General features: G+C 44.5%; 9 protein-coding genes across 10 annotated transcripts in view; 5 read left to right on the top strand and 4 right to left on the bottom strand.

Annotated features, from left to right (window-relative positions):
- The first annotated feature begins 6557 nt into the window (after nucleotides 1–6557).
- On the top strand, nucleotides 6558–13925 carry LOC135516250 (transmembrane protein 88-like). Its single transcript, XM_064940401.1, has 3 exons — nucleotides 6558–7249; nucleotides 10077–10463; nucleotides 12912–13925. The coding sequence occupies exons 2-3, from the start codon at nucleotides 10083–10085 to the stop codon at nucleotides 13197–13199; spliced, it is 669 nt and encodes a 222-aa protein (XP_064796473.1). The 5' UTR covers nucleotides 6558–7249; nucleotides 10077–10082; the 3' UTR covers nucleotides 13200–13925.
- A 25908-nt stretch (nucleotides 13926–39833) lies between these two features.
- On the top strand, nucleotides 39834–52166 carry LOC135516249 (uncharacterized protein C17orf114-like). Of its 2 annotated transcripts, none has more exons than XM_064940399.1 (3): nucleotides 39834–40092; nucleotides 48313–48412; nucleotides 49204–52166. In XM_064940399.1, exons 2-3 carry the CDS (start codon nucleotides 48328–48330, stop codon nucleotides 49371–49373), a joined length of 255 nt encoding a protein of 84 aa, XP_064796471.1. In that variant the 5' UTR covers nucleotides 39834–40092; nucleotides 48313–48327; the 3' UTR covers nucleotides 49374–52166. The 2 variants fall into 2 exon arrangements, with proteins under 2 accessions (XP_064796471.1, XP_064796472.1); XM_064940400.1 differs by lacking the exon at nucleotides 39834–40092 and adding an exon at nucleotides 44075–44312.
- Nucleotides 52167–59674: 7508 nt separating this feature from the next.
- Nucleotides 59675–64889, top strand: ttc5 (tetratricopeptide repeat domain 5). Its single transcript, XM_064940398.1, has 10 exons — nucleotides 59675–59935; nucleotides 61074–61206; nucleotides 61645–61856; nucleotides 62454–62598; nucleotides 62853–62944; nucleotides 63104–63160; nucleotides 63258–63404; nucleotides 63646–63860; nucleotides 64126–64270; nucleotides 64484–64889. Exons 1-10 carry the CDS (start codon nucleotides 59873–59875, stop codon nucleotides 64601–64603), a joined length of 1329 nt encoding a protein of 442 aa, XP_064796470.1. The 5' UTR covers nucleotides 59675–59872; the 3' UTR covers nucleotides 64604–64889.
- A 406-nt stretch (nucleotides 64890–65295) lies between these two features.
- On the bottom strand, nucleotides 65296–66894 carry LOC135515360 (E3 ubiquitin-protein ligase CCNB1IP1). Its single transcript, XM_064939033.1, has 4 exons — nucleotides 66598–66894; nucleotides 66166–66312; nucleotides 65712–65880; nucleotides 65296–65465 (listed from the first exon to the last, which is right to left on the bottom strand). Exons 1-4 carry the CDS (start codon nucleotides 66892–66894, stop codon nucleotides 65296–65298), a joined length of 783 nt encoding a protein of 260 aa, XP_064795105.1.
- A 2088-nt stretch (nucleotides 66895–68982) lies between these two features.
- Nucleotides 68983–76208, top strand: si:ch211-212k18.5 (sal-like protein 2). Its single transcript, XM_064940393.1, has 3 exons — nucleotides 68983–69328; nucleotides 71118–74461; nucleotides 74682–76208. Exons 1-3 carry the CDS (start codon nucleotides 69253–69255, stop codon nucleotides 74814–74816), a joined length of 3555 nt encoding a protein of 1184 aa, XP_064796465.1. The 5' UTR covers nucleotides 68983–69252; the 3' UTR covers nucleotides 74817–76208.
- A 2339-nt stretch (nucleotides 76209–78547) lies between these two features.
- On the top strand, nucleotides 78548–95830 carry LOC135516245 (Y+L amino acid transporter 2-like). The gene is given in 12 exon segments (XM_064940394.1): nucleotides 78548–78658; nucleotides 78994–79301; nucleotides 82138–82369; nucleotides 82371–82788; nucleotides 89428–89553; nucleotides 89812–89956; nucleotides 92791–92914; nucleotides 93109–93212; nucleotides 93368–93464; nucleotides 93850–93999; nucleotides 94472–94655; nucleotides 94973–95830. Coding segments are annotated over 10 exon segments (1509 nt in total). The 5' UTR covers nucleotides 78548–78658; nucleotides 78994–79301; nucleotides 82138–82285; the 3' UTR covers nucleotides 95050–95830.
- Nucleotides 95831–96031: 201 nt separating this feature from the next.
- On the bottom strand, nucleotides 96032–103689 carry oxa1l (OXA1L mitochondrial inner membrane protein). Its single transcript, XM_064940395.1, has 10 exons — nucleotides 102982–103689; nucleotides 102059–102193; nucleotides 101355–101631; nucleotides 101047–101190; nucleotides 100783–100868; nucleotides 99410–99574; nucleotides 99031–99135; nucleotides 96997–97159; nucleotides 96740–96820; nucleotides 96032–96564 (listed from the first exon to the last, which is right to left on the bottom strand). Exons 1-10 carry the CDS (start codon nucleotides 103090–103092, stop codon nucleotides 96422–96424), a joined length of 1410 nt encoding a protein of 469 aa, XP_064796467.1. The 5' UTR covers nucleotides 103093–103689; the 3' UTR covers nucleotides 96032–96421.
- An 80-nt stretch (nucleotides 103690–103769) lies between these two features.
- On the bottom strand, nucleotides 103770–119414 carry LOC135516247 (tyrosine-protein kinase SRK2-like). Its single transcript, XM_064940396.1, has 6 exons — nucleotides 119308–119414; nucleotides 114827–114955; nucleotides 108947–109091; nucleotides 107012–107164; nucleotides 105544–105909; nucleotides 103770–104206 (listed from the first exon to the last, which is right to left on the bottom strand). The coding sequence occupies exons 2-6, from the start codon at nucleotides 114908–114910 to the stop codon at nucleotides 104019–104021; spliced, it is 936 nt and encodes a 311-aa protein (XP_064796468.1). The 5' UTR covers nucleotides 114911–114955; nucleotides 119308–119414; the 3' UTR covers nucleotides 103770–104018.
- A 20498-nt stretch (nucleotides 119415–139912) lies between these two features.
- Nucleotides 139913–142888, bottom strand: part of si:ch211-212k18.15 (uncharacterized protein LOC563681 homolog) — a 9992-nt gene continuing 7016 nt past the window's right edge. The window contains exon 4 of the mRNA XM_064940391.1: nucleotides 139913–140700. Coding sequence (XP_064796463.1) covers nucleotides 140245–140700 — 456 coding nt within the window. The 3' untranslated portion in view covers nucleotides 139913–140244. The remainder of the gene's footprint in view (nucleotides 140701–142888) is intronic.

The following is a 142888-nucleotide window of genomic DNA, read 5'->3' as shown; positions in this document are numbered from 1 at the left end:
CACCAGCCTACTGCTTGTTCTGTGTGTGATTTCCTGTAAGACAGGAATGTCAGTGTTCTGCTATGGCCAGCAACGAGCCCGGATCTCAAAACCATTGAGCAGGTCTGGGACCTGTTGGATCTGAGGGTGAGGGCTAAGACCATTCCACCCAGAAATGTCCATAAACTTGCAGGTGCCTTGCTGGAAGAGTTGGGTAACATCTCACAGCAAGAACTGGCAAATCTGGTGCAGTCCATGAGGAGAAGATGCACTGCAGTACTTAATGCAGCTGGTGGCCACACCAGATACTGACTGTTACTTTTGATTTTGACCCACCCTTTGTTCAGGGACACATTATTAAATTTGTGTTAGTCACATGTCTGTGGAACTTGTTCAGTTTATGTCTCAGTTGTTGAATCTTGTTATGTTCATACAAATATTTACACATGTTAATTAAGTTTGCTGAAAATAAACGCAGTAATAGAATAGCAGGAGATGACCAAAAAAACTGCACATTTTCATTTCTGTCCCATTATAAAATGTTTAGCATCGCAAGAGATTTGCTTTAAAACAGCCACATTTTGTCTCGCCTCTTGACAAAATGTGTAGAATAGCGTGAGATTAGCTATAGAATGGCAAACGTTTCTCTTTTTTGAAGGGGGCCCACCCACCAACACATTTCTGGCTCTGCATTCTCTGAGGGTATAGGAATGGACTATGAAATAACGAGTAATCGGGTTTTTTACATCCATGATTGATCGAACACAATCAGGAGACTTACGCACATACCAAAGTGGGGGACAATGGAGTGACATATTCCCTCGTATTTCAAAAACACCAAACATATATCCACCAATCTAGAGAAATCCAGGTCCCGCAGTGAGAGAAGGAATGTCAGTGTGTCCCATCCTGTGGCCCGGTGTGAAGAGGTCAACGAGTTTGGAGGAAAGCTGGACAGAATGGAGGACATCCTGCTTCCACAGGAAGTTGCATCCGCCATCCACTCCACCCGCTGAGGGTATAATAAGAACTGGAGACTGCGTCCAAGATGTCCGCCCGTTGTATTCAAGGTAATCTATTCACGTTCACATATGCTGATTCATGGACCGTCTATATCCAGGTTGCATCCAGTGTATAAGAACCAGCACGAGCACTCAGTGGAGCAGCGACCAAGTCATCACGTCATCCAAAAACATGACAGACATTGGATAAATATAAAATGTTAATATGTTCGGCTGTGAATGTTTTTTTTTTAAGTATTTAAAAAAAGAATAATCAGCCTGAGTGACAATTGCATGAATAATTCAATAGATGTTTTGTGCACAATGATTATCGCTAAAGTGTCTTATTAGGAATTTTCTAATCTGACCTCTCGGCCAGGTGTCATTTAAACTGCAGTACCAAAGCGAAACTGTATAGCTTCTAGACCGGAACCCTAGCCCCTTGACTCCACCCCGATCTGATGGCCACAGATGGTCAATGTCTGTGTGTGTGACCGTACACTCACACCCCACCAACACAATGCTGGCTCAAGGGACTAGTGTGATCATCATGTTGTTGGACTAATGATGGGAAAATCTAGAAAGCCTTTGAAGCTATTGTTGACAAAGCTATTGTTGGTCACCGACTACGAATTAAGCTATTATTCATTTATAATTACTAAGATAGGATCAATGAAATATAGATTGTCGTGTATATAAATACAGCGCCTTGCGAAATTATTAATATCCCTTGGATTTCCTGGCATTTTATTATGTTACAAAGTGGGATTAAAATGGATTTAGTCATAATGTTTTTGTCAATCTACTCAAAATACTCTATAATGTGAAAGTGGAAGAAAACTGATATTTTTGAAAAGATTAACAAGAATGTGGTAACTAAAATAGTAGTTGCAAGCATTCAGCCCCTTTGTTCAGGCAAGCCTAAATTAGTTCAGGAGTAAAATGTGGATTAAAATGTCTTAATAAATTACACGGATTCACTCTTGTTCCACAGGTACACCTCCAATTGACTCAAATGATGTCAATTAGCCTATCAGAAGCTTCTAAAGCCATGACATCATTTTCTGGAATTTTCCAAGCTGTTTAAAGGCACAGTCAACTTAGTGTATGTAAACTTCTGACCCACTGGAATTGTGATACAGTGAATTATAAGTGAAATAATCTGTCTGTAAACAATTGTTGGAAAAATTACTTGTGTCAGGCACAAAGTAATGTCCTAATCGACTTCCCAAAACTATAGTTTGTTAACAAGAAATTTGTGGAGTGGTTGAAAAACGAGTTTTAATGACTCCAACCTAAGTGTATGTAAACTTCCGACTTCAACTGTATGTAAATGTAATATTTCTAAAAAGCTGTTTTGGCTTTGTCATTATGCGGTATTGTGTGTAGATTGATCAGGATTGTTTTAGAATAAGGCTGTAACGTAACAAAATGTGGAAAAAGTCAAGGGGTCGGAATACTTTCCAAAGGCACTGTATGTTGTAAAGTTTCGTTCATGGGCCAGGTTGTAGCAACGTCATGATGGGTACAGGGAAACTTTGAGTATCATGTAGTAGCCTTAACCCTTTGATGTTACATTGAGATGGGTGAATGGAAAATGAATGACAGTCATCCAATATGCTGTGAAGGAAATAAGGACAAGCTCATCAAAAAATGATCATCCTCCCGCGACTTAAACGTTAGGAGATGAATTCACCTTTCAGTCGGAAACTAACCTACAACACAAGGCCAAATCTACACTGGAGTTGCTTAACCGTACATGTCTACTAATGGAGGTTCCGCAAGACTATTGAGAAAGAGTTGGCTGGACAGACAAAAAAAAATGGCCACTTTCACATGTAAACGCTGCAATTACCCAATCAACCAGTGAGCGGTTACAAGCTTGATTATATTCCCTGCCACAGATGCAACGACAGTTTGTTTTCGAAGCTATTTTCTCCATTGCTTACTTCTTCTCCTCTCACTCCCTCTCCAACACTCTCTTTCAGCAACACTTCTGATTGAATTGCGTCCACCACATCCCTCTCTTCCACCCTCCTCCCATCCCATCGACTCATTCATCTTCCGCGTCTTCTTACATAATCCAACATTTAGAAGCGTAAACCACAGGCCTTTTATGACGCAGACACATCTGTAAGGCAGGCTCTTGGGTGTAGTGGTGGAAGATGGTACCGATGAGGCATTTTCTTCTTTCTTGGTTCGGATAAGCATTATAGATGCTAGCAAAAACATGAACATGTAAAGCCCAGTAGAAGTGTGCAGTAAAAGATGGTAAAGATCAACAGTATCTCTAACTCATCTATCTAACTCATCTATTCTCCCCTCCTGCCCCTTCACTCCTCTCTTCTCCGCTCAGATACAGATAAAAGAGACTCAAATATCTGTAGCAATCAGGGATAAAGCCCAGTGGAGGGACAAGGGGGTAAATAAATACTGACCAGCTCAAAAGGGGAGAAGAGAGTGAGAACAGAGAGAAAGGGGGAGAGGGAGAGAGGGAGAAAATCCGATCAGACAACAGTAATTACTCTGTGATCTGCACTCTCTCTCTTATCAGTTCAGAAGTTCTTTGTCTGCCTCCTCTCTCCTTTCATCCCCTTTTCCTCCCTTGTTCCATTGATCCTTCCAGTTATCCCTCCGATCCGTGATTCCTGACATTGTCTTTTTCATCATGTTGTGGCTTTTCTCTCGTTCACTCTGGACTTCCCAGCTAGCATCTTTTGCATCTCTGCGTAACGTAACTGTTATGACATCCATCCTCTGTACCTCCTTCACCCTCTGTTCCTGGTCTTTCTTTATCTGGGTTCTTGGTGTTTCTCAGTGGGAATCAAGGACCCATCCCTGAACACTATCAGAGCTGTGGGAAGCTGCTCTCTCTCACACACCGTTCTCTTCCACTGCTGCAGACTCATGGGTTACGGTTGGACCTCGGGTTGGGATTCGGGTTAGAGCTAGGGTTAGGGTTAGAGCTAGGGTTAGGGTTGGATCTAGGGTTAGGGTTGGATCTAGGGTTAGGGTTAGAGCTAGGGTTAGAGCTAGGGTTAGGGTTGGATCTAGGGTTAGGGTTGGAGCTAGGGTTAGGGTTAGAGCTAGGGTTAGGGTTGGATCTAGGGTTAGGGTTAGAGCTAGGGTTAGGGTTAGAGCTAGGGTTAGGGTTGGATCTAGGGTTAGGGTTAGAGCTAGGGTTAGGGTTAGAGCTAGGGTTAGAGCTAGGGTTAGGGTTGGATCTAGGGTTAGGGTTGGAGCTAGGGTTAGGGTTAGAGCTAGGGTTAGGGTTGGATCTAGGGTTAGGGTTAGAGCTAGGGTTAGGGTTAGAGCTAGGGTTAGGGTTGGATCTAGGGTTAGGGTTAGAGCTAGGGTTAGGTTTAGGAAAAAATTGCCCTTCAAGAGGACCAAATACACGGGCACCTGTTCTCTAATTCTATTGTCCTTAGGATACATAATTGTTCTACTGGAAATTAGGAGGTATTCCCCAAGAGCAGGGGTTATGGTTCATACTGGAAGGAAAGCAAATGAAATGAACCTTTTCCTCCAAGAGGATAACCCCCCAGGCAATGCATCGATCCCTGCTCCCTAATTCCCAGGCTCTTCAGGATGCCTCTTTATGGAGCCCGAGTTCAAGTTTAAGAACCCGGTTTAGGGTTAGGCTGGTTAATCTCTATCAGGCCTGAAGCGATTCCTTATGTCCACGTTTTGAGTCCAAGGGGTTAGGCTTAAGGTTAGGGTTAGTTTTAAAGGCTTGGGTTCGAATTCAAGTCAGAATCTAGGTCAAAGTTCAGGATTAGGGATTAGAGCTTGAAGTGGGGTTAAGGGTTAGGGTTAGGGTTAGGGTTAGGGTTAGGGTTAGGGTTAGGGTTAGGGTTTAGGGTTAGGGTTAGGCTTATAGGGTTAAGGTTAAGGTTAGGGTTAGAGTTAGGGTTTAGGGTTAGGGTTAGGAAAAAATTGCCCTGGGATTAGGGTTTATTAAAGTGGCGTTAAAATTAGGATTATATTTAGGGTCAGGATTAGATCTGAGGTTATTGTCAGGGCTGAGGTTAAATTTAGGATTGGGGTTAAGGTTAGAGCTAGGGTGGGGATTGCTATGGTTAAGGGTGAGGTTAAGGTCAGGGTTAGGGTTAGGGTTATAGTCAGAATTAAAATGAGGTTTTAAACTTAGGTTTAGGTTTATAGTTAGGGTGAGCCAAGGGGTTAGGCTTGGGGTCCAAATTAGACCTAAGTTTGAGGCCGGGGTTGAAATTAGGTTCGGTATTGGGGCCGAAGTTTGGGGTTTAGGGGTTAGTGATTGAAATAGATTTAAGGTTAAGATTGTGGTTAAGATTAGGAATGTGATACTTGGCGGGTTGGAGCTAGGGTTAGGGTTAGAGCTAGGGTTGGGGTTAGAGCTCGGGTTGGGATTCGGGTTGGAGCTAGGGTTAGGGTTAGAGCTAGGGTTAGGGTTAGAGCTAGGGTTAGGGTTAGAGCTAGGATTAGGGTTAGAGCTAGGGTTAGGGTTAGAGCTAGGGTTGGGGTTAGAGCTCGGGTTGGGATTCGGGTTGGAGCTAGGGTTAGGGTTGGAGCTAGGGTTTGGGTTAGAGCTAGGGTTGGGATTCGGGTTGGAGCTAGGGTTAGGTTAGAGCTAAGGTTAGGGTTAGAGCTAGGGTTAGGGTTAGAGCTAGGGTTAGGGTTAGGGCTAGGGCTAGGGTTAGGGTTGGGGTTAGGGTTAGGGTTGGGGTTAGGGTTAGGGTTAGGGTTGGGGTTGGAGCTAGGGTTAGGGTTAGGGATAGAGCTAGGGTTAGGGTTAGAGCTAGGGTTAGGGTTAGAGCTAGGGTTAGGGTTAGAGCTAGGGTTGGGATTCGGGTTGGAGCTAGGGTTAGGGTTCGAGCTAGGGTTAGGGTTCGGGCTAGGGTTAGAGCTAGGGTTAGGGCTTGGGCTAGGTTTAGAGCTAGGGTTAGGGTTAGGGTTGGGGTTAGGGTTAGAGTTGGGGTTAGGGTTGGGGTTAGGGTTAGGGTTGGGGTTGGGGTTGGGGTTGGGGTTGGGGTTGGGGTTAGGGTTAGGGTCGGGGCTAGGGTTAGAGCTAGGGTTGGGGTTAGGGTTAGGGTTGGGGCTAGGGTTAGAGCTAGGGTTGGGGTTAGGGTTAAGGTCTACCATTGTAAGTACAGTATAATATCAACACTTGTTACACTTTCCTTACAGATTATCTTTGTAAAAGAATAAAAGCTCGGGCCAATGTCCATCTTTACATGAATTTGTCTAAGCAACTAGGGTTGTCTGTGACATGGTGGGGTATGTCAGTGGTACCATGCAGCCTCTGCTCCATCCCCGGCTGCTGATTTGACCACAGCAACACAGCAGCTCTTTAAATACACACTCCCGCTCTCCTTCTCCCCCTCTCTCCCTCTCGCAACAGGCTCAATCACGCCGCAGGTTATCAGAGAAGCAGCCTGGCTCCAACCCCTAACACTGAGTGCTGCACACAGATAACAGAGGGATAGAGAGAAGAGAGAAGGGGTGTTTTACAGGCACGGGTTATAGTAGTGAAGAGGGAGATGAGTGAGGTGGGGGCACAAGCACTCAATGTAGTAGTTAAGAAAGGGAGGGGGGGAGAATGAGTGAGGCAGAAGTCAGTAAGAGTGAGAGAGAAAGGCATCCCTCTAATTCCTCAAGAGGGGCTGTTGTATCAAACGTAGTAAGTGTGAGAATAGGAGGAGAAGGCGGGACGGACTGACGGAGGGGCGTACAGAGGTCTGGGCCACTTCTAAAGAGCTGAGACCCAAAACGCTGCGGCTGGAGAGGTCGACTGCAGTCGGGGAGAGAACATCAGGTGAAAGGACGAAGCCCTTCAGTCTGAGAAATAGAGGAGGGGGACCGACACGGACTTATCCCTGACGGACCGACGACCCTTCACAGTGCAGAGAGGGAACAAGAGATTACGTCTACAGGAGGTCAGCATACCACTACTACACGAGCTGGTCACAACTTCATTACGGAAAGTGTGAAGGAATCTGAACTGATACAGAGGAAAAACCCAAAGCCAAAACGCAGTGGAGATTTGAGGAAAGACAGGAGAGAGAGAACATTTAAAGCTTGTCCACCTGCTTGAAGAAGTGGAGAAAGAGAGTGTTTCACTGGAACTTAAGGAGAAGAGAAGAGAGAAGACGAGAAGGAGAAGAGAAGCGAGAAAGAGAAGAGAAGAGAAGAGAGAAGAAGAGAAAGAGAAGAGAAGGAGGAGAGAGACAAAAAGGAGAAGAGAAGAGTGAGGAAGAGAGAGAGGCTCTACCAGGCTGCACGTCAATGTGAGTGAGAATGTATAGACCCAGGGAGGGAGTTGAACTAACTGAAGCATTCTATTTAGACCACAACTATTCCAATATCTGTGTAAAGCATTCAGAAAATTAGCAGCATTTTAAAATTACAATACTTGTGAGCATCACTGATATTTAAATGCATAGGTAATAACATAGTAATAACAACATAATAACATTCGATAATAACATGTGTGCAACTGCCAGTCAAAAGACAATAGAGTTGCTTCAGTATGTTCTAGATTAGAGAATACATTATGAGAACCGTTCAAGGACCAGGTTGAATGTAGTTCAGTGTTGTATTAGTAGCCATGAAGCTACAGACGAAGGTCATTTGAAAATACCACAGGACATGATTCAGTCATTTCTATAGCAGATTCATATCAGTGTCCTCCAGAGTTATGAGAAACAATGACGCGTCATTTTTCAAAGAATAACAAGTACATGGGATGTGTAAAACAGATGGAGCGGCGAAGTGTAGGCCTATTTTAAGTCGTGACACAATGAGTGAGCAGGTCTCCCTCTTCCTGGACCCCTGACCTTACACCCGAACAACACCTTACTAACAATAGGAGACTGACGTAGAGCGTAAAGTAAGCATCGAGTCAGTAACAATACTTCTCAAGTGGATTCTTCCATAACTTGGTTAGGGTCCGGGTTAACGGTCGGGTGAGGGTGATGACTGTTTGTTGGGTAAAGGGTGGAAAAATTAGCAGGTTGACGTTTATTGTCATGAGTCTTGTCCTGGAGGCAGAATAAAGTGATTTTCCTTTAGATAGGCCAGTTGCAAAGTCAACATTTGCTTTTTGGTCTTAATTTAAGGTTAGGGTTGGGCATTATGGTTAGCAGTGTGGTTAAGGTTAGGTTTAAAATCCGATTTTATGACTTTGTGGCTGCGCCAGCGAGTGACCACTCTACAGAGCTGCCTCCAGAACAAGACTTATGACAAAAAAAAACATTAACCCACAAATATCCACTACCTACGGACAGGAGTTGATCATGCGGTCAGGAAAACCTCCTGTCCTGGCTAAAACCAATGTGAGGCATTCAACATTTCGTTTTGTTTCCTGCACCTGTGGAAGTGCTGGATGTGCATTCACTGCTTTAGAAATGGGAGGAAGAAGAACAAATCCAATCCAATTTTATTTGTCACATGCTCCGAGTACAACAGTGTCGACCTTACCGTGAAATGCTTATTTACAAGCCTTTAAACCAACTATGCAGTTAAGAAAAAAGAACAATAAATACATAAAAAAGATAGAAATATAACAAATAATTAAGGAGCAACAATAAAATAACAGTAGCGAGGTTATATACAGGGGGTTCCGGTACAGAGTCAATGTGCGGGGGCACAGGTTAGTCGAGGTAATTGAGGTAATATGTACATGTAGGTAGAGGTAAAGTGATTATGCTTAGATAATAACCAGAGAGTAGCAGCAGCGTAAAAGAGGGGGTGGGGGGACAATGTAAATAGTTGGTAGCAGAGAGAACAGTCTATGACTCGGGTGGCTGGAGTTCTTGTCAATTTTTCGGGCACAGCCCGGTATAAAGGTCCTGGATGGCAGGAAGCTTGGCCCCAGTGATGAACTGAGCCATCCTGTCAGCGTTAATGGGACATGTCAGTCAACTTATGGCTGATTCAAGGGACCTTGAAACTTGGTCTATTGTGATGTTGTGTGTTGTTTTTTTTACCATACTGGAAGAGTGAAACAAAAACCTTTCCAGTGTCTTGAACAAAGGGGCATGACGTTACACGATGCTTCTAGGTTTTCTCCTTCTCACGAGACAGGAACTGCAGACCCTTATCAGCCCAACGATAAACTAATACATTCAGGCATGTGCAGAAGCATACACATACACACACACACACACACGCACGCACACACGCGCACACACACACGCACGCGCACGCACGCGCACGCACGCACGCACACACACACACACACACACACACATGCACGCACGCACGCACGCACGCACACACACACACACACACAGACGCACACAAACACACACACACACGCACGCACGCACACACACACACACACACACACACACACACACACACACACGCACGCACACACACGCACGCACGCACGCACGCACACACACACACACACACACACACACACACACGCACGCACACACACGCACGCACGCACGCACGCACACACACACACACACACACACACACACACACACACACGCACGCACACACGCGCACACACACACACACACGCACACGCACGCGCACGCACGCGCACGCACACACGCACACACACACACACACACACACACACACACACACACACACACACACACACACACACACACACACACACGCATGAACACATCCATCTCTTACCCTTCCTCTTCCCTTCCTCTTCCTCATCTTATCCATCATCCTCCTCTGTGCACCCTCATCTGGCAATTGGCATTCAGATAACCATCCCGCTCTGATAGAAGACGGGAGAGCGTTTATAGATTGCACCACGCAGCCTGCCGTCCTCTACCTCTAGCAGATAACTCCTCTAACTGACCTCCCTGTGAACTACCTTTGAAGACGGAGCCTCAGCTATGATGCATCTAGGGAGGGATGGGGACCAAGGGACCAAGTTTGAGATAGACAAGAGAGGAAGAGGCTTCAAATGTCCTTTCAATGCAAGTACAGTGCCGTTTCAATTTGCATCAAAAGAACGATGTTGTACAGACTGGTTCACTCGGGAATGAGAAACAAGGACCGTATTATATACATAGCTTTGCATTGTGTTGTTTACATCGTATCAACCTGTGCTAACCTCCATCAATCCCTCCTTAGTTGACCATGAGTGTGATCGGTACACTGGAGAAGGGGGCCCACCACCAGGCTCTGGAGCTCTCCGAGGAGCTCTCTCCCCTCAACCACCACCACCCTCACCACCACCACCTCCAGCACTCCAACTCTCTGGCCTCCAGCGCTCCTGTGGGGACCCCCTCCGGCGTGGTGGTGCCTCCCCCGTACTCTGCAGCTGAGAGTGGGGGAGGTGGTAGTGACGCTCCCCTGGAGCTCCGAGGCTCTCTGGACTGCTGGGCGTGCTCGGTGCTGGTGACGGCCCAGAACCTGGTCATCGCTGGGATCAACGCCTGCCTGGCCGGACTGGTGTTCGGACTCATCCTCACCCCCGCCATCGCCATGGTGGTGTTCGGGTTCCTCTGTCATTCTACGGTACGAAGGGTGTGTGTGTGTGTGTGTGTGTGTGTGTGTACACAGAGTAAAGGGCATTTGTGCAATACTTACATTCATCTTCCAAAATTCCTATGTGTCATTTCAATTTCACATTCATAATTCATCTGTGTCAGTGTGTGTGTGTGTGTGTCAACGTGTGCGCGTCAGTGTGAGTGGTGTTTGCCAGAACAGTCATAACAACTTACCCTTTCACAGGTACTCAGGAGTATCAGACTAGATAAGAAACCAGTAATAATATGTTATACAGCATGCTGACATTTCAGAAGGGACTAACTACACCTCCACCATCCACCACAAGTTTGGAATAGTTTAGCTGAAAATTAGAGTGGAGTTTGGAATAGGTTAAATGAGGGTGGTGTTTGGAATAGGTTAAATGAGGGTGGTGTTTGGAATAGGTTAAATAAGGGTGGTGTTTGGAATAGGTTAAATGAGGGTGGTGTTTGGAATAGGTTAAATGAGGGTGGTGTTTGGAATAGGTTAAATGAGGGTGGTGTTTGGAATAGGTTAAATGAGGGTGGTGTTTGGAATAGGTTAAATGAGGGTGGTGTTTGGAATAGGTTAAATGAGGGTGGTGTTTGGAATAGGTTAAATGAGGGTGGTGTTTGGAATAGGTTAAGTTTGGCTCTTTGCGATGTGTTTCATAAGCAGATGTTTAAGAACAGGAGCTACATGGTCAAAAGTAGTGCACTATATAGGGAACAGGGTGCCAGTTTAGAATCAGACTGGACAGATTAGGACTCAGGAGTCAGGGGAGAGTGACGTCAGTGGTGGGAACTTTCAAGAAGAGAGGGAGGTAGGGGTTAGCCAGCCTGGCTGGTCCCATATCTTGGTGTGTTTTAGCCTACTCTTACAAGCTGTCCAAGAAAGTTTTAAACACACACATGCACAGATTCACCGGCAGAATAAGCAAAATGTTGTGTGAAATACATTTAGCACACTTGTGCTCACACACGCAAGACCCTGTGGAGGTGGGAGGGTGCACACATGCACATTTGACCCCCGTAAATCCCACTAGTTTCAGTTTCCCACCCAGCCACCCCTACAGGTCACAGTAGGTCAGTGTGAAAGGGAAGAAGGGCCACAGCACTACTGGTCTGACCACCTTACGAGAGAGAGAGAGAGAGAGAGAGAGAGAGAGAGAGAGAGAGAGAGAGAGAGAGAGAGAGAGAGAGAGAGAGAGAGAGAGAGAGAGAGAGAGAAAGAAAACAAAGGAGAGAGGGGGATGTGAAAGAAGGGGGGTGGGATTTCAAAGCTGGCTAAAAAGTTTCCCTGAGCTCACAGTTTGCTGTCACAGGATCTTCGCTAACCAGCTGCAAGAACTTGAATGGACAGTTGCATGATTTCAGAGCTAGATACCCAACACATACCCAACTCACAACCACATGCCTTCAGTAAGAATGAATATAAACATTATTAAGTTTGGGACACAAAATCCCTGATAAGGCCTCAGAAAGCGGAAATTAAAGACATTAACGTGTAGTGGTATCTGGGTTCACCTCCCAACCTCCCTCAACACTTTATGTGCCTCTCCTCTCCTATACCTCTCCTTTCCTTTCCTCTCCTCTCCTCTCCTCTACTATCCCTCTCCTCTCCTCCTCTCCTATCCCTCTCCTCTCTCCTTCTGTTCACCTCCCAACCTCCTGCACCACTCTTGGTGCCTTGCTATCGCTCCCCTCTCCACTCTCTCAGATGGAGTTACGTAAGGATAATTCAGCCCCTCCATTTTCGCTGTCCATTGCTCACATATTCTCTGTCACCCCCCCCCCCTTCACCCTCTTCTCCCTCACACCAACAGCATCCCACACCACAACAACAGGTGGCCATTTTAACTGTAAAGCACCATAGGTATTATTGTGATGTTACACAGCCGTGATATAAGAATGGCAATTAATCACATTTAATCTACGGAAGGGCTCTTCGTTCTTTGTGGGGTCGGTATGTGTCCGTAAGAACAAAACAGATTGGGTTTGTGAGTGTTGCTCAGTCTCTGTGTGTGTTGTGTGTGTGTGCGCGTGTGTCAGAGTGCTATCTTCTCTGTGTCTACCAGGGACACACCCCCTGCTCTGGGACACACTCCCTTCTCTGTGTCTACCAGGGACACACCATCGTCTCCCTGCGTCTCCTCCTTGATTCCTCCATCCTTCACTTGTCCTGATCACGGGCGCTGAAACCAACCGTCTCCATCGGTTCTGAGAAGACACCAACAGAACGCCTCATTAGCTTTAGCTTGTTAGAAACTACCTTGTTATAGCCACGTGTGAGACCACTGCATGTCTGTAGCATGGACAATGCATTATCAATGTCATTTTACAGTCACAGGGACATTGTCAATCTCTTCGCTTTGAGTGCAACATTCTTACGGCCATGTGAAAAACAGTAAGTAACACAAACAATCAGGAAAAATACGACCCGTGTCCCTCTCCCCAGGTGCGCCCTCATGGGACGTCCCGCTACTGCTCGGACCTGCTGAATGACGGTGGCTGTGTGGCCCTCCTGGTTGTGGGTTTCCTCCTGGTCACACCCCTCCTGGTCCTGGCTCTGGCCGCCTACTGCCGCCTGGCCCGCCACCTCCAGCTGGGCCTCTGCTTTATACCATACTCCAGGGCTATCTACAAGAACCTGCCCGCCACACAGCACCCTGGCCTGGGAGGGGGCTGCTGTGGAGGCAGTGGCGCTGGAGGGGAGGGAGAAGGGAAGGGTAAGGTCTGGGTGTGAGAGGGTGGGGAGAGGGAGCGATGTGAAGGAAGGTAGTTTCAAGATCTATGTATAGTGGGAAGGGAGCGAGGATGAGCGAGGGTGACACACAAAGAGGAAGAAAAAGAGGGAGAGAGAAAGAAAGGGTGAGGAAGAGAAGGGAGCGCGTGGAGGGAAAGGGAGAGCCAAGATGAGGAGGGAGACAGGAGGACAGAATGGTGTTAGAGAAGGGAGGAGAAGGAGGAGAAGGAGGAGAACAACCACAGCAGCCAAACTCTTATCTGGGAAGGCTTCAGTATAGGCGCCACAGTAAACCGTTCCTCTGGTGTTCAACCAAAGTAACCTCCTCACTACCACGTTTTATACAACCAATTTCATGTAAAAGTTATCTGTCAACATGTGTGGTTTACTGTGAGAAAACTTTTTCGCAGACCAAAAAGGAGCAGAATTTTTTTACACTGTTCTGGAGTTCGAGGGCAAGATGGAGAACAAGTGATCAACAGCAAACATCTCAACCACACGGCAGGCAAAGTGTCGTTTCTCCAGTGAAACACTGCACATTGTATTAAAGGACATACTATCACTGCCATGTGTTGACATCCCATATATTATTAACATTGATTCAACACAGTATCTTTAAGCATTTACCACCATGAATAGAGTTTTGTGCATTTAGTTGACTCTGGTTTATGACTGCTACTGTTTCTTGTGTATTTCCTCTTTTCAAATAAAGTCTATTTGGAATCAGTTTGAGTCTGTTTCATTTAAAAAACGATATATTATTATTTTAACCTTTATTTAACTAGGCAAGTCAGTTAAGAACAAATTCTTATTTACTATGACGACCTACCAAAAGGCAAATAGATGTAATATAGAGAGACCTAAGACAACAGCACAGCATGGCAGCAAAACAACATGGTAGCAGCACGAAACCTGGTACAAACATTATTGGACACAGACAACAGCACAAAGGGCAAGAAGTTAGAGACAACAATACATCACGCAAAGCAGCCATAACTGTCAGTAAGAGGGTCCATGATTGAGTCTTTGAATGAAGAGATTGAGATAAAACTGTCAGGTTTGAGTGTTTGTTGCAGCTCGTTCCAGTTGCTAGCTGCAGCGAACTGAAAAGACGAGCGACCCAGGGATGTGACTGGCAGAACGGCTGTTGTATGTGGAGGATGAGGGCTGCAGTAGATATCTCAGATGGGGGGAGTGTGTCCTAAGAGGGTTTTATAAATAAGCATCAACCAGTAGCCGAGATCACCTTTACCTGCAGATCTATAAATCATGTTTCCGTAACCTAGCATGGGTAGGATGGTCATCTGAACCAGGGTTAGTTTGGTAGCTGGGGTGAAAGAGGAGTAATTACGATAGAGGAAACCAAGTCTAAATTTAACTTTAGCCTGCAGCTTTGATATGTGCTGAGAGAAGGACAGTGTACCGTCTAGCCATACTCCCAAGTACTTGTATGAGGTGGCTACCTCAAGCTCTAAACTCTCAGAGGTAGTAATCACACCTGTGGGGAGAGGGGCATTCTTCTTACCAAACCACATGACCTTTGTTTTGGAGGTGTTCAGAACAAGGTTAAGGGCAGAGAAAGCTTGTTGGACACTAAGAAAGCTTTGTTGTAGAGCGTTTAACACAAAATCCCGGGAGGGGCCAGCTGAGTATAAGACTGTATCATTTACATATAAATGGACGAGAGAGCTTCCTACTGCCTGAACTATGTTGTTGATTTTTAAAAAGTGTTCATTGTGGTTATGTATACATTTCCACATTAGAGCGTCTCTAACTACCTACCTCCACACACAGGTTTTCATCTCTTGTTTGCACACCAGGGTGTTAATTTCGCAAGCCTGGAATCAGGTGCAGCAATCAGCTTGTTACTAAAGTATCTTTCCTGGCTGGATATATTGTTTTTTTCGTCGCATGCAGTACTGTTGACCCTCTCCAACAGTTATGGAACTATTTACATGGAGTATTTGGATAAATATGCGTGTAAGATACGACAGAAGATGATGTCGTGGAGTTGTTTTGTTTGTTGAAGGGTTTCAAATGAGAACCTTGAAAGTTCATGGCCATTGACGGGGGTCTGCATCACAGATTCCACCACAACACACAAACCAATTAAGTCGGGCCGAGCCTTTGGTATTTAAAGTGCATGAGACTGAAGATTACTTCGTGACTGAGTATGGTATGAGTTGGCCTACATTCTGAAATACAATGTTTGGTAATGTTTATCATTTGTAAAGCCAGGACTCAATACCCCTCCCCTAGTTGAACTGTACAGCCAAATGCACCATCTTTACAGTTTGGCCTGCAGTAAGTTTAGGAGGGCAACTTCGAGAAAGCACCATGCAAGAAATAAGGGGGACGGTACCTTGCAATGTGTTAACTGATTTTCGTCATTGCCTCTGAATTAGAAACATGTGGGATGCATATCCAAATGGATCTAGCGAGATAGGTAGCTGGAACTGCACAATTGAACTGGAGTCATCTATGAATGTCCACTTGGTGGCGACAGAGTTCCATTTGGAAAACAAATCACCTTCTGTTGGGATAAAACAAGCTATGCAGTCTGATTTATGGAGATGATAGTATCGCTTGAATATCACAATGATCATGACACGCCAGCAGTCATCGTTCAGACAGACTCAACCCAGAAGATGTCGCCACTCTGTCGCCAGAAGATGTCGCGCCTCTGTCGCCACTAAGTGGACATTCCTAGATGACTCGAGTTCATCTAGGTTCAGCCATTTGGATAATTGGCTATGTAAAATTATAATTTTATACTAAAATAATTGCTCAAAGACATTTTCTTTGACAAAAAAAATAAAATGGGTGTCAAATTATTGGCACCCCTAATGATTCTTATAAGTAAAGTCAAACAACATTTAACCTACATTAACATTCTACTTTGAATTCATCTCAGTTTTGGGAACTGTATTGTGGACTTTCATGGCTTCCTGTTTCACTGGGGTATAAAAATTAGGTAACGTTTTATTATTTATCACCATTGGGAAAGACAAAGAACTTCCAAATGAAGAGGCAAAATGGTGATGTGTACAAAAAAATATATTGAAAGAAATAGGGCAACAATTGAAGTTTTAAAAACTCTGGAACAGTGGTAAACGTGCCTGGTAGAGGACCCAAATAAAACATGTAACATTGAGAATCTGTGGTTTGAATTGAAGAGGGCAGTCCAAAAGGCTAACATCCCTCCCAACATGTTCTTCAATCTCATAAAACATAGAAAAAGACGAAGTGCCGTTATCCTCTTTAGATTTTTTTGTTCATTCGTTGTAAAAAAAAAAGTTTTATCTCCGCGCATTGTATTAGTATATAATTGTGTTTTTTTAGCATACAATATAGCTCAGTATTTGTAGTATTTATTTTATAAAGTATTTAAAAAAAAATCAAAGGTGGCAATAATTTTGGAAGAAGCAGTTACAATATTATTGCAGCTTGAAGTAAGGGTTTAATGGTTGACCATTTTTATTACTGGGGAACCACTTGCACTTCCTCCGCTTTATTTGTCTTCCACTCCCAGGATGCATTGTGATTTCAAAAACATATCTCTCAAAGATTAAATCGAACAGAGCCGCATTTGTACTAGTCCGTGGACCAGTGTTTAATTTGTTTATTTATTTAACGAACAGTCCACTATCTGTACTCGACATGGAGACAATAACTGGAATGTTAGCTTAAAAGACTGGTACCCAGGCTAAACTGGCACCAGTTTGGTAAGGAAATACAACAAATCAAACACATTTTATTCGTCACATGCTTCGTAAACAGCAGGTGATGACTAACAGTGAAAGGCGTACTGACAAAGAAAGAAATAGAGAAATAATAAAAAAGTAATAATAAATAAATAAATAAATGCAATGAGGGACGATAACATGGCTAGATACAGTCGTGGCCAAAAGTTTTGAGACTGACACAAATATTGATTTCCACAAAGTCTGCTGCCTCAGTGTCTTTAGATATTTTATATTTTTGTCAGATGTTACTATGGAATACTGAAGTATAATCACAAGCATTTCATACGTGTCAAAGGCTTTTATTGACAATTACATGAAGTTGATGCAAAGAGTCAATAGTTGCAGTGTTGACCCTTCTTTTTCAAGACCTCTGCAATCCGCCCTGGCATGCTGTCTATTAACTTCTGGGCCACATCCTGACTGATGGCTGCCCATTCTTGCATAATCAATGCTTGGAGTTTGTCAGAATTTGTGGGGTTTTGTTTGTCCACACGCCTCTTGAGGATTGACCACGAAGTTTGTCAGAATTTGTGGGGTTTTGTTTGTCCACAAGCCTCTTGAGGATTGACCACAAGTTCTCAATGGGATTAAGGTCTGGGGAGTTTCCTGGCCATGGACCCAAAATATTGATGTTTTGTTCCCCGAGCCACTTAGTTATCACTTTTGCCTTATTGCAAGGTGCTCCATCATGCTGGAAAAGACATTGTTCGTTACTAAACTGTTCCTGGATGGTTGGGAGAAGTTGCTCTCAGAGGATGTGTTGGTACCATTCTTTATTCATGGCTGTGTTCTGAGGCAAAATTGTGAGTGAGCCCACTCTCTTGGCTGAGAAGCAACCCCACACATGAATGACCTTAGGATGCTTCACTGTTGGCATGACACAGGACTGATGGTAGCGCTCACCTTGTCTTCTCCGGACAAGCTTTTTTCCGGATGCCCCAAACAATCGGAAAGGGGATTCATCAGAGACAATGACTTTACCCCAGTCCTCAGCAGTCCAATCCCTGTACCTTTTGCAGAATATCAGTCTGTCCCTGATGTTTTTCCTGGAGAGAAGTGGCTTCTTTGCTGCCCTATCCTCCAAAAGCAGCAGGCTATCCTCCAAAAGTCTTCGCCTCACTGTGCGTGCAGATGCACTCACACCTGCCTGCTGCCATTCCTGAGCAAGCTCTGTACTGGTGGTGCCCTGATCCCGCAGCTGAATCCACTTTAGGAGACGTTCCTGGCGCTTGCTGGACTTTCTTGGGCGCCCTGAAGCCTTCTTCGCAAACAATTGAACCGCTCTCCTTGAAGTTCTTGATGATCTGATAAATGGCTGATTTAGGTGCAATCTTACTGGCAGCAATATCCTTGCCTGTAGCCCTTTTTGTGCAAAGCAATGATGACGGCACATGTTTCCTTGCAGGTAACCATGATTGACAGAGGAAGAACATTGATTCCAAGCACCACCCTCCTTTTGAAGCTTCGTGTCCTCGTCAACACTCACACCTGTGTTAACGAGAGAACTTTGCAATTAATTACAATTCATCTGATCACGCTTCATAACATTCTGGAGTATATGCAAATTGCCATCATACAAACTGAGGCAGCAGACATTGTGAAAATTAATATTTGTGTCACTCTCAAAACCTTTGCCCACGACTCTACACGGGGTACCAGTACCGAGGCCATGTGCAGGGATACCAGGTAATTGAGGTAGATATGTACATATAACTAGGAATAAAGTGTCTAGGCAACAGGATAGACAATAAACTTTGGCAGCATTGTATGTGATGAGTCACAAAAGTTAGTGCAATAATGGTCGATGCGGATAGTCCGGGCAGCTATTTGGCAGAGGGACATTGAGGCGGACACTCCATCTGCTGCTCTCTCCCCCCGCTGAGACTGGCCATCAGATGCAGGCACATTCAGCCCAGTAAAACACAATTAAAAAGCTAATTATTTACATGTATGCTCACTCGGCTGTGCCTCACAAGTAATTCAACGGATCTAATACCAGTGTGATCATATAACAGTGGGGCAAAAAAGTATTTAGTCAGCCACCAACTGTGCAAGTTCTCCCACTTAAAAAGATAAGAGAGGCCTGTAATTTTCATCATAGGTACATCACTGTAGCTTACCTCCAATTTAACACAATGCAACATACCTAAACAAAACAAACTATTTTGTTGTAGGCAGAACGCATTAGAGTAGGGTTCTGTTGCATGGACACGCACGGCTCAGCGTGTACAGACCGGTGCGGCATAAACAGAGCTGCAGTAGGCCTATATGCAACAAGACCATTTCCATATATGAATCTGTACCATTCACTTTGAACTGGACTGTTTACAGCATGAGCGATCGTGAGCCGATGAGCTTGTTTTGAGATCAAAGCGAGAGCTGCATGTAGACGTGTGCCCATCTTTGTTAATATCCTTTGCTAGTTAGTGAGTTATTTGCCTAGTTATAGATCATTTGAAGCCAGCAACAGGGGAGTGATTGCTTCCTACAAGAGCACAAAACATGCACATTTCTAGACATATTTCAAAAGCGAGTCGGGCAACGAGTCTTTAAAGGGGCAGGGTTTGTCTTAAAGGGGCAGGGTTTAATTTTGAGACATGAGCTAAATAGCCAATAGCATAATGTGTCTGATTCTCTGTAATACTGGTATGGGAATAATAATGTATTTTGTGAAGCGGTTTCTTGCATCAAACAACACATTTTTAGCCACCTCCTTTTCTGAAGGACAAGTGGATAAACAGGTCAAGCCCTGCATGTTTGTTTTCATTCTCATGGAATGTAGGCCCACATTGAACACCACACACTGGCTGCTACTGTAGGAGGAACGGTAGAACAGCTGTGTCCATGTTAAAATGTTACAGGATGCATTTTCTCCATTGTTTTCAATGGAAGGCCTCTCTTGTAGGCCTACATTAGGATCAAATAGCCACAGTAGCCTACTTAGCCACTGGTTAAAACTGTAACTTAAAGCACGCTGGAAGTTGCACAGAATTTTCACAACATTCAAGTTTGCAACTCATCCTGTGTGGGATCCAGGTCAGATAATTAAATACCACACGTTATTTATGTATGATTGTGTCATTGAATGTTTCTGTGTCATCCAGGTGGCCAACGGCTGTGTAGGCTGCGTCTGAGGACTACCGTATAAGGAGATTTGACTCTCGCCACAGACGTTAAAACACAATGTCAACCAGCATGCAAGGTTCGGATCTGGGGGCTGAGATGTAAACAGACGAATCAACGTTGACTCCATATACATTTGAATAAAGTGGACGATTGATTCATTAGACAACGTTCTAATTCTATGGTTGACTGACTTGTTTCGGCGCAAAAGTAATAATGTGAGGGTCACAATTAGAATAATATATTTCTATTTTCAGGCTAATATGAAAACAAACCACACACATGCCACTAACAAGGTGTTATTACCAGAGTACAATCTGATGACCAGACACGATGCATAATCCTAATAGATTGAAGTTGTAAAGAAAGTTTCTTAAACATAAAGGCCAGCTTAGTGAAGTTCAGGGTACAATTATCAAATCAATGGGTGGTTGTTTGAAGATCATGCTGAGATTTAGCTCCTGGTTGAGCGTACGGAAAGAGGTTCACACACACAGGTCCTGTACGTGATCACGCTGTGTGCCTTCATTCACACGGCACGCTTCCTATTGTCGACTCATGATACACATTCCTTTACAATAACTCATGGGGAATTACTGTATTTTGTCAGTAATGCATAAAAGATCAAACATTAACCATGGTTACGATATATTAATAATAGCTCTCCCTACATCACAAGAATCTGAGGTAGCCTTTTCAAAAAGTGACTTTTGAATGCGTGTATCATGTTTTCTTTTCCCCTTGTGTTTTTCTATTTTCGGGGTGACGCCAGCGGGACTCTCAGACTCTCAAACATGCCACAGCCTGTTCCAGATGACATACCTGGACTAGAGTACTTGCTACAGCTTCACACAACTGCCTATCTGCCAGGAACCTTCCCTTTTGGGAATAAAGCATATGGTCTGCTTTTGATACTGTGTTCAAATCAAGCCACACAATATTCCATATGAACCATAGTCAATTGTAATTCTTAAATCATTCAAAAACTCTTGTCATAGTCGTGTACCTCTTGCGTCGTTTCATGTGGGCTGCCCACTGCCAGTTTGTTCAATTATTAAATTGTTTGACTTTTATATGAATTATTGACAACAATGAGAGAGGGAACTTCTGCATCGAGACTTTCCATGGAAACATCATACAGCACGTCATCGGCGGGTTCCTCCGAGTTGGTTAAGTTATTTTCCATTCTTTATTTCCTTTTAGCAAACATTTCTTTCACATTATCTTTTTTTGTATCTTCTTTAGTTTAATCCGATAAGTCAGAATAGTAAAAATAAGCAATAAACCATATTATTTTTTATTAAATCTTTTTGTCATGAAGTTTTCGTGATCTGGGTATTGGTAATTCAATACTGGCCAACAGTTCAGGAAGAAGGCAAACAACTGAACGGTTCTCCTCCAGTACCAAAATCTTAACCCAATTTAACCCAGAGTAACATCATGGAAAACAAATTAACTATAAGAAGGATTCCTTGATAAAGCACCAAAACTGTAGGGGAGATTGGGGTATGTTGAGCCACCCCTTGTTTCTAGGAAACCGTACACAAAATTAATAATGACCAAATATTTAGGAAGAGGTAATCATTTCATGGAGTCTGTGAAGGAAGAAACCACATGGGGGAAAAGTGGTAAATTAGGCAAAAAAATGAATAAACTGGATTATCACAAAGTCAAATGAATTTGTGTTATAGGTTTCCTGAAAGTGCTGTCTTGTAGCTGTGTGGTCTAAGGTGCTTTGAGGTAAATTGAGCCAATGGCCTCCATACCCCCATACAAATGATGACTTTTTGTCAATTTAATGCATAGTATTTTTGCAGTGTGTGATGCATGTGAACTTCAGAGCAGACCTCCTCATGCCCCGTGTATACAAACATAAAACAAGCAGGGGTCTTCCCCCCTTGAGATTCTTGAGAGAGCAGCCAATGAAGTGAGTCCATTCGACCACCGGCAAGGGATTAAGAAAGTAGACCATGACACTGAAGAGGTACATTGACATGTACATGTGTGAGAGGCTATGAGTAGCAAAGTCACACAAGGTCTTATCCGATGACAGTCTGAGAGGGGAAGGAGGACTAGAGAGAGAGCAGGTAGAGTGAAAGATGGGAGAGGAGACAGAAAGAGGAGGAGATAGGAGAGCAAAGGAGAACTTTCATTCGTTCCGTTAGACACCACCCTCAGCAGGGCCTGAGGAAACTGGAAGCATCCGGTTTTCTGTTAAAAAGCAAAGAAGAGCTGAAGTCTGATCCGGATTTTGTCGGAGCCGCTCAGGCATTTATTTAACGTTCCTGCTACGTTAGGTTACTTAGATACAGACACACAGAACTACCAGGATTGTGTGTTAGGGTAGGTCAGAGGTCACAGTGAACCCTGTGGTGACGGTCAGAACTACAGCTGGAAAAACTGACTGTCTGGGGCAGGAGTGAGTTGCTTTCATGAGTTGCTTTCATCGAGCAAGATCCGGTTAAGCAATCTTTTTTTTTTGCCATGGAGTGGCTTTGTGGTAATTGTTACATAACGTTCCAGATAAACACCCTTAGTAGCACTATAAGGGGATAAATATAGATTATGTTCTCAAGACAAAAACAAGCAGAGCGAGAGAGACGACTGTGTGCATGACAGACTGATCGGGAGGAATACTGCACATACAGTTGAAGTCGGAAGTTTACATACACCTTAATCAGTTTTTCATGATTCCTGACATTTAATCCCAGTAACAATTCAGTGTCTTAGGTCAGCTAAGATCACCACTTTATTTTAAGAATGTGAAATGTCAGATTAATAGTAGAGAGAATGATTTATTTCAGCTTTTATTTCTTTCATCACATTCCCAGTGGGTCAGAAGTTTACATACACTCAATTAGTATTTGGTTGCATTGCCTTTAAATTGTTTAACTTGGGTCAAACATTTCAGGTAGCCTTCGACAAGCATCCCACAATAAGTTTGGTGAATTTTGTCCCATTCCTCCTGACAGAGCTGGTGTAACTGAGTCAGGTTTGTAGGCCTCCTTGATCGCACAAGCTTTTTCAGTTCTGCCCACACATTTTCTATAGGATTGAGGTCAGGGCTTTGTGATGGCCACTCCAATACCTTGACTTTGTTGTCCTTAAGCCATTTTGCCACAACTTTGGAAGTATGCTTGGGGGTCATTGTCCATTTGGAAGACCCATTTGCGACCAAGCTTTAACATCCTGACTGATGTCTTGAGATGTCGCTTCAATATATCCGCATAATTTTCTGTCCTCATGATGAATTCTATTTTGTGAAGTGCAACAGTCCCTCTTGCAGCAAAGCACCCCCACAACATGATGCTGCCACCCCCGTGCTTCACGGTTGGGATGGTGACCTTCGGCTTGCAAGCCTCGCCCCTTTTTCCTCCAAACATAACAATGGTCATTATGGCCAAACAGTTCTATTTTTGTTTCATCAGACCAGAGGACATTTCTCCAAAAAGTACGATCTTTGTCCTCATGTGCAGTTGCAAACTGTAGTCTGGCTTTTTCATGGCGGTTTTGGAGCAGTGGCTTCTTCCTTGCTGAGCGGCCTTTCAGGTTATGTCGATATAGGACTAGTTTTTACTGTGGATATAGATACTTTTGTTCCTGTTTCCTCCAGCATCTTTACAAGGTCCTTTGCTGTTGTTCTGGGATTGACTTTTTGCACTAAAGTGCTTTCATCTCTAGGAGACCGAATGTGTCCTGAGCGGTATTGTCACGGTCGTCATATGGTGGAGACCAAGGCGCAACGTGGTAAGCGTACATACTTCTTAATTAAAGAAAGAACACTGAACAAACTATACAAAACAACAAAACGAACCGTGAAGCTAATATGCGTAGTGCAGACAGGCAACTAAACATAGACCAAGAACCCACAAACTACCCAGGAATATGGCTACCTAAATATGGTCCCCAATCAGAGACAACGATAAACAGCTGCCTCTGATTGAGAACCAATCTAGGCAACCACAGACATATAAACACCTAGACTTACAAAAACTAAACAAACCACCCTAATCACACACTGACCTAACCAGAATAATAAAGAAAACAAAGATAACTGTAACAGTAGCCCCCCCCCCCCCCAAACTCCCGGCCGCAAACCTAAACCTATAACCTGTATGGGAGGGTCTGGGTAGGCATCTAATTTCGGTGGCGGCTCTGGTTCTGGACGCCGCCCCCCTTCTTTACACTGAGCCCTCCGCCCTTGTAGCACTGACCCGTGGATCATCGCCGGAGGCTCTGGACTGCGGATCCTCGCCGTAGGCCCCGGGCTGGGGACCCTCACTGCGTGGATCATCGCTGGAGACCCTGGACTGGGGACCGTCGCTGGAGACCCTGGACTGGGGACCATCGCTGGAGACCCCGGGCTGGGGACCGTCTCTGGAGGCCCCGGGCTGGGGACCGTCGCTGGAGACCCCGGGCTGGGGACCGTCGTTGGAGGTTCCGGACTGTGGCCCGTCATTAGAGGATCCTGACTGTGGCCCGTCGTTGGAGGTTTCCTGGACTATGGCCCGTCGTTGGAGGTTCCGGACTGTGGCCCGTCATTAGAGGTTCCGGACTGTGGCCCGTCGTTGGCGGTTCCGGACTGTGGCCCCTCGTTGGAGGTTCCGGTGAACCTTCGCCGGAAGCTCTGGACTGGATACTGTCGCCGGATGCTCTGGACTTGGTACTGTCGCCGGACGCTCTGGACTGGGTACTGCCGCCGGACGTTCTGGACTGGGTACTGTCGCCGGACGCTCTGGACTGGGTACTGCCGCCGGACACTCTGGACTGGGTACTGTCGCCGAACGCTCTGGATTGCCGAGGCACACTGTAGGCCTGGTGCATGGTGCCGGCACTGGTGATACTGGGCTGGGGACACGTACCGCAGGGCGAGTGCGAGGAGCAGGAATAGGGCGTACTGGACCCTGGAGGCGCACTGGAGGCCTAGTGCGTGGTGCCGGCACTGGTGGTACCGGGTTGGTGACACACACCTCAGGGCGAGTGCGGGGAGCAGGCACAGGACATACTGGACTGTGGAGGCGCACTGGAGGTCTGGAGTGTAGAGCTGACACAACCTGTCCTGGCTGGACGCACTGGGCTGTGCAGACTCACCGGAGACACAGTACACAGAGCCAGCACAGGATATCCTGGTCCAAGGAGGTATACTGGAGACCAGGAGCGCTGAGCCGGAACCCTCCTTCCTGGCTGGATGCCCAATAGAGCGCACCGGGCTAGAATAGCTCACTGGAGACACCGTGACCTAACCAAAATAATAAAGAAAACAAAGATAACTAAGGTCAGGGTGTGACAGGTATGGCAGCTGCGTGGTCCCATGGTGTTTATACTTGTGCACTATTGTTTGTACAGATGAACGTGGTACCTTCATGCATTTGGAAATTGCTCCTAAGTATGAACCAGACTTGTGGAGGTCTACAATTTATTTTCTGAGATCTTAGCTGATTTCTTTTGATTTTCCCATGATGTCAAGCAAAGAGACACTGAGATTAGAGGTAAGCCTTGAAATAAATCCACAGGCACACCTCCAATTGACTCAAAGGATGTCAATTAACCTATCAGAAGCTTCTAAAGAGTCATTGGAGCCGTGACATAATTTTCTGGAATTTTCCAAGCTTTTTAAAGACACAGTCAAGTTAGTGTATGTAAACTTCTGACCCACTTGAATTGTGATACAGTGAATTATAAGGGAAATAATATTCTTGTAAACAATTATTGGAAAAATTACTTGTCATGTCCGAACCGACTTGCCAAAACTATAGTAAGTTAACAAGATATTTTTGGAGTGGTTGAAAAACGAGTTTTAATGACTCCAACCTAAGTGTATGTAAACTTCTGACTTCAACTGTACTTCAGCTGTAACCCAAGAGAGAGATGGGCTCACTAGGGGTGCCGAAACCCGAAACAACCCCTGGAAAAGCCTGTGAGCAAGGCTACGTTCCAATGGCCACTTACTAGGTGAACACATGGGATATATGTCCATTGTATGTGTTATGGTACTGGAACACAGCGAAACACTCCTGGCACCAACAGATGGTCACCTCGCTTCAGGTCCTTAGGAAACTATGCAGTAATTTGTTTTTTTAAATGTATTATTTCTTACATTGTTACCCCAGAAAATCTCAAGTGTTATTACATACAGCCGGGAAGAACTATTGGATATAAAAGCAACGTCAACTTACCAACATTACAACCAGGAATACAACTTTCCCGAAGCGGATCCTTTGTCCGGACCTCCACCCTGGACATGGGATCTAATCCCAGAGGCCGACCCAAAACAACGCGGTCGCCGCAGGAGAGGCAGGCGAGCGGCCTCATGGTCAGACTCAGAAGGCGAGCACACCATCCACCGCTTCCGAGCATATTACTCGCCAATGTCCAATCTCTAGACAACAAGATTAACAAAATTAGGGCACGAGTTGCCTTCCAGAGAGACATCAGTGATTGTAACATTCTCTGTTTCACAGAAACATGGCTCACTCGGGATATGTTGTCAGAGTCGGTACAGCCACCCGGTTTCTTCACACATCGCGTTGACAGAAACAAACATCTCTCTGGTAAGAAGAAGGGCAGGGGTGTATGCCTTATGATTGACAACTCATGGTGTAATCATAAAAACATACAGGAACTCAAGTCCTTTTGTTCACCTGACCTAGAATTCCTTACAATCAAATGCCAAGTGCATTATCTCCCAAGAGAATTCTCTTTGATTATAGTCACAGCCGTATATATCCTCCCCCCAAGCAGATACCTCAACGTCCCTGAAAGAGCTTCACTGGACTCTATGTAAACTGGAAACCATATATGCTGAGGCTGCATTTATTGTAGCTGGGGATTTTAACAAAGCTAATCTGAGAACAAGGCTTCCCAAATATTATCAGCATATCGAATGCACGACAAGAGCTGGTAGCATTCTGGATCATTGCTACTCTAACTTCCCCAATGCATACAAAGCGCTCCCCTGCCCTCCCTTCGGCAAATCTGACCATGGCTCAATTTTGTTGCTCCCATCCTATAGGCAGAAACTAAAACAGGAAATGCCCGTGCTCAGTTCTATTCAATGCTGGTCTGACCAATCGGATTCCATGCTTCAAGAAAGCTTTGATCATATGTTCCGGGTAACCTCAGACAATAACATTGACGTATACGCTGACTTGGTGAGCGAGTTTATTAGCAAGTGCATCGGTGATGTTGTACCCACTGTGACTATTAAAACCTCCCCTAACCAGAAACCGTGGATTGATGGCAGCATTCGCCCAAAACTGAAAGCGTGAACCACCGCTATTAATCATGGCAAGGTGACTGGAAAAATGACCGAATACAAACAGTGTAGTTATTCCCTCCGCAAAGCAATTAAACAAGCAAAGCGTCACTATAGAGACAATGTATAGTCTCAATTCAACGGCTCAAACACGAGACGTATGTGGCAGGATCTACAGTCAATCACAGATTACAAAAAGAAAAACCAGCCCTGTCGCGGACATCAACGTCTTGCTCCCAGACAAATTAAATAACTTCTTTGATCGCTTTGAGGACAATACAGTGCCACTGACACGGCCCACTACCAAAGCCTGTGGGCTCTCCTTCTCCATGGACAACGTAAAAAAAACATTTAAACGTGTTCACCCTCACAAGGCTGCCGGCTCAGACGGCATCCCTAGCCGCGTCCTCAGAGCCTGCGCAGACCAGCTGGCTGGTGTGTTTACGGACATATTCAATCAATACCTGCTGTCCTCACATGCTTCAAGGTGGCCATCCTACCTGATACCCTAGACCCACTCCAATTTGTTTACCTCCCCAATAGGTACACAGACGACGCAATCGCCATCACACTGCACACTGCCCTAACCCATCTGGACAAGAGGAATGGACAAGAATGCTGTTCATTGACTACAGCTCAGCATTTAACACCATAGTACCCTCCAAACCCGTCATTAAGCTTGAATCCCTGGGTCTCGACCCCACCCTGTGCAACTGGGTCCTGGACTTCCTGACGGGTCGCCTCCAGGTGTTGAAGGTAGGAAACAACATCTCCACCCCACTCATCCTCAACACTGGGGCCCCACAAGGGTGCATTCTCAGCTCTCTCTTGTACTCCCTGTTCACCCATGACTGCGTGGCCATGCACGCCTCCAACTCAATCATCAAATTTGCAGACGACACTACAGTGGCAGGCTTGATTACCAACAACAATGAGATGGCCTACAGGGAGGAGTTGATGGCCCTCAGAGTGTGGTGTCAGGAAAATAACCTCTCACTCAACGTCTATAAAACAAGGTAGATGATCTTGGACTTCAGGAAACAGCAGAGGGAGCACCCCCCTATCCACATCAACGGGACAGTAGTGGAGAAGGTGGAAAGTTTTAAGTTCCTCGGCGTACACATCACAGACAAACTGGAATGGTCCACCCACACAGACAGTGTGGTGACGAAGGCGCAACAGCACCTATTCACTCTCAGGAGGCTGAAGAAATTTGGCTTGTCACCTAAAACACTCACAAACTTTTACAGATGCACAATCGAGAGCATCCTGTCGGGCTGTATTACCGCCTGGTACGGAAACTGCACCGTCCTCAACGGCAAGGCTCTCCAGAGGGTTGTGCGGTCTGCACAACGCATCACCGGGGGGGGGGGGGGACGACTACCTGCCCTACAGGACACCTACAGCATCCGATGTCACAGGAAGACCAAAAATATCCTCATGGACAACAACCACCCGAGCCACTGCCTGTTCACCCCGCTATCATCCAGAAGGCGAGGTCAGTACAGGTGCATCAAAGCTGGGACCGAGAGACTGAAAAACAGCTTCTATCTCAAGGCCATCAGACTGTTAACTCTTGAAACTCCCCATCCCGGATCCGGGATCGTGACTAAAGCCTCAGGCTCATTAGCATAACGCAACGTCAACGATTTCTGAAAATCGCAAATAAAATGAAAATAATGCGCCTACTCTCAAGCTTAGCCTTTTCTTAACAACACTGTCATCTCAGATTTTCAAAATATGCTTTTGAACCATAGCAATTGACTAATTTGTGTAAGAGTATGCTAAGCTAGCTTAGCATTTTGAGTAGCATTTAGCACGCAACATTTTCACAAAAACCAAATAAATAAAATCATTTACCTTTGAAGAGCTTCGGATGTTTTCAATGAGGAGACTCTCAGTTACATAGCAAATGCGCAGTTTTTCCTTAAAGCGTCTGTGTGTAGGAGAAATCGCTCCGTTTTGTACATCACATTTGGCTACCGAAACGCCGAAAATTCAGTCACCTACAACGTCAAACTTTTTCCGAATTAACTCCATAATATCGACCGAAACATGGCAAACGTTGTTTGGAATCAATCCTCAAGGTGTTTTTTCACATATCTCTTCATTGATATATCGTTCGTGGAAGCCTGCATTCTTCTCTGAATTCTGTGGAAAAATACTTGCAGCTGACTTTTGCGCACCAATTTCGCGCAGGACACCGGGCGGACACCTGGTAAATGTGGTCTCTTATGGTCAATCTTCCAATGATATGCCTACAAATACGTCACAATGCTGCAGACACCTTGGGGAAACGACAGAAAGGGCAGACTTACTCCTCTCGCATTCACAGCCATATAAGGAGACAATGGAAAACAGAGCCTCAAAAATCCTGCTCATTTCCTGGATGCCGTCTCATCTTGGTTTTGCCTGTAGCTCACGTTCTAGGGCACGCACAGAAAATATCTTTGCAGTTCTGGAAACGTCAGAGTGTTTTCTTTCCAAAGCTACCAATTATATGCATAGTCGAGCATCTTTTTGTGACAAAATATTGCGCTTAAAACAGGCACGTCTTTTTATCCAAAAATGATATAGCGCCCCTAGAGTTTCAAGAGGTTAAATAGCAATCACTAACATAGAGGCTGCTGCCAATATACAGACTCAAATCTCTGGCCACTTTAATAAATGGATTTAATAAAGTTATCTAGTCACTTTAAATAACGCCACTTTTTAATAATGTTTACAAATCCTACATGACTCATCTCATAGGTAGATACTGTATTCTATACCATCTTGCCTATGCATCTATGTATATGTACATGTTCTTATTCATCCCTTTACATTTGTGTGTATAAGGTAGTCATTGTTCATTTGTTTGATTACTTGTTAGATATTACTGCACTTGTCAGAACTAGAAGCATATGCATTTCGCTACACTCGCATTAGCATCTGCTAACCATGTGTATGTGTCCAATAAAATTTGATTTGATTTGGGTGGCTGAGGTCGCAGGTAGCCCTCTCTTACTGAAGACATAAATCCTATGTCAGGTAGCTGGATTATATAATAAGATGCACGACAATGTGGGGGAGGAAGTGATGGAAGGAAATGGAAAAACAGAGAGGGGTACAGAGTGGAAAAGAACGAGATGGAAGGAAAGGGGCATTCTTTGACTGCCACTTCTCATGCGACTCACACACAAACAGAATGAGAGAGAGTGAGAGAGAAACGGATAAACAATTAGGCATTAGCCAGTGTGGTAAGTGGATTGTGAAGACGAGACATCTTGCTGTGAACTCATTATTTCGCATTGAACCCCTACTTTCCCGAAAACCTCCCCCCATTCCCCTTCCCACTCCCTCCACAGGACTCTGACTCTCCCACTGGCCCTAGGAAGTAGACACCCACTGGGCAAAAACTGTTTGAATTAATGTTGTTTCCACTTAATTTCAACCATTTTTTTGGAGGGGGGGCGGTTTTCAAAAAGTCATCAACGTAAGGAAATGTTGTATTTTCTTCACCCAACTTTTCACCTAAATCCAATGACATGGTGAAACTGTTTGTTGATTTCACGTTGAATTAAATCAAAACTAGACTTTTTAAACGATGTCTGTGCCCAGTGGATAGAGACATGAAGGAACAGAGCAAAACCCATTATTTAGCAGGTCTACTGAACCCCTTGCCCCAAAACACCACCTCCCCTTTCCCAAAAACATCCCCCCTACTCCCACTCCCCTCACAGTACACAGACTCCCCCATTGACCCTTCGAAGCAGACGAGAACACAGACGGACATAAAGGAGCAGAACAGAACTGGTTTCAACTGGTCACAACCAACCACCTACTACACACACACACAACATATAATAACTGAGCTATGTAGTTAGCTGCACATATCAAATATCCTTGATCAAAATGGCAGACACAAAGGGAGAAGATTGCTACCGATCCTTGTTCTTTTGACTTTTCTCTTTAAAAAACAAACATAATTTCATCTTTTCTGTTTCTTGATCCCTCCTTTTAATCTTTCCTTGCATTTATACAGATCGTCCTTTCAACTTTTTCTCTTTCTGCTTCCTTCCTTTCCTCCTACTTTACATCTTCTCTAGGGCAGTGGTTCCCAAACTTTTTATTGTCCCGTACCCCTTCAAACATTCAACCTCCAGCTGCGTACCCCCTCTAGCACCAGGGTCAGTGCACTCTCAAATGTTGTTTTTTGCCATCATTGTAAGCCTGTCACACACACACTAAACAATACATTTATTAAACATAAGAATGAGTGTGAGTTTTTGTCACAACCCGGCTCGTGGGAAGTGACAAAGAGCTCTTATAGGACCAGGGAACAAATAATAATAGTCAATCATTTTGCTCCATCTTACATATAAAACCTTATATGTTCATCGAAAATTGTGAATAACTCACCACAGGTTAATGAGAAGGGTGTGCTTGAATGGATGCAAATGAATGCAATGTTGGGTTGTATTGAAGAGAGTCTCAGTCTTAAATAATTTTTCACACACAGTCTGTGCCTGTATTTATTTTTCATGCTGGTGATGGCCGAGAATCCACTCTCACATAGGTACGTGGTTGCAAAGGGCATCAGTGTCTTAACAGCGCGATTTTCCAAGGCAGGATCCTTAATATAGAGTATAGAGCAATCCAGAAATATGACAGTGGCTTCTGATTAAATAAAAATTTCACAGAACCGCCTGTTGCAATTTCAATGAGGCTCTCTTGTTCAGATATCGGTAAGTGAACTGGAGGCAGGGCATGATAGGGATAACAAATCCAGTTGTTTGTGTCATCCGTTTTGGGAAAGTACCTGCGTAATTGCGCACCCAATTTACTCAGGTGCTTCGCTATGTCACATTTGACATTGTCCGTACGCTTGAGTATATTTGTACACAAAAAATCAAACAATGATGGAAGACCTGTGTGTTGTCCTTGTTAATGCAGACAGAGAAGAGCTCCAACTTCTTAATCATAGCCTTAATTTTGTCCCACACATTGAATATAGTTGCAGAGAGTCCCTGTAATCCTAGATTCAGATCATACAGGTGAGAAAGAACATCACCCAGATAGGCCAGTCGTGTGAGAAACTTGTTATCAAGCAAGCGGTCAGATCAGTGAAAATGATGGTCAGTAAAGAAAACATTAAGCTCGTCTCTCAATTTTTTTTAAACGTGTCAATACTTTGCCCCTTGATAACCAGCGCACTTCTCTATGCTGTAAAAGCGTTACATGGTCGCTGCCCATATCATTGCATAGTGCAGAAAATACACGAGAGTTCAGGGGCCTTGCTTTAACAAAGTTAACCAAAACATCTTTCAAGCTGTCAGGCATTCCCTTGGCAGCAAGAGCTTCTCAGTGGATGCTGCAGTGTATCCAAGTGGTGTCGGGAGCAACTGCTTGCACACGCGTTACCACTCCACTATATCTCCCTGTCATGGCATTTGCGCCATCAGTACAGATACCAACATGAGCAGCAGCTACATAGTGGAATTCCCACGAGAGAGTAACGGTTAATGTGATTGGACGTTAAATTATTTGACTAGGCTACCTGTATTTGACATTGTGCTTTTATTTCGCTGAACACAACATGTTTTAATTTGATTTTTGGCAGTGAAACGAGGCTACTCAGGTGAGAAACGAGAAAAAAAACTCACCCAAATGTATGGCCCCGTTGGAAAATATAAATGGACTTTTTGAAAATGTGAAGAGAAAAAAATCACAGTTTTATTTGGCGTACCCCTGATGGCATTGCGCATACCCCAGTTTGGGAATAACTGGTCTAGGGGATTTGACCTATGTTGTCAATAAGCGACAAGAGAGAAAACACATATGTATGATATTGGTATTTGATCTCATAGTTCTAGGATATAGTTCAATGAATTTGTTCATTGTTCTAGTAAATAGTTATTTGGTTTACTGGTTGGATGGTTGGTTGGTTGGTTGTATAATCAACATGTATTTGTGGTCAGGTGGCTCGGAGGATCCTATATGGTTTGATGGTTTTGTAATCTGTGTTTTCTGTTCTATTTGTTCCAATGCCACAAAGGAATTGTCGAGGATAGAAGAGGTCGGGAGAGAGAGTTGGGGACTGAAGTGGAGTAAAAGGAGCCGAAGGGACAGTGAGAGGAGAGAGAGGAAGAGGGGGAGAGAGATGGGGGAAAAGAGGGAACGGAGGGAGGGGGACATGTTCTCAAACTGCTGTACACAAGAACCAGTCAAGGGCGTCGTCAACTGGCTTGTCCCCCAGGTCCCCTTATCCCGACCCCTTGCCAGAACCCACAAGAGCCTGAATGTGTGGGAAGTTGGGAACATCTTGAGGTCTGAAGGAGGAGTAGAGAGGGAGAGAGGGGGAGAGGGGTTGTGAAAGAGTAAACACTTGTTAGACACACAGGCCCAGACTTGATCAGACCGGTTTCGTCAGCTCAAGTCTGACCGAAGCCCTGGTTAAAAGTAATGCGCTATATTGGGAACACAGATGTAGAATTTTAATTGGAGTCAGTTTACTACAGCAGGAAAGTAACAGGATATTTGAATTATTATGTGGATTATAATTAATGGACATTTTTGAAGGAGTTTATACATTTTTTCGTAAGAAAAATTTTCAACGTGGAAATTACAAACTTGAGAAGCCTTTCTGAACCTCAAATACACTACAAGTTTTAAACGTCCTGCTTTGCAGGAAGGTTCTCCTGCAACAGGGTGATCAAATTAAGATCCAACATCTGTAGGGTGCCATCTGAGACACAGCCTACGTGACAATAACACATCCACACAGAGTCCTTCACCTCATAAAACCACTGTGTAAACCATTATAAACTCTCCCTAGCTCAGGGTCGTGACCACCCCTTCCACACAAGGAAATCACTCCCGTGGAAGCAGACTGTGAGTGCGTCTCAAATAGCCCCCTATTTCCTTTACAGTGCACTACTTTTGACCATGGCCTATAGGGGTCTGGTCTGAAGCAGTGCACTATGTAGGGATTAGGGTCCCATTTGGGATGCAGGGAGCAAGTTGGGACAGCAGGTAGCCTAGTGGTTGGAGCATTGGGCCAGTAACCAAAAGGTTGCTGGATTGAATCCCTGAGCTGGCAAGGTAAAAATCTGGTGTTCTTCCCCTGAACAAGGCAGTTAACCCACGGTTCCCTGGTAGGCTGTCATTGTAAATAAGAATTTGTTATTAACTGACTTGCCTAGTTAAATAAAGTTAAAATAAAAATAATGAGCGGAAGTGACAAGTTGCATTGACTTGTAACACATTACCCTCCCTTATTTCTTTTTGTGACACGTATTCACGTTACAACAGTGCTATTCTTATCCTGACTGAGGGTAGTGGAAGCATGATGGTAGTGCTGAGAACGCTGGACTAACTAGCTGAGGGGCCAAAGATTCACAGAGGATGAAGTCAGTATTTTTACATCTGCCATTTAAAAAAAAAGATGTTTATTTGGCATCCGATTGGTCCTCCCACTGAATGTATCTGATGTCACAAGGAGACTCTGAGCCAGAAGCGGTGTGGTTTGAGTCCCCTTGTCTCAATTATTGACAATTGTATTAGGTCGTCATACATTAACAATCATGACTGCGCTACTTTTGGCACGGCTTGAGTCAAAAGTAGTGCACTACTGTATATAGAGGGAATAGGGGCTGAGGACACATTCACAAGGACACAAAGAATGAATCAGTGATGGTTTTAATACTGCACAGAACAATGTGCTACTGTGCAAATATTGGACAGTCTTTAGCTTCTGCTTATGTGCCAACTGCCACTCCCCATATTGCTTCCATTTACTATATTTGCATCCCAAATGGCACCCTATATGGTGCACTACTTTTGATCAGGGCCCATAGGGCGACGGGCAAACGTAGTGCACGAGGTAGGGAATATGGTGCCATTTGGGATGCGAGACACAGTAATATGAAACACCAAAAAGGATCCATTTCATTTCGAATAAGAGCCTTTTTACCCCCATTCTATGGTCCGCAAACAAACGTCTGACGTAGGTGAGCTAATGATTGACTGGGAGCTTAGACTACCTGGAGACAATGGCCCGCTGTAGGCTGGCCTTCACCCACATTTAGAGAGAAAGAGTGAGGGGGAGGGGGGAGAGAGAGAGAGAGAGAGAGACAGATGAGCAATACCACGGGTGTATACTACCTGAGTATACTACCTGTTGCTTCGGGTTACTGTTGGTCACTCCGAATTATAATCCGTTTCCCTCTGTCATTTGTCCAAGTAACTTTCCACCAGTCCTTTGGCCATGTCCTCACACAGCGATACAGAAGCCCAGGCTGGATAAACCATGAGCCAGAATAAGGTTTGCATGCAAAGACCTAATAAAAGGCAATAAAATACAAATTTGAACAGGTCACACATAGCAGAACCAAGATGCATCATAATGCATAAAATGCATCATTATACCAGAGATGATGTGATGCCATTCTTGTAGTCCTTTTTTTGCAGTCAAATGACTAGTGGCCTCATGGGTGGAATGTTATCATTTTTTTCTCACAAATTCATCATTTATAATAATTTATTTATGTTGAGTTTTAAAACGTTAAGTTTTCTTTATTTTTACAGCAACAAATCTTTTGTTTCTATGTCAAACGGTTTTGCTTTATTCCAGTCTTCTGTGAGGTATATGAAGTGTAATATTGGGATGCAAACTCAAAATGGAATACATTTCAACTCTATATCTGACATGGTACAGGGTGTCTTCTTTTGTTTAAGCCCATAGATTAGTAGATTTGTTTAAGACTACCAAGAAACAGTCTGTGACCCTGATTTTGTCCACTGCAGTAAAATTATATTATTAAGGTGTGTTTGGTTGAGAGTGAGACTTCTTGGAAGATTAGTAACACCGTATCATCACATGCGTGTATTAAATGTTATGAGCCATTTAAGTCACTGTTTAGCTGCTTTAGGGCCATGGTGACGATACACACCCTCCTCCATTCCTCCTCTCCTCCGTTCCTTCTCTCCTCCACTCATGTGTTCCAGAAGATGGGGTGTGTTTATACAACTTGTGTAGTTAACTTAGCTTTTGTTTTGATTTGATCCAGAGATGGATTCCAAGTTTGTTTCCAAGTAAACACCCTCACGTCATGTCACGACAGCACACCACGACTCCCTAGGTACCGGCCGGGCTGGTGTATACAGACCTGTCACGCCCTGACCTTAGATCCTTTTTCATGTCTCTATTTTGGTTTGGTCAGGGCATGAGTTGGGGTGGGCATTCTATGTTTTGTGTTCTATGTTTTCTATTTCTGTGTGTTTGGCCAGGTGTGGTTCTCAATCAGAGGCAGCTGTCTATCGTTGTCCCTGATTGAGAACCATACTTAGGTAGCCTTTTCCCACCTGTGTTTTGTGGGTAGTTGTTTTTTGTTTTTGTGTCTGCACCAGACAGAACTGTTTCGGTTTTGTTCGTTCTCTTTGTTGTTATTCAGTGTTCAGTTCTGTTAAGATATCATGAACACTTACCACGCTGCGCTTTGGTCCACTTCTTCAAACAGCCGTTACAGAACTACCCACCACCAAAGGACCAAGCAGAGTGGTGTAATGGACTTCTGGACATGGGAGGAGATCCGTGAGGCAGGCTGGGGAGTATCGCCGTCCACAGGAGGAACTGGAGGCAGGCTGGGGAGTATCACCGTCCACAGGAGGAACTGGAGGCAGGCTGGGGAGTATCGCCGTCCACAGGAGGAACTGGAGGCAGGCTGGGGAGTATCGCCGTCCACAGGAGGAACTGGAGGCAGGCTGGGGAGTATCGCCGTCCACAGGAGGAACTGGAGGCAGGCTGGGGAGTATCACCGTCCACAGGAGGAACTGGAGGCAGGCTGGGGAGTATCGCCGTCCACAGGAGGAACTGGAGGCAGGCTGGGGAGTATCGCCGTCCACAGGAGGAACTGGAGGCAGGCTGGGGAGTATCGCCGTCCACAGGAGGAACTGGAGGCAGGCTGGGGAGTATCGCCGTCCACAGGAGGAACTGGAGGCAGGCTGGGGAGTATCGCCGTCCACAGGAGGAACTGGAGGCAGGCTGGGGAGTATCGCCGTCCACAGGAGGAACTGGAGGCAGGCTGGGGAGTATCGCCGTCCACAGGAGGAACTGGAGGCAGGCTGGGGAGTATCGCCGTCCACAGGAGGAACTGGAGGCAGGCTGGGGAGTATCGCCGTCCACAGGAGGAACTGGAGGCAGGCTGGGGAGTATCGCCGTCCACAGGAGGAACTGGAGGCAGGCTGGGGAGTATCGCCGTCCACAGGAGGAACTGGAGGCAGGCTGGGGAGTATCGCCGTCCACAGGAGGAACTGGAGGCAGGCTGGGGAGTATCGCCGTCCACTGGAGGAACTGGAGGCAGGCTGGGGAGTATCGCCGTCCACAGGAGGAACTGGAGGCAGGCTGGGAGTATCGCCGTCCACAGGAGGAACTGGAGGCAGGCTGGGGAGTATCGCCGTCCACAGGAGGAACTGGAGGCAGGCTGGGGAGTATCGCCGTCCACAGGAGGAACTGGAGGCAGGCTGGGGAGTATCGCCGTCCACTGGAGGAACTGGAGGCAGGCTGGGAGTATCGCCGTCCACAGGAGGAACTGGAGGCAGGCTGGGGAGTATCGCCGTCCACAGGAGGAACTGGAGGCAGGCTGGGGAGTATCGCCGTCCACAGGAGGAACTGGAGGCAGGCTGGGGAGTATCGCCGTCCACAGGAGGAACTGGAGGCAGGCTGGGGAGTATCGCCGTCCACAGGAGGAACTGGAGGCAGGCTGGGGAGTATCGCCGTCCACAGGAGGAACTGGAGGCAGGCTGGGGAGTATCGCCGTCCACAGCAGGAACTGGAGGCAGGGTGGGGAGTATCGCCGTCCACAGGAGGAACTGGAGGCAGCTAAGGCTGAGCGGCAACATTACGAGGGAACACGGCTGGCAAGGAAGCCCAAGAGGCAGCCCCCCAAAAAATGTTTTTTGGGGGTGGCACACAGGGAGTTGGCTCAGGTCTCCAAACTGACTCTGCCAACTCCCCGTAGCTTACCGTGGCGGGCGTCGTACTGGTCAGGCACCGTGTTGTGTGGTGGAGCGCATGGTGTCTCCAGTACACGTTCTTAGCCCGGTGCGCTACATCCCAGCTCTCCGCTTCTGCCGGGCTAGGGTGAGGATCCAGCCAGGACGGATTGTGCCAGCCCTGCTCTCCAGACCGCCAGTGTGTCTCCTCGGGCCAGGATATCCTGCGCCGGCTCTAAGCAGGGTTTCCCCAGTTCGCCAGGAGAACCCAGTGCGGCCTGTTCCAGCTCCCCGCACGTGCCGGGCTAGACTGGGCATTCAGCCTGGAAGAGTGGTGCCAAGGCTACGCACCAGATCTCCAGTGCTCCCCCACAGCCCGGTCTATACTGTGCCTCCTCCAAGGACCAGGCCTCCAGTAGGTCTCCTCAGCCTGGTGAGTCCTGTGCCTGCGTCCTGTGCCTGCGTCCTGTCCGGAGCTGCCAGGGTCGCCCTCCTGTCCGGGGCCCGCGGCGAGGTTCCCCAGTCCGGGGTCGGCTGCGAGGGTCCCCGCTCCAGAGGCGCCACCTAAGTGGGCCAAGCCTAAAGTGGAGTGGGGTCCACATCCCGCACCAGAGCCGCCACCGCGGATAGATGCCCACCCAGACCCTCCCCTGTAGGATTAGGTTTTGCGGCCGGAGTTCTATTAAAATATCATGAACACTTACCACGCTGCGCTTTGGTCCACTTCTTCAAACAGCTGTTACAAGACCATAGAATTCCTGGAAACAAGGACGGGAGCAAACTCAACCAACCTGTCCGTGCTTACTGGGACAGTTGTGAATCAGCTGAAAGGAAATGACTTGGTCCGATGAGTGGGTACAGATATAGGATCTTAATCTGATCACCTTGCTGCAGGAAAACATTCATGCAATGCAGGAAATGTTCAACTTATAGTGTATTTGAGGTTTAAAAAGGCTTCTGAAGTTTGTAATTTCCACTTTGAAATTTGACATGATTTTCCCTTACAATTCCGGTTGCTGCAGGATTATTTTCCTGCTGTAGCAAACTGTCTAAAATTAAGATCCTACATCTGTTTAGGCCAGGGGGTATAGGGGTATGTTAATGCAGGCACATACGTACACGATCTCTCTGACGTTTGTCGAAAATCTTATTCGTCATGGAAGAAGGAGAGCGAGAGACTTTGTGATCTCTCTTTCTCGCTTTGTCTCATGCTATGTACTGTTCTATTTTATTCCCATGTTCATTCATTCATCCCTCCAGTCATTTATTCACAGATCACCAATTCACTCCTCTAGGTCATTATAATCTTCTCAGCTTTATTTGTTAATTGTGTCAAATCCAAATGAATTATATCCACCCTCTAATCCCTAACTATCCAGTAGGTCTACTGACCGAAACACTGCTACTGTCTGTGTGTGACTAAACTGTGACTTGTTATAGACTGTTGAAGACCACATTGAGAAAAGGAGGGAGGTAGTGAGGGAGGCGTGTCTCGGGCCACAGGGATGAGCTATTTAAAGTTCAGGCTCTCCATGCGCTCCACAAACCTTTCCATGTTGCCATCTAGTGCAGTGCAAGGATCAACCTAGCAATCGGTATAAAACGCCCGCCTCGCGCCGAGTCTTGTGGAGGTCGCATTTAGTTAGCAGAACTGACATCAGAAAGTGGAACAAGCAAAGTTGCAAATGGTGAAATCACCATTGAATTGGAACCAATAATTCGATTCGGCTGTATAGGTATCCTAATTGAAAATTGCACATTTTACTTCCAGATCTGCAAGGTTGCAACTGATCAGGTAGGTTATTGTGCTTATTTTAAGGTTAAAATTTGTGTTTTTAAATGACAGACTTTCATACTTTTATCATAAGCTACAATTTCAATAAATAAGAACAGTATTGTTATTTTACTGCAGTACACTTTTGAGGAGATTATTAATGAATTTAAAGCAGAATAGAGGGTTGGACACAACACATACAGACAAATAGTAGCCTAAACGTTATGGAAAAGTGTAACTTGCCTCGGAGATAGAGAGGGAGGGGGGCTGTGTGGCTGTTTACTTGGCTGTAGGAGGTGTGTCTGGGTGGGAGTGTCCCATGAGAGTTGTAGGCTTGCTGTACAGTGTGCCTGTAGTAAGCATTTTGGTACACCGGAATTACATTCATTTCCAATGAAACTCTGCGTTTGACTTGCAGCATTGCGTTGCAGAGGCAGTTGCAGTGCGTTTGGTGTGGTGCATACATTGGATGTTATGAACGTATGCGTCAAACTGTATGCATAGACGGCTTGACATAAATGGTAACAGAAGGTACATGTTGAACTTTAGTTGCATACAAATCCAGACGATGCTGCGTACTATTTTTAGCGCAATTTCGCTGTTGGTGTGTTCAACGCGTAACGACTAGAATACGCAAGCGTCATATTGTTGTTCAGTGTTGACTTCGATATTGGGCCTTCATTTGGCTTTTATAATTTAGACCTGGGCCCAGTATTCAAGTGTCTCAGAGTAAGAGTGCTGATCTAGGATCAGGCCACCCCCTGTCCATTCGCTAAACTGACCCTGGATCGGCACTCCAACTCTGCGATACATGGAGCCTGCATGGATATGAGAAAATGCTATCTTAGTTCAAACTAATCCTTCCTACTCAACTCCAGATGATTCCAAACAACTTATATTATGCGTGACACTTTATTTAGACCGAAAAGGGAGTATTAATTAATAGACTTCCTGTCAGTGTTAGCACACCCTCTTCCACGAAAATGCAAAAACTCCTTTATTTATTATTTACACCCACAACTCCTCTTTCAGACCAACAGTTTGAACAGAAACAAATGATGTTACTGCCAGACCTGGGTTCAAATACTATTTGAAATTTCTCAATTACTTTTCACATACATTTCAAAGTAAGCATTCAGATAGTTTTTATTTGAAAATACAAGTAGTTGAATATTGTATTTGGAAATACAGTTGGAAAGTATTGGCATGTATTTGAAAATAATCAAATACAGGGATTAAAACACACTCCCATGCATTTAACCCGGGTATTTTAAAATATTAGAGAGAACAAGGGGGCAGAGAGAGAGAGCGGTGATACACTGATTAATTGAAAGCTTCAATTAGCCCATATTGCTCTGTTGTTCTGTCACTTCATTCAACCTGTCGGGGGGCCTCTTCTGGAACCTTGGTAAAATTCCATAGGCCTACCGTTGTTCAACATTGGAAAATGGCCAGAGGGAAATTATGCAAAACGATCTGACACAACTGCAAGAAAAGTCATGTTTGAGTATTACTTCCCATTTCCATAGCTGTTTTGGAGATGGGTAAGGGTTCTAAATGTTAGTGGGCAGACTGGGCACCAATAGGCCTAAATGTGCGTCATCGTGCCAAGGGAGCAGGGGCCCTGCTTCTTTCAGGGGCATAGAGAGAAATAGTAATGGCGTCTTTTTGTAGGTACTAACTCTGCCATGATTTGTTGGGCAAAGTCTATGGGAAAATGAAAACACTGAAAATAGTGTCTGTGGTAAACACAGGCTTAGCTGATCTTATATGTTTTGTTCTATGATATTATCTTCATCAGCTAACGTCCTTTTTTGGTGAGTTTTGAAGCGTTTATGTCATTTTAAAAAAAAAGCACAAAGCCTTTTATAATTCATAAAGGTCATGTTAACTGACTGATATTATCTCATAGAACAAAACATATATAAGATCTCCTAAGCCTGTGTTAACCTAAGACCTCATTTTCGGCGTTTATTCCAAAACCCTATTCTATCCCCATTAATTTTCCCCATAGGAAGGGCTGAACAAACCAAACGTAACTCATTCCCATTTTTTAGGACTACAAGCTGGCGAGCTCTATTACAGACCCAGGCTCACTGCCACAAGTTCTCTAAGTCTGTGTCCCAAATATCACCTTCTTCCCTACATGGTACACTACTTTTGACCTGAGCCCTATGGGTCCTGGTCAAAAGTAGCACACTATATAGGGAATAGGCTGCCATTTGGGACAGACACTAAGTCTCCCAAGAGGCTGAAGACTTGGAATGGACATAGGAAAGGTTGAAAAACAGAAAATCAGATTTCTGTAGAGTTTGCTCATATACTCTGACTTTCCGGGTTATGTTACATGCTGCAAACCATTTTACATTCCAAGTAGAAACACACACGAAGAATGTGTGTTTTACGTTGTTTACTGTGTATAGTTCTGTATGTAACCTGTCATATGTATACATAGGTATATCTATATAAGCGTTTAACATATAAGCATTTCACTGCAACTGCTATAACATCTGCTAAAGTGTGTACGTGACCAATAAACTTTGATTTGATAAATCCACACACACCCTATGACAAATAATAGGGCAATAAGACAACCTATGAGTATTTTAGCAATATTGAGCAATCAGTAACTGCCAGAATAAGTCAATGACCAGGCAGTGTGTATTAGTAAAACCACATGGTTCAGAGCTGCACGTCCTTCACGTCACCACTGTGCTCTGCCCTGGCAGGATCCTGCACAGAAAACAGGCCCAAAGCCCAATTCCAGCCTTCCCCCTCTCTCTGCTGTTTAGGTGGGCACTGTTCTACTTTCTCCCACCCTCTCAGGCTCTCTCCTTCTCCAATCCCCTCTCTGTCTCTCTCTTCCCCCTCTCTTTTTCTCCCTTTCTCTCAAACCTTTTCTCTCTCACTCTCTCGCTCTCTCTCCCTCTCTCCCTCTCTCCCTCTGTCTCTGTCTGTGTCTGTCTCTCTCTCTCTCTCTCTCTCTCTCTCTCTCTCTCTCTCTCTGTCTTCCACTGGACTGGTTTTGCTGTTCTGCTCTAAGCCCTGAGACTGCTGTTCTTTGCCAAAGACTCGCTGTACTAGATGCTGTAATGACCGGGGCCCAAAATTCCTCACCACTGACCGTCTATTTTGTGTGCGTGACCCAGATTGAGAAAAGGACTGTGTTTGAGTGGGTCATTAATACACAACGAATGTATTATCTCTGTGCAAATTTAGGCCCATGAAGTAGAGGGGAGATTCAGCAACACTTGTAGAACAAATGGAATGAGATTTTAAAAAGCTTATTTATTGCAAAGAGTAGAAACAACGCGTTTAGGCTTTTGATCTTCTTCAGGGTTTTTACAGAAATAAGAAGGAATTAGGCTTTGGCTCATGGAAAGGTCTGGAAAAGAAATCTGACCAATGTGTGCTCTACATTACGAGGCTGATTTGTTAATTTTTCCTGCCCATCCCGCTCTCTTTCCATCACTCTCCCATGTACACTACACCATACAATAAAAAACAACGGTATGTTTTATAGTCCATGTCCTAACTCAACTCAGTGCTATCACAAACTCAACCATTTCCTTATTTCCCTCTTAGGAATTCCAAAGTGGCTAAATTGATCCGTCTGTCTATCTGAACAACTTCCTACAGCTTGGCCGAGCAACATTTAACTTAGTATAACGGGTTCATTGTGTCTGTATATGGATAAGAGCCATACCAGAGAACGAGAGAGGGGTTGGGGGAAAGGGTAGAAAGAGAGAGAGAGAGAGAGAGAGAGAAGAGTTGTTTTTGAAAGCTATTTTCACTAATCGTGACTAACTCTCGACAGAGTGGAAAACTGATATGAGTCCCCCACCTTGGCCTGACCCCTAGGAGTCAAAGGCACTCAGACTGTAAGAGAGCTGTCACGTCTTTATGAAATTAGCTCGTCCCTGTGTGTGCAGGGACAGCAAAACACACCCACGCCAGTCAGAGGGTTTTCTGCTACAGATTGCATGTCTGCACTTGCAGCAGAGTCCAGTGAAAGGCTTCTGTTATGTGTGGTCATGGGCTTGCAAGGAAAGCCTCAATTTGTTGGCAGCACCGCCACCCTCTCCTGACGTTGCCACAGAGCGGGAGCTAAATGGAGATCTGTGATGATGGAAGACCATGAGAGGTTTTAAAATAGAAAGCAATATGATTGTTTCAATAGAGAGTCATTCAATTTCTCTGTTCTATTCCGGTGCCTTCAAACATGAGGTCAGTGGAACAAGGTAAGTGGCAGTATCAAAGTGTCAGTCAAATACGGGACATATTTTCAGAAGGAGGAATAGAAGGAATAGAAAGCTATACTGGCAACACTGAAAACTAAGACTGCTCAAAGGTTTTTACCAGAGAGTTCTTCAGAATCAATTTAGTACAACCTTTCGACTCTATTTCAATTGTAATCAATTAGTTCATGGCTGAGGACAAAGGGACCCCATATATGTTGTGTTGTTGCCCGCTACAGACGGCTATATTAATCTGCTAATACAGGACTAGTAAAGGCAAAATGCACTACTTTTGAATCTTCCACGTTAGCGTTCACCGTGTATGTCGGCTCAATCGGAAAATGACCTTTACATTTATATCGAGCCATCTGTAACACTTCACCCAGGCAAACATGCAAAAGGACTCATCTGGCGAATCAGGGACCTCAGTGAGAAGCTAAGTAGTTTGTGTGCGGGCTCATGTATGTGTGTGACTTCAATGAGAGGAAAGTAGGGTGGTTAGTGTGCACCAAGCCAACAAAGCCTGTCTCTACATGTTAACGCTTTGGGAAGAATAACATGCAAATTGTAAACTATACTGAACAAAAATGTAAACGCAACATGCAATTTGCAACAATGTGCAACAACAACAATTTTACTGATTTACAGTTCATATAAGGAAATTAATCAATTTAAATAAATGCATTAGGCCCTAATCTATTGATTTCACATGACTGAGCAGGGGCACAGCCATGACTGGGCCTGGGATGGCCTAGACCTAGACACTTGGGAGCAAGGCCCAGCCAATCAGAATGAGTTTTTCTCCGACAATTTCTTTTTTATTACAGACAGAAATACACCTCAGTTTCATCAGTTTTCCGGGTGGCTGGTCTCAAACGATCCCGCAGGTGAAGAAGCCAGATGTGGAAGTTCTGTGTTGGCGTGGTTACAACCTGCCGGTTGTGATGCCGGTTGGACGTACTGCTAAATTCTCTAAAACGACATTGGAGGCAGCTTATGGTAGAGAAAGGAACATTCTATTCTCTGGCAACAGCTCTGGTGGACATTCCTGCAGTCAGCATGCCAATTGCACACTCCCTCAAAACTTTAGACATCTGTGGCATTGTGTTGTGTGACAATACTGCACATTTTAGAGTGGCCTGTTGTCCTCAGCACAAGGTGCACCTGTGTAATGTGCATGCTGTTTAATCAACTTCTTGATATGCCACACTTGTCAGGTGGATGGATTATCTTGGCAAAGGAGAAATGCTCACTAACAGGGATGTAAACAAATTTGTGCACAAAATTTGAGAGAAATAAGCTTTTCGTGCGTGTGGAACATCTCGGGGATCTTGTATTTCATCTCGTGAATCATGGAAACCAACACTTTCATGTTGCGTTCATATTTTTGTTTAGATGGTGTGGAAAAGGGCTGAGTAAGACATATAGACTGCCATGGGCATAGCTGTAATGGATCTATACAGTCAAAGTATTCAGTTAGCCTGCATACATTTATCAATGTATACATTTACAATGCAAATACAGGTACTACATGTCAAAAATCCATTTGAGAGTCCTACTGACTACCTAGCTGAATGCCGAGAGCATTAGTATGTAAATTAATTCAGGGCTATATGACATGACTTGATTGACACCTACAAGTAACAGACTTGACGTGACTTGGGTAACACCACAGAACATTATATCTCTCTAAGCACCTACAATACTTTATGGCATGATTTGCCTGCCCTCTCTTATCCTGTCTGTGTTGTATGTGTCATGTGACCTCTGTGTAATTCCATCCAAGGCTTTAATGAGCCCTTTTAGCTATCTGCTGTAGCCCATTGAAGTCCAACTGCTGGATTATCAAAGGAGGTGTGTGTGTGTGTACATAGAGTTGAAGTCGGATGTTTACATACTTAGGTTGGAGCCATTGAAACTCGTTTTTTCAACCACTCCACAAATGTCCTGTTAACAAACTATAGTTTCAGCAAGTCGGTTAGGACATCTACTTTGTGCATGACACAAGTCATTTTTCCAACAATTGTTTACAGACAGATTGTTTCACTTATAACTCGCTGCATCACAATTCCAGTGGGTCAGAAGTTTACATACACTAAGTTGGCTGTGCCTTTAAACAGCTTAGAAAATTGTAGATGATAGTCATGGCTTTAGAAGCTTCTGATAGGCTAATTGACATCATTTGAGTCAATTGGAGGTGTACCTGTGGATGTATTTCAAGGCCTACCTTCAAACTCAGTGCCTCTTTGCTTATCATGGGAACATCAAAAGATATCAGCCAATGTCAACACCTCCGCAAGTTTGGTTCATCGTTGGGAGCAATTTCCAAACGCCTGAAGGTACCACGTTCATCTGTACAAACAATAGTACGCAAGTATAAACACCATGGGACCACGCAACCGTCAAACAGCTCAGGAAGGAGACGCGTTCTGTCTCCGAGACATGAATTAACGTACTTTGGTGCGAAATGTGCAAATCAATCCCAGAACAACAGCAAAGGACCTTGTGAAGATTCCGGAGGAAACAGGAACAAAAGTATCTATATCCACAGTAAAACGAGTCCTATATCGACATAGCCTGAAAGGCCGCTCAGCAAGGAAGAAGCCACTGCTCCAAAACTGACATAAAAAAAGCTAGACTACGGTTTGCAACTGCACATGGGGACAAAGATTGTACTTTTTGGAGAAATGTCCTCTGGTCTGATGAAACAAAAATAGAACTGTTTGGCCATAATGACCATCGTTATGTTTGGAGGAAAAAGAGCGAGGCTTGCAAGCCAAAGAACACCATCCCAACCGTGAAGCACGGGGGGAGACATCATGTTGTGGGGGTGCTTTGCTGCAGGAGGGACTGGTGCACTTCACAAAATAGATGGCTTCATGAGGCATGAAAATGATGTGGATATATTGAAGCAACATTTCAAGACATCAGTCAGGATGTTAAAGCTTGGTCGCAAATGGGTCTTCCAAATGGACAATGACCCCAAGCATACTTCCAAAATTGTGGCAAAATGGCTTAAGGATGACAAAGTCAAGGTATTGGAGTGGCCCACCTCAATCCTATAGAAAATTTGTGGGCAGAACTGAAAAAGCGTGTGCGAGCAAGGAGGCCTACAAACCTGACTCGGTTACATCACTTCTGTCAGGAGGAATGGGCCAGAATTCACCCAACTTATTGTGGGAAGCTTGTGGAAGGCTACCCAAAACACATTTTACCCAAGTTAAACAATTTAAAGGCAATGCTACCAAATGATAATTGAGTGTATGTTAACTTCTGACCCACTTGGAATGCGATGAAAGGAATTAAAGCTGAAATAAATCATTCTCTCTACTATTATCCTGACATTTCACATTCTTAAAATAAAGTGGTGGTCCTAGCTGACCTAAAACAGGGAATTTTTTACGAGGATTAAATGTCAGGAATTGTTAAACTGAGTTTAAAGGTACTTGTCTTCGGTGTATGTAAACTTCTGACTTCAACTGTATGTGTGTTTGTGTGAATGCTCGTCTACTGTCGACAAGAGACAAAACAGAGATTAGCTAAGCCTCCTCAGTCATCGCGGTAACATCAGGTCATTTCATATTTTTTTTGTCCCCTCACAGTGACATTACTGGACTAATTCCATTATTAATTCCACTGGATTAGTGTACTAGACCGGACTAATGCCATTATAGCAACCCTGTGAGTGATGATGAGATAAAGACACATCGTCTCAGTATTGTCTGGTTAATAAAGGTTAATTGATAGCAGATGGCCGTGTTTTTGTTGTTGTTAATAATTGTTTTCTGTTATCAAGTCCAGGCTAATCAGTTGGCTAAGAGTTATTTGTGGTTGTGGGTTGATATGTTATCTTGTGATTTGAAATGAGTAATTGATTCTAAGAAGTAATTCCAAACAAACAAATGCCTTGGCAATTAAGACAAAGCTGATGTGTAAAAGCTGTGCAACTACAAGATAGCAATTCAAAAATAGTAAAGTATTTATTTAAATCTCTCTCTCTCAGACCTCCGCTCCAGGCATGGGTGTGAAGGTCCTCAAGTGCTTCTCCTGGTACAGACGCTGTAAGGAACGATGCAAGGCTAAACAGTGCCCCCCACCTGCAGGTGAGAGAACTACTTCCATTTCATAGTATTTTATTTTTATTTAACCTTTATTTAACTAGGCAAGTCAGTTAAGAACAAATTCTTATTTTCAATGACGGCCTAGGAACAATGGGTTAACTGCCTGTTCTGGGGCAGAACGACAGATGTGTACCTTGTCAGCTCGGGGGTTTGAACTTGCAACCTTCAAGTTACTGGTCCAACACTCTAATCACTAGGCTTCCCTGCCACCCCAAAATATGCATTTAACAGTTTATGCATATAACAGTTATCCATTCCATTACATACACTATTACATACATTATCATTATGTCAGAATAACTTCCCAAGGCTGCACTCATGATTATCAAACACACAGTATATTGGAATACATGTTGAAACAAGTGATCTGATATAACCAGGAATTGTCAGTTAGGTCGTGTTAAAGAAATGCTTGGGGCTCTGCTAATAGTAGTCCATAATGTCAACCTCCCAATACTATAACTGTCAATCAATAATTTGCTCATTAATTCCACCCGTAACTTCCTAATGTATATCTTCTATTAGATGTTTATATTATTAGAATGTCAAATCAGTGCATGTCATGTTATATTTGCATTACTTTAAAGATGCCTGAGGGATCATTCATACCATTAGCTATGATAAATCGCATTATCAAATAATCCCATACAATGTAGACATGTATAGACATGCCAAAGAAAAGATTCTAAAACGTTGTGTGCTAGCGGTTCAATAAACCCGCTGTCTTCTCTCTTCGTCGCCTCATCTTATGCCACCTCGCTCCGTCCCTCCAGTCCCCAGAGAGGAGATGAAGCCTCGCCTGTCGTCTACGGTGTCGTGTGGTAGCCAGGGCGAGGGCGGTAGCAGCCTGAGTGGATCCCAGATCTACTTCTCCACCAAGGCTCGCCTCTCCTTTAGACACCAGATGGACAGCAACTTCAACGCAGTGGACGCAACCTGCTGAGTAAGAGCAGCCTCGACAGCCTGGGTAGTGTTCATTAGGCATCAAATGAAAGAATATAGACTGAATCAGGGAGGGACTACCTGGGCTTGTCCAATCATCATCATCACCACCCCGAAAAATGAACTCTCACCCCTCCATTATATGGCAGCCATTATTCTAGCTCAACAGAACGGGGAATGGGGCAGAAGTTGAATGCAAAGGACTGAGACTTCACCTACTCAGTGGTGCATAAATACATCGTTCTCAACTCTCCCTTCAGAGATGACTGTGAAAGGAGGAATATATCACAGCAGATTGAGTTCTTCACTACAGAGAAAGACTAAATGCACTGCTAATGTAGCTAGTGGAGGTGGAGAAATGTAATGTAGAAATGTTTACAATGTTATCATACTAAGTGCATTATTTTCCTTTTGTTTTTCTGCCCACCCTTTTTATTTCTACGTTCCTTTTTTCCAATGTGTGTGTTGGGGTGTAAATTACTGGCTTGGTTTGGTCTAGGGCCAGGTAAAAGACCACAAACTGCAAACAAGTGTCTTTAAAATACTAGCTGGAGAATATGATTTGTATGTGTTAGGGATCCCCATTAGCTGCTACCAAGGCAACAGCTACTCTTCCTGGAGTCCAAACACATTAAGGCACTTAAATCACACATAAAAGATAAAACAGTACATCATATAACATTATTACACCAATAGATACCTACAATGCAAAATGTATAATACCACCATACAACAATATCATAATGTACATGTGTGGATTGCGTGCGTAAGAATGTAAGCACTCCCAACTTTAAATACAGGCTTTTAAAAAAAATATCCTGACAGTGTCCTCACTTGCTGAGAAAAACATGGTAACTAGATTTGATCAGATTAGCTGATAAAGACAGTAATGAGTTTCAGAGTTTGTGCCTTTAAAAAAAACTTAATTTAAACATTTCCAAAGCTTTGACGAAGGCCTCGAGGCCGATACGTAAAGTTTAATAAAGAGCAGTGTGCGGGTTTCTTCTTTCCCCCCCTCACTTTATTCAGCAGTTACCAAGCACCTGCAACAAAGATAGCTCAGATGTGCGAGAGTGCCTTTTGAAACATTTCCAAGGTGAAATGAATTTTGGTGCCAGCGATCTTCTAGTAGTGCCCTGCCTAACTGACTGAGTCTACACTTTATTTGGCAGCATTGCCCTCTCCATCTCACATGCAGCTTTTACCTTGACTGACTTCTCATGAAATCTTCTGGGGAACATCAATGAAGTGACCAGAAAGTCAACAGATGCTTCACATACTAGTTTAAGGACATGTCATCCCCCCCCCCACTTGTAATTGTGTTGTGTTTGTAGAAATCTAAGTTCTAGATACAAATTGAGAAATAGTTGTATGAGTGATGAGGTAATAGCATCTCACTGACACCACTTCTGGGGGTTTGGTGAGAAGAATCTGGACTTTTTCCACATTTTGTTGTTACGACCTGAATTTAAAATGAAATGTAGATTTGGTGTCACTGGTCTTTACACAATACCCCATAATGTCAAAGTGGATTTATGTTTAGACATTTTTACAAATTAATTAAAAATGAAAAGCTGAACTGTTCTGAGTTAAGTCTTCAAAGCATTTGAAATAACTTCAGGAATACAAACAAGTCAGACATCCTGTGTGCAATAAGTGTAACTTTTCTTTATGACTACCTCATCACTGTACACCACACATACAACTTTCTGTGAGGTCCCTCAGTCGAGCAGTGAATTTCAACCACAAAGACATGGGAGGTTTTCCAATACCTCACGAAGGGCACCAATTGGTTAGTGGCGAAAAATAATAATTTGAATATCCTTTTGAGCGTGGGGAAGTTATTAATAACACTTTGGATGGTGTATCAATACACCCAGTCACCAACTCAGTTGACGGAGAGGAAGGAAACCGCTCAGGGATTTCACCATGAGGCCAATGGTGATTTTAAACCAGTTGGAGTTCAATGGCTGTGATAGGAAACTGAGGATGGATCAACATAGTACTTATTCCACAATACATTTGTCATGCCGTACACTTTCAAGATGATTTAAGTCAAAACTGTAACTCGGCCACTCGGGAACATTCAATGTCGTCTTGCTAAGTATCGCCAGCGTATATTTAGCCTTCCGTTTTAGGTTTATTGTCCTGCTGAAAGGTGGATTTGTCTCCCAGTATCTGTTGGAAAGCAGACTGAAATCAGGAATAGTATACAATCCAGGTTTCAAAGCTCTTGGACATTTACCAAGAAAAAGACTCACAGCTGTGATCACTGCCAAAGGTGAGTCAAACATGAATTGACTTCGGGGGTTGATATACTTATCTAAATATTTGATTTTCCATTAATAAAAAACATTGTTTAAATTTTCTTCCACTTTGACAGAGTATTTTGCGTACTGTTGACAAAAATGACAATTTAATCAATTGTAATCCCACTTTGTAACAACAAAATGTGGAGAAAGTCAAGGGGTGAGAATACTTTGTGAAAGCACTGTATGCAATCCCCAATAATGGTAACAAAAACATTGATGATTTGCCCAATGTTCAACCATTTGAATGGAAATCAAAGATCCCAACATTTTACTTTATTCTTGTTGTAATGGGAATGGCTGAAATGTACTACTAACAAATGTAATACAACAAATAATTTGCATACTAAAATGTTTTGGTTCATTCATTGAGCTTAATATTGTGAAATGTGCAAATATCTAATGAAGATATTTTTCTTTCAACCTTATTCATTACAAAATATTGTAATTGGTACAAAAAGATGAATAAACTGAAGACAGTCCGACAGACGACTCTCTACATGTTCTTTGGTTTGCAAATGACTCCGTCTGTGTGGCACTTCCTGAAGCGAGCCACGACATCAAGGTCCAAGAGGTGATTAGGGTTCAAGAGATATCTTAGGTGCATGCCCTCCAATTGATTAGCAAGAGTTACCCAGAGAGAGAGAGAGAGAGAGTCAGAGAGAGAAACAGAGAGAGAGAGAGTCAGAGAGAGACAGAGAGAGAGACAGAGAGAGAGAGAGAGAGAGAGAGAGACAGAGACAGAGAGAGACAGAGAGAGAGAGACAGAGAGACAGAGAGAGAGAGAGACAGAGACAGAGACAGAGAGAGAGAGAGAGAGACAGAGAGAGAGAGAGACGCAGAGAGAGAGACAGAGAGAGCGAGACAGAGAGAGAGAGAGAGACAGAGAGTGAGAGAGACAGAGACAGAGAGACAGAGAGAGAGAGAGAGAGAGAGACAGAGAGAGAGAGAGAGAGAGAGAGAGAGAGAGAGAGAGAGAGAGAGAGACAGAGAGAGAGAGAGACAGAGAGAGAGAGAGAGAGAGAGAGAGAGAGAGAGAGATACACAGAGAGAGAGACACAGAGAGAGAGAGAGAAATAGCGACATACAATAAATACAGAGACACATACAAGTTGAGTTGGACATTGTGAGGTCTGCCAGAGAGCTCAATCTCCTGGGTACCAGGTGAAAGTATCAATCATCCCACAGATCTCATTTGGCTTGTGGTTGATGGAATGCACCAAAGATAGGAGAAAGAGAGAGGTAGAGACAAAGAGGGAGATATAGGAAAGGGTTGAGTTAAAACAAAATCAGGGCTCTTGGGATGGGAATGTCACATCAAATGGATTCATTGTGTTTGACCCCTGACCTTGGCCACAATGACATTACAGTCCAGCCCTCTTGAATCCCTGGGGGCTTTAAGTCACACCTACCTGAGGAGAAACACACATCAATACACTTGTGTGTACACACACACCATAATAACAGTAAATACACACAACTGACTGCACCAAACTGCCCAAAGCTAAGCCCAGACTCAGATAAGAGGTATGATGCCGCACAACATATCACAATACACACCAAAAATTGCTGTAACTGGTTGGTCTTCAACCAAATGATCTCATCAACACACTCATAGCTACGAGAGAAAGCAAGGGGAAGACCCACAGTCAGATTGGGCCAGTAAGTAAGTCAACTGTCACAAAGTTTGATGAATAAAGAGACTCACCCCAAAAGAAACACATTCTACACACAACGCCATAGCCCTAAAGAAAAGAGCTAGGGAGAAACATGGAGATTAAAACAGTCTATTGTAAATTCTAAGTGAAATATGTTAAAGCACCAATCAACATAATCTAAAATCAGGAGTTTAAGGCTTCTATCATTAAACCGCTCTGTCAGACCCTTTCTGCTGTAGTGCATGTTCATTAGCATGTACTGCTCTCCTGGCAGCTGATTGGTCGATTAGTAACACACTATTCCACTCATATCTGATTGGTGGAGGTAGTGGAGGTACCTGCCTGTCACCCAGAGGAAAAGGAGGCCATCGTCCTGGAGGAAGGGGGTGTGGAGCTTCCTTATCTCGATGTCCGTCAGAGTTCCATAGGGCAGCCCCATGTGGATGTCACAGGGAGGGTCGGCCATCACCACAGATAACTTTTCCAGGACACGGATGCCACAACAGATCCACTGTGATGTGGGACAAAACCGGATCAGGCTGGATCAAACTGCAGCATCAGACTGCCTAAGAACCATATCTGACTACTTTTGGAGGTAGCGAACATAACTATGTAGACAGACATTTTCTAATGTCCCCCTTTGGGGTTTACGAAAGTATATGAATTTAGAAAATCCAAACCTGTAGAGACTTGTACCAAAATGCATTATAAATACAAGTTCAATCTGTACTTCAATGCACATCTCTTGTGCATTATAAAAACAGATGAAGAAAGAGGTGGCGAGAGAGGTGCAAAAGTCAGAAAGGGAAAGAGGTAAGAACATAGGAGCAGGGAAGGCAGCATATGATTAATGAATCACAGTGCAACCCAAATATTCTCTCAGTTCATCACAATTACATAATAGTGTCTCTAGTCAGCCCAAAGGCTATCTTAAAAGTGGGTGAGGTGGCAATGATAGGTCTGCGGGTTGGCATCATCTCACATCAAAACATATCTGCAGACAAGAGACAGATGGAGACAGACAGCATGTTTAAGCCTTGTTTTTATTTTTTTATTCTAACATTGTTAGTCATAATAATCATGAGGTGCAAAACTGACCTTGGATCATTAACTCTGGGACTACTGCATCTCTATCTGTATTTCAATGTAAAGTATCTCTTTAATAATACTTCATGTTGACCTGACCAAGTGACCTCTCACCTCTGATCATGCTGTGGCCTCTATGTAGCCAGTTCCAATGCAGGAGGGGTTCACCGACACAGCTGATATAACCTAGAGGATTTAGGGTGAAGAGAGAAGGATGAAGTTAAGGAGAGAGACTGTTATTGAGAAAATAAAGTAGTTAAAAGAGACCGTGTTCAACAGGAATCTAGGTGTGGCCTCACCTGGTGTCCACACCACACTAAGTGGCGGCAGAGTTCTTTATGCTGAAAAACATGAACGGACACACGATGTAAAACAATATAGCGTAGTTATAGAAATAATGAAGTGTCTTACTATTCTCCATGGTTGACCGTCTTGCCTATTCTATGAAGGTGGAAGGAGCCACATTACTCCACAACACAATCCATCAATCAGATTGATACATGAGTGTGTCGGTGTGGGTTATAGGGTGTCTACTTGTTCTACATTTTGTCAATATGGGTGATTTAAAATAGCCTGTTTTGTTTTTGTACAGACATCACACCCTTACCTAAACAGCACCATCACCTGAGAAGTAGAAATCAAAGGGAGAGAAATGGGGAACTGAATAACTGCAGTTGACATAGTTAAGTAAATGGAAGAATATTCTTATTGCAATGTGAATGGCTCTTAAAAGAGCCTTTGGCTGTGCATAGTGTAGTCTATGGTGTTAGAGAACAGCTTTTCGAAAAAGTAGGAGGTGAAGATCTCCCGCACACAGATTGCCTCTCTTGCTGCGTTGATGAACCCCATCCTTGAAACATCCTGCAGAGCAGCGGACTTCTCCTCTGGCACACGGAGGTGAGCTGCAGATTCCCTCCTGGTCCTCGTGTCCATCCTCATGTAGTTATGCAGGACATAGGTAGCCTTCACACAGCTGAATTCCTCCAGGAGGCAGTCCCAGGTGACCCTGGTCACCCAACCTTGCAGTGCCCTACACGTTAACTGGAGGCAATCGTTTAAGGAATCTCCAGTTACAAGGTATCTGTAGGAATATGGAAGACAATGTAATTATTAGACTTTTACATCACCAGGTCATTGTGGATTATAATAATATCCCTGATAACAACTCATGATAACATTGGATTGATAGATGCATGGGCACACGCATGTGTAGTATGTGACAATAACAGGATCTTATCAAGGATAGCATCACAAATGAATACACAAATACTACTTGAAGCTTTGATGATGAGGTGATCATTTGAATCAGCTGTGCACCCCTTTGAGTCCCCAGGACCAGGACTGAGAACCACTGCTCTTCATTGGGACCTCTTCATATGTAGACAGGATTTCATAGCCCTCTTTATCTGAGGACAGAAAACCTCACAAGAAACAGACTAAATTATAGTCAAATTACACCCCACTGAATATTATGTTACTATTATCTCCATCTTCACTTCTAGGAATAGCCTACACAAACAAACAAACATAGTCAATAATACAGTAGAAAAATAAGTCTATATACAATGTGAGTAAATGAGGTGAGATAAGGGAGATAAAGGCAAAAAAAAGGCTGTGGTGGCGAAGTGAATACAATATAGCAAGTAAAACACTGGAATGGTAGATTTGCAGTGGAAAAATGTGCAAGGTAGAGATAGAAATAATGGGGAGCAAAGGAGCAAAAATGAATAAATACAGTAGGGGAAGAGGTAGTTGTTTGGGCTAAATTATAGATGGGCTATGTACAGGTGCAGTAATCTGTGAGCTGCTCTGACAGCTGGTGCTTAAAGCTAGTGAGGGAGATAAGTGTTTCCAGTTTCAGAGATTTTTGTAGTTCGTTCCAGTAATTGGCAGCAGAGAACTGGAAGGAGAAGCGGCCAAAGGAAGAATTGGTTTTGGGGGTGACCAGAGAGATATACCTGCTGGAGCGCGTGCTACAGGTGGGTGCTGCTATGGTGACCAGCGAGCTGAGATAAGGGGGGACTTTACCTAGCAGGGTCTTGTAGATGACCTGGAGCCAGTGGGTTTGGCGACGAGTATGAAGCGAGGGCCAGCCAACGAGAGCGTACAGGTCGCAGTGGTGGGTAGTATATGGGGCTTTGGTGACAAAACGGATGGCACTGTGATAGACTGCATCCAATTTATTGAGTAGGGTATTGGAGGCTATTTTGTAAATGACATCGCCAAGTCGGGGATCGGTAGGATGGTATGTTTGGCAGCATGAGTGAAGGATGCTTTGTTGCGAAATAGGAAGCCAATTCTAGATTTAACTTTGGATTGGAGATGTTTGATGTGAGTCTGGAAGGAGAGTTTACAGTCTAACCAGACACCTAGGTATTTGTAGTTGTCCACATATTCTAAGTCATAACCATCCAGAGTAGTGATGTTGGAAGGGTGGGCAGGTACAGGCAGCGGTTGGTTGAAGAGCATGCATTTAGTTTTACTTGTATTTAAGAGCAATTGGAGGCCACGGAAGGAGAGTTGTATGGCATTGAAGCTTGTCTGGAGGGTTGTTAACACAGTGTCCAAAGAAGGGCCAGAAGTATACAGAATGGTGTCATCTGCGTAGAGGTGGATCAGAGACTCACCAGCAGCAAGAGTGACATCATTGATGTATACAGAGAAGAGAGTTGGTCCAAGAATTGAACCCTGTGGCACCCCCATAGAGACTGCCAGAGGCCCAGACAAGAGGCCCTCCGATTTGACACACTGAACTCTATCAAAGAAGTAGTTGGTGAACCAGGCGAGGCAATCATTTGAGAAACCAAGGCTACCGAGTCTGCCTGATGAGGATGTGGTGATTGACAGAGTTGAAAGCCTTGGCAAGGTCAATGAACATGGCTGCACAGTATTGTTTTTAATTGATGGCGGATAAGGTATCGTTTAGGACCTTGAGCATGGCTGAGGTGCACCCATGACCCAATATATCACCCAACATGAAGTTAGGTAGATGGTGATATTTCATTCACTTAGCTAATTATCTATACAGTATGTGAAGTTGGCTAGATACAGTTGAAGTCGGGAGTTTACATACACTTAGGTTGGAGTCATTAAAACTTGTTTTTCAACCACTCCACAAATTTCTTGTTCACAAATTATAGGGTTGGCAAGTCAGTTAGGACATCTACTTTATGCATGACATGTATCACAATTCCAGTGGGTCAGAAGTTTACATACAGTAAGTTGACTGTGCCTTTAAACAGCTTGGAAAATTGTAGAAAATGATGTCATGACTTTAGAAGCTTCTGATAGGCTAATTGACATCATTTGAGTCAATTGGAGGTGTACCTGTGGATTCATTTCAAGGCCTACCTTCAAACTCAGTGCCTCTTTGCTTGACATCATAGGAAAATCAAAAGAAATCAGCCAAGACCTCGGGAAAAAATGTAGACCTCCACAAGTCTGGTTCATCCTTGGGAGCAATTTCCAAATGCCTAAAGGTACCACATTCATCTGTACAAACAATAATATGCAATTATAAACACCATACGACCACGCGGCCGTCCTATTGCTCAGGAAGGAGATGCATTCTTTCTCCTAAAGATGAAATGTACTTTGGTGCGAAATGTGCAAATCAATCCCAGAACATCAGCAAAAGACCTTGTGAAGATGCTGGAGGAAACAGGTACAAAAGTATCTATATCCACAGTAAATCAAGTCCTATATCGACATAACCTGAAAGGCCGCTCAGCAGGGAACAAGCCACTGCTCCAAATCCGCCATAAAAAAAGCCAGACTATGGTTTGCAACTGCACATGGACAAAGATCATACTTTTTGTAGAAATGTCCTCTGGTCTGAAAACAAAATACAACTGTTTGGCCATAATGACCATCGTTATGTTTGGAGGAAAAGGGGGAGGCTTGCAAGCCGAAGAACACCATCCCAACCATGAAGCACAGGGGTGGCAGCATCATGTTGTGAGGGTGCTTTGCCGCAGGAGGGACTGGTACACTTCACAAAATAGATGGCATCATGAGGACGGAAAATGATGTGGATATATTGAGGCAACATCTCAAGATATCAGTCAGGAAGTTAAAGCTTGGTAGCAAATGGGTCTTCCATATGGACAATGACCCCAAGCATACTTCCAAAGTTGTGGCAAAATCGCTTGACAAAGTCAAGGTATTGGAGTGGCCATCACAAAGCCCTGACCACAATCCTATAGAAAATTTGTGGACAGAGTTGAAAAAGTGTGCGCGAGCAAGGAGACCTACAAACCTGACTCCGTTACACCAGCTCTGTCAGGAGGAATGGGCCAAAATTCACCCAACTTATTGTGGGAAGCTTGTGGAAGGCTACCCAAAACGTTTGACCCATGTTAAACAATGTGTATGTTAACTTCTGACCCACTGGGAATGTGATGAAAGAAATAAAAGCTGAAATAAATCACACTACTATTACTGACATTTCACATTCTTAAAATAAATAAGGTCATCCTAACTGACCTAAGACAGGGTATTTATACAACGATTAAATGTCAGGAATTGTGAAAAACTGAGTTTAAATGTATTTGGCTAAGGTGTATGTAAACTTCAACTGTTGTTAGCTAGCTAGCTCATTTAGCAGTTTTGACCCTGCACTGTAGCTAATTAGCTAATAATACATCGTTTTTTAAAAACATTTTTGAAATGTAACATATTGACTTAGTTGAATATGTTCTCCCAGCCATGTGGGCAATTGGGCAGCAAAGTGTGTTTGTCACCAGAGTATTTTAGAGGATATTACTATTGAACTATGTACCCATTTAATAACCAGACCTTCATACAAACTTGCAATGCTGATTTTTTTTATGCATAATTGAACATGCTACCAGCTCGCCCAGAAGCGAAATGGGCGACCTAAGCGGCACGCGGCGATTTACCGCTATCAAGTGTACAGGCTCGGTTAGTTTAGCGGGATAATGTGGACCAATAGCTATGTGTGGACACCGCAACAACAATACATGAATTGTTCCCTCTTGTTGGAGGAACATCGAACAGGTAACTTTTTTTGAAATCATACGATTTTATTGCAAGTAGGATTTTTCACCTCGCAGAAGTAGTTGAAATAATATGTTTAGGTTATGTTAGGTCGTGGCTATTTAAAATAAATAGATTTGTTAAAATGAGCAGAAGACGGATGTGTTTTGGAAACGGACACATTTCCGGTTCGAAAGGGGACACTTCCGGCGAAATGTTTGTTTTAATGTCTATTGTTCAACAACTATCCAAATTTAGATAGTTCATTAGTTAGCAGTCTGCGGTAAAATAAATTATAATAATACAAACTTCGATTTAGTACATTCACGAAATAAGAGTTGTTTAGCAACGAATATGGTAATATATCCTACTGCTGACCCCTCTAGGCCAGCAGGTGCTGTGTTTTCAATTTAGTTTTCTTGAATTCTTCCAACAACCACCAGGGAAAGATGGCGGAAGTGGATAAGGATGGTGATCCTGCGGCTGAGAAAGATGACCTACAGATTTTAAAGGTATTGCTAAAAATCCCTACATGTAATATATTGTCATGAGGTTTCTTAATCTGACTATTTTAATGAAGGTCTTGTCTAAAGTTAGACAGATAACATCTTCCCTTTGATGGTAGCTAGTTCGCTCTCCTCCAGATTCGTTACTATAACAACTGACACCGACGGTCATTAATCTACCAAAATCTGTTTGTGTTTGGTTTTTAGCTATCCCGAGTTGGTTCTCTCTAAATCTGCCGATTTTTCTCTATATGTTTATGCATCAAGCTCCTCCGTTAGCTAGTTAACGTTCGCTAGCTAGCTTTGGATGGTGTGCATCGTTCTTAGTTACAATCGCTCTCCATTTGCTAACGTTAGACAGCTAGCCACGATGCAGCCAAATAAGTTAGCTTGCTTAACTTGCTGCGTCATCATACCTCATAGGCTCTTTAAAAAATACACCTTGGTCTATCGTTACTTCTTAAGGTCCAAGGTCAGGACCTTATATTGATACTGCATCTGGCAGATAAAGCAACCAAATACTCCATCTTAACGTGAATCGATTCTAAATTGTGATACAGTTTCAGAAACATAAAGCCCTATTACTTTCATATCGATGTTTAAACCGGCTTTATCACAGTTGTAGCCGACAGTGTTTTTCAGTGACAACACATTTCTGGCAGCCTTCTTCCATTACACAGGTGTTCGTTCGGGGGCATGCCAGATAGCTAATTAGCACAGGTTGTCCCTCTGTCTTCTGTCTGTCTACTGTAACATGGATATCCGATCTGTGGGAACACTAACCCTATAAAGGTGTGTATCAATGAAAACTTTCTCACTGATACGGTCCTTTGCTTTCAAAACCCTACATGCATGTTGATGTTTGTTGGGGCTCTTAATAAAACTCACTCTTACAGAAGACGCCTTCTTCCAATAACTCTTATGTGTAATGTAATGGATCCCTCATTGCCAATGAGCATGCATGCACCCACTCATGCAAGGATCCTAGCCTCATCAAGTCAATTTGCAGTCCAGTCCTATTCAGCAACACATTGCAAAATCATATTCTTGCATCATCATCTGCCTCTAATCATGCATCTAGTTTCTTTCTCTGGTATCAATACCATGGTATCAATACCAGTTTCCATCTCTGTTTCTGGGTCAGGAACTAGTGGATGAGTTGTATCATTTTCGGGATCATTACTTTGAGACTCACAGTGTGGAGGATGCAGGGAGGAAACAGAGTGATGTGGCACAGGAGATGGAGAAGACTCTAACGAAGCTTAGGGAGAAGGAAGGTGAGATGACAGAACAGAAAAGGAAGGTGTGCTGTCATTTAGTAACTACACATATAAAAAAATAATATACTGACATTTTGCATGATAGCTTTGTATCCATTTGGCATTTCAATGTTTAGCTACACATATATTTTACTGCACTATTCAGTACTCACACTTGCCTGACTGGAGAGAGGTGTCTTTATGCATTATGTATTCATCAATGACTTACATAACTAAGACTATTTGTGTCCAGCCATCTCATCTAGTCTTATAAGCGCTGATGTCGTCCACCAGCCAGCTCTCTCATACAGTAGCAATTGAGCCTGGGGACGAGGTTACATAAGCACAGTGCTGACTGAGTTGAGCTTTGCCTCCATTTGATATCTAATATGTGGGGTTACATCTTCAAACACAAAATAATTCAATTGACTACAGAATAATCTCTGTCTTCTCCAGAGTCGTATAAGCACAGCGCTGAGTTCCTGCTGCTGCGGGGCCGCTGCCTGGGGGTGGTCCCAGAGTTTAGCACCACCGCCGAGGAGTGCCTGTCCAGGGCTGTGAAGCTGGAACCTGGGCTGGTGGAGGGCTGGAATATCCTGGGGGAGCAGTACTGGAAGAAAGGAGACCTGACCACCGCCAAGACTTGCTTCACTGGAGCCCTGCAGCAGGTTAGCAACAATACAGTAGTTATACATTTTATTTGCGTAGCTGCGCGTTATTTAATTTATAGACCGCAGGAATCGCACAGCTCTTGAGGTTAACTGGAGAGAGCGATGTCAGTGTCGTACTGTTATTGTGTTGAGAACAAAGTATTCTGTAGAGCCTTGCTGAGAGGATAACATGAATAGAATGCATGTAAAGTGTGCAACACTGGTTATAGCCTTAGTCCTACACAAACATCTGTTTCTCTCAGCCTTCCAAGCCATAGCTCTTCCTCTCCCATTGTTTCCACCTTTCTTTGTCTCTCTCTTTCTTTTTAACTTCACATCTTTTGTTCACAAAGGTCTCTTTTATCCTCTATTCCTAAATCATTTACATTGACCTACCCCGAAACCAATATCCATTTATAATGTTTTTTTAAGGAGTTGGGCAATATTTTTTTGCTTTATTGAAGAGAGAGTACAGTGATGGAAGAGTCAAAGGGCAGTGTGCCGGATTGGAACCCATTCCAAATCTGGCATAATTGTGCTGGACCGCACAGGCTGTGGATTCCCTGGTTTTATCTGGATTATCCTCATCACATATATTTTCTCCCTCCCTGCCAGAAAAAGAACAAGGTGTCTCTGCGCAGTCTGTCCATGGTGCTGAGGCAGCTACCGGGCGTTGATGAGCAGGGGAAGAGGGTCCTGGAGAGTGTGGACATGGCCAGGCAGGCCGTACAGCTGGACGTCACAGACGGCACCTCCTGGTGTGAGTATGATGGGTTGTCTCATAACAGATATTCACATTTCACATGGGGTTACTGGGGTGGAGTGTGGGTACAGTTACATACGTTGGAGATGTGGACGGGTGTAAGCATGGTGGGAACTGATTTTGGCTGTAATTCACGTTCTCAAAAGAGAGGATAAAAGATCAGCAGTTTATGTAAATGACTGGTATGAGAAGAATGTCTTAATAGTGCTGAATATGAGTGGAACATTGAGTTATTGGCATTTCTTTGACAGACATCCTAGGAAACGCCTACATCTCCCTGTTCTTCACCTGCGGACAGAATCCACAGATGTCTCAACAGGCTCTGAGTGCCTATGCACAGGCTGTGAGTTATTATGTCTACACACGCACACCAAACTTTTTATTTATTTATTTTTATACAAAAGCCTGGCTGGACAGTATGGGCAAGTCAATTTAATTCTCAGGCAATAATCGTTGTTCAGCAACACTATATAATTCCTTTCCTCTCTGTTCTCTCTCTCAGGAGAAAGTGGACCGAACAGAAACCTCCAACCCTGATCTACACTTCAACAGAGCCACGGTAACACATTGTTTACATATTCTGATATGATTGTTACACTAGGCATGTGAGACATGAATTACATCAGAAAAATGCATGATTGTGTCCCCTCCTTCAGCTGTTCCAGTATGAGGAGATGTTTGGGTCTGCGCTGGGGGGGTACAGCCGGGCTGCGGCACTGGACCCCGCATGGGAGGAGCCTCCAGAGAGGGAGAGGCAGCTGATGGAATACCTGGAGAAACTCACAGCACTCACAGAGAACAAGGTAGGACAGGAGAACCACCCACATTCTCATAGATAAACTGCACAGGGCACATCAGTCTCCAAACTACATCTATCAGCAGTTCATGGGATCTGTCTAGGATATAAACTCAATAAATAAATACAAACGCATTTCTTATTACCATTCACCGATGCAAAGGAAATTGTGTTATAAATCACCAGTAGGTGGTGGCAGAGTACTATTCTTTCTCACTTGTTAGTCTGCTACTCTTTCACCCCTACAGGGGAAGGTGAAGGCCCGGCGCCTGCGGACAATGCTCTCCAACCTCAGCACGTCGGCCCTGGGGCCGTGCTCCTCCCCTCAGTTCCGCTCCCCCGCAGGCCGCGTTGGGAGCCTGGAGCCCCGCAACCTGTCTGCCTTGACACACGGCCACAACACTGGGGTGGCTGCCCTGGGCAAGGTGGTGTTCAGCCTGGCCTCCGAGGGACGCATGGCCTTGTGAGTCTACCTTCTAGTGATAGAATGCTATCTGTAATGTGGGACCTGCTGTGTACTTTGTGTATCTGTTTGCATACATGTTTCTTTATGCATTTAAATAATGATAGATAGCATTTTGTGTCCTTTTGCTTAATTATGAATGTTTTTCTCCATACCATACAGTGCATTCCCTTGGTTGAACATGAAGTTTTATGATGAGTTGTACTCTTACTGTACATTCTCTATGGTGGATAGACAGTAATGTGACTGTCTCTCTCTCTCCCAGTACGTTTGGCATCGTGGACAGTGAGGAGACCTGCTGCGTGATCATGGTTTATAACACGGCAGACAGTTGGGGTGTTCTGATTGGCGACTCAGTGGTCATCCCAGAGCCCCAGGTCAAACGCCACAGTGTAGCCCACAAGGACCAGGTCAGTCTCTCTCTCTCTCTCCAGCTAACATGGACCACTGCACACAACTTGTGATAGGAATGTTATAACATTGTGAAAACAGGTCAGTGTCTACAACAACATGCAGTACTTGTGCTATAAACATACACAAAGCATCTGACTAGAATAAAAACTGATTGCACTGTCCAAAGATGCAAATGACCTATTCTCTCTTCTCCCCTGTGCCTCCTGCAGACATTTGACTTCCGCAGTATACGAGTGGACTCTCCCCTACTCCTCATCGTCAATGGCAAGAGACAGAATGTCCAGGCTCAGACTGCAGCCTCCGTCAGTTACAAGCCCCAGAGTGAATGAGAGGAGGAGGAGGGCGGCGGAGGGAAGAAGCATGATGAGCGAGTGCCTTTTTTTTTTTCCAAAATGTTTTCATGTGTGAGTTTTGTAAATAGTAGATCCTTGTTATGTTAGTCTTTAGGAATACACTGTTTGTACATATTTATAAATACTTCTTCTTTTTTTTTTGTATTTTGTGGGAGGGAGGCTGGGGGATTTTGTAAATGACTGCCTACAATATGATAATTCATTGCGATGACAATGGTGTCAGGCTTATGTGTTCAAGACATTAAAACAAGCATCCCCATTCCCCAAATATTGTGTCTTTCTCCAATGTGGACATGATTTCACATGCATGCTTTATATAGTTGATCCTCTTTCACTGGAAGGTAATCAAACCTTTCAATGAAAAATAACATTTTAGTAGAATAACATACACCTTTCTTACAATGGTCATGCTGAATTTTATTGACAAAATAAGTGCAATGCAAACATAAATGTTGTATCAGAGCATTTTGTCACGATACAGTAACTTCGGGTAAGAAAAAGGCAACTACAATATGAATATCAAACCATCCTTGGATAACCTGACAGTCTACACTATGATAATGCTGTCATTGATCCAGCAGCCAGGTACCCAACCAGCGTTGCCTCAGTCAGACATACAATTATTCTATTCATTCTAATCCTGGAGTTCTAGAATTGGAATTCTAGTCTCAGTATTTCTTGAGTAAGGCCCGGCCCCTGTCTCTGGCAGGAGAGCTGAACTGGAAGAAGGTCTTGGCTCCAGCATCGGGCTCCAAGGAGGAGAAAAGGCGGCTGTCCCCCTCAGGGCCCATGCCCAGGAAGTGAGGACTCCCTCGGGGAGAGGGCTGCCTGACCACCCCTGGGAAACGGGCAGGGGGTTGAATCTCCAAACCTGGTATTCTCTATGCCTCTTTTATACGTTTTGTTTTTAACCAATCCTTGCAATCCTTGTTTTTAACCAATCCTATGGGGAAGTCCTGAGTTGAGACAAGTGAGCTGAACTCAAACTTTCAAGCAAATTCCTAACGACATACACATTATTTTGCACAGACAGAACTCCAAGATGCGTCTCTAATCAGGATTCAGACCCTACTCCCTCTCTAACCTGTGTTGAACTCCGGGGGTCCAGGCTGGCGTGGTGCCTCTCTGTCCCCCACCACCATGTTGCGTAGCCTCAGCGAGTCATAGAGCCCCTGTAGCTTCTGGTACTGTCTGTTCCTCTCCATCAGACGCTCTGACACCTCACTGTACTTCCTCTTGTACTCCTCCATCACCTGAAAGAGACGAGAGAGGGATACCAAGGAGATGGAGGGCGATAACGAGTTAGAGTATATAAGAAGGCTAAATAAAAGTGATTGGGTTATGGTTAGGGCTGAGCATTCATTTCGGGTGTTGAAGGGCCACAGTGGGTTGCTGGGTGCAAGGCATTTGTTCTGGCCGAGCAGCACTAATTGTGATGAGTTGAATCAGGTGTTAGTGAGCAAATGGAGCAAAAGCCTGCACCCAATAGGAGACTAAGCTTGCCCACTCCAGGGTCTGATGTGACGTAAAGGTGGTACCTTCTTCAGTGAGGTGACCTCCCCTCTCATGGCATTGAGCTCCAGCTCTCTGCTCTGGTTCTGCTGGGTCAGCACCTTCTCCATCTGTTTCACCTGACCCTCGACCCGGGACAGACTGTACTCCTGGAACATACGCTCCTGGTGCACCTGAAACACACACACATGCACACGCATGTCGGACACAAGCACACACACCATGAGAAGGTGATGGTATAAGATAGATTTGACACTCCCATTTCTTGAATTGTGCCCTTCATCCCTTGTCCTGGGGACCCACAGGGCGTGCAGGCTTGGTTTGATCAGTAGAATCAAGTGTGTTAGTACCAAGCTGGAACAAAAGCATGCATACCTGGAGGGTCTCCTGGACCAGGCCTGAGATAAACTATGGAGTAATTACATACTGTGAATGTCATAGGCAACACACTGACATACCTGGTAAGTCCAGAAAGCCAGGGCACGGGCGCTTATGTCCAGCACTGTCTCTGGCCTCAGTCCCGCCAACACCATGGCCTTGTACTCCTCAGATGGCGACAACTCAGTGCGCACGATGTCCAGCTTTCCAGAGAGTGCAGAGGAGCAGGCTGGGCATATTGCCGGGGAGCGGCTGAACTCTCCGGATCCATGTTGGTCACAGAAGGCGTGAGAGCAAGCTGTGACCCAGGCGAACCCACACAGCTTCGCCCGACACTTTGGGTAGTTGCATAGCAGAGTGTCGTCGCACATAGACATGGCTGTCGGGGACAAGAACAACTTGGTGAAACTTCACACACAGAGGTTGATGATGTAACGTGTCTCAATACAAGGTATGCAACATCCAACCTCTGCCATCCTTAGCATACTAGCATGCTAGCTAACTGTCATACTGCTACTACAAATACCTGTAACGTTAGTTCTAACATTTCTTTCTGAAATTAGTGGCTAGCTACAACTCTATAAAAATGTAGCTGTGTCCAATACTCAATGGGTTCAACAAACTTGCCTGTTTAATTGGGCAAAAGTAGAACGTTTGAGGAATGTTTTGATGCTAAAGGTTTAATAGCTAGCTACAGTACATGTCTTTGAAGCGGGCTCGAATGAAAATTCTGATTGGCTTGCTAGAAATGTCAAGGGACCAATCAAATAAGTAATTTATTATAGACGTAATAAAATAGATATTACTCGTTGACTTATGTAGTCAAAACTAAAGTTAAATATATTCCTTAATAATAACAAGGAAGGATAATTACACGTTTTATTGAGTTCTGCGTTGTTGGTAAAATAATGCATTGTTTGTAAAGGGCTTGTAGTAAGCATTGTATTATTGTAAGGTTTACACCTGTTGTATTCGGTGCATGTGACAAATAAAATGTGATTTGTAAGGGCATCCATTTTTACGAGTGAAAGTTTTGGTAACGTTTTGCCTATTCATGTTTGGAATACTTGATTATTTTTTTATACAGGTTGATGCTATGCTTTTTATTTACTTGGCATTGGTTTAATCCTCACACATCTTTGTACAATCATTGTATTTACCATGCTATTTTTTATTTGTATTTATTTATTTCACCTTTAATTTAACTAGGTAGGCAAGTTGAGAACAAGTTCTCATTTACAATTGCGACCTGGCCAAGATAAAGCAAAGCAGTTCGACACATACAACAACACAGAGTTACACATGGAGTAAAACATACAGTCAATAATACAGTAGAAACAAGTATATATACGATGTGAACAAATGAGGTGAGATTAATTATTTTGGTTCCATTTAACCAGCCTTTTGCTGTTCATTCCTGTCCACCATGTATTGAGTGGGACATGTATGCGAGACACCTACTTAAAAAGGGTCCCTTTTCTCTCTCTCTCTCTTTTTTATCCCTCCTCCACGTGGTACAGGAGTAAAGGCGGGGGGTGAAAGAGGGCATTGTGCTGGAGCAGCACTGGATCCGGGGGTTCATAGTGAGAGAGAAGAGGTGCTCACTCAACTGTGTCCAGTGCGCCATTGTCGTAGATTCCCATCTATTCTCTGCCTTTTAAATAAAGCTCTGCCTGCGCACCAGGACGCTGGTAGAAGGGGGGGAGGGGGGGTCAGTGTGTAGAGTGACATGGAATGGAACACATGCATGTTCTGATGCGGAATGGATGGAACTGCTTCATCAGTCTCACACCACGTCTTTGTTGATAATTAGCCATATGTAAATCTGTGTGCAAATGTGCTCATTCATTCTGCAACGGTTGGCCTATATGATTCCTCTTGCCCTCTCCGTGAATAATTAGCACATAATGATCACCTATATTGCAATGATAAGGCTATTATTATTTCCCAGTCTCTTGACCACTTGTAGAGTAAATTAGTATAATTTAGCTACCACAAATAGAATCAGTATTTCGTGTGTTTGATAAGGATTCTGATTTGGTTATTTATTAACTTGTTTACAAAGGCTAGTACAAACATTTGCTATCACTTAATTCCTCCAAATGTTGTGCCAAAATAATGGTCCATGAAACTAGGCAACATTTCAAAGTTCGTCAATAAATTGTAGTTGAATGGGTTCAAACAGCATGCAACAAGTAAAGTCATATATTTGATTTATTCATGTGGATTTTAACACCCTTATGGTGATATTTGATTGAGAGTTTAGTGATGGCGTGAAGGAAATACAGAGAGAAAAGGGAAAACCAGGGAGTCGGTGTTCCGCGCCATTGAAATGCAAATAGCAGTGAGGAGCACGAAGAGATTGTATGTGTGTGTGTGCATGTTATTATGTGTGCCTGCGTAGGCTATGTGTATGCAAGGGAGCGGGGGTGGGGGCGCCACAAATTGGGCAAGTTTGGAGAGCGAGAGACGATTTTAGAAAAACAGCCACACGCACTAACGGCAGCCTCATATGACACGGTGCGTTGATACGGATTTCTATTTCTACCCCTCTTTGTTTTCTTACGTGCAAGGGATAAACATTCGATAACATCACCTAGATGCAGACCGGACATTCACATTTTCCTGAAATTTGAGTTTTGACCGATTCTGGAACTCGAAGCCAACAAGTGCTTAAAGTGGCCAGTGCTGTTTAATCGGCTGATGCCCCCTTTCTTTCCGTCTCCTCGTGAATCATGTCACGCCGGAAGCAGAAACGACCCCAGCAGCTCGTTAACTCGGACCCGGGGGGCACGCGGTTACTATCGCACGGTGAGAAAAGTTTATTATGGGTATTCTAAGGCATGCGTATGTTTTTATTCCTATGATATTCCCTATAGTTCTATGAATGAATGAAGCAACAACTAAAGTTACAGGTTGTAATTTACAACTATAATGGTGATCAATAAGGTTTAATAAGGTAACGTTAGATAAGGTGGAGAAACATGATTTAAAATCCATAAAGTTACAGGTTGTTTATTTTAATTTAGATGCACTTTATGTATGTCAATTCCTCCTCACATATTTCTTTTCACATCTAGAAAGTCGTTTTACTCAGGTGATCAATCATCATAACTTGATCTGTGTATGTCTGTGTTTTATGTTTGCGTATTTTATATTTACAAAAAGCCATTGCCTCTTGCAATACATTAGAGTTTAGTGGATTGCTCAGTCTGCTTTAGCTCTGCAATGGGCCCCAGTAGGGTAGAGCTCCAGGTATGAGCTCCAACTTGTCCCTGTGATCTGGATGGTAACATCCATCTGTGGCCATTTTCCTGTGATGCTTAGTCCTCCAGGAAACTAGCAGTCTGCTCAGAATGACTACTGGAGGTCTTTCATTACTTAGAGGAAAGTCTCCCTATCCACCAACAATGAGGCTGGATCCGTGGGGGGAGGAGGGGTCTTTTTGGTAAAGATTAATCTCTCTCTGCGTTCTCTTCTTCTCTCCATGCTTTTCTCCCTCATGTTTCATTTCCTCCTTGCCCCCCCCCCCCTCTGAATGCTCACTGCTGAATGCTTCCCTCTCTACCCCCAATTCTATTGACCGTATACACCTACCCAGTTGGGGGGTGCTCAGTGTGTAAAATTCAAAGGGGGGTAGAATGCAGAGTGCATGTACCTTCAATTGAATAGCATTTGCTGCACAAACACACTTTAAAAATACAAATGACTTCTTAGAACTTCTGCAGGTAAATTTCCACAGCGAGGAACTTGTTTCAAAGGGACTGGTTTTGAACACCTTTAATTCTGCGAAAAGAACCAAGGCGGACTATTTGGCAGCAGTAGTACAGTCATTAATACCATCACTACCCCTCTGGGAGGGAATAGTTAGTTTGTCTTTCCATTGTCCACCCCCCCCCCCTCCTTTTGTTTCTCTCTCTTTCTCACTCTGTGCTCAAGATTCTGAAAGAATTTGACCCCAGAGCTCTAAAGATCTGAGGAGCAGACCAATCACAAGCCTCTGGACAGTGCCCAGAACTCTTAGCGTGTCCCAACCTCTGACCCCTGATGTGACGTCAGGGGGGAAGGGTGAATAGGGAGATGAAAGACGTGAACTGCTGGAGTGAGGGGCGGGTTAGAAGGGGTTATGGGTTTTCTTGGCTATGGCCATTGTCCTTTTAAACATGTTGCCATAGCAACAAGGTGGTTTGTGTTGTCAGAAGATGTTTGGAGAGTTTTCCTCAGGAAAGAAATAGAGTGGACAGAAGACAAGATAATGTAAGGGGAACGACTGTGACTCTCGGCATGTTTGTTGACTACTATATCAATATTTGCTAATGCATTGCTTTACATGATAAGACTGAAGCTTTAAGCTTGAATTTAATATGGAAACATTAGCAATTGTTGTAATCGATGATTACAGTTAAAAGTTAGGACTTATAGACTTACTTTGAGCTCCCACTTCAATTCCATAAAGAACGAGGCTCGCACCCTGTCTTTCATGGTTCTTATGAGGACTTAACATCAACAATTTGATCATGAAACTGAACTTTTCATTTGGTTGAATAGAGGGATGAAAAGGTACCAGTCCTAATCCTTCTGTTTCTCTCTCTGTCCATAGATGACCAGCTGTCAGCAAAGTCACCGTCCATGTCTCTGGGCTCAGAACTGACCTCATCTGGGTCCTCCTCGTCCTCCCCCACCTCGCTCGAAGGCCGACAGCCCCCCCTGGCCCCGCGACCGTCCCCCGGGGGTCTCCACGCGCCCTCCCTCCCCAGCGAAAGCTCTCCGCCCCCCCACTGGCCCAGCCACATCGCCCCCTACACCACCTCTCTTCCCAACACCCACTCATCCCTCTCTCCAGACTTCCCTCACCCCTCTTTATCCTCCCAGACCCAATCCCTGCCACTCAACCTCAATCAGACATCGGGCCACCCCCTCTCCCATCAGGCCCACTCCCACGCCACTATGACCTCACCACAGATGGGCAGCTCTGCCACCATCACTACCTCCTCCTTGTCCTCCTCCTCGTCTAGCCTCCCTCCCCACCGGGAGAGCACCAGTCCTGGGCATCAGAATGGCTCCAGCCCCATGGTGCCAGGGCTGGGCCAGATCCAGGTGCCACCGACCCTGGCTGTGCTCCTGGAGGAGCTGAGGATGCTGCAGCAGAGGCAGATCCACCAGATGCAGATGACTGAGGAGATCTGTAGGCATGTCCTCCGGTTAGGAGGGGCCATCTATACCCAAGACACCTCCCAGGCTGGTAGTGGAGAGAAGAACCAAATACCTACAGCAGGATCCCCCTCCCCACCACATCATCCCTGTTCTGCCCCTGTCCCATCCTCAGCCTCCCCTCTCCTGGCCGGACTCCCCTCCCTCCTCCCCCAGCTCACTGTGTCCAAGCCCAGCCTCTCCTCTCACACTAATGGGAGCAGAGCCCCAAACTCCTCTACCTCGCCCTCATCCTCTTCCTCCACCACTTGGAGCTCCTCGATAGTCTCCTCCATGCATCCTCTGTCCCTGGGTCTCCCCCCGCACTATCTCCATGAGAAATCCTCCAACACCTCCCCCTTTGGCCACAGCAACGGGGTCAGCTTCCCCACGCCACCCCTCCCCACCTCCAGCCACTCCCAGGACCACCCGCTGCAGTCCAGCTCCTCCCTGGGGTCCTTGTCCTCAGCAGGACGCCCTCAGCATGCCTGTAAGTTTTGTGGGAAGGTCTTGAGTAGTGATTCCTCGCTACAGATCCACCTGCGCTCCCACACGGGTGAGAGGCCCTACCATTGTCCCGTCTGCCTCAGTCGCTTTACCACCCGCGGGAACCTCAAGGCCCACTTCCTGCGTCACCGCGAGCAGAACCCTGAGCTGTCGCTCTCGCTCCTCCCCCCGGCTCTGGAGCAGCCCAGCCCTGCTCCCGTCGCTGCCACCACCGGCCAGAGACGTAGGAAGCGCCGGGCAGAAGACGAGGAGCCGCCGTTCGGAGGCGTGAAAGGAATGACGGAGGGAATGGCACTCGGTTTCCTTTCCGGGGCATCTCCTCGCCCCTCCCCTTCCTCTATACCTATGCCACCCAGTATGGATATAGCACTGTTGTCCACGGCTCACTCCCTTTTACAGCTGAACAGGGCCTCTGCTGCAGCAGGCAGCGCCTCAGGTAGTGTGTTACCGCCATCATCCTCATCCTCCATGGGTAGCCAGTTCAAAGGGGCGAAGCAGCAGAGGTTTGATGAGAACACCCCTCCACACTCCGCCCTCCACCCAGGCTCCCCCTATTCCCAGCTGGCCCACTTCCCCAAAATTCTTTTCCCCGGAGGACCCTCGCCCCACCACCTCGCCCTCCTCCGTCCCCCGGGGACCCACCCCTCTACCTCCCACCTCACCTCCCCCCACACTCAGCTTCCCTTCCCTCCCTATCCTAAACTCCCCACGTCCTCCCCGTCCTCCTCCTCCACCACCTCCTTCACTCAAACCTCCGACACCTCCAAGTTGCAGCGACTGGTCCAGAAGTTGGAGAAGCAGCCCCAGGGCGGGGGCCAGTTTTCCTCCTGCGGCCCAGCAGATGGCTCCTCAAACGGGGAAACCCACGGCCACGACCTGACCACAAGCTCCAGCGCCTACCGCAGGGAGATGATGGCAGCCCTGGGCCTTGGCCCTAACCCAAACACTGAGGCCATGGTGAGCAGCCGGGGACAGGGTCTCCCTGTATCCAACAATCCCGCCCTGGCCCCTAACCAGTGTGGGGTGTGCCTGCGGGTGCTCTCCTGCCCCAGGGCCCTGAGTCTCCACCAGGCCACCCACCTGGGCGAACGCCCCTTCCCCTGTAAGCTGTGTGGACGCTCCTTCTCCACTAAAGGAAGCCTGAGGGCCCACCTCGCCACCCACCGAGCACGCCCGCCCAATGCCCGCACCCAGAACTCCTGCCCGCTGTGCCCGCGCAAGTTCACCAATGCCCTGGTGCTGCAGCACCACATCCGCATGCACCTGGGGGGCCAGATACCCCCAGGGGGAGAGGGGGAGGAAGGTACAGATATGACCCAAGAAGATCTGGGCCAAATGACCACAGCCTCTCCATCCAAACCCTCCAGCCTCCAAAGCCTGCACCCCCTGGCTTTAAAAATGACCAGCTCCATCTCTAACCCTGACTCGCTGGTCAGCAGCTTAGACTTCGGAGGTCCAGCTACCAAGCAATCCCAGGCAGCTGACCCGAGCCCCCCTATAGAGGGGGAGTGTGAACCCTCGCCCTCCACGGACAGCATTAGCCCACCTCTGACCCATAATCCCTCCCCAGAAGATACCATGCTCCTGGGGGAAAGATATGAGTCAGACTCCGGCCCGTCTGCAGCCTCTCTGGAAGACTTGCAAGACTCCCCAGCTGACCTTTCGAACGCCAGCCCAATTAGTCTACCCAAGACATCCTTGACCAGCTCCTTGCCAGCCTCAGTGGGGAATGGTGAGGAAGAGGAGGAGGAAAACATCCCTCTTGCCCTCTGTGTCTCTAGACCAGCTTTGGATACTGATGGTAGTAGGTCAGGAGGGCTCATCAATGGCTCTGGCTCAACCACAGTGAACCAGACCAACTCTCCAGATGGACTCATCTCTAGTCTTGAATCTGATTCCACCCCAAAATCCCCTGCCGCCCTCAACCCTACACCCACGCTCACCCCTCCTGCCAGCCCTAAAGCAGCTTCAGAGCCAGCCCAGTCCCCCAGTATCACCCCAGCGGAGCCCAGTCCTGAAGGGGAGACAGACCCACTTGAAGGGGCAAGTGAGAGCACAGCATCCGGAGAAACCTCATCGGTCGAGGGGCCTGAGAGAGAGAAGCAGACCCCTAGCTCCACGGAGGAGAGTGACAGGGCTCCAGAGGAACCAGAGGCCTCCCAGCTAGCCACCCCAGCCTCAACGCCCTCCAAACCCTACTCCTGCACCCTGTGTGGGAAGGCATACGCCAGTCGCAGTGGATTAAAGGTCTGAAAAGCATAAGATAAGGATAGAATGTAGTAGTACCATATGTTCTTATGGATATACAGAACACAGAACACTTGACAGAAGCTAACTTTTGATTCTTGAGGTTGGAAAATTAAAATAGTATGGCGCAATCACCCTATTTCTTATGTTTTACTGTGTTTGTTTGTGTTTGGGTGGCAAATATATTCTAATTAAAGTTATGTTCTGTCTCCATCAACAGGGACACATGAAGACACACCCTGTGTTGACCAACGTTCCCACCGAGACTCCTCCTCCCGCCACCCTGACCAATGACAATGAAACTACGGAGGATCCGAGTTCGGTCTCAGCAAATGGAAAGGAGGATGAAAAGTAACGATTGGCCAAAGCTACTGAGAAACGTGTTACCTTAGAGAATCAGCCAATCACTGCTGCATCTGGGAAGGAAGCAGAGAAACCCGTGGACACTACTGAGTAAAAAGACATGATTGGCTGCTTAATGGCATCAGTCAGTCTTTTTTAAGGCCCTGACAAGGGAATGTATGTTCTTCATATAATTAGAATTGATTCTAGAATGATTGATTTTAATTCTGTGTAGTTTTGGTACTAGTCAGTTGGGTCTATTTTGTCTGTAGTAGAAGGTTAGATTGTTGTGAAGTTTTAACTCAGTCGGCATGGTTACGATATCACTATCTCAAAGAACACAACGAGGCCTTATTGACCACATGATGTCACAGAATTGTCTTGTAGTGTAACGGCAACCAGTGTGGTTATGTGTGTTGGATCGCAATTGAATAGATGAGCAGGGATGTATGTTTTAGAGAGCAGCTAGTTCTAGTCAAACATATGAATGAAATTCACATTTGATTTTTTTTAAATGGGGATGAAGTGGAAGGAGAAAAATGTGTTTTCACTCTTTAGGATCTATGGTACGTTCTCCATACCAAAACAGGCCGGCTTAGTAGTAGCAGTTTCCTTGTATATATTAACCCCGTTACTATTTGTAGTTCTTTTTTTTACTGACTTTTTAAACTGTCTTGCTGCTGTACTTATGTTTCAATGGAGTTGCACTGACTCTGTACACTACTGTCTATACATCCATTGAAACAAGAGATTATGATGGTGATCATGATAGCGTTACATTGACCAGTTCGTATATACAATGTATTTTGGCAATCCTGGTTCCTGCTGTTGTGAGTGACCATACAGCAGGAACCTGAGAAATGAACAATGATGACTTATATCAGTGATTGTAATTGGTTTATCCATAACTTATTGGATATATCTGCACAGGGACATACAGAAGTAGCCTGACAGCCAAATAGATTGTGTTATGTTTCACTGTTGTGAAGTTTTGGTACCAGGCTGGTGTTGAAGTATAGCAGAAACTGGTGTATAAATCAACTGAACCTCCCGAGGACCAGGAGGAACTATGTCAGATGGATAACCTCATCCCTCCATGTCTGTTGTCTCTTTCCTCTTCCCTTTCTCTTTCTCTCCTCCTCTTCCCTCTCACCCTCCATTCCTGTTCCCTCTTACCTCCTCTTCCTTCTCTCCCTCGCTCTCTCAAAGCACTTGAGAGTTCAAGTTTTCTGCCCTGCAGAAATGGTCTGCTCTGTCCTACATTAGATCAGTTTAGTTTCACTACTTTATTTTGCCTTCGTATGTTATTTCCCAACCATTGTTGTTTTTGTAGTTATGATGATAACACGTGCTTCCCATATTTTTTTATGTCAAAAACAGAAAATAAAATACTTCTGATGGTGAAAACATAGCTTTTTGGTTGTCTGTCTGTGTATATTGTTTATCTCTCTGTCTGTCTCAGTATAGCTGGTCGCAGACTATTCATCTATCTGTTTAAGTATTCTGTTTGCATGTCAACATGTTCTGTATGTCGGAGTGCGCTCTGTCTCGCTGTTTGTCTCACCGCTCTGTATGTCTGGCTGTCTGTCTCACAGTTCCTTTGACTGGACGCTATAGCCATCTACTTATTCTGCCTTTTTTGGCCTCACTTTCTTTTTGTATGTTTCAGTTCCTCGGTGGTTCTGGGGTGTGTGTGTGTGTGTGTGTGTGTGTGTGTGTGCATGCCTGTGTGTGTGTGAAAGGGATAATCAGTGCTTGTGTGATTGAAAGTGCAGCTGTAGAGGCCCCCCTCACCCCCCTTCTTTCTCTCTGTCATACTCTCTTTCATACTCACCCTCTTTCATTTTCTCTTTCATTTTCCCTCTCTCTCTGTCCTCCCCCTCCCAGTGTAATAGTCTGACACATAGGAAGCTTTAATCCTTACACAATGATAGCCCCCCCTCCCCAAGCGACAGTGAGCGGGACAGGGGGCAGCACACACAGAGACCTGGGCCAGCTGTCTCCAAAATGGCCGCCTTAATCCTCCAACCACCCTTCCCACTAGCTGGGGCTCCTAAAACCATGACAACCGGTAACCAAGGAGAGGAATTTGGGAGCAGAAAGGGGAAAGAGACAAAGGGCTGAAAAGAAGCCATGTGTGAGAAGTTTGTCCACATGCGTTGGGAATGAGACAGAGACATGTCTCAATCAAACAAGCAGAGTTGGAAAGGGATGCAGGGATGGTGGTTGGGTTTGAGAGGAAACGTGTGGAGGTGTCACACAAGTGTGGAGGGGTTACTTGATCAACTTTTGATGACATAGGCTACCTATAGATATTGATCAGTTGAGAATGCTTTATTAATGTTTATGGACAGCTAATATCTGCCTTTAATCGATGTATCATCAATGATCAGTGGTGGAAAAAGTGCCCAATTTTCATACTTGTGTAAAAGTATAGATACCTTAATAGAAAGTTACTCAAGTAAAAGTCACCCAGTAAAATACTACTTGAGAACAGTCTAAATGTATTTGGTTCTAAATATACTGAAGTATTAAAAGTACACGTAATTGCTAAAATATACTTAAGTATCAAAACTAAAAGTATAAATGATTTCAAATTCCTTATATTAAGCAAAGCAGACAGCACCATTGTCTTGTATGGATAGTCAGGGGCACAATCCAACGCTTTACAAATTATGCATTTGTGTTTAGTGAGTCCGCCAGATCAGAGGCAGTAGGGATGACCACATGTTATCTTGATAAGTGCGTGAATTGGACTATTTTCCTGTCCTGCTAAGCATTCAAAATGTAACAAGTACTTTTGGGTGTCAAGTAAAATGTATGGAGTAAAAAGTACATTATTTTCTTTAGGAATGTAGTGAAGTAAAATAAAAAGTTGTCAAAATTATAAATAGTCAAGTACAGATACCCAAATAAACTACATAAGTAGTTCTTTAAAGTATTGTTTACTTAAGTACTTTACACCACTGTCAACGATCATGAATCACTTCAGATGAAGTTTCAAAATAATGTTCCAAAACTAATGTTAATTATTTAAATATCTAACTACATGCAGAACAAAGTTCAAAGTTCTGCCAATCATGAACACTGACTCAACACAAAAGCAGAGATACCACAATAAGTCTAATGATGTTTTAGAGGCAAGCTAGCAACTGGAAGATTGCCAGTTTGAATCCCGGGTCTGATGGAAAAAATCTGTCAGGAAGTGAGCTGGCAACTGGAGTGTTGCTGGTATCAAATCGTAGATACCATTACCTACCGTTGTGCCCTTGAGCAAGGCACGCAACCCCCCCACAACAACAGATCGTCGGGCACCCTCTCCAAAACCTATATGTGTATGTAGGTGTCTTTCAGAGGGTTTGGGTTAAAAGCAGAAGTCAAATTTCAGTAATTGGAAAAACAGAATTATCTTAATCTTTAATTCTCAAACCGTTCATTTGTCAACGTTGAGGAATTGGAGGTGTGTAGCAAATTATGACCAGAAGACGGAGCTGTGTAACCAATTTTGGGCTCCCTTATCAATTACAATGATTCAATGCAGATAGTTCCTCACGTGTCTTCATCATTAAATCAAGATAGTTAACTATTTGATTCAACAATAATATACTGGTTTCAAATATGATCACATGGCATATACAATAAGTTAGGATAGTAAAGAAAAATTCTAAGTGGCTTCGAGTCCTCGACATCCTTTGAATCGTACTTGAATCATTTCTTAGAGTGATTCATCATTCATTTGATTCCCACGCTGCTTTCTACTGTGCCAGATTATTGACGATGGCGAGCAAAGAAACATCAACAACATCATTGCCTAACATAATAGCCCAAAACTAAAACAAGCATCACCATCAACAGGTAGGCTAAAACAAGAATTAAATGGTCATGTTGACTTTAATTGCCACATCAGAAAGTATGCGTTAACTTGTGTTACAGTATTGCTTCCGTTCCTTTCCTCGCCCCAACCTGGGCTTCAACCAGGGTCCCTCTAAAATGCTACTAGCGCGCACCGCTAAACCAGCCAGTTCACACCGGTTACACGTTTGAATAGCCGAGTAAACATGATCAGGCCTGTTACTGCATTATTCATCAATTTGATGGGAAACAATACATTTGACAGTGAAACCCATTATCAGAACACAGGGGCATTATCCTCCATCTCACTCCTCTTCTTTTCCCTGTCTCCTTGGTAGCATCTGGGACAGAAAACAGGTACACAGTTCATCAGCTGATCAACTGTGTACCTTCAGACTCCGGTAGGAGGGCGAGCAGGTTGGCTGAAGCCAAGTCAGAGCAGAGGACGCGGCGTGACGGACAGATAGGGAAGGGCATCAGTCGAGAGCGCACAGATATATTTTGATCACTTTGTTACAATAGTGAGTAAAACAATGTGGGATGAAATGAACGTGGTATAAAAAGCTGCCACATAGGCTTTCGAGAAGAAGAGCAAGAGGACACCCAAGGAAAGGAAGCCAAGTTCAACTATAGCCACCTGGAAAAGGTAAAACCCCTGAATTAATTGGCATGTAACCTAACTAATCTACAGTAGCAATGCAGGGTTTTTACATATATATTGTATATTTCAAATACAGAGTATGTAGTTTGACTGTAATTGTACATTTTACTATCTGTTTAACACGTGTTTTTTTCCAGGAGCTATCGTTACATTACATATGAACTTCTAATGGCATTCCTATGTAGCTAACGTTCATCAATAAAAATGGGTGGTGTCAACTCTGCAGCTTTGCAACGAATAAGTCTCTGAGTTGGCCGAATGATTTCCGCTAACTTGTCATACTGAATAGTTTATTTCTAGCTTTGAGAGAGTGAGTGAGCGAGAGAGGAGATCAGAGAGTGAGCGAGAGAGATCAGATCAGAGAGTGAGAGAGATCAGATCAGAGAGTGAGCGAGAGAGATCAGATCAGAGGGTGAGCGAGAGAGATCAGATCAGACAGTGAGCGAGAGAGATCAGATCAGAGAGAGAGCGAGAGAGGAGATCAGAGAGAGAGCGAGAGCATATATTTCAGGTAGGACAACCTTGAGTGGTATATCTCTTTGAGTAGACTACTTATCAGTGCCTGCTTGGACTTTGCACCTCACTTCCAGGGCCTCTACTTGTGAACGTCTCCTGCCCTTCTGCCCTGCCTTTGTAATCACGCGCTGAGACTAGGCTATCTCCTGTCCTCCCCCAATCACTCTTTCTTTTCAACTGAACTCACATGCCAGGGCTGTCTATCGAGCTGCACTACTTCGCCATCTCTCCCCTTCTCCCCCACCCCGTCTCAACCCCACCACAGACTGCGTAACCTACATCTTATACTGAATTCATTTGAGCTCTCTTTTCCTGGCGTTCTATGATGTAAGGTGGATTCATGTGATCAGACCTGTTTTTACTTCCTGTGTCAGGAGGACGATGCTCTGTCCCTGTTATATGATATGACTGCCTGTCATTGACCTGTTGTTTTGTACTGGAATTGATTTTCTCCAGAGCCACACAGCTCTATGGATTGACTCTGATTCTCTCTCACACACACTCATTCACTCCCACCTGTTTTCTCCAAAAAATGTTGTTCTTCTGATGGTACGTGTTCTTTTTCTATCAATTGGTCAATATGTCTATCTACTTCATTGCTCTCTTTGTCTCTACCAGTCTCCTGTTACTGTTTGCCTCTGGCCTAATTGTGTTCTGGTCTAATTCTGTGTTGTTTTATCATCCCCTGTCTTGCTCTACAGGCCAAGTACTGTTCATCCAGTCCAATCAGCATTATTGTTCACTACGACACAGTTCCGTGGTCTATTCATATGTTTTTCAATCATCTCCCTCCCCTACCCTTCAGGGATCCCCAAAAACAACTTATCTTGTACCAGAAATAGCCATTAAGTAGCTGGTGGCCCTTGCCCTGGCCCCTCTCTCACACAGAGCAGTATGTATGTGTGTGTGATAAAACTGTAGCTAGCCCAGGACCCCTGCCCGGCCCTGGCCCCTCTCTCACACAGAGCAGTATGTGTGTGTGATAAAACTGTAGCTAGCCCAGGACCCCTGCCCGGCCCTGTCCCCTCTCTCACACAGAGCAGTATGTGTGTGTGTGTGTGATAAAACTGTAGCTAGCCCAGGACCCCTGCCCGGCCCTGGCCCCTCTCTCACACAGAGCAGTATGTGTGTGTGTGATAAAACTGTAGCTAGCCCAGGATCCCTGCCCGGCCCTGGCCCCTCTCTCACACAGAGCAGTATGTGTGTGTGATAAAACTGTAGCTAGCCCAGGACCCCTGCCCGGCCCTGGCCCCTCTCTCACACAGAGCAGTATGTGTGTGTTATAAAACTGTAGCTAGCCCAGGACCCCTGCCCGGCCCTGTCCCCTCTCTCACACAGAGCAGTATGTGTGTGTGTGTGATAAAACTGTAGCTAGCCCAGGACCCCTGCCCGGCCCTGTCCCCTCTCTCACACAGAGCAGTATGTGTGTGTGTGATAAAACTGTAGCTAGCCCAGGACCCCTGCCCGGCCCTGTCCCCTCTCTCACACAGAGCAGTATGTGTGTGTGTGATAAAACTGTAGCTAGCCCAGGACCCCTGCCCGGCCCTGGCCCCTCTCTCACACAGAGCAGTATGTGTGTGTGTGTGATAAAACTGTAGCTAGCCCAGGACCCCTGCCCGGCCCTGTCCCCTCTCTCACACAGAGCAGTATGTGTGTGTGTGTGATAAAATTGTAGCTAGCCCAGGACCCCTGCCCGGCCCTGGCCCCTCTCTCACACAGAGCAGTGTGATGTGTGTGTTGTTTTGTTCATTTGCTGTCTGTCCTGACTGAGCATGTGTGATATACTGGAGCTGATGCACTAAGATGCATTAACACAGCATGTGTCTAGTCATTCAAACTCCACACATGCTGCTGAAGGTAATGAACTTTGCAAAACATGACGCTTCGGGTCAGCATGCTGTTGACTCCTAGTAAAGCTTGGTGTATGTCACTGTAGAATAGTTACAGTTCAGACTAAAAATATCACATTGGCAGTCAGTGACAGCCGGTAATGAGCGTTATAGTGTTGTCAGGCCTGTGTGCCTCTCTCTCTCACTCTGTCAATACACTTAAGCTTAAAAGGTCATTTACTAAAACCCCTAATGGCTCTCAAATTGCCATCTGTGAAACCCTATCCGATAACCAACAGCGTGTGTGTGTGTCTGTTAACATTTGTGTTTGTGAATTGTATTCAGTTAGTTACCAAGGTATCACAAACAAACATTTATGTACAAAAAAAGAAAAAGAACTGAAGGTTCCATTTGATGACAGCTTGGTTTCCACGGCAACACCCAAACACTCTCTTGTATATCTCTTTTTTCCACAGATGTCAGAGGGACCCTCATAGCTGGAAAACAACTTTACCTAAGCTCTTATAACCAATCCTCTCCACCAACTGACTGATTGACAGCCACCTGGTCCAATCACTGTTGCTCTCTTCCCCACATCCCATCTCCAACCTCCACTCCACCACAATGGCATCCTACAGCCCCGCCCCCACGCAAGCACACGTCACCAACGGCAGGTCGCCATCGCTCAAGTCGGGCGACTCTGGGGGCGAACGATTCCATGAAGCTGAAGAAGGAGATCTCTCTCCTGAACGGCGTGTGTCTCATCGTGGGCAACATGATTGGCTCGGGCATCTTCGTCTCGCCTAAAGGTGTGTTAATCTACAGCGCCTCCTATGGGCTGTCGCTGGTAGTGTGGACCATCGGCGGTATCTTCTCTGTGTTCGGGGCCTTGTGTTATGCCGAGCTGGGGACCACCATCACCAAGTCAGGGGCCAGTTATGCTTACATCCTGGAGGCCTTCGGAGGGTTCCTGGCCTTCATCAGGCTGTGGACTTCCCTGTTGATCATAGAGCCCACCAGCCAGGCGGTCATAGCCATCACCTTCTCTAACTACATGGTGCAGCCCGTCTTCCCCACCTGCATAGCCCCCTACCTGGCCAACCGCATGCTGGCAGCGGCCTGTATATGTGAGTATGTTATAGTCATTGTGTAGGGGGTGTTCTTGTTGGTGTGTTGGTGCAGTACTGTTCCACTGTCTCTACTGTAGCTTGGGCCCTGGGTTTTTCCTAACCACTGGAAATTATCAGGAAAAAGTCTGGCCCCAACCATAGTATTGGCAAGGACTTTGCATACAGACTGTGTGTGCGTTCACAGTCCCGTTTGTGCTACACGTGGATATATGGGTTTATGCGCCTCTCTTTGTGGGAAAGGGGAAGAGAAAGTAAATGACGGCATACCCACGTTCAAGCACCTCAGCAACCGAAGGGAACACTAGAGGTTGAAAGAGGAAGAGCGAGGGGAGGACAGAGACAAGACTACAACACGTGCTTCCTGTCTAAAAGACCGAAGATAGGGGAAAGGAGAATCCACTCAACTATTTTAAAATGTCTGTGTGACTTGTCTTATCACATGACCTGACCAGATAAAACTGCAAGCATAGCCCGTAACCCATGACAACAGTGTACTGTAAATTGATAAATTTATACACCAAGGGAGACGAGGATGAATAGAGATTAGTAAGGTAATATGTAGAGAGCAGAGTGGGAGTGTTGAGACATGGATATTGTTCTAGCTGATGAGTAGAAAACTGGACCTCAGCACAACCACTCACAGTCATATTATTCTTGTGAGTTTGACAGACATTAGTAGGTTACGTATAAGACAGACTACTGGAACAGATTGATGTTGGCTCCCGAGTGGCGCAGCGGTCTAAGGCACTGCATCTCAGTGCAAGAGGTATAGTACCTGGTTCAATTTCAGGCTGTATCACGGCCGGGATTGGGAGTCCCATCGGGCTGCGCACAATTGGCCCAACGTCGTCTGGGTTAGGGCCCAACCCTAACCAACTAACCCTCCCCTCACATCTGGTCCAGATCTAGACTATCCAACAGGACCAACCTGATCTACCCCCTCCCACCCTTCTAGCCTTTCACTGTCAATACAACCACGCCTTGGACATCTGTGTGGCCAGCTACGCTCTGTCAGTCATCTGTTAGTCCAGATCACTCACTGTCTCTGTCTGGACCGGTCTGGGTGGTGTGATATGTTATGTTTAACCTTTTACTGCAGTGGGCTAAATCAGGGTCACATACAGTGTTTCTTGGTAGTCTTAAACAAATCTACTTTGAAACAAAAGTATACACCTCACATACATGGTTATGGGCTTAAAAAGAAGACACCTGTACCATGTCAGATATAGAGTTTTGCGTATTGCACTTTATATACATCACACAAGACTGAAATACACTACATGACCAAAATGTGGACACCTGCTTGTCAAACATCTCATTCCAAAATCATGGACATTAATATGGAGTTGGTCTCCCCCTTTGCTGATATAACAGCCTCCACTCTTCATGGAAGGCTGTCCACTTGATGTTGGAAGATTGCAGCAGGGACTTGCTTCCATTCAGCCACAAGAGCATTAGTGAGGTCGGGCACTGATGTTGTTAGTCCTGGCTCGCAGTCTGCATAATAGGGCTCTGTGCAGACCAGTCGAGTTTTTCCACACCGATCTCGACGAACCATTTCTGTATGGAACTCACATTGTGCACAGGGGCATTGTCATGATAAAACAGGAAAGGTCCTTCCCCAAACTGTTGCCACAAAGTTGGAAGCACAGAATTGTCTACAATGTCATTGTCTGCTGTACCATTAAGATTTCCCTTCACTGGAACTAAAAGGCCCAGCCAGAACCATGAAAAACAGCCCCAGACCGTTATTCCTCCTCCACCAAACTTTACAGTTGGCACTATGCATTGGGGCAGGTAGCGTTCTCCAGTCATCCGCCAAATCCAGATTTGTCCGTCGGACGACTGCCACATAATAAAGAGTGATTCGTCATTCCAGAGAACGCGTTTCCACTGCGAATCTCCCGACGAACATTTATTGTGCTGACGATGCTTCCAGAGAAGGTTTGGAAAGTGAGTGTTGCAACCGAGGACCGACGATTTTTACGGGCTACGCGCTTCAGCACTCATCATCCCATTCTGTGAACATCTGTGGCCTACCACTTCACTTCCCAAAAACAGCAATTACAGTTGCATGGGGCAGCTCGAGCAGAGCAGGAATTTGCAGAAATGACTTGTTGGAAAGGTAGCATCCTATGACGGTGCCACGTTGAAAGTCACTGAGCTCTTCAGTAAGGCCATTCTACTGCCGATGTTTGTCTATGGAGATTGCATATCTGTGTGCTCGATGTTACACACCTTTCAGCAACAGGTGTTGCTGAAATAGCCAAATCCACTAATTTGAAGGGGTGTCCACATACTTTTGTATATACAGTGCCTTGCAAAACTATTCTACTTATTTTGTTGCATTACAACCTGTAATTTAAACAGATTTTTATTTGGATTTCATGTAATGGACATACACAAAATAGTTCAAATTGGTGAAGTGAAATGAAAAAATTACTTGTTTAAAAAATATTTATAACTGAAAAGTGGTTAGTGCATATGTATTCACCCCCTTTGCTATGAAGCCCCGAACTAAGATTTGGTGCAACCAATTACCTTCAGAAGTCACATAATTAGTTAGATTGCACACAGGTTGACTTTATTTAAGTGTCACATGATCTGTCACACGATCTCAGTATATATACACCTGTTCTGAAAGGCCCCAGAGCCTACAACACCACTAAGCAAGGGGCACCACCAAGCAAGCGGCATTATGAAGACCATGGAGATCTCCAAACAGGTCAGAGACAAAGTTGTGGAGAACAGATCAGGGTTGGGTTATATATTTTTTAATCAAACTTTGAACATCCCACGGAGCACCATTAAATCCATTATTTAAAAAATGGAAATAATATGGCACCACAACAAACCTGCCAAGAGAGGGCCACCCACCAAAACTCACAGACCAGGCAAGGACGGTATTAATCAGAGAAGCAAAAAAGAGACCAAAGATAACCCTGAAGGAGCTGCAAAGCTCCACAGCGGAGATTGGAGTATCTGTCCATAGGACCACTTTAAGCCATACACTCCACAGAGCTGAGTGGCTCGAAAAAAAGCCATTGCTTAAAGAATAAAATAAGCGAACATGTTTGGTGTTCGCCAAAAGGCATGTGAGAGACTCCCCAAACATATGGAAAAAGGTACTCTGGTCAGAGCTTTTTGGCCATCAAGGAAAACGCTATGTCTGGCGCAAACCCAACACCTCTCATCACCCCGAGAATACCATCCCCCCCAGTGAAGCATGGTGGTGGCAGCATCATGCAGTGGGGATGTTTTTCATCGGCAGGGACTGGGAAACTGGTCAGAATTGAAGGAATGATGGATGGCGCTAAATACGGGGAGCTTCTTGAGTGAAACCTTTTTCAATCTTCCAGAGATTTGAGACCGGGACGGAGGTTCACCTTCCAGCAGGACAATGACCCTAAGCATACTGCTAAAGCAACACTTGAGTGATTTAAGGGGAAACATTTCAATGTCTTGGAATGACCTAGTCAAAGCCCAGACCTCAATCCAATTGAGAATCTGTGGTATGACTTAAGATTGCTGTACACCATCAAAACCCATCCAAATTGAAGGAGCTGGGGCAGTTTTGCCTTGAAGAATGGGCAAAAATCCCAGTGGCTAGATGTGCCAAGCTTATAGAGACATACCCCAAGAGACTTGCAGCTGTAATTGTTGCACAAGGTTGATCTACAAAGTATTGACTTTGGGGGAGTGAATAGTTGTGCACGCTCAAGTTTTCAGTTTTCTTGTTTTATTTCTTGTTTGTTTCGGGTTATATTTCGCATGTTGTGTAAATCAAGAGATACATACAACCCCCACCCCCTCCCTCCCCCCACAAAAAAATACATTTTAATTCCAGGTTGTAAGGCAACAAAATAGGAAAAATGCCAAGGGGGTTGAATACTTTCGCAAGCCACTGTATAGTGTATAACAAAACCATTTGACATAGAAACACTGGATTTTCTGCAGGTTTTTAAAAACAATGTTTATTAATTATGAAAAATATAACATTCCACCCATGACGCCACTAGAAGGCAATTTGGTAACTTGACTGCAGGAAAGCTAAGAAGACCTCCTTTTTATAGAAGACTGATTTGGTCTATACCTTCATGTCTCTCCATACCTCGTTTGGGGGAGGAAGCACGAGACGGTGTTATGGTTCCCCAGTGGTTATGGGAGTTATGGTCAATGATGTACATTGGCCTGTATGTGTATATTTATGGTTAAAATTAGGACACTGACAGCGTAACAACACTAGGAAAACCGCAGGGCGCTATTATGAACCTTCTTTGTCTGGACCCTCTCTTTCAAAGATAATTAGTAAAAATCTAAATAACTTCACAGATCTTCATTGTAAAGGGTGCTTGTTCAATGAACCATAAACAATTAATGAACAGGCACCTGTGGAATGGCCGTAAAGACACTAACAGTTTACAGACGGTAGGCAATTAAGGTCACAGTTATGGAAACTTAGGACACTAAAGAGGCCCCTCTACTGACTCTGGAAAAACACCAAAAGAAAGATGCCCAGGGTCCCTGCTCATCTGCATGAACATGCCTTAGGCATGCTGCAAGGAGGCATGAGGACTGCAGATGTGGCCAGGGCAATAAATTGCAATGTCCATACTGTGAAACGCCTAAGACAGCGATACAGGGAGACAGGACGGACAGCTGATCATACTCTCAGTGGCAGACCACGTGTAACAACACCTGCACAGGATCGGTACATCCGAACATCACACCTACATGACAGGTACAGGATGGCAACAACAACTGCCCGAGTTACACCAGGAACACACAATCCCTCCATCAGGGCTCAGACTGTCCGCAATAGGCTGAGAGAGGCTGGACTGAGGGTTTGTAGGCCTGTCGTACGGCAGGTCCTCACCAGACATCACTGGCAACAGCGTCGCCTATGGCCACAAACCCACTGTCGCTGGACCAGACAGGACTGGCAAAAAGTGTTCTTCTGGTTGGATTCACGTTCATTGTCGAAGGAATCGGCGTTACACCAAGGCCTGTACTCTGAGGCAGGACGATTTGAAGGTGGAGGGTCCGTCATGGTCTGGGGCGGTGTGTCACAGCATCATCGGACTGAGCTTCTTGTCATTGCAGGCAATTTCAACACTGTGCGTTACAGGGAAGACATCCTCGTCCCTCATGTGGTACCCTTCCTGCAGTCTCATCCTGACATGACCCTCCAGCATGACAATGCCACCAGCCACACTGCTCGTATTGTGCGTGATTTCCTGCAAGACAGGAATGTCAGTGTTCTTCCATGGCCAGCGACGAGCCTGGATCTCAATCCCATTGATCACGTCTGGTGTAGTGTGTGAGATATATAGGGTGTCTCTAAAACGGCACTGATGAAAAGTAGTTTACTACATAGGGAATAGGGTGACGTTTGGGATGTCACCATTTTGAAAGGATGGATACATTGATACATTGAATACATATTCAATCAGTGAAAGGGTGAACAGTAATGATTCAGACTAGACCATCCTATGAATCTATCTCCATGTAACTTTATGAACTTGAAGGAACAAACACTGATAAGGACAGAGAGAGAGAGAGCGAGAGATAAGGTTAACTGGAAAACATGTTTTCTTAAAACTGGGGGAGCAGTGTACAAGGACACAGTTAGCAACTGTCTGTTTCTGTCAGTAAGTCGATTGGACTGTCAGGCAGCCAGTCTGTATTTGTCAGTAAGGTAGTCAGTCAGGCAGTCAGTGTGTATTTGTCAGCCAGGAAGCTAGACAGTCAGTCAGTGTGTATTTGTCAGCCAGGAAGCTAGACAGTCAGTCGGTGTGTATTTGTCAGCCAGGAAGCTAGACAGTCAGTCAGTGTGTATTTGTCAGCCAGGAAGCTAGAAAGTCAGTCAGTGTGTATTTGTCAGCCAGGAAGCTAGACAGTCAGTCAGTGTGTATTTGTCAGCCAGGAAGCTAGACAGTCAGTCAGTGTGTATTTGTCAGCCAGGAAGCTAGACAGTCAGTCAGTGTGTATTTGTCAGCCAGGAAGCTAGACAGTCAGTCAGTGTGTATTTGTCAGCCAGGAAGCTAGACAGTCAGTCAGTGTGTATTTGTCAGCCAGGAAGCTAGACAGTCAGTCAGTGTGTATTTGTCAGCCAGGAAGCTAGACAGTCAGTCAGTGTGTATTTGTCAGCCAGGAAGCTAGACAGTCAGTCAGTGTGTATCTGTCAGCCAGGAAGCTAGACAGTCAGTCAGTATGTTAGTGCTTTGACTAATGTTTTGTCGAGGTCTTTAAATAATTTCAAGGAGTGCACTTTATCTGTCTGTTCTTTCCTTCTGTGGAAAACAACTGTCTGGACTGCTGCAGTCAGCAGCCTCATTTCCTCAAGCTACGCAGACTCTAAAACTAGAACACACACACACGTACATGTCAGCGTAGTGGCCAATCAGAGTCCAGACTTGCTCATCCACAAGGAATTCTGACTCTCCCAGGGACCCCGTTATGTAGATAGAGAAGCCTACACTGAGGTATAATGGTGTTGCTATAGTAGGCACCTCAGACCCATGCAGCTCAGCCCCACAATGCAGTGTGTGTGTGTGTGTGTGTGTGTGAGCGTGCTCCGTCTCTCTGTCTCACTCTGCAGTAACGTAGGTCTTAATGTCTGTGTTTCTCCCACAGGTTTGCTGACCTTTGTGAACTGTGCCTATGTGAAGTGGGGGACGCGTGTCCAGGACTTCTTCACCTATGCTAAGGTCATCGCCCTCATCGCTGTCATCATCACCGGCCTGTTCAAGATAAGCCAAGGTACCGGTGACAAGATGTCTCCCACTCAATACAAATCACTAATATCGTACACATATTCACCCATCCATCCACTATATGGTACATTCACAGACACAGACAGGCACACTGTGAACACTCGGACATGTTCCTTCACATACATTTATTTGACATAACTTACATATTTATATCTTATATTGACATGCATTCATTTGCACCAGTGAATGTATGTATTTATGTACGTATTATAATTGTGTGTGTGTGTGTGTGTGTGTTCCTCAGGTCAGACACAGAACTTTGAGGGCATGTTTGAGGGCTCGTCGACGGATCCAGGAAACATAGCTCTGGCGCTTTACTCTGCTCTGTTCTCTTACTCCGGATGGGACACACTGAACTTCGTCACGGAGGAGATCAAAAACCCAGAGAGGTTAGGGGGGAGAGAGGGAGGGCAGGATAAAGGTACCAGTGGGCAAAGGGTTAACCCTCTGTAAGGAATGAAGTGAAGGAGTAGAGGATGGGTAGCAATGAGAGTATAGTGAATGGAGGCTTAGATATATGGAAGGAGTTAAGGCAGTGGTGGAAAAAGTAGACAACTGAGTAAAGATATCTTAATAGAAAATGACTCAAGTGAAAGTTATCCAGTAAAATACTACTTGAGTAAAAGTCTAAAGGTATTTGGTTTTAAATATACTTAAGTATCAAAGTAAATGTTATTGCAAAAAATATACTTAAGTATCAAAATCATTTCAAATTGCTCATATTAAGCAAACCAGAAGGCACAATGTCCTTGTTATTTTAATGTATGGGTAGCCAGTGGCACACTACACCACACAGACATAATTTACAAATGAGTCCGCCAGATCAGAGGCTGTAGGGATGACCAGGGATGTACTCTTGATAAGTGCGTGAATTGGACCATTTTCCTGACCTGCTAAGCATTGAAAATGGAACTACTACACCGGCTCTGACGCTCGTCGGATGTGGCAGGGCTCGAAAACTATTATGGACTACACAGGGAAACCCAGACGTGAGCTGCCCAGTGAGCCTACCAGACCAGCTAAATGCCTTTTATGCTCGCTTCGAAGCAAGCAACACTGAAGCATGCACGAGAGCACCAGCTGTTTTGGATGACTGTGTGATAACATTCACAGGTCAACATTCACAAAGCCACAGGGCCAGATGGATTACCAGGACGTGTACTCAAAAGCATGCATGGACCAACTGGCAATTGTCCTCACTGACATTTTCAACCTCTCCTTGACTGAGTCTGTAATACCTACATGTTTCAAGCAGCCCACCATAGTCCCTGTGCCCAAGGAAGCGACGGTAATCTGCCTAAATGATTACCGCCCCGTAGCACTCACGTCGGTAGCCATGAAGTGCTTTGAAAGGCATCAACAGCATCCTCCCGGATACCCTAGACCCACTCCAATTCAGCATACCGCCCAAACAGATCCACAGATGACGCAATCTCAATCGCACTCCACACTGCCCTTTCCCACAAAAGTAACACCTATGTGGGAATGCTGTTCATTGACTACAGCTCAGCGTTCAACACCATAGTGCCCACGAAGCTCATCACTAAGCTAAGGACCCTGGAACTAAACACCTCCCTCTGCAACGGGATCCTGGACTTCCTGACAGGCCGCCCCCAGGTGGTAAGAGTAGGCAACAACACATCTGCCACGCTGATCCTCTACACAAGGGCCCCTCAGGGGTGTGTACTTATTCCTCTCCTGTACTCCCTGTTCACCCACGACTGCGTGGCCAAACACGACTCCAACACCATCATTAAGTTTGCTGACGACACAACAGTGGTAGGCCTGATCACCCACAACAATGAGACAGCTTATAGGGAGGGGGTCAGAGACCTGGCAATGTGGTGCCAGGACAACAACCTCTCCCTCAATGTGAGCAGGACAAAAAAGCTGATCGGCCTGCCTTTTCCTGTAGTCCACGAACGGGGCCCATTAAGATCAACGGGGCTCTAGGAGAGCGGGTCGAGTGTTTTCAAGTTCCTTGGTGTCCACATCATCAACGATCTATCATGGTCCAAACACACCAAGACAGTCGTAAAGAGGGCACGACAACACCCTTTCCCCCACAAGAGACTGAAAAAATTTGGCATGGGTCCCCAGATCCTCAAAAAGTTCTACAGCTGCACCATCGAGAGCATCCTGACCAGTTGCATCACTGCCTGTATGGCAACTGCTAAGCATCTGACCGTAAGGCACTACAGAGGGTAGTGCGTACAGCCCAGTGCATCACTGGGGCCAAGCTTCCTGCAATCCAGGACCTATATAATAGGTGGTGTCAGATGAAAGCCATTAAAATTACCCCATGTGTATATATATATAGCCTCATTGTTGTTATGTTATTGTGTTACTTTTTATTATATTTTACTTTAGTTTATTTGGTAAATATTTTCTTAACTCTTCTTGAACTGCACTGTTGGTTATAAGGGCTTGTAAGTAAGCACTTCACGGTAAGGTCTACACTTGTAGACGGCGCATGTGACAAATAAAGATTGATTTGATTTAATACTTTTTTCAGCCAGGGAAAATGTATGGAGTAAGAAGTACATTATTTTCTTTAGGAATGTAGTGAAGTGAAAGTTGTCATAAAATATGTATAGTATAGTAAAGTGCAGATCAACCCCATAAAAGACTTAACGTAGTACTGTAAACTATTTTTTACTTAAGTACTTTACACCACTGAGTAGAAGGATGAGAGGGCATAGGTGTAGAATGGAGGGAAGACTTGAGAGGATGCAAGTGTAATAAGGAGAGGGGTAGGAGTATGTAGGAACATATGGAGTGGTTGCGATTGGTAGAGAATGTCAAGTAATAGTGGTTTGATGAGGAAAGGATGGGAGGTATGGAAAGGGATAACCTACTGAATGGGTAGTCGTGTTTTATCCAGGGGAAGGCGATGGGCTCTTCCTCCTGAGGGAAGGATTTATCTGATCCCCCTTGGCTCTGATTCGCACACTTAAACGCTGATGAAATGGAGCAAGACAGACATGACTGGATCACAAGCTACTTCCAGGAGTTCTCAGGCAGATTACGTGACAAGCACACCCCGCCTCCTCCCTCTGCTCCTCCCCCCTACTCCTCCTCCGACTCAACTCTTGACCCGTTCACTCATGGAGAACCCTGGATGTATCCGAGCCATTCTAAATGTTTTCGTACTTGCTGTGTTGTTTTCTAAAAATCTAAGTGTCTCTGTCTCCCCCTGGTGTTTTGTTTGTGTGATCTACAGGAACCTGCCCCTGGCCATCGCCATCTCCATGCCCATCGTCACTGTGATCTACATCCTGACCAATGTTGCCTACTACACTGTGCTGCCCATTCCCGCCATCCTGGACAGTGACGCTGTGGCTGTGGTAAGTTCACTTCGGATCGAAATAGGATTCCCTGTACATGACACAACATAAAGCCGGTTCTATACAGTATGTCAGATGTATACAATTCTATCCGCAGTATCATCCCATTGAATAAGCCCTAAATGACTTTGTCATAGGATGTACTGTAAGCGTTTTGAATTGGTGTAGTATAAGATCTGTTTTTATTCCCCCAGACGTTTGCAGACCAGGTGTTTGGCGTGATGAACTGGACCATCCCTCTAGCGGTGGCTCTCTCCTGCTTCGGAGGACTCAACGCTTCTATCCTGGCTGCCTCCAGGTGAATTAGAATGACATGACGGATACGCGTCTTAACTATCATTATCACATCATCATCCTCCTCTTCATCATCGTTACTGTTATCACTGATCCTCTCCTCCTTATTTGACCAACACGCGATAACCCTGTGTGTGTGTGTGTGTGTGTTCCCTGCAGGCTGTTCTTCGTGGGCTCCAGGGAGGGCCATCTCCCAGACTACCTCTGCATGATCCACGTCACCCGCTACACCCCCATCCCCGCACTGCTCTTCAACGTCAGTCATCCCGCAAAACCAGTCTCTGTGTTTTTGTGTGTGGGGGGGGGGGGGTGCGTCTGTCTGACTGTCTGTGTTGAAAAATGGACATTTCCATTTGTTTTCATTGTTCAGTTTTGCATTTGTCCGAGTTCTGTGTCAACGTTCTGCTTCTGCGTCTACCGAAAATTCACCCATTGTTTTGTCTGCCTCCGGGTTCCGTCTGTCCCAGAAATCTGCCTACCTGTCTCAGCAGTCCTTTATTTTAACCCGTTGTTCTGTCTGCCTCAGCACACTGTTTGTCTGTCTGTCCTGTAGAGTTCAGCTCTCCCTCTTTCTACAGTGTCTCTGAAACATAGTCTGTATGTACAGTATATTGACATAGTGCTGTTGCTCTATGCTATAGGGTGCCATGGCTCTGGTCTATCTGTGTGTGGAGGACATCTTTAAACTGATCAACTACTACAGCTTCAGCTACTGGTTCTTTGTGGGCCTGTCTATCCTGGGACAGCTGTACCTGCGCTGGAAACAGCCAGACAGAGTCCGACCCCTCAAGGTAACACAATCGTCCACACATTCACCTTTAACACCAATAGGCTCCACACAAAACACTGTAGCCTATAGACATATTCAAATGCAAACTTCCATTGGTGTTGTAACGTCTGAAGCGTTTGTACTGTAATTCACAATAGTTTTGAATCTCTTTCACTGTTTGACGTCAATACCCGACCCTGTTTGATAGTTGTGACATAACTCTTCTTCTGTCTTTCCCTCTCTCTCTCTCCCTCTCTCCCTCCATCTCTCCCTCTATCTCTCCCTCTATCTCTCCCTCTATCTATCTCTCTCTCCATCTCTCCCTCTATCTCTCTCCCTCCCTCTATCTCTCTCCCTCCCTCTATCTCTCTCCCTCCCTCTATCTATCTCTCCCTCTATCTATCTCTCCCTCCCTCCATCTCTCCCTCTCTATCTCTCCCTCTCTCTCTCTCCCTCCCTCTATCTCTCCATCTCTCCCTCTCTCTCTCTCTCAGCTCAGTCTGTTCTTCCCGATTATCTTCTGTTTCTGCACCGTGTTCCTGGTGGTGGTTCCCATCTACAGTGACACTATCAACTCTCTGATTGGCATCGGCATTGCCCTATCAGGAGTCCCCGTTTACTTCCTGTGTATCTACACTCCCGCCACCAAAAGGCCCGTGTGGCTCCGCAGGTTCTTTGGTAAGAATCAGATGAATGTTTGAATTTAGTATAGTGTTGCAAAAATCTGGGGACTTTACCCAAATTCCCAGGGTTTCTGGAAAATCCCAGGGAATCTACTAAACCAGGATTTCTGGAAAACCTGGGAACTTTGGGGAAATTACTAGAATTTTACAACCCTAGTTTGGTATGACATGAGTTATGTAAGTACATTATTTTGTATGCCTACATTTTTTTATGTACATTCTTCAACCAAAGTGCACTTCTCATGCTATTGCTAATGTCACTACATTGATGATGTATTTGATGGATAGGTCTCTCATCCTCTCTCCCTCTAGCCAACTTTGGTCTGTTGATTCAGAAGGTGTGCTATTCTGTTGTGACTGAGTTGGATGTCATAGAAAAGTTGGAGTGAAGAGATAAGAACCAACACACTGAAGACGCACAAAACACTCCCTGGCCAGTATTTCCCTCAGCCATGGGCTGCTGATTAAAACGGCAGCCATTCATTGGACCAAATCTCTGGCCAACCAATTATCGCCATGATATGTTCATGTTCATTGGACGATGGGGTCGTTCTACGGCCAGGATGACACTCCAGCTGCCTCTGAGGAGGATGTTCCACACACACACACTCCTGATGTATCAATACTAAACCATTCCTATGCCTTACATGTTTTACTCAAATACTGATATTTATGATCTTTCAATGTAGGCACAGGCAGCCCAATTCTGATCTGTTTCCACTAATTGGTCTTTTGACCAATCAGATCAGCTCTTTTGCCAATAATTGGGCAAAATATCAGAATGGGGCTGCCTTTATAAACACAGAGGTATAAGTCTACTAATACCTGTGAAGTGGCATTAATAAAATGTCACTATTGAATAACAATAGATACTGAAGACATGTAGGAAAGAAATCTAATTAGAGGGTTAATTTGTTTTGTGGGTAGGTAGATCATCATTGAAACAGCACTGCTGACAATAAATGTCGTCTTTGGCATCACCTGTAGTGAGGACTGGAACAGTAGAATAGTAGAATATAGGTTGCTCTAGACACTTTTTTGTGTTCTATGTAAATGTCTGTCCCACCTGAAGCTTTTAAGATCTTTGTGAAGCAAGGGGGGGGTTGGTTGAGTCGATGGTTAGTCAAAGGTTTTCACTGTATTTATAATAAATTACTGATAGAAATGTTACATGACTGACTTTTTCTTCTTCTAAATTCCCACCATGGATGAGTAGAATACAGACAGTAGTTGTAACCAAAGCGATAAAATAGGTATCGACCAGGTTTTAGAACAGCTGCCATGTTAGCGACCTTTATTTTCTAAATGTAACAATACGAGACCACCGCCGACAAAATGAAATGACCCGCTGTAAACAAGCAAAACAGGGCAGCGAATTTAACATTTTTAATGATTAGCATTCAAGTCAAAAAATTGGATATCTGCTTTAACTTCTTAGCTCTTGAAAACTATCAAATAAGAACAGCACAACGGGGAACGATCAATTGTGTATATATATATATATATATATAACTTAACAATTCCATTGCAGTCATTCCAATGGATATAATCAACTATACGTTTTCCTGTTTTCAAATCAGAATTCAGGTTGTCATAATGTACACAAGACGTTTTAAGGCAACAGAAGAGTTTGCTCTTTATTTAGACTACATTTATGACAAACCCTGTGCGCCCATGTCCTGTCTACCAATCCCTCCACACACTTCTCACTCAATAAATATGCACACATAATTCATTGGGCCTTCAAACTGTCACTCTTCTTCAACCAATAGTCTCCTCCCATGGCCTCTTCTTACCACCGGTTGCCGGGGATGCTTGTTTTGCTTTGGCTGACTTGGTTGCTGCTGCAATGGATGGTGTCGACTGCTGTAGAGGGTTGTGAGTGAAGGTCTGTCTCAATGGACCTGGTTGAAGAGCAAAAATATTAGGCTCAATAAAAATCCACAGAGAAACAAAAGCGTATATCTAAATGTATCAAAGAGGGTGTTAAAACATTCCATTTAGGAGTAAAACACAGTAACGGTAAACATTGTTGATCCTAAGAAAGGTGTTGTGGTGAAAAGGCACCTGTGTTCTTACCTTTTGATGCAATATCCAGGTGGTTCTTGATCCTCCTCTCCCTCTCCTCCAACTGCTGGGCAAGCTGAGCGTTCTTCCAGCCTATAGGAGGGACAGATGACCATGTTTTAAAAAAATGGGAGGAAAGAGAATGTGTGTGAGAGAAAAGAAATGAAGGGGGAGAAAGAGAAGAGAGGAAAAAAAGCTAATCCAACCACGAAAGAGAATCCTATTTTGACAGGTGATGACACATCCCCCATCAGTCCCACCACACCCACCCTTCTTGATGGTCTCGAAGAAGCCGTCGTTCTGGGGCAGGGCGGAGGTAGGGTGTTCGATCCTCTCTGGGATCCTCAGCTTCTGTCTGACCAGGGGGTGTTTGAGCAGGGCCACCTGGGCCAGGGAGAAGCAGTTGGACGTCATCCAGTACGTAAACACCGCCTGGGGGACGGAGGCAGAGAGGAGAGGAACATGTCAATCAACCAATCAAATCAATGAAATGTATTTATAAAGCCCTTTTTACATCTGCAGCTGTCATAAAGTGCTTTAATAGTAATCCCCTGGCCTAGACCACAACAAGCAAACAGAGGTGGAAGCAGAGGCATGTTTGTGAGATCACCCGACTAGCTATGATGCTTAGTCAAACAGACACACCTGTAACACAGCGAACCTGCTGGTGTTTTACCTCAATGAGACTAACCTGGATAAATAAAGGTTGAATAACAATGGCATTGGGGGGGGGGGGGGGGATCGTGAGATTGGAAGACTGGTTCCATGATGCTCAGTCAGACAGACACATTGACCCTATTGCTTTTTGACCCCAATGAGACTAACCTGGATAAATCAAGGTTGAATAACAATTAAATGAACAAGCGTATCCAGGGCTACTAAATACATGTTATTGTTTGTAGAGGATGTAATGTAATATTATGATATTGCCACAGGGGGGAGCGAGCGAGAGCGAGCGTACAGGCCTTCATGGGTCCAAAATGTTGAACCCTGGGCCTTTTCCACCTGGACCCAGTATATATTTTTATTTTTTTACACACTATGACTGACTCACCGCCAAACCGGTCATGCTGGAGGATGTTGCAGGCAGCAGAACATTCTCCACGGCGTCTCCAGACTCTGTCACGTCTTTCACGTACTCAGTGTGAACCTGCTTTCATCTGTGAAGAGCACAGGGCGCCAGTGGCGAATTTGCCAATCTTGGTGTTTTCTGGCAAATGCCAAACGTTCTGCACAGTGTTGGGCTGTAAGCACAACCCCCACCTGTGGATGTCGGGCCCTCATACCACCCTCTGACCGTTTGAGCAGACACATGCACATGTGTGGCCTGCTGGAGGTCATTTTGCAGGAATCTGGCAGTGCTTCTCCTTGCACAAAGGTGGAGGTAGAGGTCCTGCTGCTGGGTTGTTGTCCTCCTACGGCCTCCTCCACGTCTCCTGATGTACTAGCCTGTCTCCTGGTAGCGCCTCCATGCTCTGGACACTACGCTGACAGACACAGCAAACCTTCTTGCCACAGCTCGCATTGATGTACCATCCTGGATGAGCTGCACTACCTGAGCCACTTGTGTGGGTTGTAGACTCAGTCTCATGCTACCACTAGAGTGAAAGCACCGCCAGCATTCAAAAGTGACCAATAATATATCCCATTTAGCAGACGCTTTTGTCCAAAGCGACTTACAAGTCGGCTGGGGCCACTAATTTTACATATGGGTGGTCCCAGCGGGAATCGAACCCACGACGCTTGGCGTTGCAAGCGCCATGCTCTACCGACTGACCCACACAGGACCAAAACATCAGCCAGGAAGCATAGGAGCTGAGAAGTGGTCTGTGGTCCCCACCTGCAGAACCACTCCTTTATTGGGGGTGTCTTGCTAATTGCCTATAATTTCCACCCGTTGTCTATTCCATTTGCACAACAGCATGTGAAATTTATTGTCAATCAGTGTTGCTTCCTAAGTGGATAGTTTGATTTCACAGAAGTGTGATTGACTTGAGGTTACATTGTGTTGTTTAGTGTTCCCTTTATTTTTTTGAGCAGTGTATATAATTAATATAGAGACCCACTTCCGAACGGTCCAAAAGACAACTACACCCGTTCTGTAAAGACCTGGTCGGATCCAGGCCCGGTCCAAGTGAGGGAAGCAGCAGAAAAGGCTATTTTTAAGCTACTTTATTAACTGGAGCAGATAAAGTGCGAGGGAGAGAAGGTAGAGAGAGGCGCCGCTCTAGCAGGGACCGTGCTGTGTGTGTAGGCTACTGAGAGAGAGAGAGAGAGAGAGAGAGAGCGTGCGAGAGACTGACCGTGGGGAAGTTAATGGTGAGAGGGAGGATGACGAAGGGCATGATTCTGAACACTGTCTTCATGGCTTTCAGGTTAGGGTTGTCCACACCAGACTCTGCCCCCAGCTGAGGAGAAGACAGGCAAACAGACAACAGGTAGGTGTTATTTAGGCTCAATACTGTTATTCCAATGTAAATACAATGTTATCAGTGACAACATTATTCATATTTTTGCGTGATTCAATAAAACATTTTTTTTAAATTGTCAATTTGATTGTCCATTTTATTAATTAAAATCAAGACTGCTTATTTTTTAGGGTCAATACAGCTGGCCTCTAAAATCATCAACTGACCACAAGAAAATACTTTCCTAGTAGACGCGGCAACACCATTACCATACCTCCAGTATAGCGAACATGGTCCCGGTCACAGCAATGGGGAGAATGTAGAAAGGATCTGCTGCTGTGAGGTCTAAGAACCACAAGCAACCTCCTGTCTGCATACTGGGGACGGGGAGGTAGGACATCTTTCTGAGAGCGATGAAGAAGGAGATAAAGACTGGAGTCTGGAAAGGAGGAGAGGGAGATAGAGAGAGAGGGGGGGTAGTGACAGAGAGGTGTAAAAACATTGACAAAGCATAAAACATTGAGGAGATACTATAGATACCAGGGAGAGAGAGACGGGGAGAGAGAGAGACAGGGAGAGAGAGAGACAGGGAGAGAGAGAGACAGGGAGAGAGAGAGACGGGGAGAGAGAGAGACGGGGAGAGAGAGAGTCAGAGAGAGAGAGTCAGAGAGCGAGAGAGACGGAGAGAGATGGCGAGAAAGAGAGAGCGCGAGACGGAGTGAGTGAACGAGAGGGAGAGATGGAGAGAGAACGCGAGATGGAGAGAGAGACGGAGAGAGAGAGAGCGAGACGGAGAGAGAGAGCGAGACGGAGAGAGAGAGAGAGACGGAGAGAGAGAGAGCGAGCGACAGAGAGAGAGCGAGCGACAGAGAGAGAGCGAGCGACAGAGAGAGAGCGAGCGACAGAGAGAGAGCGAGCGACAGAGAGAGAGCGACAGAGAGAGAGAGAGCGACAGAGAGAGAGCGAGAGAGCGACAGAGAGAGCGACAGAGAGAGCGAGAGAGCGACAGAGAGAGCGAGAGAGCGACAGAGAGAGCGACAGAGAGAGAGAGAGAGCGACAGAGAGAGCGACAGAGAGAGCGACAGAAAGAGAGAGAGCGACAGAGAGAGCGACAGAGAGAGAGCGACAGAGAGAGCGACAGAGAGCGACAGAGAGAGAGCGACAGAGAGAGAGAGAGAGCGACAGAGAGAGAGAGCGACAGAGAGAGAGAGAGCGACAGAGAGAGAGAGAGAGAGCGACAGAGAGAGAGAGAGAGAGAGCGACAGAGAGAGAGAGAGAGCGACAGAGAGAGAGAGAGAGACAGAGACAGAGAGAGAGAGAGAGCGACAGAGAGAGAGAGAGAGAGAGAGAGAGAGAGAGAGAGAGCGACAGAGAGAGAGAGAGAGAGACAGAGAGAGAGAGAGAGAGCGACAGAGAGAGAGAGAGAGCGACAGAGAGAGAGAGAGAGAGAGAGAGAGAGAGACAGAGAGAGAGAGAGAGAGACAGAGAGAGAGAGAGAGAGAGAGAGAGCGACAGAGAGAGAGAGAGCGACAGAGAGAGAGAGCGACAGAGAGAGAGAGAGAGCGACAGAGAGAGACGGAGAGAGATGAGAGAGAGAGATCGAGAGACGGAGATCGCGAGCAAGAGAGACAGAGCGCTGTAATTTACCTGCACCAAAGGGACAAGGAAGCCACGGAGAGGGTTGACGTCATGTTTCTTCTGGAACATGGTCAGGTCAGAGTACGCCTTAGCAACTAGGAGACACACAGACATATTACCTTGAAACTGAGGGAGACATCACACACTAAAACTGATACTGAGTTGCAATGTGACATGAACAAGGAGTTACATAGTGGATAAATGCAGAGGGATGATCCAGATGAGTCATGAAATGGAAATGAGTTGAGCAGGAAAGAAAGAGAGAAAACTAACAGTCGAACTTGTTTCCACTCTGTTTGGCCTCGTTCATCTTGTTGGTGAGTTTAGTCATCTCTGGCATAACGTTGTTCAGCTTGGCCGCCTCCCTCTGACCCTTCACGATGACCGGGAACACCATGATGCGAGCCAGCACTGTGCCTGGGGTGTGTTTTTTAGTGTGTTTGTAGGAGAGAAACAGAAATGGACATAAGAAAACTCAGAATAGATAGAAGTCTGGTAGCTGACTGAAGTCTGGTAACTTTAATAAGCTAGACAGGCTGAGGCAAACCACAGTGAGAGCTCTGATGATGAGGCTGCCTCACCTACAACAATGGCTCCCCACCACGGCATCCCAATGTCCACATGCATGAACTCCAGTAGGTTCTGGACCAGGCCAACAGGAGTGGCGCTCCCCAGGCCCAGCTCTGATAGGCTCAGCTCTGCTCCCACCCCCTGCAGAATATCCACTGCGGTTGGTGCAGCCTCTAACACCTGCTCGGCGATTGGCTCTGTGTTAATAGAGGCGGGGTCAACGACGACAGGGCTGGCAATGGATGCTTCCAGCACTGGAGTTGCCGTAGGTATACTTTCACTTGGGACCTGAAAATATAACATAGCTTTTATTTTATATGGTGGTGATCATCTCTTTCACACACCAGGTGGAAGGATGTCCAAAAGGGACAGGACAAACTATTATCCCAGAGGAAGTGTCTTAGAGTTTGACCAAATGTATCAACTTTCCAGGCAATTGATCAAGGTGTAATAACCAGAGCATCCTCTGGTGTAATGTTCTAAAATACTTTACTTGGCTGTTCCTGCCTGACTACATTGCAGATGCCTGCCAGATATTACAATGCTTGAATAAAGGGTTTAACCTATCAGCTTTCTACATCGTATGATATAGCAATATGGTGCCCAACTGCAGTCAATGGCGTTGCACACAAACCCATTGGATGACGTAACGCAATGTCTGTAATGTAGTCAGGCGGGAAAGCCAACACTGTGCTGTACATTGACACCGACTCACCTGTGAGCTGTTGTGCCTGACGGACACAGCGCTGACCAATAATAACCGTCCATTGTGACGTCGACCGAGAACAGCTCTAGTTGTAGGACTCCTGCACTCTATTACTGTGTGAAGATGGGATCTCTGTAGAAACCTCTGTTTAGGAGGGTGACACAATAACATGAATGGCCTACAATGAACTACAGTACACGAACAACAATCGCATGTTTACAACAATCAGATGAAGATACACCACCACCTTCTGGTCCACTTTACCGTGTGGCTCATTGCAGGATAGGTTGACTTTGACAATGCAGCAGCAATTGCAACAGAGTCAATAGACTGAACGTTACATATGTATAGCTATGAGAGCTGTATTGTGGTTTGTTTCAATAGTCTGACGGAATGATTACCATATCACAAATCTCAAGAAATATGTTGACTTGGGGGCTGAGGAAGGCTCATACACAACGTTATTGTTTGCTTGTCATATACATGTTTACATATCACAAGGCTGTATCATTCATAGAAAGCAAACGTTAGCGTTCCCATTTCAGCCGGTAACAAGCCAACGTTAGCGTTCCCATTTCAGCCGGTAACAAGCCAACGTTAGCGTTCCCATTTCAGCCGGTAACAAGCTAACTTTAGCTACCAGCTAACTAGTTAGCATGTCATAATTGACTGTCTGGACATGTCAAATTGTGTATGTAGACAGGCGACCCAATCAACTATCAACAATGATGTAAGCATACATGCGAACAATCATATTCCCCGATTCCTGTGTGTGGCATGTAGCTAGATGTTGATACAAATGTTAATTCACTTGCTAGCTAACGTTAGCTGGACATTGTCAAAGTCACAGACATGCGCTTGGCGTGCTGTTTAGAATCGCCGTTACTGCTTGACGCCAGACAAACACACGAATTCAAGAGCACAAGTCAAACCTGGTTCCATCTCTCTGTAAATGAAGGGTTGCTTGCACTTGATATTCCACTTTGTCTTAAAAAACATCTCGTTAGACAACCCGGAGTCACTCCACTCCTGATCGCAGCCATGTTGGAATTGTTAGTAAAAAAAAAAAAAGTTTGTACGGAAAGCGTACATGGTCTTACCAAATTCGTATTATCCTTAAACGCATTTTAATATAAATTAAAACTAGCAGGTAGACGTATATTTTATTCACACAAAACCTATGTAGGCCGATATGAATCTTACTGTTAAAGGGGCAATCAGCAGTAGATACATCCATTTTTGGACTTGTACATTAATGAAATGTACCCATTGATTCTTGAGAATATAATTTATAAATGCCGCATGAGTTTATTTCAACTGTGGTAGTCCATCAGAACCCAAGAGGCTACATTACTTTGTTTTCTATCATCTGTTAAAAAAACGATTATCAAGACTGTTTTTAATCTGTAATGGTCCTGTGTTGTATAAGGTTAGGATGGACATCTTTCATTGTTATAAACTATGACCGTTACTTATAAACCCTTATAAAGGGTAGTGTTACCAATAAAGGACCAGGGAAGATAATCAGATTATTTACTACTTTGAAATTTTGTTTCAAGCATAACCTGGAATCTACACTGAGGTGGAGTAATAGTGAAATTGAGAGATATTCAGTGTGGCCAGATTCTAGGCTAGTTAGTATACTGTTCTACTAGTGTTGGGAATTGTCTTATTCTTATGTGTAGAATCAAAGATGAAATTATGAAATTGGACAATGGTGTAAAGGCAGAAAGAAAAGGTTTAATTTGGAAGCACACACCATGTCTGAAGACAGCAGAGATGACATCAACGTTTATCCCTCCACAGCGCAGTCAGTAAAATCAACAATGTGGTCATGGTAGCACTTTAAGATAGTGTTGTGTGTGTTACTGAAGACTAAGGAACATTCCAGACTGTCAAAAAGAGATGACAGAGCTGAGAAACAAGACTAACATTTAATTACTGCTATTTAATGGATACTCAAGAGTGATTACATAAATCTTCCTCTAACGTTCCTCAGACTCATTTTCAGAGCCTTGAAAGTGGGCCTGTCATTTTTATTCTCCTTCCAGCAGTCCAACATGATATTGTACATGTCTTTGGAACAGTAGGGGTCAATAGGGCAAGGCATCCTGTACCCAGCGGGAACCATCTGTTTCACCTGGGAGTTGTTCATGTCTGAAACAATAAGATGAACTTGTTACAGTGTAATGCAACTGATCTTAGACAGTAAAACAACCAAACCTGAGGAAGCGCAGCGTAAAAAGAGTAGATAGAAACTGCACCCGCCCATTCAGGTCAGAGATTTTTGTCGTCTGAAGGGAGAACACGCATCGTTTCAGAGGACTTTGTTATTGTCGACAGCAATGTCGTGCGCATATCGAAATGTAAGTTGCATGGGGGGTTTATTGGGGGTTTTACATGCAGTGTAATAATAGATCATTACCACTAATTACTTACTGTTACTTTGATAACTTTCAGGCATATGTTCTACTTTATGGCTGTTCCTATTCTTTAATGTTAGAGTTGCCAACACTGCTTTGCCTTTTGTTACTGTACGAGGTATTATTCCGTACTGCCAGAAGTGTTATTGCATTGGTTGTACAAGTACTTTTGCAGAAGTGGTTTACTTGTTGTATTGGTAAACACAGTCTTTCACATGCACACGCTTCAACAGCATTTTCCATGGAAGGCTACGCTTATATGACCAGATTGAGATGGCAGCCCAAGTAGCTTCTGGGATGGCTTACCATATTAAAGGGGTTTTATTGAGCTGCCATGCGTGAGCTTCTAGAGTCATCCCAGACAGTTGTTGGAGCAACCTGTGGCACCAGGGCAGATCTGATAAGGTCTCAGCCTGGCAAATTCTCACACGAGGCTGGAGAGAGAGGGTGCTCTAAATATTGACCCTTTGTCAATCCAAGTAATTGATTTCTCTCGCTCTCTCCAAGAGGTGAATGTTTAATTTATGTTTATATTGATGCTGTGTTTATAGCCCTTTCATGTACATACATGCACATTGCATAGTTATAACCTTGAACTAATACTGCTTACATGCGTTCATCTCTTTGTCTTATAGAACCACAACAATGAGATTCCAAGTCATTCGGATTTCCACGATCATGTAACATCTTCAAATGGAAACAGCAGTGTCTGTGTTCAGTATGGGCCTCAACATCATGTTCTGACCGGACAGCACTGTGGTGGGCAGAACCAAACCAATCCGTTACAAGTACATAGCGGGTGAGGGCATTCACTGCCGACCGCTCAGATGTGTGAGGGCATACCAGCCAACCATTTTCACGTGGTCCTTCTAGACAGATTTAGTGACCAACAGTTCTGTTTTACATGGCCCGTAATTTCTCTGGATTTAGCAACAAATTGTTTTTACAATAGATGAACGGGAGGAGACAGGTTCAACTCAATATTAGGAAGGTATTCCTAATGTTTGGTATACCCAGTGTATACTCTTTACTAGAGATGTGGAGTTGAAATCGTAAATATGAAAGTCTTACCTGGATAGGGCATCTTCCCAAAGGTCATGATCTCATACAGCAAGATTCCGAAGGACCACACGTCACACTTGATGGTGAACTTCTCGTTGGCGATGGCCTCAGGAGCCGTCCATCTCAAAGGGAATATCGCATTCCCTACAGGTATATAATACAGGTTGGTCTGATTCCAAAGCATTGGTGGGGCTTGTAAGACCCTGGCAAGGCCAAAGTCAGCCACCTTGTAGACGTTGTTCTCGCCAACCAGCACATTCCTGGCTGCCAGGTCCCTGTGGATGTATTTCTTCATCTCCAGATAAGCCATCCCAGAAGCCACTTGGGCTGCCATCTCAATCTGGTCATTTAAATGTAGCCTTCCAACCCTGACCTCTGTGGAACAGGGAACAGGGCACAATGATGATATGATAAAATGACATGATGGGAGAATTTTCACAATCAAAATTGGAAAGGAACCGGTGGAAGTATGAAAGCTCATATTTTAACTGTTGGTACACAAAAATGTTTGAAAAGTTCTACACTTGAAAATGTCCTATTGTTTGTGTACCATATTTGAGAGAGGTTTAAAGTAACGGCAGGAGTTTTACTGGCCATGTGACCTGATCACTATAACATAGCATCCAGGACCTCTATACCAGGCGGTGTCAGAGGAAGGTCCATAAAATTGTCAAAGACTCCAGTCACCCAGTTCTCTCTGCTACCGCACCGCAAGCTGTACCGGAGTGCCAAGTCTATGTCCAAAAGGCTCCTTAACAGCTTCTACTCCCAAACCATAAGACTGCTGAACAATTAATCAAACGGCCACCCAGACTATTTACATTGACCCTCCCACTTTGTTCTTTGTTTTTACACTGCTGCTACTCGCTGTTTATTATCTATGCATAGTCACTTTACCCCTACCTACATGTACAAATTACCTCAACTAACCTGTACCCCCGCACATTGACGCGGTACCGGTACCCCCTGGGCTCCCGAGTGGTGCAGAGGTCTAAGGCACTGCATCTCAGTGCAAGAGGCGTCACTATAGTACTTGGTTCGAATCCAGGCTTTATCACATCCGGCCGTGATTGGGAGTCCCATAGGGCAGCGCACAATTGGCCCAGCGCCGTCTGGGTTTGGCCGGAGTAGGCCGTCATTGTAAATAAGAATTTGTTCTTAACTGACTTGCCTTGTTAAATAAAATATAGCATCGTTATTTTATTGTGTCACTTTTGATTCAATGTTTTACTTTATTTAGTAAATATTTTCTTATCTCTATTCCTTGAACTGCATTGTTGGCTAAGGACTTGTAAGTAAACAATTAACGGTAAGGTTTACACCTGTTGTATTCGGCAAATGAAATTTGATTTGATAGAAAGTTATAGACTACAACCCTTAGATTTTTCTGATGGGATAATATGTCATATAATTAGGAAAAACTCCTGGGCGTGTACTGCATGGCTTGGCTGGTTCATATACGACAGTGTACTCTTACTCAGGTAATCCAGCAGACTTCCGTTCTTCATTAGCTCAGTGATGATGTAGATGGGTTCTTCAGTGCAGACAGCCAAGAGCTGGATGAGGTTGGGATGCTTCATAGCCTTCATGATCTGGGCCTCTTTTAGGAAGTCCCGAGGGGCCATGGTGCCTATGAGAGGAAATGAGGGAAAGAAGTTTGTTTATTTATTTTGTAGATTTTTTTTAAGGAACTCAGGCTTTCAACTTACTCTTGAAAGCTGTAATAGTAGAAAACACAAGGTGCAATTTTGAAATTAGTAGTGCATCAGCAGTTTTCCTCTCGTCAGTCATTGCAGACCTTAGAGAGCCATTTATAACTTGTCAGAAATGTCCAGATCAACTAGTCCATGACAGCTCACCATTTTTAGCCCATTGACTTTGTTGTAATGTTTGAGTCACTCAGATATCACATGAACACACATAAGACATGGCAAAATGTATAGAATTGCAGGAAATAAGGTTTAAACCTGCTTTAAACCTTTTCTCTGCCAACAAGAGGGGTGTGGCCAGTTTTTTGTCGTCATGGACAGTGCTTGTATCCATAGAAATAGACATAGCACGCGGGGGATGTTTCCCGGTGATGAAGAGGGGGGCCTGTGTAAGGGTCGACGCTGGTAGAGACGAGAAGCAGGTACAGGGAGTGCACATTTAATATCGACGGAGATGGAACAGGACAGCGTGTGGACATGAACACATAACGACATTAATGCAGACACAGGAAACAAACGGGGAAGCAGACCGTTATAGAGGGGGCAATCAACAAAGGGAAGGAGTCCAGGTGAGTCCAATGAGCGCTGATGAGCGTTATGATGGTGACAGGTGTGCGTAATGAAGGGCAGCCTGGCGCCCGAGAGGGAGGGGGAGCAGGCCTGAGTGAAAATATTTGTGAATCACTGCTGTAACCAGCTATCTCAAAATTGTGGTAATCATGGCCGGATTATGCAGGGGCCCCACATTGACTAATGTTTGCGTCACTCGGATAGCAAATTAACATTGCCTAAGCGATGGCAAAATCTGTGTACAGCTGCATGTCTGCAAATACAAACAAAATGCAATATAGCCATGCCACCTTAATGTACAGTAGAATTAGAGAGTATTACTGATAAATATTAGCAAAATAACAATTGTACAAACAAGGGATTGATATTTTGACATGCAAGCTTTACCCGTCCACAAGTCAGATAGCAAAGATACCTGGGCTCGGTTTTTAAAAACTTTTCTAATCGTATTTTTTGGCAATCAGATTGTATTAAATCTTAGAATAGTGTTTTTTAAATTCAACTAGGCAAGTCAGTTAAGAGCAAATTCTTATTTACAATGATGGCCTAATTGTAAAGGCCCCCCGGCCAAACCCTCAACTAACCCGGAAGACGCTGGGCCAATTGTGCGTCGCCCTATGGGACTCCCGATCCCGGACGGTTGTGATACAGCCCGGGATCAAACTCGGGTCTGTAGTGTCGCCTCTAGCACACCTCTGTTCCTGGAAGGAGGGAGGGATGTCGATGACACAACAGTGGACCAATCAGACCAACTCCTTGAATTTGGCAGTTGTGTCTAAAAAAAATTTTTTAAATTCTCCAAACATATTTTTTTTTACCCACAAGTGTGTGTAAATTACTGTATTTATACTTGGGATATTGTTTTTCAATGAGAAAAGTACAAAAATAGCTGAAGGGGGTCTTTAAATGTTGGGTTTTTATGTAGTTTACTCATCTCTGTTTCTCTATGACAGTGTAGAAGTAGAAACATGATATTGTGGTATCTGGATGAGAAGGATCCCATCCCATCCTTTTCCCGAAAATCTGGCAAAAATATCTGATTGATCGGATCCTGGATTGACAAACAGAGGATAATTACAGAATCTAGATCATTCTTATGCAGATTTTTGGAAAAACCTGTCCCAGGTGTTTACCACGTCTAAGGGTCTTCACTGCAACTGGAGTGTTGTTATAGAGGCCTTGATAGACCACTCCAAAGGAACCTTCGCCCAGGCACCTCCCCAGTGTTATAAAGCTGCGGTTAATCTCCCAGGGGTCCGCAGAGACAGTCTGCCTAAACTGTGAAGGGAGACAAGACATGCAGGACCAGATTACCAGCAGATCAGACTCCAATTTAAGTAATCTAACATACCTTACAACTGTAACCTGTCCTCTGTAGGTTCCATCAGTATACCAACCTCATTATTAAAGGCCCACGTAGTGAAATACCAACTTCAAGATTCTCAAATCATAGTTTCAGTGGAATTATGTTTAATGTGGGTTTAAATTCAAAATCTCAAGGCTGCTTCCTCCCAAAATATAAACAAATAAAACATGCCAAGACATGGCATGGTCTTGCACATTTAAAAAAAAAAAGTGTATTTTTTCTCCCCAATTTCGGGATTACTACTTGTCTTATCACTGCAACTCCCCAACAGGCTCGGGAGAGTCGACGGTCGAGTCATGCGTCCTCTAAAACATGACCCGCCAAGCCGCACTTCTTAACACCCGCCTGCTTTACCCAGAAGCCAGCTGAACCAATGTGTCAGACGAAACGCAGTTCAACTGATGGCTGAGGTCAGCTTGCAGGCGCCCTGCCCACCTCAAGGAGCTGCTAGAGCTCAATCAGCCAAGTAAAGCCCCCCGGCCAAACCCTCCTCTAAACTGGACGATGTTGGGCCAATTGTGCTCCGCCCTATGGGACTGGGATAGAACCCCAGCCTGTAGTGACGCCACAAAACTGCGCTACGCCACTCGGGAGGCCCCTTGCACAGATTATTTACAGAATAAGGAAATTAAACTGAAACTTGCAGGGGCCATTACAGGTCCAAGCACTGTAGGTGTGTTTGAAACACTATTGTTTTTGGTATCGTCATTTTTCCCTGTCTGTTGACCACAATAACTTTTCAGAGGAATCCCCTACAGTAAGAATGTAATTATTCCCTCCAAGAGTGCATTCTCAGCCCTCTCCTGTACTCCCTGTTCACCCATGACTGCGTGGCCATGCAAGCCTCCAACTCAATCATCAAGTTTGCAGACGACACTACAGTGGTAGGCTTGATTACCAACAACTACGAGACGGCCTACAGGGAGGAGGTAAGGGCCCTCGGAGTGTGGTGTCAGGAAAAGAACCTCACACTCAATGTCAACAAAACAAAGGAGATGATCGTGGACTTCAGGAAACAGCAGAGGGAGCACCCCCCTATCCACATCGACAGGACAGTAGTGGAGAAGGTGGAAGGTTTTAAGTTCCTCAGCGTAGACATCACGGACAAACTGAAATGGTCCAACCACACAGACAGCGTGGTGAAGAAGGCGCAGCAGTGCCTCTTCAACCTCAGGAGGCTGAAGAAATTTGGTTTGTCACCAAAAACACTCAAACTTTTTCGGATGCACAATCGAGAGCATCCTGTCGGGCTGTATCACCGCCTGGTACGGCAACTGCTCCGCCCACAACCGTAAGGCTCTCCAGAAGGTAGTGAGGTCTGCACAATGCATCACTGGGGGCAAACTACTTGCCCTCCAGGACACCTACACCACCTGATGTCACAGGAAGGCCATAAAGATCATCAAGGACAACAACCACCCGAGCCACTGCCTGTTCACCCCGCTATCATCCAGAAGGCGAGGTCAGTACAGGTGCATCAAAGCGGGGACCGAGAGACTAAAAAACAGCTTCTTTCTCAAGGCCATCAGACTGTTAAACAGCCATCAGTAACATTGAGTGGCTGCTGCCAACATACGGACTCATCTCTAGCCACTTTAATAATGGAAAAATTTGATATAATGTTTACATACCCTACATTACTCATCTCATATGTATATACAGTACTCTATACCATCTACTCAATCTTGCCTATGCCGTTCGGCCATCGCTCATTCATGTATTTTTATGTACATTTTCTTATTCATTCCTTTACACTTGTGTGTGTACAAGGCAGTTGTGAAATTCTTAGGTTAGATTACTTGTTAGATATTACTGCATGGTCGGAACTAGAAGCACAAGCATTTCGCTACACTCGCATTAACATCTGCTAACCATGTGTATGTGACAAATAACATTTGATTTGAACATTGCACAGATGTGTTATAGGATCATGGCTAGAACGGATCCAGCTTTTGTCAAATTAACGTCAAAAGTTTTTAAAAATTGCATTTTCGCTAACCCTAACCTTAACCTAATTCTCCTAACCTGCTATGTTAATTCTTCTTACCTGCTATGTAAATTCTCCTATCCTGCTACGAAAAGTCAAATCTGATGTTAATTTGGCAAAACCTGGATCCCTTCTAGCCATGATATTTTCATAGGATGACGGAGACACAGGGAAGTGTAGCTAATGAAGGGGGCAGAGTAGCCCACATTTTGCGAGCATCGAGAGGCCAGAGATAGCCAGACTAATAAATTGGGCTAAGGAACAGAAGTTGGGTATTGGAGAAGGGCCATCAGTGTGTGTTTTGTAAGCAATACCGTGGATGCAGGTGTGGCATGAGCGTTGTCAACGGACAGATGTGGTAATGGACTGCAAGGAAGAAGGAGAAGAGCCGAGTGAAGATATGTGTTGAGGAATAATGGCGCCAAGCACAAACAGTACTCTGCTGTCTCGAATGTCTCATAATTTGAACCAGACGAGAGTGACGATGAAGATCTCTGAGTCCGAGCCTCGCCCCGATGGTCATGCAAAGGATGATTCTGGACCAGTGGGAGTGACATTTTTGGAGAGAGTCGATCCCTGCCTTTTGGCTGTCCCATATGTGGACTCAGGCTGTGTAGAAAAGAAATTGGTTACTTCGCGTCACGCGCCTTGGAACAATACCTGCGACTTAATTTTCTCTCCGGAGCAGAATGTCTTTGAAAGGAGTGATTACTGAGGTGGCGTTAAGTGTTGAGGTGGAGGAAAAAGTTCCATTTTGGTTTCATCTGACCAGAGCACCTTCTTCCACATGTTTGGTGTGTCTCCCAGGTGGCTTGTGGCAAACTTTAAACGACACTTTTTATGGATATCTTTAAGAAATGGCTTTCTTCTTGCCACTCTTCCATAAAGGCCAGATTTGTGCAATATACGACTGATTGTTGTCCTATGGACAGAGTCTCCCACCTAAGCTGTAGATCTCTGCAGTTCATCCAGAGTGATCATGGGCCTCTTGGCTGCATCTCTGATCAGTCTTCTCCTTGTATGAGCTGAAAGGTTAGAGGGACGGCCAGGTCTTGGTAGATTTGCAGTGGTCTGATACTCCTTCCATTTCAATATTATCGCTTGCACAGTGCTCCTTGGGATGTTTAAAGCTTGGGAAATCTTTTGTATCCAAACCTGGCTTTAAACTTCTTCACAACAGTATCTCGGACCTGCCTGGTGTGTTCCTTGTTCTTCATGATGCTCTCTGCGCTTTTAACGGACCTCTGAGACTATCACAGTGCAGGTGCATTTATACGGAGACTTGATTACACACAGGTGGATTGTATTTATCATCATTAGTCATTTAGGTCAACATTGGATCATTCAGAGATCCTCACTGAACTTCTGGAGAGAGTTTGCTGCACTGAAAGTAAAGGGGCTGAATAATTTTGCACGCCCAATTTTTCAGTTTTTGATTTGTTAAAAAAGTTTGAAATATCCAATAAATGTCGTTCCACTTCATGATTGTGTCCCACTTGTTGTTGATTCTTCACAAAAAAATACAGTTTTATATCTTTATGTTTGAAGCCTGAAATGTGGCAAAAGGTCGCAAAGTTCAAGGGGGCCGAATACTTTCGCAAGGCACTGTAAGTATTCAGACCCTTTGCTAAGAGACTCGATTGATCATCCTTGAGATGTTTCTACAACTTGATTGGAGTCCACCTATGGTAAATTCAATTGATTTAGAAAGGCACACACTTGTCTATACAAGGTCCCACAGTTGACAGTGCATGTCAGAACAAAAACAAAGCCATGAGGTTGAAAGAATTGTCCATAGAGCTCCGAGACTGGATTGTGTTGAAGCACAGGTCTGGGGAAGGGTACCAAAAATTTCTGCAGCATTGAAGGTCCCCAAGAACACAGTGGCCTCCATCAGTTTGGAACCACCAAGACTCTTCCTAGAGCTGGCCGCCTGGCCAAACTGAGCAATCGGAGGAGAAGGGCCTTGGTCAGGGAAGTGCCCAATAACCCGATGGTCACGGTGACAGAGTTCCTCTGTGGAGATAGGAGACCCTTCCAGAAGGACAACCATCTATGCAGCACTCCACCAATCAGGCCAATCAGGAAGCCACTCCTCAGTAAAAAAGGTACATGACAGCCCGCTTGGAGTTTTCCCAAAAGGCACCTAAAGGACTCTCAGACCATGAGAAACAAGATTCTCTGGTCTGATGAAAACAAGATTGAACTCTTTGGCTTGAATGCCAAGCGTCACGTCTGGAGGAAACGATAAATGAATTCTCTGAGAGTCCCTTACACATTGCAACTGAGATCCTTTATAGCAAAGACACACATAGCCAGACAGCATCGGCATAATTTATCATTCAGCTTTGTCTCCTAAACTATGTTCTTTTCTCAAACTCAAAACCATAAACAAATCCTCACATCAACAGGCATATATCAAATCCATCCTATCTTAACAAGATCACAGAGACACATTGACTGGCACACAGACATTATGGAGCCAAGAGATACACGCTTGACCTCTCCCCTCTCTCCTACCCAAGTAACTTAGTCTTGACATAGAACAGACACTGCAACCCCGCCACAGTATTATACAAACACATTCTGATGAGAAGTAACTTACAAACATATGATGAATATAAAACATCTTACCTATGTTACCAACTAATTCTGATTATTCCCCAACACAAATCAGACATTATATTTAAGCATGGTCAAGTTAATAATTATGCTGTGGATGATGTATTAAACCACCCAGACACATAAAAGATGCAGTCGTCCTTCTGAACTGAGCAGCAGGAAAGGAAGGAAACTGCTTAGGGATGTCAACAAGAGGCCATTTGTGATTTTAAAACTGCTACATTGTTCAATGGCTGTGATCGAAGAAAACTGAGGATGGATCAACAACATTGCAGTAACTCTACAATAATGGCCTAAATGAAGGAGTGAAAAGAAGAAAAAAAATATACAAAATATAAATATTCCATAACATATGTATGCAACAAGGCACTAAAGTAATACTGCAAAAAAAACATTGCAAAGGAATACACTTTTGTCCTTAATGCAAAGCGCTAAGTTTGAGGCAAATCCAACACAACACATCACTAAGTAACGGCCTCCTTATTTTCAAACATGGTGGTGGCTGCATAATGGCACTGGTATGCTTGACATCGGCAAAGACGGTGTGTTTTTCAGGATGAAAAGAAACGGGATTGAGCAAAGTACATGCAAAACCCCAGAGGAAAACCTGCTTCAGTCTGCTTTCCACCAGACAGTGGGGGAGGAATTCACCTTACAGCAGACAGATCTACACTGGAGTTGCTTTATAAAGTAATCAGTGAATGTTCCCGAATGGCCAAGTTACAATTTTGACAAATCTGCTTGAAAATCTTGTCTAGCCATGTTCTCCAACACCATGACAGAGCTTGTAGAATGTTAAAAAGAATAATGGGCAAATATTGCACAATACAGACGTGCAATGCTCTTATGAGGCTTACCCAAGAAAACTCACAGCTGTAATCGCTGCCGAAGGTGTTTCTAACATGTATTCACTCAGGGGAGTGAACTGTTACCTAAATGAAGTACTTTGTAACGTTCAAATGTGAAGAAATCCAAACGTCATCCTATTCTCCTTTGTCTACCTTTCTCTCCTGTTTGCTCTCTGCCTCTTCTTCTTACCAGAATAAACAGCAGGACCGCCGCCATCCCCAACACCCCACCCAAGGTCAGGAACAGGGTCAATTCTCCAGACCTTGGCATCATTCACTCTTCTCCTCTCTGCCTGGAATTACTGAATAGATTCCAAACCTGAAGGTTGAAGACAACAAAGGAAATGCAAATTATGTATCCGGGTAGCTGATGTAGATCAGTAGCTATACACCAAATTCGTTGGTGGGTGGGCCTGCAGAAATTTGTCTAATCATAATTCTGTTTAATTAGCTTCTTGATATGCCACACCTGTCACGTGGATGGATTCTCTTGGCAAAGGAGAAATGCTCACTAACAGGGATGTAAACAAATTTGAGCACATCATTTGAGAGAAATAAGCTTTTTGTGCATATGGAACATTTCTGGGTCGTTTTATTTCAGCTCATGTAACATGGGACCAACACTTTACATGTTGCTTTTATATTTTGTTCAGTATAAAAATGTAACCCTAGGATAGAGTTGTATTTTTTGTGGGAAACACACAGTTGTATGCCAAAGAAACACCAGAATGGCTTTCCAATAGGTGGTGAGTGTTCCTGAAAAGGTCCAGTCTCAGCCCTGATTTAAATCTGCTTGAAAATCAGAGACATGGTTTGAATATCTTTTATACATTTTTTTATTTAACCTTTATTTATCAAATGTATTTAGGTTGAGCAATTTTGACAAAAACTATAGATATACAGTACCAGTCAAAAGTTTGGACACATCTGCTCATTCAAGGGTTTTTCTTTATTTTTAATATTTTCTACATTGTAGAATAATAGTGAAGACATCAAAACTATGAAATAACATATGGAATCATGTAGTAACCAAAAACAGTGTTAAACAAATCAAAATATATTTTATATTTGACATTCTTCAAAGTAGCCCCCCTTTGCCTTGAGGACAGCTTTGCACACTCTTGGCATTCTCTAAACCAGCTTCACCTGGAATACTTTTCCAACAGTCTTGAAGGAGTTCCAACATATGCTGAGCACTTGTTGGCTGCTTTTCCTTCACTCTGCAGTCAAACTCATCCCAAACCATCTCAATTTGGTTGAGGCCAGGGGATTGTAGAGACCAGGTCATCTGATGCCACCCTTTGCCTTGATGACAGCTTTGCACACTCTTGGCATTCTCTCAACCAGCTTCATGAGGTAGTCACCTGGAATGCATTTTAATTAACAGGTGTGCCTTGTTAAAAGTTAATTTGTGGAATTGCTTTCCTTCTTAATGCATTTTAGTCAATCAGTTGTGTTGTGACAAGGTAGGGGGGTATACAGAAGATAGCCCTATTTGGTAAAAGAACAAGTCCATATTATGGCAAGAACAGCTCAAATAAGCAAAGAGAAACTGCAGTCCATGATTACTTTTAGACATGAAGGTCAGTCAATTCGGAAAATGTCAAGAACTTTGAAAGTTTCTTCAAGTGTAGTTGCAAAAACCATCAAGCGCTATGATGAAACTGGCTCTCATGAGGACCACCACAGGAAAGGAAGACCCAGAGTTACCTCTGCTGCAGAGGATAAGCTCATTAGAATTGCCTCAGAAATTGCAGCCCAAATTAAAGCTTCACAGAGTTCAAGTAACAGATACATTTCAACATAAACTGTTCAGAGGAGACTGTGTGAATCAGGCTCATGGTCAAATGGCTGCAAATAAACCACTACTAAAGGACACCAATAAGAAGAAGAGACTTGCTTGGGCCAAGAAACACGAGCAATGGACATTAGACCGGTGGAAATCTGTCCTTTGGTCTGATGAGTCCAAATTTGAGATGTTTGGTTCCAACCACCATGTCTTTGTGAGAAGCAGAGTAGGTGAACAGATGATCTCTGCATGTGTGGTTCCCACTATGAAGCATCGAGGAGGAGGTGTGATGGTGTGGGGGTGCTTTGCTGGTGACACTGTCTGTGATTTATTTTGAATTCAAGGCACACTTAACCAGCATCGCTACCACAGCATTCTGCAGTGACATGCCATCCAATCTGATTTGCGCTTAGTCAGACTATCATTTGTTTTTCAACAGGACAATGACCCAACACACCTCCAGGCTGTGTAAGGGCTATATGACCAAGCAAGAGAGTGATGGAGTGCTGCATCCAATGACCTGGCCTCCACAATCACCCAACCTGGTTTGGGATCACTTTGACCGCAGAGTGAAGGAAAAGCACCCAACAAGTGCTCAGCATATGTGGGAACTCCTTCAAGACTGATGGAAAAGCATTCCAGGTGAAGCCGGTTGAGAGAATGGCAAGCGTGTGCAAAGCTGTCATCAAGGCAAATGGTGGATACTTTGAAGACTATAAAATATGTTTAACACTTTTTTAGTTACTACATGATTCCATCTGTGTTATTTTATAGTTTTGATGTCTTAAGTATTATTTTACAATGTATAAAATAGTCAAAATAAAGAAAAACCCTTGAATCAGTAGGTGTCCAAACATTTGATTGGTACTGTATGCTGTCGTAAGACTTGTGCAAAGTTGTTAGAATCTCATTCAAAAGGTTTCACAGCTGTAATGGATGCCAAAGGTGCTTCCAAGTATTAACTCTGGGGTGTGAAGACATAAGCAATGAACACATCTTAATTATATATTTTTTTACAATTAATTCATTAAGTTTCTATAATTTTTCTTTCACTTTGAAAATGTGTAGGTTGTAAAGTAGGTTGTACTCCATTTATTTTAAGGCAGCATAATGTGAAGCCTGTGCAGACTTGAACTAGGCACTGTGTGTGTGTGTGTGTGTGTGTGTGTGTGTGTGTGTGTGTGTGTGTGTGTGTGTGTGTGTGTGTGTGTGTGTGTGTGTGTGTGTGTGTGTGTGTGTGTATTTCTGCCGAGAAGCGCTTTTAAATGGATAGTAATTGGCTCAATGGGAACAGCTAGCATTTCACTGCGTTACCCCCACCCCGCTAGTAAATATGGTTTCGATTAGCAACTATTGTCATTTACTGCGGTCACGACCAGTATGCACTTCCAAAAAGTCTGCAAAAAAAATACATGCAACTGAAAAAAATACCTCGTCTTGGCATCTTCAATATATTCAGCTGTTTTTTTTGTAGATTTCCGACCTGTGTATTGCACTAAGGTTAGTGCCTTGGGACATGAGTGTTTGGAGGAGTCGAATAGGTATTTTTTCGGTTGATGGTACATGTCCTTCTTTCTTTTGCGCGAGTGAAGTGAGTTCGGAAAAATTAAAGTATGCCTGTTAGTAAACGTTTTCACATATACACTTGAAATCCAAAAATTACATAGTCGCTGTGGTAGAACGTTTGTTTTGAATTGCAATTTTCTGCATTTATCAATTTATCAAAGTCCCATCAGGTCGCCTGATTTCAGACGTGTCCATGTAAACAGGATTATTAGTGAAATCGTTATTCTTTCAAAGGATGTAAATGACTAAATCGAACTATTATATTAATCTTACTATTCACAATAATCGTATTATTCTGTGAATGTAACGCTAGCCTACTAATAATCTACTCCTCCCCTCGGGGCGACGTTATAGGGTACAAAAGGAATCAGAAATAGAGACAGGCAATAAGGCGGGCTGGCCTACAGGTGACATTATGGTTGACTGCGTGTACAGTGTATAATGTGTACATATTAATCATTGGTCTCTCATTAATTGCACCTTTCCTATCTGTATTTAGTGTCAGTATATGTCCTTGTCTATGCTTGATTGTGCTTTTATGCTCCGTGCCGCAACCCAAATGTCCCCACGGGGATAATAAAGTCATTATTTTATCTTAAAAGCTACAACACAGAAAGTCACGGATGTAAACCAAACTTCTGAAAAGCAATTTTTACATGACAGGAACCACACCACTTTGTGCCTCCTAGACACTTTAGATGTTGTTTTTATCTTTCAGTGATGTAAAGACAGTGAGATATATGAGCAATAAAGCTTGTATCTATATGCCTTATGTTGTTTCGGGTGGGTCACAGGCGAATTAATTTTCTTTTGAGTAGGCCTAGGCAATATTTTTTAAACAGATTTCATAACGTTTGCGTTTTTTTTTCTTCTATCGAATGGAATATAATTGTTTACTTCTAAATGGAATAGACTACTTTATGCCACATTCGAAGCAGTCTCTTCATTTTGCACTTCATCAGGAAATAGCATTTTCCTATGAGCACTGTCATAAGTTATTTGCATCGTTTTTGCCTAAAAGGAAATTGAATGCCAGCGACCTTAAAATCGCAAGGTTTTCATTGCGAATTGTGTTTCAAGCGCTCATTGGCAATGTAAAACGCTTCTATGATCAGTTTCCAAGCCAGTCAAGTATCAAACACAGACCCAGAGTCGTAAACCATCGCTATAAATTGGACACATCCAATATCAAAAAGTAAGATACATATTTCGGCTGCAGTCGAACACAGCAGATACAAACAATGTCACTGGATATTCAGGGTTTCCCAATAATACATTTACCTGAAGATTCACCAATCGCTCCATATTACACTTACCTTTGACAAATATTGACCAGACCAACCAACAGAACTATGTCATACTAAAGTTATGCCAGAGATATGTATATAATGACGAGATGGTCAGGTCTAACAGTTGGATTAGGATTCGCTTCCTTAGAGAGAGGAAGCGAGATCACGTGGGGCCATTCTAGCCAATGAGAAGGCATATATCGTGTGACAAACAGGCACAACTCGAATATTAAATCGTTTTTTTCAAAGTTGCCGGTATGCCATGTGTGTATGCTTATATCAGAACATTCGTAACAACCTAACCATCACGAAACTTATATTCGATCAAATAAGCTTAATTTTGCAAAGAAGCCATCCTGTTTTGATGTTGGCCAAATTCGACACTCTCATTGACCACCACGCATAACTCCTCGCCTGGTGGGGACAGATTTTGGGCCAAGTTGCCCATCTTGAATCGCCTCCTCCTCTTTGGTAACGCTACTCTAAGTTTCATTTCCTTACTGCATTTCCAAGAAAGAGGAGAGGCAATACTGAAATGCCTGACGCCCAAAATTTATGACCAGTCTGAGATATGGCTTTTTCTTTGCAACTCTGCCTAGAACTCTACCAGCATCCCGGAGTCGCCTCTTCACTGTTGATGTTGAGACTGGTGTTTTGTGGGTACTATTTAATGAAGCTGCCAGTTGAGGACTTGTGAGGTGTCTGTTTCTCAAACTAGACACTAATGTACTTGTCCTCTTGCTCAGTTGTGCACAGGGGCCTCCCACTTCTCTTTCTATTCTGGTAAGAGACAGTTTGAGCTGTTCTGTGAAGGCACTAGCACACAGCTTGTACGAGATATTCAGTTTCTTGGCAATTTCTCACATGGAATAGCCTTCATTTCTCAGAACAAGAATAGACTGATGAGTTTCAGAAGAAAGTCCTTTGGCTCTGGCCATTTTGAGCCCGTAATCGAACCCATAAATGCTGATGCTCCAGATACTGAACTCCTCTAAAAGAAGGCTAGTTTTATTGCTTCTTTAATCAGAACAACAGTTTTCAGCTGTGCTAACATAATTGCAAAAGGGTTTTCTAATGATCAATTAGCCTTTTAAAATTATAAACTTAAATTAGCTAACACAACGTGCCATTGGAACACAGGAGTGATGGTTGCTGATAATGGGCCTCTGTACGCCTATGTAGATATTCCATTAAAAATCTGCCGTTTCCAGCTATAATAGTCATTTACAACATTAACAATGCCTAAACTGCATTTCTGATCAATGTGATGTTATTTTAATGGACGAAAATGTGTTTTTCTTTCAAAAACAAGGACATTTCTAAGTGACCCCAAACTTTTGAACGGTAGTATATATTTCTTAATTCCATTCTTTTACTTTTAGATGTGTGTATTGTTGTGAATTGTTAGATATTGCTGCACTGTTGGAGCTAGGACCACAACCATTTCACTACACCTGCAATAACATCTGCTGAATATGTGTATGTGACTAATAAAATTTGATTTGAACAAACATGGCACCTCACATAGATTTGAGTTGAAAGAAATTAGGCAAGGTTGTCCAGAAAATTATGTCATGGCTTTAGAAGCTTCTGATAGGCTAATTGACATCGTTTGAGTCAACTGGAGGTGTACCTGTGGATGTTTTTCAAGGCCTACCTTCAAGCTCAGTGCCTTTTTGCTTGACATTATGGGAAAATCAAAAGAAGTTAGCCAAGACCTCAGAAAAAAGATTGTAGACCTCCACAAGTCTGGTTCATCCTTGGGAGCAATTTACAACGCCTGAAGGTACCATGTTCATCTATACAAACAACAGTACGCAAGTATAAACACCACGGGACCACACAGCCGTCATACCGCTCAGGAAGGAGACGCTTTCTGTCTCCTAGAGATTAACCTACTTTGGTGCGAAAAGTGCAAATCAATCCCAGAACAACAGCAAACGACCTTGTGAAGATGCTGAATGAAACAGGTAGAAAAGTATCTATATCCACAGTGAAACGAGTCTTAAATCGACATAACCTGAAAGGCCGCTCAGCAAGGAAGAAGCCACTGCTCCAAAACCGACATAAAAAAGCCAGACTACGGTTTGCAACTGCACATGGGGCCAAAGATCGTACTTTTTGGAGAAATGTCCTCTGATCTGATGAAACAAAAATAGAACTGTTTGGCCATAATGACCATCGTTATGTTTGGAGGAAAAAGGGGGATGCTTGCAAGTCGAAGAACACCATCCCAACCGTGAAGCACGGGGGTGACAGCATCATGTTGTGGGGGTGCTTTGCTGCAGGAGGGACTGGTGCACTTCTGAAAATTATGTGGATATATTGAAGCAACCTCTCAAGACATCCGTCAGGAAGTTAAAGCTTGGTCGCAAATGGGTCTTCCAAATGGACAATGACCCAAAGTATACTTCCAAAGTTGTGGTAAAATGGCTTAAGGACAAGAAAGTAAAGGTATTGGAGTGGCCATCACAAAGCCCTGACCTCAATCCTATAGAACATTTGTGGGCAGAACAGAAAAAGCGTGTGCGAGCAAGGATCCTACAAACCTGACTCAGTTACACCAGCTCTGTCAGGAGGAATGGGTCAAAAGCTGTCATAAAGGCAATGGGTGGCTACTTTGAAGAATCTCAAATATAACATTTGTTTAACACTTGTTTGGTTAATACATGATTCCATATGTGTTATTTCATAGTTTGTGTATTCACTATTGTTGTACAATGTAGAAAATAGTAAAAATAAAGACAAACCCTGGAATGAGTAGGTGTCCAAACTTTTGACTGGTACTGTATATATATATATATATATATATATATATATATATATATACAGTGCCTTGCGAAAGTATTCGGCCCTCTTGAACTTTGCAACCTTTTGCCACATTTCAGGCTTCAAACATAAAGATATAAAACTGTATTTTTTTGTGAAGAATCAACAACAAGTGGGACACAATCATGAAGTGGAACGACATTTATTGGATATTTCAAACTTTTTTAACAAATCAAAAACTGAAAAATTGGGCGTGCAAAATTATTCAGCCCCCTTAAGTTAATACTTTGTAGTGCCACCTTTTGCTGCGATTACAGCTGTAAGTGGATTCAGGTCTGGACTTTGACTTGGCCATTCTAACACCTGGAATTTTTTATTTTTGAACCATTCCATTGTAGATTTTGCTTCATGTTTTGGATCATTGTCTTGTTGGAAGACAAATCTCCGTCCCAGTCTCAGGTCTTTTGCAGACTCCATCAGGTTTTCTTCCAGAATGGTCCTGTATTTGGCTCCATCCATCTTCCCATCAATTTTAACCATCTTCCCTGTCCCTGCTGAAGAAAAGTAGGCCCAAACCATGATGCTGCCACCACCATGTTTGACAGTGGGTATGGTGTGTTCAGGGTGATGAGCTGTGTTGCTTTTACGCCAAACATAACGTTTTGCATTGTTGCCAAAAAGTTCAATTTTGGTTTCATCTGACCAGAGCACCTTCTTCCACATGTTTGGTGTGTCTCCCAGGTGGCTTGTGGCAAACATTAAACAACACTTTTTATGGATATCTTTAAGAAATGGCTTTCTTCTTGCCACTCTTCCATAAAGGCCAGATTTGTGCAATATACGACTGATTGTTGTCCTATGGACAGAGTCTCCCACCTCAGCTGTAGATCTCTGCAGTTCATCCAGAGTGATCATGGGCCTCTTGGCTGCATCTCTGATCAGTCTTCTCCTTGTATGAGCTGAAAGTTTAGAGGGACGGCCAGGTCTTGGTAGATTTGCAGTGGTCTGATACTCCTTCCATTTCAATATTATTAGAGATCCTCACTGAACTTCTGGAGAGAGTATGCTGCACTGAAAGTAAAGGGTCTGAAAATTTTTGTGTGCCCAATTTTTCAGTTTTTGATTTGTTAAAAAAGTTGGAAATATCCAATAAATGTCGTTCCACTTCATGATTGTGTCCCACTTGTTGTTGATTCTTCACAAAAAAATACAGTTTTATATCTTTATGTTTGAAGCCTGAAATGTGGCAAAAGGTCGCAAAGTTAAAGGGGGCCGAATACTTTCGCAAGGCACTGTACATATGAGATGAGTATGTAAACAAAGTGGCATAGTTAAAGTTAGTGATACATGTATTACATAAGGATGCAGTAGATGATATAGAGTACAGTATATATGTATACATATGAGATGAATAATGTAGGGTATGGAAACATTATATTAGGTAGCATTGTTTAAAGTGGCTAGTGATATATTTTACATCATTTCCCATCAATTCCCATTATTAAAGTGGCTGGAGTTGAGTCAGTGTGTTGGCAGCAGCCACTCAATGTTAGTGGTTGCTGTTTAACAGTCTGATGACCTTGAGATAGAAGCTGTTTTTCAGTCTCTCGGTACCAGCTTTGATGCACCTGTACTGACCTCGCCTTCTGGATGATAGCGAGGTGAACAGGCAGTGGCTCGGGTGGGTGTTGTCCTTGATGATCTTTATGGCCTTCCTGTAACATCGGGTGGTGTAGGTGTCCTGGAGGGCAGGTAGTTTGCCCCCGGTGATGCGTTGTGCAGCCCTCACTACCCTCTGGAGAGCCTTGCGGTTGTGGGCGGAGCAGTTGCCGTACCAGGCGGTGATACAGCTCGCCAGGATGCTCTCGATTGTGCATCTGTAGAAGTTTGTGAGTGCTTTTGGTGACAAGACGAATTTCTTCAGCCTCCTGAGGTTGAAGAGGCGCTGCCACACCTTCTTCACGATGCTGTCTGTGTGAGTGGACCAATTCAGTTTGTCTGTGATGTGTATGCCGAGGAACTTAAAACTTACTACCCTCTCCACTACTGTTCCATCAATGTGGATAGGGGGGTGTTCCTTCTGCTGTTTCCTGAAGTCCACAATCATCTCCTTAGTTTTGTTGACGTTGAGTGTGAGGTTATTGTCCTGACACCACACTCCGAGGGCCCTCACCTCCTCCCTGTAAACATCTTTACAAGAACAAAAAGCTAAAAATAAGTACAGTTCTAAAAGCAAAATAACTACTTCAATGAAAAACCCAAATAACCCTCTGCTGCCTCTCCACTGCTGCTACAGGGGCATTTGTTGTGAAAGAGAGGGATCTGCACTGAAAGAGAATCTATGTTCAGCTCAGGGTACTGATCTAGACACTCATCCAACACCACCGTGAGAAGCTCTCTTTCCAACTTTTGCAGGACGCTTAAGACTGTCCTGGTTAAAACGGTCGCCAAACTGAACCTCCACACCATCCAACACAGACTAAAAATGTCTGCCCTATAGTGATCCACTGCTTTGCCAGCAAATCGTCTTGAGTGTGTCTCAATGGATTCAATAGAGTCAATCAATGCTGTTGCTTTCTCATGCAGTGCAAAGTAGCTTTCGTCATTTCTCTTGCCCCGAAGAGATGACCTCACACACTTGACTGCAGCCTGCATACCAGAGACAGTCTGAGTTGTCTTCTACAGTGAAATGTTTACACATTCAAGCTCTCCAAGAACAGCAGTGGCAAGTGTGAGGCCCAACACAGTCTTGCCTTTGCTGAAGTGCTCGAATAAGCGACTGGCAGTTGAAGCTGTCTTGGATGCAGTTTTTGCCATCTCCTCTAGGCTGCTTAGTACCCGCTCATACTGCCCTAATACAGCTCTAATAGCAGCATTCTGCACAGTCCACCTTGTTGCACATAGGGGTTTCAGGGTGGTCAGATTTGTATCTTTGAACGTGGCAATTGATTCAAAAATGCTCTTAAACTTTCCTGACTGGCCATAGAGGACACCTAACTGATGGGAATCCCGGATCAGTGGGGAGGCTGAGCAGCCAGCCTGTGTAATCAGATTTACACAGTGTGCTCCACAATGCACAGAGGGCAAATGGCTGCTGCCTCCTCACAATTGCCGGTGCACCTGTGTATTTTCCTGCCATGTTTGAGGCACCATCGTAACTCTGCCCACGTAAGACAGACATGGGCAAATTGAACCTCAACGACACATCAGTTGCCACTTTCGCAATGCCCTCTCCTGTTGTCTCCGACACCCTGTTTAGCCCAATAAACTCCTCGTGAGGGACAAGGTCATGGTCAACATAACGCAGACAGACACTCTCCGGTTCCGCACCAGAGACATCTTGAGTACAATCAACAATTACTTAAAATTGTACAATCGGAAGAGACCTAATCTCAGCTGCAATGCCTCGAATGACTATTGGCCATGATGTTTAGAATTTCATTCTGTGCTTTGGGGCTTGTGTACATTGTGGTACACTCTGTTAACCACTTCAGTAAAATGGGATCATCCTCTTCTGCCCTAAGTTTCAAAAGCTGGTATAAATTCCCACTGTCATCCATGTGGCCTCTAAAGGCTTGTCCCTGTCAAAATACATGCTGCACGGAACTAACCATTTTCATCAAGTAATTCCGTTTCTGTGGTGTTTAGTATAATCTTTGCTTACCTGGTTAAATAAAGGTTAAATACATTTTTTAAAGTTCCCTAGCAACAATTTAGCTTTTGCAACGAGACCATTAAATATATTTAAGACAATGGTAGAAGAGCATGTAGTTCTGTCCAGTTTGGACTTCAGTTTATCGCTAACCTTATCACAGGGACTTTGAAGCACTACAGCTGCAAACGAAGCGGTCTTCTGGTCAGGCTCCGGAGACGGGCACATCGCGCACCACTCCCTAGCATACTACTCGCCAATGTCCAGTCTCTTGACAACAAGGTTGATGAAATCCGAGCAAGGGTAGCATTCCAGAGAGACATCAGAGACTGTAACGTTCTTTGCTTCACGGAAACATGGCTCACTCGGGAGACGCTATCGGAGTCGGTGCAGCCAGCTGGTTTGTTCATGCATCGTGCTGACAGAAACAAGCATCTTTCTGATAAGAAGAGGGATGGGGGGGGGTATGCCTTATGATTAATGAGACGTGGTGTGATCATAACAACATATAGGAACTCAATGTAACAACACAGAGGCGGATGCAAGATGCAAGCAACAATGGTTTAATGAATATAGTTCACAGCAGCAACAGGACAGACAGACTGTACTCAGATGGAATCCGACCCAGGGACTCGGGCGCATCTTCCGATGATAACGTGCTGAGAAAACCAGGGGAGTGTGTCCGGATGAGTAGGAAGGAGCACAGCAGATAATCCACACAAGAGAAGAGCACGGACACACGACACAACCTCAGGGAAGAAACAACGATCTGACAACAAGAAACACTGGTTACAGAACATATAAAGGGAAGATAAGTGGTTCCAGCTGGCGCAGACAATCAGGCCGAGATTGGGAACCACGCCCACACAAACACGGGAGAGAGAGAGAGAGAGAGAGAAAGGGAGGCAGTGGATTCATGAACCGTGACAATACCCCCCCCCCTAGGAACGCCTCTTGGCGTTCCCAGGCGAATTTACCTGTCGATTGAAATCATCGATAAGGGAGTGATCCAGAATGTCCCTAGCAGGCACCCAACTTCTCTCCTCCGGGCCGTAACCCTCCCAGTCCACCAGGTACTGGAATCCGCGTCCCCTCCTTCTAGAGTCCAAAATACGATTGACAGAAAAGGTGGTCTCCCCATCAACAAGTCGTGGCGGCGGGGGAACCGGGACCGGCGGGTTAATGCGTGCCTGAAACACAGGTTTTATTTTAGACACATGAAAGGTAGGATGAATTCTCCTATACGCCGGAGGAAGCTTGAGCCGGACCGCCACCGGACTAATGATCCTGGTGACTTTGAACGGGCCGATAAATTTGGGGGCAAGCTTGTTCGAAACGGATCGGAGTGGAATGTTCTTAGTAGAAAGCCACACTCTTTGGCCAACGAAGTATACCGGAGGCTTCGACCGGTGGCGATCGGCCTTAGCCTTGGTGCGCGCCCCCACCCGGAGAAGAGTCTCACGGGCTCTGCTCCATGCGTGAAGGCACCTTTGGATGAAAGCGTGAGCGGAGGGAACAGTGACCTCGGACTCCGTACTGGGAAAGATAGGTGGCTGGTAACCTAAACTACACTCAAACGGAGAGAGACCCGTGGCTGCCACTGGCAACGAATTGTGAGCGTACTCAACCATAGAGAGTTGTTGACTCCAGGAAGAGGGATTCTTAGAAACCAAACATCGCAACACTCTCTCCAAATCTTGGTTGGCCCTCTCCGTTTGACCGTTGCTCTGGGGATGAAACCCTGAAGACAGGCTAACACTCGCTCCCAGTAACCTACAAAACTCTTGCCAAAACTTGGACACAAATTGGGGCCCCGGTCAGAAACTACGTCCATCGGCAGGCCATGTAAGCGAAAGACGTGATCCACGACAGTTACCGCTGTCTCCTTGGCAGATGGTAATTTAGGCAAGGGAATAAAATGAGCCGCCTTCGAGAACCGGTCCACCACGGTCAAAACAACCGTCTTGCCCTGGGAGGGCGGGAGGCCGGTAACAAAATCTAGCGCGATGTGGGACCAGGGTCTCGAAGGGACCGACAGCGGTTGGAGTAACCCATCTGGGGGTCGATTAGAAGTCTTCCCAGTGGCACAAACCGAACAAGCCAAGACAAAACTGTGAATGTCACGAGCCATCAGTGGCCACCAAAAGCGTTGCTTAACCAAAAAGCTAGTGCGGCTGACTCCTGGATGACACGCTACGTTGGAGCAGTGCACCCACCGAATAACATCGGACCGACACCCCTCCGGCACAAACAACCGATTAGGCGGGCAACCGGGCGGAGGCGTTACCCCTTCTAAGGCCGTTTTGACCCTCGATTCAACCTCCCATGTGAGTGTGGAGACCACTAGGGTCCCGGGTAGGATGCACTCGGGAGTGGATGGGCGTTCGGAATGGTCAAAAATGCGAGAAAGGGAATCGGGTTTGACATTCTTGGAACCCGGGCGATACGAGAGAGAGAAGTCAAAACGTCCGAAAAGAGTGCCCACCGCGCCTGCCTGGAGTTGAGTCGCTTGGCGGTTCTGATATATTCCAAATTCTTGTGATCGGTCCAAACTATAAAAGGTACCCCCGAACCCTCTAACCAATGGCGCCACTCCTCCAGTGCTAACTTCACTGCCAACAACTCTCTGTTGCCAATGTCGTAGTTGCGTTCCGCAGGTGATAACCGATGGGAAAGGAACGCGCAAGGGTGCATCTTGTCGTCAGAAGAGGAACGTTGGGAAAGTACCGCACCTACCCCCACCTCTGAAGCGTCCACGTCCACCACGAACTGACGCGAGGGATCGGGAGCTATGAGGATGGGAGCCGAAACAAAGCGGCTCTTGAGTTTGGCGAATGCAGCCTCGGCTGTATCGGACCACCTGAACGTCACTCTGGGGGAGGTTAAGGCGGTAAGAGGAGCGACTATCTGGCTAAAGTTGCGAACGAAACGCCGGTAGAAGTTGGCGAATCCCAGAAACCTCTGTAGGGCCTTACGGGAATCTGGGCTTGGCCAATCCACCACAGCCTTAACCTTGTCAGGATCCATGCGAATACCTTCAGTCGAGACGATGTAACCTAGGAATGGAACGGATTGTGCATGAAAAATGCATTTCTCCGCCTTGACAAAAAGTCCATTCTCCAACAACCTCTGAAGCACTCGTCTGACGTGCTGAACGTGTTCCTGGAGAGAAGAAGAAAAAATCAGTATGTCATCCAGGTAAACATATATGAACTGATCAATCATATCTCTCAGCACGTCATTGACGAGTGCCTGGAAAACCGCTGGGGAGTTGGATAGCCCAAAAGGCATGACCAAATATTCGAAGTGCCCTCTGGGGGTGTTAAACGCGGTCTTCCATTCGTCCCCCTCCCTTATGCGAACCAAATGATAAGCATTACGTAAATCCAACTTAGTGAACACGGATGCTCCCTGTAACCTTTCAAAGGCTGAGGACATCAACGGTAAGGGATAGGTATTCTTCACTGTGATGTTATTCAACCCACGGTAATCAATGCAAGGACGCAGAGATCCGTCCTTCTTCCCCACAAAGAAGAACCCCACCCCCGCTGGAGAAGAGGAAGGACGAATGAATGCAGATGCCAGAGAACCAGAGATGTATCTCTCCATAGCCTCCCTCTCAGGAACAGAGAGTGAATATAACTTGCCTTTAGGCGGAGACTCACCTGGCAATAATTCTATTGCGCAGTCATAGGGACGATGCGGAAGAAGAGAAGCAGCACGGGACTTACTGAACACCTCCTTCAGGTCGAGGTATTCAACGGGCACGTTAGACAAATCCACTGCCTCCTCTAGAAACACAGAATCAGACACAGACGAACAAGCAGACACTAAACAGGACTCAAGACACTTGTTACTCCACATGGATATAGAGTTATGACCCCAGTCAACTCTGGGGTTGTGTTGGGTGAGCCAAGGGTGGCCGAGAACTAATGGTGCAAGGGGTGAGTCCATGAGTAGGAATGATAGTGTCTCAGTGTGATTGCCAGAAGTGATGAGTGTGATAGGTTCAGTGGTGTGAGAAATGTTGGGGAGTTCTTGACCATTGAGAGCGTTGACGGATATCTTGTGCGTGAGTGAGGTGATAGGGATCTGGAGTTTGTGAGCGAGCTTGAAGTCCATGAAATTACCCTCTGCTCCTGAATCCAGTAAGGCTTGGGTGTCGTGCGTGTGGGTGGCCCATCTTAGTCTTACCGGGAGGAGAGTAGATGATGAGGTCTTCTCTGTGGTGACACCACCCGATAGTAGCCTCATGTTTACTACCGGGCCTGATCTTTTACCGGGCATGAATGGATAAAGTGGCCCGCTCTACCACAGTAGAGACAGAGTCCTTGGGATCTCCGCCTCTCCCTCTCTTCCCGGGAGAGGCGAGCTCTCCCCAGCTGCATGGGTTCGTGAGCGGAGGCTGAACTGGCCGTGTTCCCGCCGCTGGCATGCCAGCCCTCCGTGTCGTTATACGGTCTATTAGGGCATGCTCGGCGGCCAATACGACTCAGACGAGCGTCGACCCTCAAGGCTAGTTCCACTAGTCCATTTAAACTCCTGGGAAGGTCCAGAACATAAATCTCCTTCTGGATCCGGTCCTCCAGCCCATGCAGGAACATGTCCCACTGCGCCTCCTCGTTCCACTGACACTCTGCGGCCAGAGTGCGGAATTGGATGGAGTATTCTGATACTGAACGGTCTCCTTGGCGAAGGTCAGCGAGTAGTCCGGCCGTCTCCCTACCCGCCACGGCACGATCGAAGACCCTTCTCATCTCCTCGGAGAGTGTCTGGAAAGAGGTGCAGCATGGGTCCTGGTTCGCCCACACCGCCGTTCCCCAAAGAGCCGCCTTGCCTGATAGCAGTGTGAGTACGAATGCTACCTTCGACTGTTCACGGTTGAAGGTCCGTGGCTGCAACGAGAAATGCATGGAACATCTCGTAAGAAAAGCTCTGCAATAGTCAGGATCACCTGAATAACCCTCTGGTGTCGGTAGCCGTGGCTCTAGCTGGGAATCCGGCTCTGGCGGGGCGGGTTGAACTGCCGGTGTAGGTGGCGCAGCAGAACCCCTCAGATGTTGCAATTGTTGGGTCAGCTGGGATACCTGCGTCGCAAGGGCTTGTACTGCCCGACCTGTGCTGGAGATGTTCTCCTCTTGTTGATCCATTCTCGTGATACTGCGGGAAATGAATTCGGTCAGACTCGTTGAACTCGCTGCATCCATGGTCTGGTCAGATCGTTCTGTAACAACACAGAGGCGGATGCAAGATGCAAGCAACGATGGTTTAATGAATATAGTTCACAGCAGCAACAGGACAGACAGACTGTACTCAGATGGAATCCGACCCAGGGACTCGGGCGCATCTTCCGATGATAACGTGCTGAGAAAACCAGGGAGTGTGTCCGGATGAGTAGGAAGGAGCACAGCAGATAATCCACACAAGAGAAGAGCACGGACACACGACACAACCTCAGGGAAGAAACAACGATCTGACAACAAGAAACACTGGTTACAGAACATATAAAGGGAAGATAAGTGGTTCCAGCTGGCGCAGACAATCAGGCCGAGATTGGGAACCACGCCCACACAAACACGGGAGAGAGAGAGAGAGAGAGAGAGAGAGAGAGAGAGAGAGAAAGGGAGGCAGTGGATTCATGAACCGTGACACTCAAGTCCTTCTGTTCACCTGACTTAGAATTCCTCACAATCAAATGTCGACCGCATTATCTACCAAGAGAGTTCTCTTCAATTATAATCACAGCCGTATACATTCCCCCCCAAGCAGACACATCGATGGCCCTGAACAAACTTTATTTGACTCTATGTCACGTCCTGACCTTAGTTCCTTATTTATGTCTCTGTTTTAGTTTGGTGAGGGCATGAGTTGGGGTGGGCATTCTATGTTTTTGTTCTCTGTTTTTCTGTGTTTGGCCTGGTATGGTTCCCAATCAGAGGCAGCTGTCTATCATTGTCTCTGATTGAGAACCATACTTAGGTAGCCTGTTCCCACCTGGTGTTTGTGGGTAGTTATTTTCTGTTTAGTGTATGTTGCACCTGACGGAGCTGTTTCGGTTGTGCCTTTTGTTACTTTGTATTTAGTGTTCATTTATATTTAATAAAATGCAGAACATGTACCACGCTGCACCTTGGTCCGATCCTTCCTACTCCTCCTCAGAAGAGGAGGAAAATCGTTACACTCTATGCAAACTGGAAACCACATATCCTGAGGCTGCATTCATTGTAGCTGGGGATTTTAACAAGGCTAATCTGAAAACAAGACTCCCTGAATTCTATCAGCATATCGATTGTGCAACCAGGGCTGGTAAAAGCCTGGATCATTGTTATTCTAACTTCTGCTACGCATATAAGGCCCTCACACGCCCTCCTTTCGGAAGGCTGACCACGACTCCATTTGGTTGCTTCCAGCCTACAGACAGAAACTAAAACAGGAAGCTTCCGCGCTCAGGTCTGTTCAACGCTGGTCCAACCAATCTGATTCCACGCTTCAAGACTGCTTCGATCACGTGGATTGGGATATGTTTCGCATTGCGTCCAACAACAACATTGACGAATACGCTGATTCGGTGAGCGAGTTCATTAGAAAATGCACCGGCGATGTCGTACCCACAGCAACTATTAAAACATTCCCAAACCAGAAACCGTGGATTGATGGAAACATTCGCGCGAACCACTGCTTTTAACCAGGTCAAGGTTATGCCCAGGAATCCACCGGAAAGAGTGGTCACGACAACGCAGACAAAAATTCCAAATTATATCCATTATGTCCACAGAAACATGTCAAACGTTTTTTATAATCAATCCTCAGGGTGTTTTTCAAATATATATTCGATAATATATCAACCGGGACGGTTGGCTTTTCACTAGGACCGGGAGTAACAATGGCCGCCTTTCTCTTTTGCGCACAACTCACTCTGAGAGCCCCCACCTATCCACTTACGCAATGTGGTCGTTCACGCTCATTCTTCAAAATAAAAGCCTGAAACTATGTCTAAAGGCTGTTGACACCTAAGGGAAGCCATAGAAAAAGGAATCTAGTTGATATCCCTTTAAATAGGCAATAGTGATGCATAAGAACAGAGAGATTTAAAAAACAGGGGCACTTCCTGATTGGATTTTCCTTAGGTTTTAGCCTGCAATATCAGTTCTGTTTAACTCACAGACAAATTTTTGACCGTTTTGGAAACTTTAGAGTGTTTTCTATCCCAATCTGGCAATTATATGCATATTCTAGCATCTGGTCCTGAGAAATAGGCTGTTTACTTTCCAAACATAAAAATAGTGCCCCCCTAGCTTCAAGAGGTTTTAAAGTGAAGGCTATTTATCCATTGAGCAGAAGCCATTGTTTTTATTCATACTGTTTGTAAGCAATAGCTTCTGCTCTCTTAGGTTCTATTTGATCCTCTTATTATATCAAAACCTCTCAGACTAGAAACTATGATTAGAAACTATGAACAACTATGAAGCCATGTCTGTGTGAGTGATGATCTATTATTTCATTGGGTAATATTACTCTCTCTCTCTACTACCTCTCTCAGTGTATACCAGCGTAACAAATATTTAACAACGTTTCAATGTTTTGCAACAGTTATGAAAGACAATTTTTAGGAAATTATTAATATAATGTGTTACATAGTGTGCATCTGTGATAACATGAAGTACTAAATCTCTCGCTCTCTCTCTCTCATATATTTATACATATATATTTATATATATGCCCAACCTAGCCCGGATGATAAGAAGCGCTGCTCTGTACCGCACCGGGCTATGCCTGCGCACCGGGGACACCGTTATATATATATATGAAAAAGACATGACACTGAGTCCTGGGTGTTGAACTTTTGCCCACTCTATAGCCACCCGGGTGATTATCTGACGCTGATGGTCATCTACGAACGTTGAAACATCTTGAATAACAATAAGGTGCACATGTACCCTTAAATGTCCACTCAGCGCAGCCCTCGGAGCATGGTTCCTCTCTCGTTTTAATCCTAGGTTAATGACTTCTAGGGCGTGTTTCCTAGATGCTGTGCTTCGACATATGCATGAATGGGTCTTACATTTTTAGACTGGGTATCTGTACAACACTTTGTGTCAACTGCTGATGCAAAAAGGGCTTTTAAGAAGTACATTTGGTTGATTGACAGATTTGTATTATAAAAAATATATATATAACAATATTATTATTATCATAATATGTATTATTATTATGTTACAGGTGAGACATACCCAGAAATGTCAACGTCTTGTCAAGTACTCAAATCTGTACAACAGCCCCATATAATCACGTACAGTAGCTCCAACTTACAAGAATGTGTTTACAAGGCAGTGATGAAAACAGTTTATGAGCGCTAATTCATTCTGAAAGATGTTGATGTGATAACACATTTTTTATTAATGTCTCAATTTAGGATAAAAGGCTAAATAATGAAAAATAATTGAATTATCAATTGCATAATATGCAATTATCTATTTACTTTTTTTATTTGTAAATCATTATTACAACACAAATGAAACCTAGAGTTTGGCTTTTATAGTGAATGAAAAAAAGTTGTATATGTATTAGGTTGTGAAGATCTTAGATTACTTGTAAAATACAACTCAATGTTGAACTAAATCAAAATATGTATTCGTATTATAACCTCTGAAGAACATGTCTACAACTCACAAATATTATAAAAAATGTGTAAGAAATTGAAAGACAATATATGTACCTCATCTCAATATTCACAAGAGACATATTCTGAACTAATACTACTTTCACATAACAAAATACAATGGCAGTGTCAATGTATGCATCCTTAAATGCTGTGGGGACTGTGTTATATCATGTACATGTCCCCCCCCCATAGATATGCCTTAACATCCTAGATACTAGTACATTAGTAGTACATAACAGTGTACTAGTGTAGTACTACAGTACGGACCTGTCTTGACAGCCTCGTTTGGAACTATAAAGCTTCTTGTTTATTGTCGGAACGAGCCTTCTGGATTTGTGTTGTACGTATATAAAACATCAGTGACTCTTTGATTCACCAAAGGTTCTTGTTCTTTACAGTTTAACATAAACAATATTTCCCTCCCCTCTCAAAATATACTTTAAGATTATTAACATTTACATTTAAAAAATGAAAAAGGAATACTAAAACAGCCAATGTATCAGCATGTCATGTACAGTTGAATTCAGAAGTTTACATACACCTTAGCCAAATACGTTTCAACTCAGTTTTTCACAATTCCTGACATTTAATCCAAGTAAAAATTCCCTGTTTTAGGTCAGTTAGGATCACTTTATTTTAAGAATGTGAAATGTCAGAATAATAGTAAAGAGAATTACTTATTCCAGATGTAATTTATTTCATCCCAGTGGGTTAGAAGTTTACATACACTCAATTAGTATTTGGTAGCATTGCCTTTAAATTGTTAAACTTGGGACAAACATTTCTGGTAGCGTTCTACAAGCTTCCCACAATAAATTGGGTGAATTTTGGCCCATTCCTCCTGATGGAGCTGGTGTAACTGAGTCAGGTTTGTAGGCCTCCTTGCTCGCACATGCTTTTTCAGACCTGGCCACATATTTCTATAGGATTGAGGTCAGGGCTTTATGATGGCCACTCCAATACCTTGACTTTGTTCTCTTTAAGCCATTTTGCCACAACTTTGGAAGTATGCTTGTGGTCATTGTTCATTTGGAAGACCCATTTGCGACCAAGCTTTAACATCCTGACTGATGTTTTGAGATGATGCTTCAATATATCCACATAATTTTCCTTCCCTCATGAAGCCATCTATTATGTGAAGTGCACCAGTCCCTCCTGCAGCAAAGCACCCCCACAACATGATGCTGCCACCCCCGTGCTTCACGGATGGGATGGTGTTCGTCAGCGTGCCTCCCCCTTTTTCCTCCAAACATAACGATGGTCATTATGGCCAAACAGTTCTATTTTTGTTTCATCAGACCAGAGGACATTTCTCCAAAAAGTACGATCTTTGTCCCCATGTACAGTTGCAAACCATAGTCTGCCATTTTTATGGCGGTTTTGGAGCAGTGGCTTCTATATAGGACTTGTTTTACTGTGGATATAGATACTGTTGTACCTGTTTCCTCCAGCATCTTCACAAGGTCCTTTGCTGTTGTTCTGGGATTGATTTGCACTTTTCGCACCAAAGTAGGTTAATCTCTAGGAGACAGAAAGCGTCTCCTTCCTGAGCGATATGACGGCTGCGATATGACGGCTGTTTGTACAGATGAACGTGGTACCTTCAGGCGTTTGGAAATTTCTCCCAAGGTTGAACCAGACTTGTGGAGGTCTACAATTTTCTGAGGTTTTGGCTGATTTCTTTTGATTTTCCCATGATGTCAAGCAAAGAGGCACTGAGTTTGAAGGTAGACCTTGAAATACATCCACATATACACCTCCAATTGACTCAAATTATGTAAATTAGCCTATCAGAAGCTTCTAAAGCGTGACATAATTTTCTGGAGTATACAAGCAGGTTTAAAGGCACAGTCAACTTAGTGTAGGTAAACTTCTGTCCCACTGGAATTGTGCTACAGTGAATTATAAGTGAAATAATCTGTCTGTAAACAGTTTTTTCTAAAAATGACTTGTGTCATGCACAAAGTAGATGTCCTAACCAACTAGCCCAAACTATAGTTTGTTATCAAGAAATCTGTGGAGTTGTTGAAAAACAAGTTTTAATGACGCCAACCTAAGTGTATGTAAACTTCCCACTTCAACTGTACATCATAAACCGAGGGGGGTCTAAATTGTTGTTCAAATGTTGCACATAACATTTTTTAGTACCTAGATATTGTGTTATATGTTAAAATGTCTAATAAACAACTACATTGTATACATTAATAATATTGTTTGGTCAGAAATATATAAATATAATAATAATTAAGTTTACCTGCACCTGTATGCAGACGATACAGTTGTGTACTCTATCGTCCTCCCTGCTGGTCATGCTCTAACCGAACTACAGCATGCTTCCATTGTCACGTTCTGACCTTAGTTCTTTTGATTTGTCTTTGTTTTAGTATGGTTAGGGCGTGAGTTGGGTGGGTTGTCTATGTTCCGTTTTCTATGTTGTGTTAGCGTTTGGCCTGGTATGGTTAGTTGTCTCTGATTGAGAATCATACTTTGGTAGCCTTTTCCCACTTGTGTTTCGTGGGTGTTTATTTTCCGTGTCAGTGTTTTGTTCCACATGGAACTTTTTCGGTTTTGTTTTTTCACGTTGTCGGTTATTGTTTTGTTCAGTGTTCTGTATTCTTATTAAAAACCAAGATGAACACTTACCACGCTGCGTATTGGTCCGATCCTTGCTACTCCTGCTCAGAAGAGGAAGAGGAAGACCGTTACAGAAACACCCACCACCAAAGGACCAAGCATCGTGGTAACAGGCAGCAGCAGCGATCTCAGGACTGCTGGACATGGGAGGAGATTCTGGACGGCAAGGGACCCTGGGCACAGTCTGGAGAATATCGCCGCCCCAAGGCTGAGCTGGAGGCAGTGAAAGCCGTAAGGCGGAGGTATGAGGAGGTAGCACGGCAGAGCGGCTGGGATGAGAGGCAGCCCCAAAAATTTATTGGGGGGTGGCACACGGGGAGTGTGGCTAAGTCAGGTAGGAGACCTGAGCCAACTCACCGTGCTTACCGTGGGGAGAGGTGGACCAGGCAGGCACCGTGTTATGCCGTGAGGCACACGGTGTCCCCGGTGCGCAGGCATAGCCCGGTGCGGTACAGAGCAGCGCTTCTTATCATCCGGGCTAGGTTGGGCATCGAGCCAGGTGCCATGAAGCCAGCTCAGCGCATCTGGTCTCCAGTGCGGCTCCTTGGGCCGTGGTACATGGCACCAGCCCTACGCATGGTGTCCCCGGTTCGCCAGCACAGCCCAGTGCGGGCTATTCCACCTCACCGCACTGGCCTGGCTACAGGGAGCATTCAGCCAGGTAGGGTTGGGCAAGCTCGGTGCTCGAGACCTCCAGTGCGCTTTCACGGTCTGGTCTATCCGGTGCCACCTCCACACACCAGCCCCCCGGTGGCAGCCCCCCACACCAGGCTGCCCCCCCTTTCCTCCCTACAGGTGCTCCCGTCTGTCCTGAGCTGCCAGAGCCGTCCGTCAGCCAGAGCCGCCCGCCACTCCGGAGCTGCCGGAGTCTCCCGCCTCTCCGGTGCTGCCAGAATCTCCCGTTCATCCGGTGCTGCTGGAATCTCCCGTCCATTTGGGACCCATTGCTAGGGTCCCCAGTCCGAGGTCGGCGGCGGGAGAGGCCACGGAGGCGGGTGAGGAGGCGGACAAAGACTGTGGTGGGTGGGGTCCACATCCCGCGCCAGAGCCGCCACCGCGGACAGACACCCACCCAGACCCTCCCCTATAGGTTCAGGTTTTGCGGCCGGAGTCCGCACCTTTGGGTGGGGGGGGGGGGGGGTACTGTCACGTTCTGACCTTAGTTCCTTTGATTTGCCTTTGTTTTAGTATGGTCAGGGCGTGAGTTGGGTGGGTTGTCTATGTTCCGTTTCCTATGTTGTGTTTGCGTTTGGCCTGGTATGGTTCACAATCAGAGGCAGGTGTCGTTAGTTGTCTCTGAGAATCATACTTAGGTAGCCTTTTCCCACTTGTGTTTCGTGGGTGTTTATTTTCCGTGTCAGTGTTTTGTTCCACACGGAAGTGTTTCGGTTTTGTTTTTTCACGTTGTCGTTTATTGTTTTGTTCAGTGTTCTGTATTCTTATTAAAACCCAAGATGAACACTTACCACGCTGCGTATTGGTCCGATCCTTGCTACTCCTCCTCAGAAGATGAAAACCGTTACATCCATTATTTTGCAGAAAACCTTTATTGACCTTAAATTATTATTGAATACGTGTAAAACTAAGTATATGTTGTTTTCTAGAGTGCACAAAAATATTGTAATGATTGAAGTGTATGTGCCTACCTAGTATGGTGTATCAGTATAGACGTTAAGTTTACTTGTTAAAAACATCGTACACCTGGCGATCGTGTCAGCGTGCATTGCGCCTGGCCTGCCACAGGAGTCTCTAGAGCGTGATGGGACAAGAACATCCCTGCAGGCCAAACCCTCCCCTAAAAAGGACAGCACTGGGCCAATTGTGGATAACTTCAAGGCACACTTTGATGACTTCACTGTTGGAAGAGAACTGCTGCTGCTCAGCCATAACCCCTTCTTGGTCACAAATGTGAGAAAGTTGTCAGGTGAAGCAAAACAGATCTTCAGATGGGTAGATGTTGCGTCACTGAAATTGTATATAACATGTTTTCTAAGTCGTAGACGATTACGTTTGTTACTATGCTGTACCAAAGCGCCAAAAAAAAACCTTCTTGGTCACAAATGTGAGAAAGTTGTCAGGTGAAGCAAAACAGATCTTCAGATGGGTAGATGTTGCGTCACTGAAATTGTATATAACATGTTTTCTAAGTCGTAGACGATTACGTTTGTTACTATGCTGTACCAAAGCGCCAAAAAAGGAAGATATCCATCCGGACCTTTGCCACCTAGGAAATTTGTGTCACTGGACCCTCTCAATTAGTAGTTAAGTACCGCTGCACTACACTACACTGTCTGTCCCTGCATGTCTGATAGCCTATCCAGTGCATAGCCTACAGACCTCACTGTCAGACTGTTTTTGATATTTGTCTCAGAAGAGCATACATATTTTAAATATTCGTCCATGCACATTTATGTCCATGAATTTGCCCTTTGATATTACAATGTCCTTGAACGTGTTCGTAGTTCTAATATTTTATTATTGTTGTTGTATTGTCAAGGATTGTTTAGTGGCACAAAATGAACACAGTTAATCATTTCTCTTGTCACTGATTTAAAACAAAGCATTTCTCCACTTCTATATCCCTTAGATTTACTGTATGTTGAAAGCTATGTGTTACTGATGCTTAAAAGCTCATCTTTCATGCATTATGTGTTAGCCTAGTCCTTTTACATCTAATGGAATGCTTGATAAGATATCCCTTAAGATCTGCACAGGCTCGGTATAAAGGTCCTTTTGAGTTTAAGGGTTTTGTTTTACCAGTAAAAGACTATATTATTGGGTAGATGTTTGCTACTAGTATAAGCATTTTCTTCCTCCTTATATTATTCTGATCTCAAAACTCTATGTCCCGAAAGGAAGACATCAGTTTGATTTCCATTATTGTTATGAGCACAAAAACATCAATATCGAACAGATGAAGTTTGTTACTTTTGTCGGTAGTTTATTACATTACATGATGATGCACATAAGCAACATGATAATAATGATAAGATGATATAGAAATCATAATTAACATAAAGCTCTGAGTCTACACACTATGAAACTCGCTTTGTATAATATCTAAGATTATAATATAAGATGGTAAAATAAAACATTATGCTTCACATGAAGCACTGCACACAAACTCTCATTGTACAATATATGGAGAAGAAATGTGTATGTGGAGCAAGATTTCTACCTACGTGTTCTGTTGGAGACAATGTAAGCAGAGTTTACAGTAAGCAGTGAATAAGAGGGATCTTATTTTTCAGTTTCTATTCCAGGTGGGTATAGCGGTCTGCCTGGGGGCAACACCAGCAGAGCAGGCTATGAAATATGAGCTGGTCTCCAAGCACTCCTCTGTGAGCTTAAGGCACACAAAGCAGAACTCTTTATTGCACCTTGGACAGAGAATATTCTTACAACCAGTCTTGTCGTGTTCCACCCGTTGGCCACAGGTGGGACAGGCGCGAATGGAGGGGCAGTCGGTGACACCTGCCACCTGAGGGAGAGACGTGGTTTCGCAGTTCTTCAGCAGTTCCAGATCCTGGTTGATACAGCCATCGTTGTCACAGCGGTCAGAGCGTGGTGCGGGACCTTTCCACTGCTTCAGACACTGCCAGCAGAACTCATACCTCTGACCTTTGTCTGCAGTGCACACTGTGCAGAGGACACTGAGGTTGGTGAGGTCCTCTCTCTCTACAAAGGTTTCGCAGACAGGGCACTGTTATAAAAGAGGGTAGGGTAAGAGGGGGAGATTAGAAAATCCTATTACTGTCTGCATGCAGAGATTCATGATGATATAGCTGAATAAAACATGTGCAATTACTTTTTTTAACACAGTAAAGAATCTCTGACCAAACCTATGTACAGTAGTTAAAACTTCTTATGGCTGAGGGGCAGTATTGAGTAGCTTGGATGAATAAGGTGCCCAAAGTAAACGGCCTGCTCCTCAGTCTCAGTTGCTAATATATGCATATTATTATTGGTATTGGATAGAAAACACTCTGAAGTTTCTAAAATTGTTTGAATGATGTCTGTGAGTATAACAGAACTCATATGGCAGGCAACAACCTGAGGCAAATCAAAACAGGAAGTGAGAAATCTGAGGTTGGTATGTACTCAACACAGTTCTCATTGAAATCCACTTGAGATATTAATGAAGTTGCACTTCCTAGGGCTTCCACTAGATGTAAACCGTCTATAGAAATTTGAATGAGGCTTCTACTGTGTTGTGGGACTCAATGACAGCAGAATGAATCAGGTGTCTGGCAGTCAGCCATTTTCTGGTCACGCGCATTTCACATGATAGTGACCTGCGTTCCATGGATCCTGAAGACACAAAGGAATACTCCGGTTGGAACTTTATTGAAGATTAATGATAAAAACATCCTAATGATTGATTCAGTACTTAGTTTGAAATGTTTCTTTGACCTGTAATATAACTTTTTGAAGTTTTTGTCCGACGTAACGCTGACCAGAACGAGCGTTTGGATATGTATACCAAACGCGCTAACAAAAGTAGCTAATTGGACATAAATAACGGACATTATCGAACAAAACAAGCATTTATTGTGGACCTGGGATTCATTGGAGTGCATTCTGATGAAGATCATCAAAGGTAAGGTAATATTTAGCATGTAATGTATGGTTTATGTTGACTACAACATGGTGGCTATTTTGACTTGATTGTTCTGAGCGCCGTCTCCGATTATTGCATGGTTTGCTTTTTCTGTAAAGTTTTTTTGAAATCTGATGCAGCGGTTGCATTAAGGACAGGTATATCTATAATTCCATGTGTATAACTTGTATTATCGTCTCCATTTATGATGAGTATTTCTGTTTAATCGATGTGGCTATGCAAAATCACTGGATGTTTTTGGAACTAGTGAATGTAACGTGCCAATGTAAACTCTGATTTTTTTTTATATAAATATGAACTTTATCAAACAAAGCATGCATGTATTGTGTAACATGAAGTCCTATGAGAGTCATCTGATGAAGATCATCAAAGGTTAGTGATTCATTTTATCTCTATTTGTGCTTTTTGTGACTCCTCTCTTTGGCTGGGAAAATGGCTGTGTTTTTCTGTGGCTTGGTGGTGACCTAACATAATCGTTTGTGGTGCTTTCGCCGTAAATCCTATTTGAAATCGGACACTGTGGTGGGATTAACAACAAGAAAACCTTTAAAATGATATAAGATACATGTATGTTTGGGGAAATTTAATTATGAGATTTCTGTTGTTTTGAATTTGGCGCCCTGCACTTTCACTGGCTGTTGTCATATCATCCCGTGAACAGGATTGCAGCCCAAAGAGGTTTTAAGAGGTGATCTGTCCCCACCCACCTGTTCATAGCTCTGTAGTTGTATGTATATTATGCTTTATTATTACTGCCACTCCATTAAAGCCATTAGATGCAGTTTATCACAGTGCACTGCACTTTATTACGGGCAAAAAGTTTAGTACTCATCACTGCATTCTCTACCAGCCCACTGATACATTGGTTGATACATTGCTATATTTTCATTTATAAAGCCCTTTTACAAAATGTCCCAATGTACCTAACATCTTTACTAAACTTTAGACATACGAGTTACCACACCCGGTCTCTGGGATGGTTAATGCTGTAAATTCCTTTGGTCTCAACTGAGTTAGGTAAATCAGCCTTTAGTTTTCTTGCACCTTATTTGTGGAACAATTTTCTAAATGTCTTTACCGCACAAACGTGAGATGTCTGAGTTTGGTGTTGAGCCTGAAGTCAGAGATTGCTGAGTTTTGGAAAATGAAAGGAACATATGTGGATTTCCCTCGACTGCAAGATAAAGAATGGTTGGCTGATTTTGCCTTCACCGTGGACATCATGGCCCTCATGAATGAACTGAATTCCAAACTACAAGGGAAGGGCCTT

The sequence above is a fragment of the Oncorhynchus masou genome, chromosome 27 (genome assembly GCF_036934945.1).
Source record: "Oncorhynchus masou masou isolate Uvic2021 chromosome 27, UVic_Omas_1.1, whole genome shotgun sequence".
Lineage (NCBI taxonomy): Eukaryota > Metazoa > Chordata > Actinopteri > Salmoniformes > Salmonidae > Oncorhynchus > Oncorhynchus masou.
This window is presented reverse-complemented; position numbering and strand designations above follow the sequence as displayed.

What these genes read in the sequence shown, in the direction of transcription:
- ttc5 (XM_064940398.1), top strand. Translation starts at nt 59,873, where the DNA reads ATGGCGGAAGTGGATAAGGATGGTGATCCTGCGGCTGAGAAAGATGAC. An exon ending in TCACTGGAGCCCTGCAGCAG is followed by an intron (nt 61,857 to 62,453) that starts GTTAGCAACAAT and finishes CCTCCCTGCCAG; the next exon opens with AAAAAGAACAAGGTGTCTCT. An exon ending in TGAGTGCCTATGCACAGGCT is followed by an intron (nt 62,945 to 63,103) that starts GTGAGTTATTAT and finishes TCTCTCTCTCAG; the next exon opens with GAGAAAGTGGACCGAACAGA.
- oxa1l (XM_064940395.1), bottom strand. Translation starts at nt 103,092, where the DNA reads ATGGCTGCGATCAGGAGTGGAGTGACTCCGGGTTGTCTAACGAGATGT. An exon ending in CCATGTTCGCTATACTGGAG is followed by an intron (nt 99,136 to 99,409) that starts GTATGGTAATGG and finishes TCTTCTCCTCAG; the next exon opens with CTGGGGGCAGAGTCTGGTGT. An exon ending in CCTGGATATTGCATCAAAAG is followed by an intron (nt 96,565 to 96,739) that starts GTAAGAACACAG and finishes CTCTTCAACCAG; the next exon opens with GTCCATTGAGACAGACCTTC.
- LOC135516249 (XM_064940399.1), top strand. Translation starts at nt 48,328, where the DNA reads ATGGGTGTGAAGGTCCTCAAGTGCTTCTCCTGGTACAGACGCTGTAAG. An exon ending in ACAGTGCCCCCCACCTGCAG is followed by an intron (nt 48,413 to 49,203) that starts GTGAGAGAACTA and finishes CCGTCCCTCCAG; the next exon opens with TCCCCAGAGAGGAGATGAAG.
- LOC135516250 (XM_064940401.1), top strand. Translation starts at nt 10,083, where the DNA reads ATGAGTGTGATCGGTACACTGGAGAAGGGGGCCCACCACCAGGCTCTG. An exon ending in GGTTCCTCTGTCATTCTACG is followed by an intron (nt 10,464 to 12,911) that starts GTACGAAGGGTG and finishes CCCTCTCCCCAG; the next exon opens with GTGCGCCCTCATGGGACGTC.
- si:ch211-212k18.5 (XM_064940393.1), top strand. Translation starts at nt 69,253, where the DNA reads ATGTCACGCCGGAAGCAGAAACGACCCCAGCAGCTCGTTAACTCGGAC. An exon ending in CACGCGGTTACTATCGCACG is followed by an intron (nt 69,329 to 71,117) that starts GTGAGAAAAGTT and finishes CTCTGTCCATAG; the next exon opens with ATGACCAGCTGTCAGCAAAG. An exon ending in CCAGTCGCAGTGGATTAAAG is followed by an intron (nt 74,462 to 74,681) that starts GTCTGAAAAGCA and finishes CTCCATCAACAG; the next exon opens with GGACACATGAAGACACACCC.
- LOC135516247 (XM_064940396.1), bottom strand. Translation starts at nt 114,910, where the DNA reads ATGATGCCAAGGTCTGGAGAATTGACCCTGTTCCTGACCTTGGGTGGG. An exon ending in CGGTCCTGCTGTTTATTCTG is followed by an intron (nt 109,092 to 114,826) that starts GTAAGAAGAAGA and finishes CTCCCTTCACAG; the next exon opens with TTTAGGCAGACTGTCTCTGC. An exon ending in AGTGAAGACCCTTAGACGTG is followed by an intron (nt 107,165 to 108,946) that starts GTAAACACCTGG and finishes TTCCTCTCATAG; the next exon opens with GCACCATGGCCCCTCGGGAC.
- LOC135515360 (XM_064939033.1), bottom strand. Translation starts at nt 66,894, where the DNA reads ATGTCTATGTGCGACGACACTCTGCTATGCAACTACCCAAAGTGTCGG. An exon ending in AGGTCACCTCACTGAAGAAG is followed by an intron (nt 65,881 to 66,165) that starts GTACCACCTTTA and finishes CGTCTCTTTCAG; the next exon opens with GTGATGGAGGAGTACAAGAG. An exon ending in ACCCCCGGAGTTCAACACAG is followed by an intron (nt 65,466 to 65,711) that starts GTTAGAGAGGGA and finishes CCCGTTTCCCAG; the next exon opens with GGGTGGTCAGGCAGCCCTCT.